This window comes from Arvicola amphibius, chromosome 11, assembly GCF_903992535.2.
Source record: "Arvicola amphibius chromosome 11, mArvAmp1.2, whole genome shotgun sequence".
Classification (NCBI taxonomy): domain Eukaryota; kingdom Metazoa; phylum Chordata; class Mammalia; order Rodentia; family Cricetidae; genus Arvicola; species Arvicola amphibius.
Genome location: NC_052057.2, coordinates 34,522,088 through 34,638,580, shown reverse-complemented (window position 1 = coordinate 34,638,580; position 116,493 = coordinate 34,522,088). Strand labels below are relative to the sequence as shown.

Below are 116,493 nucleotides of genomic sequence, written 5' to 3'. Positions count from 1 at the left end.
CTTCACACCTGTCGTGTTGGTATGTACCTGTACCTGCAAGCATGTGCACACATACACACACAAATGAGCTTAATAAAATTTTTGAGCCAGACAGTGGTAGTGTGTGCCTTTAATTCTAGTATTCAGGATATGAAGCAGGTGGATTTCTGAGTTGTGAGTTGGAGGCCAGCCTGGTTTACAGAACAAGTTACATGACAGCCAGGGCTACACAGAGAAACCCAGTCTCAAAAAAAAAAAAAAAAAACAAAAACAAAGGCAGTGGTGGCACACACCTTTAATCCCAATTCTTGGGAGGCAGAGGGCAGATGCACCTGTGTGAGTTCGAGACCCGCCTGGTCTATGAAGCAAGTTCCAGGTAAGTTCTAGGACAGCCAGGGCTGTTATAGAGAAAAACCCTGTCTCAAAAAACAACAACAATAAAAATAATGAATAAATGAATAATGATAATAATAAATATACATTATGAAATATTTTTAAAATATACAATAAATATTTTTATATGAGTTATTTTGTCTCAGATTATTTTGAGACAAGGTTTCACTATGTAACCATTTTCTGGCCTGAAACTCACTATGTAGATCAGGGTGGCATTGAACTCAGAGATCTGCCTGCCTTTGCCTCCTGAGCATTGGAATTTTGCTGAACTGAGAGTAGAATTATTATTATGTTTTTCAAGACATAGTAGCTTTGGAGCCTGTCCTGGAACTAGCTCTTGTAGATCAGGCTGGCCTCAAACTCACAGAGATCCATCTGCCTTTGCACACACACACACACACACACACACATACAGAGAGAGAGAGTGAGTGCTGGAATTAAAGGTGTGCGCTACCACCACCCAGCTGGAATTATTTTTCTGAAGGAGATAATTCACATTTGCTCCATATCATCTAAACCTTTAGCAAATGTTCATGTTTCAAGGCTCTTTCACCAGGACATCTTGGCTCTGAGAATATCTGCGCAGATTGACTTAATTTTACTCTATAGCCCTGGCTGGTCTGGAGCTAACTATGTAGGCCAGGTTGGCTTTTCCTCACAGAAATCTCCTACCTTGGGGGCTGAAGACATGGCTCAGAGGTTAAGAGCACTTGCTGCTTTTCCAGATGGTCCTGAGTTCAATTCCCACAACCACGTGGTGGCTCACAACCATCTGTAATGAGATCTGGTGCCCTCTCCTTCACTGTAAGCATACAAGCAGACAGAATACTATATACATAATAAATAAATCTTAAAAAAGAAAAGACATCTCCTGTCTCTCCCTCCTGAGTGTCTGGAGCAAATAAATGAATTTGGCTGGACCTTTCAGTGGGTTTTGTAAAATCCCACCCCATTACTCTCCATATTCCCCATGTTGCAGTCACAAAGCGATGACAGCACCACGTGTGGTTTCTGTTGTGACTGCACTAACTGAGTAGTGTAAAGCAGCCAAAGGACCTGCAGAAATGAGTCAACATGACTGCGTTCCAGCGATGTGCTGTGTTCAAACTTTTGGAACTGAAATTTGAATTTCATATGATTTTCATGTCTCACAAAATATTCCTTTTGCTTTTAGAGTGCTTTCCTAGCATGCTCAAAACCTGGGTTCAATATCCCCTGGGGTGTGGAGGCAGGGAAAAAGCCATTTGTAGTTTAACCCTGTGGGTGCACAGGCTTTGACCAGGGCCACAATGTCGATGCCCAAGTCAGGTAGCCCATTCAGCGCTGACTTGTTTCCTGTCACCTTTACAGTATGATGTATCATCATCTCCTTGGGATGGAAGCAGCTGTCCAGTAAGACAACTAGTCCCCTTCAAGGGCCATGTAATAAACAGGTGGACTAGAGTTGTAGTTTGGTGGTAGAGTGCTAGCTTTGATGAGGATCCAGCCACTGCAAAACAATAACAAATGGAGTATCATGAAGGTGAAAATATTTACATAAGAGTAAAGCAAAAAAAAAAAGTAAAGCCACCAGGCATGTTAGCACACGCCTTTTATCCCTGTACTCCTGAGGCAGAGGCAGGCAGATCTCTGAGTTCAAGGCCAGCCTGGTCTACAGAGTGAGTTCCATGATGGCCAGAGATACACAGAGAAACCCTGTCTCGATAAACCAAAAAGGGGGCTGGAGAGATGCTCAGAGGTTAAGAGCACTGGCTGCTCTTCCAGATGGTCCTGAGTTCAATTCCCAGCAACCACATGGTGGCTCACAACTATCTGTAATGAGATCTGGTGCTCTATTCTGACCTGCAGTCAGATATGCAGGCAGAACACTGTATACATAATAAATAAATAAATCTTTAAAAAAAAAAAAAAGAAGAGGAGAAGGAGGAAGAGGACAAGAAAAGGAGAAAAAAGGGCCTTTCCTTCACTTTCCTATCTTTGACTTTGTAACACTTTTTTTTTCATCATTTAGAAAATACTGGGTCACGGGGTTATAGCAGATCTTTTTTGTTTTGTTTTGTTTTTTGGGGGGTTGTTTTTTTTTTTTTTTTTTTTTTTTTTTTTTTTTTTTTTTTTTGGTTTTTCAAGACAGGGTTTCTCTGTGGCTTTGGAGCCTGTCCTGGAACTAGCTCTGTAGACCTGGTTGGCCTCGAACTCACAGAGATCCGCCTGCTTCTGCCTCCCAAGTGCCAGAACTAAAGGCTTGCACCGCCCCCACCCGGCTGTGGCAGATCTTTCTAATGTTAGCAAATTTAATTACATATGAAAATTACGTTGAGGGTCTGGAGAGATGGCAGTGTGTTCGAGTGCTTTGTGTGCAAGTACAGGGACCCACGTTCCTATGCCAATATCCATATTAAAAAGTGGGCGTGGAACCAGGCCCTGGTGGCACAAGACTTTAATCCCAGCAGATTTGGCAGAGGCAGGCCGATCACTGTGAGTTCAAGGTCAGCCTGGTCTAAAAGAACTAGTTCCAGGACAGGCTGCAAAACAAACAAACAAACAAAAAAAAATGGAAAGAGGGAGAGGGAGAGAAAAGGAAGATGGAGGGAAGAGAGCAAGCCAGACTCTTGATGTATCTCAAGCATACATACCCAGGAACTCAACCACCTCATAAGGGTGGGTGTACTGCCACCCTGTAAACTGAGCACCAAGCGTTTAGCACATCCAGAGGACATTTCAGATCCTAACTGCAGCACTCCGGAGGCAGAGGCAGGCAGATCTCTGTGAGTTCCACGCTAGCCTGGTCTACAGCACGAGTTCCCAAAGCTACACAGAGAAACCCTGTCTCAAAATACAAAACAAAACAAAAAGAATTGTGTTTCCTTAAACTGTACCTCCATCCCACCACATTTATCCAAAGAGCTGACCTCATTGGGAGTATGTAACATGTAACATTGTATTTGCGTGTGTGTGTGTGTGTGTGTGTGTGTGTGTGTGTGTGTGTACATGCTGTGGTAAGCAGGTAGATGCCAGAGGACAACTTGCAGAAGTCAGTTCTCTCCTTCCAGCCATGTGGGTCCTAGAGAATCAAAGAGGTATCAGGAAGTACTTTTAGCTACTGAGCTTTCTCAGCAGCTCTTGATTTTTGTTAACTGGGTAAAGAATACACTGCCTATTTTGTTTCCAGTTTAATTCACCTCTAACAGTCACAATCCATTTAGTGCAAACCCCCAAATTAAAGGTGTAGGTTCACAGAGGCCACTGCCCTAGATGCCAGTCTCACTTCAGGGGTATCCAGGCCATCATAAAGATACCTTCTGACTTGACTTTAAGAAAAGTTTTCTTAAGTTTCTTGTGGATCAATAATTTGCTAGGATGACTGACAGAACTCTGAAAAGCCCTATATGGCGATTATTTTTTTAAATTATAAAGTACTTATAATAAAGGATAGATACAACACAAAAACAGCCAAAAATGTTGAGATGTGGTCTCTACAAATGGAGTCAGGGAGTATCTCCATTCATACATCACCATATCTGTCCAACAGAGTTCCACCAAAGCCAGCGTGTAGAGTCTGTATTGGGGTTATATTACTCAGACATGATAAACTATGTGACCCAGTGATAGAACATAACGTGCAGTTCCCATCCTCCAAACTGGCCTGAAGTTCAACCTTCTAATTATGTGGATTATCTCTCTGGTGGCCTGAAACTTTTTGCCACTATGCTCACTATGAGCCACCTCAGTAGCAAGAACCCTGGGAGGAACTGGGTCTTATAGAGTCCTAGGTTTGTCCATGCTTCACATACACCAGCAGCCTCTCAGATACTTTTGTTTTAAAGATGAGGTCTTACTGCCCAGGTTGGCCTTAAACTTAGGACCATCTTGCTTCAACCTACAAGTGCTAGGGTTATAGACAGCTGTCACTACATCTTGCTAAATAATGGGGTTTTTTTGGTTGGTTGGTTGATGATGTTGGGAATGGCATTATGTATGCCAGAAAAGCACCGTACTAAGACGCATCTCCACTTTATTAGATAACATGGACATTTATTCTCTTTTTTTAAAATATTTATTTATTATGTATACAATATTCTGTCTGCGTGTATGCCTGAAGGCCAGAAGAGGGCACCAGACTCCATTACAGATGGCAGTGAGCCACCATGTGGTTGCTGGGAATTGAACTCAGGACCTTGGGAAAAGGAGGCAGTGCTCTTAACCTCTGAGCCATCTCTCCAGCCTCTGGACATTTATTCTTAAAGGAAAAATAATTTACCCTCGTCTGTATACTTAAATTACTTTAATAATTGTTTTAAATTAGAATATATATATTTATATTATTTTAGTATTTGTTTTAAAGTAGAGTCTATACATAATGCAGATAAATTACCTTTAAGAAGTAATCTTCAGCCAGGCGGTGGTGGCACACGCCTTTAATCCCAGCACTAGGGAGGCAGAGGCAGGCGGATCTCTGAGTTCGAGGCCAGCCTGGTCTACAAGAGCTAGTTCAGGACAGGCTCTAGAAACTACAGGGAAACCCTGTCTCGAAAAACCAAAAAAAAAAAAAAAAAGTAATCTTCAGCCAAGCAATGGAAGTGCATGCCTTTAATCCCATTACTTGGAGACAGAGGCAGGACAACCTGGTCTACAAAGCAAGTTCAGGACAGGACTGTTACACAGAGAAGCTCTATCTGGGTGGGGAGGGTCAATTTTCAAGTTGCATGTGGCAGTACAGGCATGTGGTTCCTGCATTTGTGAGTGGAGGTGGTGGATCAGGAGTTCAAGGTCATCCTTGGCTACAAGATGATTTGAGATCAGCCTGAATTATATGACATCCTGTTTCAAAAAGAAAACCATAAAACCAATTTTTATTTACCATTTGTTTAATGACTTCTAAGTTACTAAAAAAAAAACGAAAGAAAACAAAGTACTAATTGACATTTTCCTTTGGAGGGGTTCTTTTTTAAGTAAGAGTTTTAAGTGAATGGAAGAATATAAACATGATTTAAACTATAAAGACCCAATTGGCTTATAATCAAGTGGTTGTTGCTCAGGTCTATGGAGTTTGTGGTTTTAGTAGGGTCCCCCGCCCCCATTGGTAGAATATGAAGATCTAATCCTGGTATTAAAGGTGGAAACCCAGACATACTCAAAGGCAGAGAAGTAACCATTTCTTCTTCCCACGTTGCTTACAGTTTCCAAGGTGGTCCTTAAGATCATTGTTTTCCGTTGCTCACAGTGTTGAGTTTGGGCAGAACCCATGATTTTTACCTTCTGACCAACAGGCAATGGAAACACTGATTGCACTCACACACTTGCCCTTTCTGCAGAGCTGTTAGACCCCTAGGGCCCTCTCTCTCTCCACCTGGTCGTGAAGAAGTCAGTGCTGTTTCTGATTTGTATGGCGAGAGCAAAGTCCGTGTGAGATGAACTGTGTGGATAGCCTCCCAGAGCTGAGCTGGTCCTCTGGTTGACAAAGGACAAAATGTGAATCAATCCTATAGTTGCAAATATAGAAATTGTACCCCAGACCTAAGCCCGAAAGCAGATTCTTCTTCTTGAAGCGTCTAGATGAAAATTTCACCCAGTTGACGTTTGATTGAAGTAGTCGAGGCCCTGAAGTAGAGAGCCCAGCTAGATGGGTTATTGCAAACTAGTCCTGGGGGAAAAGGCAAATAAGAAGATTGAGAAGAGGCAAAGTAGACTCGGAGATGCATTCTTCAGTTCTTTCTTAAGGTCTTGGGGAAGCTGTTCCCGGTGACTTGGACCTGTAATCCCACCTCCACAGGAAGCTGAGACATAAGAATGTCAAGTTCCAGGCCAGTGAGAGCAATTTCTCAAAATGAAAAATGCCCAAAAGCCTGGGAATATATAGCTCAGTGGTAGCCCTTGGCCTAGTATGAGTAGTAGGAGCAAGGCCCTATGCCCACCCTACTGTACCTCCCAAAAAGAAAAAAGAAAAGAAACAGGTCTTAGTGAAGCTTTCAGGTATTTAGATCATGGCCCTTTTTGAAGAGTGTCACACTTCTGAGTTCCAAACTAAGATAACTATAATTATAGTTTACTGGAGTAGTTGTCCAGAGGAAAAGACAGCATCAATTTACTTGTAAAGTTTTGTAAGGAGACTGTCCCCCTAAAGTGGCTGACTAGCGGGTGGTACTCCCACAACTGTCCCTGCTTTACTTTCTTCCCATGCTCAAAGTCAGATATGTTCAGTTCCTTTCCACATAGTGCTCTTCCAGCTCGACTGTTAGGGACAGATCTTAAATTTGGTTTGGGGCAGATTTTACACACGGGAGAAGGACCATTCCTGTTGACCTCCAGATGGAGTGCCCGCTGCCCTGTGGCTTGTCAAGCCCATGGGAGGACCTGTGTTAACTTGCATGGGCAGATGCCCATGGAAGCCGTTCAGATTTACAACAGGGAGGAGGGCAGGCATGAAGAGGAAGTGGAAAGCCTCTGGATTTTTCTACGATGGTGTATAGAGGCTGCTGAACCGTGGAAGTGGAGTGATACCCCTTTAGGATGCCATACCGAGCAGAAAGCCTCCAAAAAATCCTCCGGTTACTAAAACATTCTGCTTTATGAACAACACCACCTCCTCAGCTTTACTCTTGACCTCGTGTGGTATTTGGGCGCTCTTCCGAATCTTCAGTTGTTCCTTGGCCTTTTTCATGTCCTTCTCTACGCGATTCCAGTCAACTTTGATGTAGCCAGTGTGGTTTGCAAGCTGAAGGAGAAAAAAGCCCCCTCCCACTGCTGTGGCAGCTAGCTTTCCAACTTTCTGGAATATGAAGCCAGTGCACCAGCCAGTGATGCCGCCAATCAGTAGCTGGGTTGCCACACTATACTTCTCGCCCTTGGACCGTGTCTCCTGCCCAAAAAGTTTGCGCCACCAAGGCTGGTTTTTGGCAAATTCTGTAAGATCCAATGCCTCATAAGCATCAAAGTGCTCTTGACTGGTCGTGGCCATCTCTGTGAGCTGCGAGTTGCGAGAGGACAGCCGCAGAGGGTCAGTAGGGCAGGAGATAGAGCGTTTTGCGGTTACGGTGGTGGTGGTGGTCGTTGTCATGGCCTGCTGACCTTCCGCACGTGGGCAGATGTATCCATTCCCACGGCTGCAGCGAAAGAGGGCAGGTGGAGCATGCGCCTCAGCTTTTCTTCAGGCGGAGCTACGTCACAAAGCCACCTTGGCCTTTATCAAACTGGGTGTCCTAAGGATCAGAAAAGGCTAAAACTCACTCGGTTGTCTATATTCATTAGACTGGAAAAGTAAAGTATATTATAAATACTAGTTGGAAGATTTGGTGGTATTTGCAAAAAAAAAATGAATTTCAATTGAGTACTCAGACTAAAACGAGATTTGTTACAAAGTACAACCAAGGCTTTAAAAACTAAATTTCAAAGTATTACCATGAATGTTTGCTGTATACATTTCAACCAGAAGTATTTTACAAGAAATTCAAATGAATGATTTCACATAAGAAGTGTTACTTCTTTACATTTAATAGCAGAGACACTCTCAAAGAAGTGAATTTACCTGGAGCTATGCAAGTGATTACAACTTAGGATATGTGTACTCTAAAGAGACTGATACAAGTTAACTTCAAAAAAAAAGAAGAAAAGATTTATTTATTTATTTATTTATTTTTATTTATTATGTATAGTGTTCTGTGCCTGCATGTGTGCCTCCAGGCCAGTAGAGGGCACCAGACCTCATTACAGATGATTATGAGCCACCATGTGGTTGCTGAGAACTGAACTCAGAACCTCTGAAGTTCAGTCAGTGCTCTTAACTGCTAAGCCATCTCTGCAGACAAGTTAAAAATTTTAAGGCAAATAGAAGTGCATATAGGCTGTTTTGAAACAAAACTTCAATGGTGACAGAGGCTTGCTGCACACTATTGTCTTGTTTACTAGGAGAGTCTTCACAGAAGTGATTCTGATTGCAGAATTGTGGTTTAGACAGTTGCAACTCTTCACCTAGGAATGTCTGTTACTGGAAAGATGTTCATAAAAGTAGGCTTCATGCAGAGCTGTGGGCTTGACAGTTTTTGTGATAGCCTAAGGCGTACCTAGTATCTCATGACCAAACTAGTATTTGGTCATGAGAACTGTGAGAAAGTATGAACAACTTGCTTTGCTGGTCCAGTCCTAAGAAGAAAGTAAAGTGCCAATTCAGTTGAGTGTGGGTTAAGCTGTACACTATACAAAGAAAAATGTTGGCTGGGCAGTTGTGGTGCACGCCTTTAATCCCAGCACTCAGGAGGCAGAGTCTTCCCGACCTCTGTGAGTTCAAGGTCAGTTTGGTCTACAGAATGAGTTCCAGGACAGCTAGGGCTACACAGAGAAACACTGTCTTGAAAAACAAAACAAACATACAAAAAAAAAGGAAGGGAGGTAGGAAGAGATGGAGAGAAAGAGAGAGGAGAGACAGGGGAGAGAGAGAGAGAGAGAGAGAGAGAGAGAGAGAGAGAGAGAGAGAGAGAGAGAGAGAGAGAGAGAGAATCATAAGGCAGCTAGGATTGTTGTACACCTGAAATTTGAAATTCTACCATTTGGAGAGCTGAAGCAGAAGCAATGCCACAAGTTTGAGACAACCCTGCTCTACCAAACAATCATGGACTATAGAGCTAGATACTGTCTCAAAAAGAACAGAGAACAAAACAAAGCAGGGCATGGTGGGTGGTTCGTACCTGTAATCCTAGAGCCTGGGATGCAAAGATTGAGGAGGATCAGAGGAGTTCAGGGGTAACCTCAGCTATATAGTGAGTTGAAGACTAGCCTGTGCTACTTGAGATCCCTCCTCTAAGGAAAAAAAAAACGTTAAACTAAACTTGTAATATATCAAAAAAAAAACAAAATATAGGTAAAAGTTATTTGTTTCAAAATTTTGAAGCAATTTATATTTATTAATTGATGGAAATGTAAATTTTAATTTACACTTAAATTTGAATCTGAATCAGGTTTGCCCATAAATCAGAACTGTAGCTTTCTTATAACAGTGATTGAAGGTTTCAAGCTGTTAAGCAAGCACTCTATCTTAGTTACATCTCAAGCCCAGAGCTACACTTTTTAACTGGAAAAAGTTCATGTAGATATTCAAATTTTCTTGGAAATGTTTGAGAAATAGGCCAGGCAGTGGTGTCATACATCTTTTATCCCATTATTTGGGAGGCAGAGGCAGGCAGATCTCTTGAGTTCAAGGCCAGCCTGCTGTTCTACAGATTTCCAAGATGGCCAGGGCTATACAAAGGAACCCTGTCTACTGTGGGGGGGGGGGGGAGGTTGGCATGCACGCACAAACACACACACACACACACACACACACACACAAATTTGAGGAATAAATAGTGTCCAATTAGAAGCACTAGTTATTGTTGTGTGTTCACTGTTACAGAGAGTCAGGGTGTAGCCAGGGCGGTGGTGGCGCCTGCCTTTAATCCCAGCACTTGAGAGGCAGAGATGGGGTGGGGGGGGGAATCTCTGTGAGTTCAAGGTCAGCCTGTTCTACAAGAACTAGTTCCAGGACAGGCTCCAGAACAAACAAACAAAAACCTGAATGTGGCTGTGCAAATGCTGTAAGGGTAAAAGTAAAAAAGTCAAATGGCGCTGCTTCCTGAGTGGCCGCAGTGGCCAGCGTCAGGAATTTTCCTAACACGAGCTCTCTGCTGACACAAAAATCCCAAGCAAACCAAACCATAACAAGCCAAATATAAAGTATCTAGGTTTAATGGGATTCCTGCACTCTCGGGTGGCCCCGAGGGGGAACCTGAAAGCTACAAACACTACCGATGGGGAGGGGGGAAGACCATGAGAGATCTGGGTGGGGGAGCAGTTTAAATAGACTTAGGGGATTGGTCAAGATTTTGGCGGGCTGTCTTGACCCTCCTCCGGGGAGGAGTCAAGGCTTGGAGGTCATAGGGACAGGGACTCCAAAGATGGAGGCCAGAGACCAGGACTTGGGACTTACAGCCAGCAGGCCATGAGACCACAGCCGGCCACATAGGCAGCCAGTCCCAGGCAAGAAGCCCCCAAGTGGCTCATGGGCCATGAGGGCCAGCAGATAGAAGGCAGGGAGCCAAGTGGTGGGTGAGACCTTGGTGAGGCAGCCAGTCCCACCAGGAGCCACAGCCAAGGCAGGTGAGAGACAAATGGATAGGTGCACCATGCAGAGTGAGGTTGGATATTTATTTAGTGAGTTATGGAAGGGAAGGCAGAGCTTGTCTCTTAAAGGGACAGGACAGACCATTACAAATACCTGCAATGCTAAGCACTATGTAGGGAAGGGACAGTGCATTGAAGCTTGACGGCACCCGCCTGCCACTGGGTTCAGTGAGACTCTCAAAGGAATAATACAGAATGCAATTAAGACGAGGCATCCTCCTTTCACCTCTGCAAGCAAACACACATAAATAAATAAATATTAAATAAAAAGCTTTTCTGTTCATAAGTAATGAGTTTTCTGAGAATGAAACCAGAAGAAAATATAGTTCACTCATATCATCAAAAATATGAATCCTCGGAATAAACCTGATGAAGGCAGTAAGATGCATCTATACGCCACAAATTCAATGAAATTCCTACCAAAATTCCAATGATATCTCACAGAATTAGTAAAAAATCATAAAATTCATATGGACTCAAACAAAACACCCACAGTAGCCAAAGTAATCAGAGGCAGAAAGAACAATACTATAGACATTATAACCTGACTTCTGGTTATACTTCAGAAACAGCAACAAAAATAACACAGAGACCACTGGAATAGACCCTGGAATCCACATGACCAACCACCTAATGCTTAATGGAAGTGTCAAAAACAAACATCAAAGGGCCATCTGCGTGGACCAGCAGGTAATCAAGCTTGCTGTGCAATCCCTGGAGTTCACTTAAAGGGCGAAGGAGAGAGCTGATTCCTCAGGCTGGCCTTGGACCTCCACATGAATGCTGTGGCACATATTCCCACAAGCGCTTCTCTCTCACACATACCCACAGTGATAAATACAATTTAAAAGCATAAAAATGGATTCAACTCTGGATTTCACTCACATATATACCCCTTCTCTATAGGCAGATTAGTAGTAAACTAGATTCGGCCATCACAGAGTCAAAAATAGTAGATGATTGTGATGGAAGCTGAAGATAATTTCCACACCAACAGAGGAGACAGGAGGCTCCCCAGTTTGAGGACAGACTGAGACATACAAGGAGAACCTGTCTGAAAGCAGTGATATCTGTTCTCTTAGACTGGAGAGAGAAATCAGAAGCCAAGAGCACTTGTTCATATACAGGACCCAGGTTCAATTCCCAGCACCCACATTATAGCTCACAACCATTCATTCATAATTACAGTTCCAGGAAATCTGATGCTCTCTGTGGGCACCAAGCCATACATTGTGCACATACATACCTGAACACATACATACATGCAGGCAAAATCCCCATACACATAAAAATAAATTTAGAACATAATTGTTCCTTCAGAGTTGGAAAAGAGAAAAAGTTCTGCTTTTCTGCACTTGCTAATTATTAGAATATCTTTAAAAACTTAAATAGTAAGCCGGGCAGTGGTGGTGCACACTTTTAATCCCAGCACTTGGGAGGCAGAGGCAGGCCGATCTCTGTGAGTTCGAGGCCAGCCTGGTCTACTAAAGCTAGCTCTAGGACAGGCTCCAAAGCTACAGAGAAACCCTGTCTTGAAAAACCAAAAAAAATTTAAATAGTATCATTATTTGTGTTATTGTGAGTTTAAAAAAATGAATTTTTTTTCATGTGTATGGGTATTTTACCTGCATGTTTGTGCATCATATTTGTGTCTGGAACCTGCAGAGGTCAGAAGAGAGCACTAGATCCTTTGGAACTGGAGCTATAGGGCAGATGTAAACCACCATGTGGGTGCTGGAAAGTAAACCCAGGTCCTCTGTAAAAGCAACAAATGCTCTCTATTGTTGAGCTATCTCTAAGCCTCATAAGGTTCTAGTTTTAAAGCTTTTTTTTCACCCTGGTTTTTCGAGACAGGGTTTCTCTGTAGAACAGCCCTAGCTGTCCTGGAACTAGCTCTTGTAGTCCAGGCTGGCCTCAAACTCACAAAGATCCACCTACCTCTGCTTCCCAAGTGCTGGGATTAAAGGTGCACCATCACCGCCCGGCTAAAGGTTTGTTTTTATGTGTGTATGTCTTGAGTGAAGATACCAGCGGAAGCCAGAACAGAGAGTTAGGTAGTTGTGAACCACCTGATATGGGTGCTGGGAACCAAGGTCTGGTCTTCTGCAAGAGCAGTATTCACTTTTACCAGTCAAGTCTTCTTTCCAGCCCTAGAGATTACTTCTAAAGGAGAAAAGACTTGGGATGTGGAGGTGGAAAGATAGGGAGTTCAAGGACATCTAGGGTTACATGAAACCCTGTAGTAGGAGGAGGCTGCTAGTTCCCAGCCACTTAGCCCTGAAATAATCACACAGAAACTATATTGTTTAAATCACTGCTTGGCCCACTAGTCCTAGCTTCTTATTGGCTAACTCTTACATATTCATATAACCCATTTCTATTAATCTGTATATCGCCACATGGTTGTGGTTTACCGGGTAAAGTTCAGGCATTAGTCTCTGGCGGCTACATGGCTTCTCTCTGACTCTGCCTTCTCTCTCCCAGCATTCAGTTTAGTTTTCTCCACCTAGCTCTGTTCCCCTATAGCTCTACTATAGGCCTAAAGCAGTTCCTTTATTCATCAATGGTAATCACAGCACACAGAGGGAAATCCCACATCAAAACCCTGCCTCAAAAAACCTGACAAAAGCCAGGCGGTGGTGGTGCACGCCTTTAATCCCAGCACTCGGGAGGCAGAGGCAGGTGGATCTCTGAGTTTGAGGCCAGCCTGGTCTACAAGAGCTAGTTCCAGGACAGACTCTAGAAACTACAGGGAAACCCTGTCTCATAAAAACAACAAAAAAAAACCCTGACAAAAGATGGATGCTAAATAGTATGGAAAGAAAGGCAAATAGACAGTCATCAGTCCTAGCTCTGCTTACAGACTGGAAAGTCTTAGTCAAGACACTTAAGCTTTATGGAATGCTAAATTTAAGCTTTTTGGAATGCTAAATTTAAGCTTTTTGGGATGCTAAATTTCTATTTCAATGAAGCTGCCCTCCAGAAAGCTACCTAAACTGGGCATAGGAGCATGTGCTTTGTACTTTTAAGTAGAAAATGGGAGACTTCAAGTTTAAGGCTAGCTTTAGCAAATAGTAAGACTAGATTGTGGTTGTTCTTGTTTGTTTTGTTTTTCTGAGACAGGGTTTCTCTGTAGTTTTAGAGCCTGTCCTGGAACTAGCTCTTGTAGACCAGGCTGGCCTCGAACTCACAGGGATCTGCCTGCCTCTGCCTCCCGAGTGCTGGGATTAAAGGCGTGCGCCACCCCACAGCAAGCACAACACTTTTTATGTTTGTGACATATAGTTTATTTTTAAAGTGGTATTTTCTAAAGGTGTTTTAATTTTTTTAGGTTCATTGATTTATTTATTTTACGTATGGGTTGTGCATATGTGTATATGCCTATATATGTGCCTGGTGCCCATGGAGGTCAGAAGAGGGCATCAGATTCCCTGAAACTGAAGTCAGATATTTGTGAACCATTGGATGGTTGCCGTTAATCCCATCAGTTGAGAATAAGACCCCTACCACAGTTTAAAGCCGAATTTGAGACAAAATTTCATTAAATACTGGCCAGGTTGATGAACTCTCTCTCAGATCCAGAGACCTGAGTTTCCAGAAAATGGCCAAGAATCACAGTTTCCAAAGGCTTAAAAAGGGCACCATATTTCCCATCGGGTCCAATAGGAAGCAAGCATATATCCTGATGTATTTCCTGTCTTCCTATGTCTCACCTACCTCCAGTCGGGCAAGTGTCCGTTCTGACTCATTTCTTGCTCATGTGCCTCCTACGCACGGGTGATGGAGCACAACCGGTATAGATGGGTCAGCCAAACATAGGACAGACAGGAACTTAATCTTAACTGCAAGCAGAACTCTTAACCTGGAAGGTATATTTTTTCTGTTTTGGTCTCACGTTGCTGGGTCCTCTGTGAGATCAACAAGTGCTCCTAGAGCCAGGCGGTGGTGGCAGAGGCAGAGGCAGAGGCAGGCGGATCTCTGTGAGTTCGAGGCCAGCCTGGTCTACAAGAGCTAGTTCCAGGACAGGCTCCAAAGATACAGAGGAACCCTGTCTCAAAAGCAAAAACAAAAAACAAACAAAAAAACAAACAAAAAAATCTATTGCTGGGCAGTGGTGGCACACGTCTTTAATCCCAGCACTTGGGAGGCAGAGGCAGGTGAATCTCTGTGAGTTCTAGGCCAGCCTGGTCTACAAGAGCTAGTTCCAGGATAGACTCTAAAGCTACAGAGAAACCCTCAAAAACCCAAAACAAACAAACAAAAAAACAAACAAAAAGAAACAAGTGTTCCTAACTGTTAAGCCAACTCTTTAGCCCTTGTCTTGTTTTTTTTGAGTCAGGGTCTCCTATAGCCCAGATAGGGCTGGCACTCCCTATATAGCCCAGTGGCCTGTTGCAGAGGTGCTTCTGGCATTAAGTCCCCCCTACACACACACACACACACACACACACCACAAGATTAAGCAAGAAGGAATACAAAGCCTAATAGATGTCTATCAGCACTGACCTTGTTAGAAGGTTAAAGAAAACAGGAAACTCCCTGGACATTAACATAGACAAGGCAAAAGGCCTACAGACCTGCAGCTGGAGGCTAGGATTTAGCACTTCTTCCTTGAGAACCCATCTGCCTTTAAGGTGACTATTTTGTGGGATTTTAATGGAATCCTTGGGTTCCATTTCATTTTCTCCTTGGATTTGTAGGTCTCCAGCACACACTCTGTCTAACGCAGTCACTGAAGATTCCATGAACTTTGGGCTTTCGCTGAACTTACCCTGGTAATAGTAGAGGTCCTTAATGTTCTCCTGGGAGCAAATGTCTTGAAGCAGCAGGGGCCGTGGTGAAGGGAGCGTGTTCAAACATCTGAGCCTTTGTTAGCAACCCCCAAACAAGAAAAACAGGACTTCTCTTCCAAAGGCTTATTTGAACAATCCATCCAGTCATCGAGGTTGTATAAAAGTTATGTTTCATAACTTCTCAAGGCCCAAAGGACCATTCTCAAGAGACAGCCTTATGTTCCCTAGATTTTAATTTTCCATTACATTAAAGGGTAGGGGGAAGTAATCTCAAGTAATGTTCATGCCTGCCTAACATTTTATGTTTTTCTCATGTAATCCTCCCAGTAACTATGAAATGGGTCTCAGTGGAGGCAGAGGGGTCAGTTAACAGGCTGTAGCATCATTATAGGAGGGTGGTAGCATCTTGGAGGAGGCTGGGGACACTGGAGGATGCAGCAAAAAGATCCAATAACCCCAAATGCAGTAAGATTAGTGAGAGTCTCCAACACTGCTGGCAGCTTCTTATCGATGCATGAACTAGCTATGAAAGGGGAGGGGAAGGAATGTGCATGTGTGGATCCTAATTTTTAAGGACTAGAAGATGGCTGCCATTCACTAAGGCTTTTAGCTGAGTGTGGTAACACAGGCCTGTAATCCCAGCACTAGGGAACCCCCAGGTTTATAGAGTTCAGCGCCAGTCTGGGTTACTTGAGACTGTTTCAGAGAAGGGAAGTTGGTTAATGGAGCCTCCCCTCATACACTCCTAGGAAAGCTCTCTTTCCATTTGCCTTGACTGCAGAGTTTTCAACCAAATAACTTGTTCCTCTAGGCTAGGACAACTAATCCCTACTCAAAGACAAATAATTCATAGGTTGGCTAGTGACTCATTCCTCTAACTGCAACAATTGGACTGAAGTACTAATTCAATGGTTAAGTGTTTACTTAGCACACCCTACCTGGTTTTCACCCGAGCACTGTTTTGGACATAGGTCTCCCTGTTTGCTCCTGTCGGCCTCAATGTTCTGGGTTTAAGTGATCCTCCCACGCCTCTTGAACAGCTGAGATTACAAGTGCCTAACACCTTACCTTGCCTGGCTCCTCTGTGATTCTGAGCAGGCAAATGGAGAAAGCACCTGGTATAAACTATATACCAGTTAGAAAGGAAAAATCAAGGAACAAAATGGAAGTTAGCAATGGCAAATTGGGTCAGCTAGGTGGTACCACTGACATATATCACTAATATGAATACTTAAAATTTATAATTTGAAGTCATTTTTCTATTTTTTGAAGTTGTTAAATGGACCATTTACAGAGGTCTAGACAATCTTTGAAAAAATCAACAGGGGCTAGCTGAGCACCCTGAGGGCTGGTGGCTATTATCTCTATGCTAAAAGGGCAAAGATAGGCACTGCAGAGGAACTTGGAGAGAGAAAGCTCTGGGGACCTTTGGTGACCCACCTCTAGGACTGAGGGCCGGGAACTGCACACTGCTACTGCCTAGGGAGGTTAGACTTCTGCTGAAGGCAGAAGGGGGACTGGGAATTGCTAAGTGTGGTGGCACCTGACTGCCACTCCAGGCAGCACTTGGGAGACTGAGCTAACAGATCGTACATTCGAAGTCAGCCTAGGCCACCAAGTTCCAGGCCAGGCTGAGGTACATAATGAGACTCAGATGCAACAAAACAAAATAATATAAAAAGTATGAACCAAACCAAACCAAACACAGAACAACCCATTTTCCAGACCCTTCTTAGGTAACTATTACTCTGCTTCTTAATAAAACCTTGCTTACTTGGGCTGAGGAGATGGCTCAGAGGTTAAGAACACTGACTGTTCTTCCAGAGGTCCTGAGTTTGATTCCCAGCAACCACATGGTGGCTCACAGCCATCTATAATGAGATTTGATGCCCTCTTCTGGCCTGCAGGCAGACATGGAAACTAACACTGTATACATACATACATATTTTTTTTAAAAAAAACAAAAAACCTTGCTTACTTGCTCTTCAAAAACAAAACATGAGCCAGGCAGTGGTGGCGCACACCTTTAATACCAACACTTGGGAGGCATAGGCAAGCGGATCTCTGAGAGTTCGAGGCCAGCCTGGTCTACAGAGCTAGTTCCAGGCCAGGCAGGCCTGTTACACAGAGAAATTCTGTCTCGAAAAACCATTAAAAAAAAAAAGAACACAAATAAGAACAAAGACAGGCTAGAGTGAATACGGAGGGACAAAAAGAAGCGAAGTTGCTTACTACAGCTGGATTGTGGAGGCCCACACCTTTAATCCCAGCACTTGGGAGACAAAGGCAGAGGCAGGTACTACCTTTGAGTTCAAAGCCTGGCCTACAGAGCAAGTTCCAGGACAGTCAAGGCTACACAGAGGAAACCTGTCTCAAAAAAAAAACAAAATAAACAAACAAATAAAAAAATAGACAAATAAAATAAGAAAATAAATAAAATGAAGAAAAAATTTAAAAAATAGAGAAAAATAGGCAGAGAAAAATGTAGAGCTCAATAAATATTAATAAAATAAAAAAGTAAATGAAAAAATAGACAGATAGCTCATGTCACAAGCAATAGCAATGTATTACAATAAAGTCTTTTAAATCCTGTCACTGCATTCTAGAGTCCCCAAGACCACAACTGCCCTCCAGTTCTCTCCCTGCAAAGCAAGCACTGTTTCCTCGAGATATTATTTCTTGACCATCCTTTACCTTGACTTGAGAAGTCTGGGACTCCTATAGACAACACAGAGCTAGGGCAAGAACTTAGTAAAGTATTTGTGAGGATTTGAGTCTGATGCCCAGAGCCCATGGGCAGGGGAAGACAAGCATGGTGGCAGCACTGGGGAAGCACTCTCTGGACAGATGGCCTAGCCTAGGTGAGTTTAAGTCAGTGAGAGAACTTACCTATATACAAAGAAAGAAAGAAAGAAAGAAAGAAAGAAAGAAAGAAAGAAAGAAAGAAAGAAAGAAAGGAGAGAGGTAGATGTTGCCTGATACTTCTCCGACCTTCATACATGTGGCTGCGCGCATGCACACACCCCCCCCCCACACACACACACAGAAACACTCATGGCAAATATCCACAGCAGCACAAGTAAATGGAACTTTGGAGGGACACCATCACATTTCCTTTTCCTCCATGAACTCGGTGCATATTTAAATAAGCTGATGGCAAACATGAATAGAATGTGTTCGGACTCATATTGGCTGGCATTTGTTGGTACAATTCTGTACAAGAGTTAAGTATTTCCTTTTTTTTTCCTTTGGAGACAGGGTTTCTTTGTGTTGCTTTGGAGCCTGTCCTGGAACTAGCTCTTGTAGACCAGGCTGGCTTTGAACTCACCAGATATGACTGCCTCTGCCTCCCAAGTGCTGGGATTAAAGACGTGTGCCACCACTACCCGGCTGTATTTCCTAACTCAGGAGGCAAAGACAGGCGTACCTCTGTGAGTTCGAGGCCAGCCTGGACTACAAAGTGAGTTCCAAAGCAGGCACCAAAGCTACACAGAGAAACCCTGTCTCGAGAAAACAAAAACAAACAAAAATTCATTATAAAAAAGAACAGTTAGCTAGCTGGATGTTAAAATTCAAAGTATCACCAGGAATAGAGCTCTTGCAGTTGGTATTGGGCAATAGAAATGGAGTACAGTCCGCACTGAATAGCAGCCAGTTTCAGGAGGTTGCTTAGGGTCAGGTAAACTGGAGATTTCTGTGGAGAAAACAAGAAAAGCCTTACTGTTTACAGCTGATGTAATGTGTGAAATGGTGAGTATTTAATGTGGTTGGAGGCAGAAAAACCTTTCACCAGTAGGAACGTGCTCCTAATGATGACCTTGCACCAAAATATAACTTTATTAAATCATAAAGCACAGTATGTACAGCCAATATCACTTTAAATCAAATTTCAAAGCTAAGTGGAAAAGGCTTACTAGATTTAACCAAAATCTGTACTATTGCCGGGCAGCAGTGGTGCAGGCCTTTAATCCCAGCATTCAGGAGGCAGAGGCAGGCAGAGCTCTGTGAGTTTGAGGCCAGCCTAATCTACAAGAGCTAGTTCCAGGACAGTTAGGGCTGTTACATAGAGAAACCTTGTCTCAAAAAAGAAAAAAGAAAAAGAAAACAAAGAAAATCTGTACTATTTTAATATCCTTTGTAGGGAAGAAAAATTGGGACTATTGTCAAGTTGTGATCAAGTGCTATTTCCATAAATGAAGGACTGGATAATAAACCGGAAGTGCTTGCTCAGCGCCCCTAATCTCAGCACTTGGGAGGTGGAGTCATGGTCGGTTGTTCATGGCTAGGGGCTGGAGAGGCGTCTTGAAGATTAAGAGCACTTGTTGCTTGGCTTCCCAGTACCATCTTGTAGAGATACAGCCTCTAGCTTAAGGAAGATCCAATACCTCTGGTGACTCAGGTCACCCACACACTTGTGCACACATGCGTGCGTGCACACACGCACATGATTAAAAATAGATTAATTCATGTTGGCTGTGCACGCCTTTAATCCAAACATTTGTGAGGCAGAGGCAGGTGGTTCTAAAAAAAGAATAAATCTTCGAAATGGAGAGAGTATGAGTGTCCAAAGCCTGCCGGGTGTGGTCCTTATGCCTTTAATACCAGCCCTAGGGACGCAGAGCCAGGAAAACCTAAAAGAAGAGTGTATTAAAAAAAAATTTTTAAGGTTAGCTGATGTGTGGTACTCAGGCCTGAAGCCATCTCAGCTTTTAAAGGGCTGAGGTAGGCGCATTCCGTTGAGTTCAGAACCAGAACGGTCTAGCTGATGGCTTCCAGGTCAGCCTGGACTTGAGTGGGACGCTGTCTCAAATCAAATCAAAACAAAACAAAACAAAAGCGAAAAATAAAGTTCCAGGCCAGCTTTGAGTTCAAAATCAACTTGGCTACGGGAGACCCTGTCTGAAAACATCAAAACCCACGAAAAAAATTAAAAAGGGGGAAAATGTTAAATATTTATTTTACGCATGACCATTCAGGAAGCATTTCGTTGTCTGCGGGGTGGAATCAGGACGGACAAGTGCACTCCTTGGAATTTCTAGGCTGGCTCCTCACTGGGACTCGGTTCGGGAGGCTCACTGGAATTTCCCCGGGTCCCGAGGCGCTGCTTCCGTGCAGGGCCTGCAGCGCTTCACCTTAGCGGAAATGGACCGCCTGGTTCTCCCGGGCCCCGGGGAAAGTCCTCGTCCCTGGGTCACATAGGCAGGAACCGGGAGGCGCCCGCCCAGAAGAGTAGCAGGTTCACCGGCGGCCTCCGCTGGGGCGGAGCCCACGTCAAACCACGCCCCCTCACTCGAGAAGACCCGTCAGGCCGCGGCCGCACGCAGCTAGGCGACTCGGGGAGCCAGTGTGTAGCCACGTCACTCTCCAGGGTGCCCCGCCCCCCCACGCCCTCCACCGGGCCCGCCCCTCACCGTGCCGCGCCCTCCGGTTCTCGCCCGGGATCCTTTGGCACCTCCGCCTACCGAACGCAGCACCTCCGGGCGGCCCTGCCCTCTGCGCGCCCCGCCCCCAGCGGCCTCGCCCTCCGCACGCCCCGCCCACTGACCCGCTCGGCCACGGATCGCCACGCCCACTGGCCCGCCTCGCCCTGGGCGCCCCGCCCCCAGCTGCCTCGCCCTCCGCACGCCCCGCCCCCTGGGGCAGTTACCGGCTCAGTCCGCGCGCGTCTCCGCGGCTCGCCTAGAGAGCCCTCAGCCTGGCCGGAGCCCCGCGTTGCCGCCCGCGCCCGCCGAGGGCTCGCGGCTCGGGCGCGCCCGGCGCGTGTGGCGAGCTCCGGCCCTGCGCTGCGACGAGGCCGGGCGGCGGGCGGTTAGCGCTCCGCTCGGCGGGCGGGGAGGAGCGGCACGCCGAGCGCTGCACGCCTCGGCGGGCGGGTTCCGCGTCCCAGGACCGAAGCGGGTCGGTGCCCCCGTGTGGAGAGAGGGGCGGCCGGGCTCCCTGGACCCGGGCGGCCCCCGGCTGGGCAGGAGGCTGGGGCCAGGGGCCGGCCATGTCCGCTCGCGCCCCGGTACCCGCCGCTGCCCCCCGGGAGGACCCGCCCGCCGTGGCCGGCGACCGGGACGCGCTGTTGGCAGCGGCGAGCCGGCGGGCGGAGCAGCCGGCGCCCGGCGAGCGGGAGGGCAAGGAGGCGAGGGAGGAGCGGGCCGCGGCCGCCACCAGCGCGGGGGCGCGGGGAGAGCCGTCGCCGGCGCTCGTGCTGGGACACAGCGTGCCGCAAGCGGCCGTGCCCGTGAGGCCGCTGGCGCTGCACCTGGCACACAAGGCGCGCGCGTCCGGGGGTCCCTTCGGCGGGGAGGCTCCACCGCCGCCGCCGCCAGCCCCGCGGGACCCTCCCGAGGACGCCCGAGAGGACCCTGCGGCCGCCGGCCCCGAGGACAAGCCGCCGCCGCCGCCGCCAAAGGGGAACCCGTGGACCAAGAAGCTGCCGCAGCACCTGTCCCCCGTGGGCACCGGCGCGCCGCCGCCCGCTCAGGACGCCCCGGAGGCCGGTGAGTGCAGTCCGCTGGAGGTGTTGGGTTCCTAGGTGTCATTCAACGTGCCGATTTACATAAATGGACATCTGGGAGCGGGAGCGACAGGAAGAGGTGGGACCTCAGGTTCTCCTTGACGGCTCGGGGCACGGCGTGGGTGACGGGGCAGCGCGGCCCGGCTCGGCTTGTGCCTTCACGTGTCGGCTACCTGGACGCGGCGAAGACTGTGGGAAAGTTTCGGGGAACTTGCCAGAGTGTAAGCGAGTCAGAATAAGCGGATCCGTGTGTGAGTTGGGGCTCGCTCGGGAAGGAACTGGCTGCTAAGTAGATGTGGCTCTGAGCGCAGCTGGCACGAAGGCGATTTTCGGTCGAGTTTCAGAGTGCCTGCCATAGGGCAGTTGATTCGCAGTCTGGACTGCACGGCTGCTCTCCCGGTATCCTGCGCGTTAGTGATTGGGTTGTGCCATCGCGTTCGAATGCTGACCAGTGCAATATGGCCCTTGGGGCTTTATTTGGGTTGCAGCAGCTGCAGTTTGGAAAATAAGATTAAGGCTGGTCTGTACTTGGTGGCGCACGCCTGTTACCCCATTGATGTGAAAGATTAGGCGTTTGAAGCCAGACTGAGCAATTTACTAAAGTCTTTCAAAACCTAAAGTAAAGAAAAAAAGGGGGGGGGGGTGGCTGATTGAAACGCCCCATTTGTTTTTAAAATTAAACTGTACTAAAATAACTGGGCTTTTTCTATAGAAATTGAGGCTGCTTTGTTGGAAAGTTTTCGCTCTTCTGTGGAAAGTCTGTGTGGAACAGCCGAAGTTTGAGGAGGTTTACAGGGTTGTGGGGGTCAAACGCGGTGAAGGGATCCTGTACAAATGTCATAGTTGAATCTGTCCTGTAGGGGGAGATAAATGTTGAACCAACTTAGTTTCTTAGCTTTTGCACCGAAATCCACATTAATTTTGTTTATTTTGTTTGCTTTTGAAACACGACCTGTGTGTGCAGTAGCCCATGCTGGTCTGGAGCCCTCGATCCTCCTGCCACTACCTCCTTCCGATTCCTCCTTCCGATTATAAACATTTGGCTCTCCTCGTTAATTTTCACTAAATTTTGACACTTTGAGAAAAAAAAAACCACTAAATTTTGCTCCCCGTTAGTACTGGCATAATTCCTGCCTAGCTGAAAAGAGCTGTTTACTACCATTTCTAAGTGTAGAAAACATGCTATGCCAATTCTCTCTAGCATTTAGTAAGAAAGCCCTTGTTGATTGCTTTATTGACAGTTACCTCTCCATGTCTAGACTTTTTATTGAACTAAAAAATATGAAGCCAGTTTTTTTGTTTTAGCTTTTGTGTCTTTGTTGTTTTGTTTGTTTATTTAGACAGGGTTTCTCTGAAACTGTCCTGGTTTTGTAAACCAAGCTGGCCTTGAACTCTCAGAGATCTGCGTGCCTCTGTCTGAGCCACCACCGCCCAGCTGAAACCAGTTTTTATAAACACAGTTTTGCTGGGCGGTGGTAGTGCACACCTTTAATCCCAGCAGAGGCAAGCAGATCTCTGTGAGTTCCTTTGAGGCCAGCTTGGCCGTTCCAGGACAGGCTTGATAGCTACAGGGAAACCTTGTTGTTCGAAAAATAAATAAATAAACTAAACACAGTTTATTTCAAAGTGAGACACGGCATTCTGTTGGAAGGAGGCCACCAGTTTGTTCCCGGACGCTTAGCCACAAAATAATCACACAGAAACTATATTATTTAAATCATTGCTTGACCCATAGCTCTAGCTTCTTATTGGCTAACTCTTACATATTAATTTAACCCATTACTATTAATCTTTATATCTCCACGTGGCTGTGGCTTACCTGGTGAGGTTCCCAGCTTCTGTCTCTGATGGTGGCTCCATGGCTTCTTTCTGACTCTGCCCTTTTTTCTCCCAGCATTCAGTCTAGCTTTCCCTGCCTACCTAAGTTCTCAGCCTTGCTATAAATCCAGAGCAGTTTCTTTATTCTTTAAGGTTATCACAGCACACAGAGGGGACTCCTCCCACATCTACTTTTTTTCTCCTATGTTGGGAATGAGCCCAGGGCCCTGTACTTTATCATCAAGCTGTATGTACGTGCTTTTTTTTTTTCTGCATCCCCTCAGGAATTTTAATTTGCAAATTAATTGGGAAAATATTTCACAGTTTAACCTACTTGTGCTTTGAATATTTCACCTTTCATACATTAAGAATAGAGTGGCCCTTAACTGGGAATATGGCCCATATCTGTAATTCCAGCAGAAAGATCATGAGTTTGAGGCCAGCCTGAATTACCCCTCAAGACCAAGATCTCAGAAAATCAAGAGTGGCCTGGTGGCTCACTCTTTTAAGTCCAGCACTCTTTTTTAAAAGAATTTATTTTATGTACATTTGTGTTTTGCCATGGGTGTCAGGTCCCTTGGAACAGAAATTATAGACAGTTGTGAGCTGCCACATGGGTGCTGGGAATTGAACCTGGGTCCTCTAGAAGAACCGTCAGTGCTCTTAACCACTGAGCCATCGCTTCAGCCCCCAAGCCCAGCAATCTTGAGGGAATGATAAGCTGATATCTGAGTTCAAGGCCAGCCTGATCTAACCAGTGAGTTACAGGACAGCCACGGCTATGTATGGAGACCTAGTCTCAAAAACCAAAGACAAAATCAAAAGGAGCTTCAGTTGTATCAATTTTTTTTATTATTGACAACTCTTAATTCTTGGGGTCATTTTGCAATATTAGCAATGCCTTTTTTTCAGATCTATGTCAGGGTAACAACCCTGACTCTAAGCTGTTCCTCCAGTAATAGGTAACCTAAATAAGAGGTTACTGTACTGCTGAAAGCAATGGGTGATAGTTTAGTTGTTACTAAATGGATAGTTGGCTTTTGGCAAGATTTTTGGTCTTGTAAATTAATGACATGGGTGGGTTCATGTCTTCTATTTGTTTTTTTGTTTTGAGATGACATTTTCTGAGTTATCCAAACCTCATATGTCTTCCCGGTAGCTGGGATGATGGTCATTAAGGAGCCAGTTTGATTGATTGATTGATTGTTTTTCAATACAGGGTATCTCTGTCACAGCCCTGGCTTTCCTGGAATTCACTTTGTAGACCAGGGTGACTTCAAACTCAAAGATCTGCTTAAGTCTGCTTAGGCAGATCTTTGCTAGCAAGGATTAAAGGTGTGCGCCACCACCAGGTCTATCGGAGCCAGTTCTTTTTTTTCTCCCCACTTCAAGGTTACTTTTATAGGACAATAGAGAAAAACCTATGTGTGGCACAAATAATAAAAACCCAGAGACAAATATAAGGGTTAAAGCTGAAGATCAGAAAAGCAGAGCAGTCAGCCACTGGAGAGACCTTTTACCTCTACCAAAACTTCAGACCGAAAGGGCGAGATCCTGTCTCCACGAATCCTCAGACTCCACACTCCACTGAGTCCCTGTTGGAGCCAGTTCTTAACACTAGAGTGATTTCTTTTTAATTAATTAATTAATTAATTAATTTAGTATACAACATATCTGCCTCCATATGTGCCCACATGTCAGAAGAGGGTGCCAGATCTTATTACAGATGGTTGTGAGCCACCATGAGGTTGCTGGGAATTGAATTTAGTACCTCTGGAAAAGCAGTCAGTGCTCTTAACCACTGAGCCATCTTTCCAGCCCAGGTAATTCTTGACTTTTTTTTTTCCCAAGACAGGGTTTCTCTGTAACTTTGGTGCCTGTCCTGGAACTCACTGTAGACCAGACTGGTCTCAAACTCATAGAGATCCGCCTGCCTCTGCCTCCCACGTGCTGGGATTAAAGGCGTGTGCCACCACTGCTGGTAGAGTTATTTCTACATACAAGCTTGGTGCTGTGGCTTCTCATTTTCCTAAGAAAAATGACTAGGATGATATAGGGCTTGGGGCAGATTGCTCAGTGCTTGTTCTTTCAAAGCACTCTTTGGCTTCTAGCACCTACGTCAAGAGCACTCACCCCAGTTATAGAGCATCTATTGCCTTCTAATCCCTGAGTGTGTCTGCACATGGGTGACACAAAAATAAATATAAGAAATATTAAAGAAAAAAAGAATGAGATGTGTAGTTGCACATAGCTATAGCCCCAGCTACTCAGAGGCTGAGACTACAGGATCAACTTCACGTAGGAGTTTGCGAGCAGCCAGAGCAATATAATGAGGCAGAGCTGGAGAAATAGGTGGCTCAGAGGTTAAGAGCATATAATGCTTTTTCAGAGGATCTGAGTTTGGTTCCCAGACTCCACATTGTATAGCAGCAAAGAGCTGCCTGTAACTCCAGTTCTAGAGAATCTCAGCACCCTTTTCTTACTCCTTGGGCACTTAAACGCACATACACATGATTAAACACATAATTAAAGTGAAAAAAGGTAAGGCTCTATATCAGAAAGAGAATAAAGGTAATGATAAAAAATCAAGTATGTCCAGAGAATCATTTAGGACTTAAAGACTGTAGATTAAGCTATATTAAGTCTATTGATAGGATACTCTTTGTTTTTTGTTTTTCGAGATAGGGTTTCTTTGTGTAGCTTTGGAGCCTATCCTGGAACTTGCTCTGTAGACCAGGCTGACTTTGAACTCACAGCGATCCACCAACCTCTGCCTCCCGAGTGCCAGGATTAAAGAGTGTGCCACCACTGCTCCCAAATAGAATACTTTTGAAAGAGAAAAGCATATCAATCCCAGCTAAACTATAAGTCTTAATGTAGTGAAGAAATTACATCCATAAACTTTTGCCATAAACTATTATCAAAGTTACATACATTATAGGAAGCGTTTGGAGTCTTTAGAATATGATCCTGAACGTATTAAATTTATTTGTGTGTGTGTGTGTACATGCATGCCACAATGGTTTATGAGAAGATGAGAGAACAGCTTTGGAGTTGTTTTCTCCTTAGATCATGTGTATTTTGGGGATCAAACTCAGGTTAGGTGTGGCAGCAAGCTCCTTTACCTATTTAGCTAGCCATATGGGCAGCCTAGCCTTCTGGACAAAAGCAAGCCAGATTCTTGATGGTCCCATGCTTCCAGACACTTCTCCACTTTTAGGATGTCTCTGTATTGCTGTTTTGGGAAACCACGTAAAACAATTCAGCCAAAGCCAGGCCCACCTTGGAATGTCTTGAATTCAGTATGGAGACTTATGATCTAAGATCTCAAACTATCCTAAGCTTGTGTTAAATGGTTGTAATTTAACAGCCCCTTCATTAAGTAACAGTCTATGGCTTGTTAATCACTTGCTTGTAGCTGTAGTTGTATAGTAAAACTCAGTCTTGTAGTGTAATTTCACAAAAATTCAGAATATAAAAATACTGATTTTGTCCATTTTTTCATATTTATTCTTTGACCATATGTTTTGAGAAAGGATCTCCCTATATAGCCCTGGCTTGCCTGGAATTTACTATGTAGACTAGGCTGACCTCAGATGGACATGCCTTTGCCTCCCTAGTGCTGAGGTTAAAGGCTTGTGCTAAAGTGCTTGACTTTGTTACTATTTATCAACCCGCTTTACTTTTTTTGGGGGGGGGGGATAGGGAACCGCAAGTAAGTTTGCTGTCAGTAGTACCTTTGTGAAATTCATCTTAAGCAAATTTCATTATATTATTTATTTCTATTTTATTATTTATTTACACATAGTATTATTTTTATATCCTTATAAAAGTAAAACTATTGGGGCTCAGTTGGTAGACTGCTTGCTGCACTCACGTAGTGGAGCCTGTGCATTTCATAACACACCACAGAGAAGACCCATAACTCTTGATCTTTCCATGTTTTCTTTTTAAGTTTAAAAAAATCATGTTACTGATTAATCAGTTTACTGATTTTTTTCTTTAAAAAAAAAAAACCTTTCTAGCAATTACTTTCAAAAAGTGTATTCTAGCTGGTGGTGGTTTAATCCCAGCACTTGGGAAGCTGAATCAGGCAGATGTTTATGAGTTCAAGGCCAGCCTGATCTACAAGAGCTAGTTTCAGGACAGCTCCAAAGCTACAAGAAACCGTGTCTCAAAAAACAAAAAGGGGGGGGGGAGTGTATTCTATAGGTGTGCTTGGAACATAAAATTTCATCCACCAGTTTTCATTTAAAGTACTGGCTGATTTTTAAATTTAATTTGATTTTTTTGAGACTGGGCTTTGTATTCTCCAGACTGATCTTGAATTTCTGATCTTCCTGCCTCCACTACCTAAGTATTGTGATTCAAGGCCTATGCTACCTCACCCCTATAGCGATGCCCAGCTGTCTGGCTAATCTTTTATTTTATAAAATCTTTTAATCAATATTTATTTATTTTGGTTTTTAGAGACAGGGTTTCTCTGTGCATCTCTGTCTGTCCTAGAACTCGCTTTGTAGACCGGGCTGGCCTCAAACTCACAGAGATCTGCCTGCCTCTGCCTCCTCAAGTGCTGGGATTAAAGGCGGGCACCACCACAGTCCGATTTAGCTAATCTTATATAATCTAGATGCACGTTATTAATATGCATATTATTATTGTGGAGTAATCCATAGATAGAACTCATATAGCTAATTTAGGGCTGACCTATTAAGCCTTGCTTGTTTTCTTCCCTTATCTTGACAAAGCAATATTTTATATTTTTGTATATGTTTATACCTTAGGGTTAATGTAGAAATGAAGTGTTATACCACAGTTATTGCCTCTTTGATACATTGCCTTCCAGTGACTATATATTTTCTTTGTTAGCATAGCAAAGAATTAAGTCTTTATTGTTTCTTGAGTTTGGGGAATTTTCTACTTTTTTTCAGATGAGTCTTGCTGTATAGCTCAGACTGGCTTGGTTTTTTTTTTGTTTGTGATGGTGTTTTTTTTCCCCCTCAGCCTTCCCAGTACTAGAAATATAGGCTTGCACCACCAACCTGAGTTGTTGGATATATTTCTTTAAAGATTTGTTTAACTGGAATTCCAAACAGTGTGAGCCACCATGTGAGTGCTGGGACCTGGGCCTTCTAAAATAGCCACCTTTCCAGCCCCCAAATAGTTTTGCTGTAGATTTAGGTTTCTATCCTCTTGATCACCCACACTGCCTTTTTTTTTTTTTTTTTTTTTGGCCTGTATTTTTTTTAATTGCATGAATTGTTTTTTCGGAAAATATTTATTTTTTGAAATTATAATGTTAATTACATAATTCCTTTACTTTCCTCCTTCCAAATCTTCCAATATACCTCTTCTTGCCCTTTTACAAATTTATGACCCCTTTCATTTTTACTCCTATATATTCAGATTTCTATATATAAACAACCTGCTCTGTTTGTAATGACATATATACATACATACATACATACATACATATGTGTGTGTGTTTTCAGGACTGACCTATTGTTTAACCAATTGTATTTTTCCCTGTTTCTCCTTCTTTCAACATTCCTTTGTAACTTGTGACTTTTTGTGCAGGACTCAGGCTTTATGGTTATTCCCCTGTCCACTTTGGCATGTCTATCAAAAGTGTTGTCTTCAATCAGGTAGTGTTTAGGTATTTATATTGGTAAGACTTTATGGGTGAAGCGTCTGGCATTCCTACAGCATGCTTACTCCCTGATCTCTAGTTCTTTCTGTCTTCTGCCCTCCTTCTGCAACGTTCCCTGAGTCATAGGTGACTGAGTTGTATTGTAGTTATATCCAGTGGGACTAGGCTCCACAACTCTGCATTTTGATTGATTGTGGTTTTCTTAAAGAGAAGTTTCAAGTTTCCTTGATGAGTAGGGAGAACTACACTTGGATATAAGGACATATTTAGAATGTGGTTAGGGATTATGCTGGTTTAGTAAAGTGCTGGTTGTAGGTTCTCCAAGATTGGTGACTTTGCCAACCTTGGGTTGTTGGCTAAGTTCTGTACCAGGCATGATTTCCTTATTTTTAAGCAGGTCTTAAGTCTAGGTAAAGAGACACTGGTTACTGCCAAGGTTATGTGTGCCAGCATTGCGTGTTTTATCCATATGTACATGTATGTATGCACACATACATGCTATCTATTCCATATACTTGTAGAGTATTACAGGCACATTTCACCATGCTGTGTTACCTTTCTTTGAGAAATAATCTTTTAAAAGGTGTGTGTGTGTGTGTGTGTGTGTACATATCATTTAATTAATTTATTTCTAATGAGTCTCTATGTAGTCCTGGGTATGCTGAAACTCTCAGTGTAGATCAGGTTAGCCTTTTCAAATGTGTCTGCCTCTCTGCCTCCTGAGTGCTGGGTTTAAAGCCCCGTGCATATGAATGAGAAAGAGAGAGTAGCTCATACCTTTTGTTGGTAGACTCTCAGTCCCAGGCTGGTATGACAGTTGTGGTGACTCACACCTCTAATCCCAATACTAGGGAGGAAAAAAGCAGAGACAGAATCACTTCAAGTTTGAGGTTAACTGGTCTGCATAACCAGTTCATGATTGCCAGGGCTGTACATCCAGACCCTGCTTCATAAGAAGACTCCCCAAATAGATAGATAGATGATAGGTAGGTAGATAAATGATAGGTAGGCAGATAGTGAGTGAGTGAATATAAAAACAGCTGCTGCTTTAAAAGCCTTAATTTAAAGACAGTTTTCATGATCAGCCATTGTGTTTTCTTTCAAGATAAGGAGAGATGATGCAATGGTCTGTTTTGCTTGTTTGGGGCACTGACCTTGTGCGTGTTAAGTAAGCTCTCTCTACCTGCCATTGAACTGCAGCCCCAGCCCACAAAGTTCTACAGAGACCTGTTACTTTACTTTTTGTGGCTGGATCTGGCTGTCCTGCTTGGTTAGCGCTCTCTCTCTCTCTCTCTCTCTCTCTCTCTCTCTCTCTCTCTCTCTCTCTCTCTCTCTCTCTCTCTCTCTCTCTCTCTTTTATTATGTATATAATGCTCTGCCTGCAGTCCAGAAGAGAGCACCAGATCTCAATATAGATGGTTGTGAGCTACCATGTGATTGCTGGGAATTGAACTCAGGACCTCTGGAAGAGCAGCCAGTGCTCTTAACCTCTGAGCTATCTCTCCAGCCCTCTGTTTTAGCTTTTATTTTTTTTTTTGCCAGTTTAACACTAAGTAGCATTATCTAAGACAAACCCACGATTTAGAAAACTCATCCATAAAATTGGCCTGTAGGCAAACCTGTGGACCTTTTTAATGAATGCTTGTTGGAGGACCTAACACATTGTGGTCCACCACCACCCGGCTGTGGTGCCACCCCTAGGCTGGCAGTCCTGGGTGTTGTAAAGGAGGCTGAGCAAGCCAGTAAGCAGCACTCATTCATGGCCTCTGGAACAACAGCTTTTGCTTCTACCTAAATACTGGCTTCCCTCTCTGGTGAATTGTTATACTCTGTCTGTGTGTGTGTGTGTGTGTGTGTGTGTGTGTGTGTGTGTGTGTGGCTTTTCGAGACAGGGTTTCACTGTAGTTTTAGAGCCTGTCCTGGAACTAGCTGTAGACCAGGCTGGCCTTGAACTCTAAGAGATCCACCTGCCTCTGCCTCCCAAGTGCTGGGATTAAAGGCGTGTACCACCACCGCCCAGCTTTGGAAGTATTTTTTAAAGATTTATTTAGTTTATGTGTATGAGTGTTGCCTACATGTATGTATGTGTACCGTGTGTGTGCCTAGTGTCCACAGAGGTCAGAAGAGGGTGTTGGATTCCCTGGAACTGTATGTATGTTTTGCTGCAAGTCATCACATGTGTACTAGGAGCTGAACCTGGGTTTTTTTTTTTAAAGAAACATGTACTCTTAACCTGATTCATCTTTGTGCCTCTGGTAATGGTGTTTACAGCAACAGCATCCCTAAGAGTGATACTAGGTATAGTCTATTAAGGTTGCTAAACCTGTTTGTTTTCTAGAAGTAGTTTAAAGTCTTAAACCATTTTCTATTTTCTTATATAAACATTATATAAGATATAAAATATTATATGTATTATGTATAAAATAAATGTTCTATTATATAGAATAATTTATTCTGTTACAAAATCAGTTGAGGGCTGGAAGTAGAACACTTATCTTCCCTTTTATGACATGCCAAAAAATAAAATTAAAGGGGAGTGGGTAGAGTAGAATTTTTCTTAGTTGCAATTTTAGTTTTATTATGGTATATTTTCTTTGGTTTGTTGTTGTTTTTTGCTTTTTGAGGCAGGGTTTCTCTGTGTAGCCCTAGCTGTCTTAGAACTCACCGTGTAGACCGGGCTGTTCTTGAACTCAGAGATCTGCCTGCTTCTGTCTCATGAGTTCTGGAATTAAAGGTGTGTGCCAGCCACCCTCACCCAGTGTAGTGTATTTTCTTAATAAAAAAAATTGGTCTGCCAGTTTAGTATAAATTAGTATTTTCCTTTGTTTTTCAAAACAGGGTTTTTCTGTATAGCCCTGGATGTAAGATCTGCTTGCTTCTGCCTCCCAAATGCTGGGATTAAGTGTTTGAGCCCCTACTTGTCTGCTAGTATTTCTACTTTTTAAATGGAGATAACATTTGAATTTGCATATTATAGTTGGTGTCTTTCAAAGGAATTTGAGTACCAGAAACTTGCCTTTTATTGTGAGTTATGACTGCTAACTTGCAAAAATTGAAATACTTGTTTTGCTAAACTTAATAAATGAAATGGTTGAAAAATAATTTTTTATATTTTTAGAGCTCAGTTCCCCAAAAATTATAAAAGCGGGAAAACTCAAGACAAAGAAATCCAACAAGGTATGCTTTTATAGATAGGATGTACTTTTTAAATGTATTGATTGAAAATCATTTAAAACAACAATTCTGATTTAAGTTTGATCCTAATATCATTGAATTTTTACTTCAAAATTCAAGAAATATTTGAATTAGCTTGCCAAATCCACATAAAAGTAAATAGAGGTGATTTTGAAAATTACCCTTACTTTATTTGATTTTGCTGTTGCTTACCCCCACCCCCTTTGATTGAGACAGGGTCTCACTATGTAGACTGGGCTGGCCTAGAACTCACATAGATCTGCCTACATCTGTTTCCAGAGTGCTAGTTGGGGGGAAAGGAGGGTTTCATTGAAGCTCAGGTTAGTCTAGTGTCCATGGTTGACCCTGAATTTTTATTTCTCCTACTTCTAAGTGCTCGGGATTTCTGGCATGCCCCATCATGACTGGCAACAAAAATTACATTTAGAAATATTTTTTCTATCTAAAAATCATTTTTGGTTGTAACAATTATTTTATTACATTTTAGGCTAGTGATTTCAGTGATATGGCAAATTGGCCAACACCAGGTGAATTAGCAAACACGGGGGTAAGTATGTATTTAAGTCTGTTTTAAAAAGAATTCTTATCTCAGCATTATTTGTTGTATTGGGTGTATTTAAAGATACAGCTCAGCAGTACGATTATTTTGACTTGAAACATTTAGTATTAGTAATGAATTTAGTGGCCTAACATTTACCCAGAGTAATTTTACTTTTGATTTTTAAATAATGATCAAATATAAATTGTAAAAAGTCAGTTACATTTTTGTGTTTATATGCCTTGATAAGATGATTAAAAACTTGATAGCTATCCTTTTTGTTTGTTTTACCCAGTTATATTACTTGCATTTATATTTCCCTACCTGGCTATATCCCCAGGAGTTGGGGTAAGGTGTTTGTATCACTCTTGTTGTTTGTTTATTTTTTTAAACAAGATTACATTTCATTTTAACTTAAAAAAAGCTAGTATTATTTATTTAATGTGTGCGAGTGGTTTATCTGTACGGGCACCATGTGCATGCTCTATGCCTGTGGAGGTCGGAAGGACTGCCTGCATCCCTAATTTCAGCTGGTTGTGAGAAACTGAGTGCTGGAAATTGACGCAGGTCCTTTGGAAGAGCAACATGTGCTCTTAACTGCTGAGCTGTCTCTCTACTGCTTATTATTATTTGTGTGTGTGGGGGGTTGCTTTTGTTTTTTTGATACAGGGTTTCTCTACTCTGTAGACTGACTAGACAGGCCGCAAACTCAAGGAGGTCTGCCTGCCTGTGTTGCAGTGCAGTGTTGGGTTGGCATCACCAAGCCCAACCTAAACCTGACAATCCTTTTAGTTGTTTTGTTTTTTGTTTTTTCAAGACAGGATTTCTCTGTAGCTTTGGAGCCTGTTTGGAACTCTCTCTATAGACCTCGAACTCACAAAGAGTCGCCTGTGTCTGCCTCCCTAGTACTGGTATTAAAAGTGTGCTCCACCACTACCTGGCTTGTTTTTTTTTAATACATTTTTTATTGATATTTATTAAGCTCTACATTTTTCTCTGCTTCCCTCCCTGCCTCTCCCCTTCCCCCTTCAGTCCTTCTCAAAGGTCCCCATGCTCCCAATTTACTCGGAGATCTTGTCTTTTTCTACTTTCTACTTCCCATGTAGATTATATCTATGTCAGTCTCCTAGTGTCCACATTGTTGTCTAAATTCTCTGCGATTGTGGTTTGTAGGCTGGCTTTCTTTGCTTTATGTTTAAAAAGCCACCTATGAGTGAGTACATGTGATAATTGTCTTTCTGTGTCTGGGTTATCTCACTCAATTGTTTTTGTTTTTTTGTGTTGTTTTGTTTTTGGTGTGGGTGGTTTTTTGTTTGTTGTCAACATAGGTTTTTCTGTGTAGGTCTGGCTGTCCTAGAACTGGAACCTGCTGTGTAGAGGAGGCTGGCCTTGAACTCACCTAGATCTGCCTGCCTCTTGCCTGCCTAGTGCTGGGATCAAAAGGCGTGCACCACCACTATCACCACCACCTGGCTTTTATCAGATTGTGCAGTAAACTTATCACTGAGAACAAACACTTGGCTCCTGCCTGAAATGTTGCTGTATTTCCTGTGTATGTAAAATAGTGTGGGGACACTATTGTTTCTGTTTAGTTGGAAGCTTCACTTAACCCCTGGCATCCATATATTCACCCAGTACTATGACTTCTCAGTATATTTTTCCATGTTGTATCAGTGACACATTTCAATTTATGGTTGTAATATAATGGACATTGAGTTATTATAAATGAAACTCTCCATATAAAATTTTGAATGGATATTTCCCTTTTTCCACTCATAGTTAATAACTAGGAGAAGAGTGGCAAGATCATATACTAGCTATTTGGTTTTGTATTTTTTTTTAAAACCTGCTAAGGACTGGGCAGTGGTGGCCCATGTCGTTATACCAGCATTGAGGCAGAGGCAGGCAGATCTCTGAGTTTGAGGCCAGCCTGGTCTACAAAGTGAATTCCAGAACAGCAAGGGCTACACAAAGAAACCATGTCTCAAAAAACAAACAAACCAAACCAAATCAAAACAAAAAAAACCATACACAAAAAAACCCCAGACAAACAAATAAAAATATTAAAAAAGAAAAAGAAACTGCCAAACTTTCACTCCTACTGGTGCTGATTAATTTGGTCAGTTTTTAAAACAGTAGCCATTGTAGTAAATATAGTTAATTTGCATTTTGGGGGGTTCAAGACAGGGTTTCCCTGTAGTAGTTTCTAGAGCCTGTCCTGGAACTAGCTCTTATAGACCAGGCTGGCCTCTAACTCAGATCTGCCTGCCTCTGCCTCCTGAGTGCTGGGATTAAAAGCATGTACCGCCGCCGCCGCCGCAGCCGCTGCCCGGCTTAATTTGCATTTCTTAGACTATTAATGGCAATGTGGTCACCTGTGTTGGTCAAATTAGCAATCCAAACCAGTATGTCATACGTACTAGACAAGTGTTCTACCTTTCCAGGTTTTTATTTTCGGTGAGTTATTTTCCTAGCAATATTTAGAATAGATGTTGATTTTTTTTTAAAGTGAAATGTTAATAGAAATGATTCTATTCAGAATACTTTTTTTTTCAGTCTCAAAGTGTTATTAGCCAAGGAAGTAAGAAACCACAAATTAGAAAAGAAAAAGAAGAGAAGATTGAAAAAAGAAGCAACTGTGAGAGCAAAGAGAACCGGGAAGCAAAACTAGATGGTCCTGTTGAGAATGTCAGCGAGGATGAGACTCAGTCAAGCAGCCAGCGGAAGAGAGGTCAGCTGGCTGTGTCTTCGTTTTACCTTGAAGGTTCTGAAGACTGCATGGGGATGAATTGTATTAGTTAGCTGCCTCTCTGTCATCACATGTGTATGTCACCATAACCCACCTGCAGCAGTAATGGATTTGGCTTGTTTGGCCTTCTGTCCTGACCTCTTTCTTTTATTTATTTATTTAGCATTCACACTGTATACACACATATACATACATACATATACACATACACACATAAATTTTTTTGTTGGTTTTTGTTTTTAAAACTTATTTTTTTATTTTTATTTTTTCAATTTATAATGGCTTATGTCATCGGCATGACGGATGAGAATCGAACTCGGAACCTTGGGCAGAGCAAGTGGTGCTCTTAACCTCTGAGCCATTCTATCCAGCTGCTTGGTTTTTTTTTTTTTTCCATTTTTATTTATTTATTTATTTATTTATTTTTTGGTTTTTCGAGACAGGGTTTCTCTGCAGCTTTTAGAGCCTGTCCTGGAGCTAGCTCTTGTAGACCAGGCTGGTCTCGAACTCACAGAGATCCGCCTGCCTCTGCCTCCCGAGTGCTGGGATTAAAGGCGTGCGCCACCACCGCCCGGCGGCTTGGTTTTTTTAATATTTATTTATGGATACAATATTCTGTTTGCATATATGCCTGCTAGAAGAGGGCACCAGACCTCATTACAGATGGTTGTGAGCCACCATGTGGTTGCTGGGAATCGAACTCGGGTCCTTTGGAAGAGCACACAATGCTCTTAACCGCTGAGCCATCTCTCCAGCCCTGGTTTTGTTTTTTTAAGACAGGGTTTCTCTGCTGTAGATCTACCTGCCCCTGCTTCCCAAGTGCTGGGATTAAATGTGTGTGCCACCATCGCCCAGCTTGCTTCCTTCCTTCCTTCCTTCCTTTCTTTTTCTTTCTTCTTTCTTTCTTTCTTTCTTTCTTTCTTTCTTTCTTTCTTTCTTTCTTTCTTTCTTTCTTTCTTCGTCTGTGTCTCTGTCTCTCTCTCTCTCTCTGATTTTTTGAGACTGTGTCTCTGTGTAACAACCCTGCTTAAACTGCACAAAATAGAGTGAAATTCCTTACAGGTATTATTCTTGTATATTTTCTTGGAAAGCCGTGTAATGCCATTGTTATTTTAAATCTACATTGAAATTGCTTCATTCATAGAAAATACTGAGATATTGAAAGACTTTTTTTTTTAGAGTTTGCTTTATGTGCATTGATTTTTTTACCTGCACGTGTGCCTGTGTGAAGGAGTTGGGTCCCCAGGAACTTGAGTTACAGACGGTTGTCAACTGCCATGTGGGTGCTGGAAATTAAACCCAGGTCCTCTGGAACAGCAGTTAGTGCTCTTAACCACAGAACTATCTCCAGCCCCTCTTTTTCTTTTTTTTCTTTCTCTCTCTTTGCTTTTCAAGACAAGATTTCTCTGAAACAGCCTTTACTGTACTGGAATTCACTCTAGACCAGGCTGTCAAATCCACTTGCCTCTGCCTCATGAGGGCTGGGATTACCGCACAGGTGGCCCCTGGTTTTCTTAGAAAAAAAATTGAGGGGCTGGAGAGATGGCTCAGAGGTTAAGAGCATTGACTGCTCTTCTAAAGGTCCTGAGTTCAATTCCCAGCAACCACATGGTGGCTCACAAACCATCTGTATAGGGGTCTGGTGCCCTTTTTTGGCCTGCAGGCATCCACACAGACAGACTATTGTATACATAATAAATAAATAAATAAATAAATAAATAAATAAATGAGAATAATTTTAGTCAATATTTTAAGGATTTTTGTTTTGTTTTTGTTTGTTTGAGACAGTCTCAATATATAAGTTTATATATAATATAAAGTCTTATATATAATAAAGTCTTATACAAAATATGTCTTTATATATATATAAATATATAAGTCTTTATATATTTTATATTCAATATATAAGTCTCAATATAATAAGTTCCAGTCTCTAGGTAGCCTGGAACTTACCTACTTTTTGTCTCTATAGTTAATACCTGACAATTTTTAAAGATTGATTGTTAATTATTTGCAAATATGTATGTGGTGTGTATGTGCATGTGTGTTGGTGCATGGGTATGTATGTGTAGGCACAGATACCCATGGAATCCAGAAGAGGGTGTTTGAGTCTCTGAAGTTGTAGACAGTTCTAAGTCCCCCAACATGGGTGCTAGAACTCAAAATTGGTCTTCCAGAAGAACAGCTCATGCTCATAACCTGTATGGACATCTCTCCAGCCCTCATCTTAGTCAAGGTTTTCCCTGAAAAATTAAGTTATGAAGGAAAAATTTACTGCCTTAAATTCTTTTCTTTCTTTCTTTTCCTGGACTCTTCATGTGTTTAGGGACTGTCTTAGTGAAAGCCTATACTCACTCAGGGTTCTGAGCCTAGGATGAGCAGCAGGAGATATAGGCAAGGTTCATGTAATTTAAAATTAAGATTTTGAGTTCTTTGGGAAGTCACTTGTAGGTGGGCTTTCTCTGTCCTGCCAGTCAGCTCTGTTCCACCAGCTGGCTCACAAATAACCATAGAGAGACTTGTTAATTATATGCTTGGCAGATACCTTTGCCTTGTTACTAACTAGCTCTTACAACCTAAATTAATTTATATTTTGTTTTTATTTTTTTGAGACAGGGTTTCTCTGTGTAACAATCCGAGCTGGCCTGGAACTAGCTCTTAGACCAGGCTGGCCTTGAACTCACAAAGATCCACCTGCCTCTGCCTCCCAAGTGCTGGAATTAAAGGCATGCTCCACCACCGCCTGGCTGACCCATATTTCTTATCTATGCTCTACCATGTGGCAGTACCTTTTTTCAGTACAGCATGTTCATCTGCTTTCTCTGCATCTGGCTGGCGACTCCCATGGCTCTGCCCTTTATTTTCTTAGTTTGACTCCTATCTGACCTCCTCCTTCCTAGCTATTGGCCAGTCAGCTCTTTCTTAAACCAATGAATTAATACATATTCACAGTGTTCTAAAAGGGTTATTATACAGCAGGCACTGAAGCATTTACTCTGCAGAGGTGAAATTATACACCAAGGTACATTTGATGGTATAGCACTTGTCCATTAACAACTTTGTTGTCGATACCAAATTATTATATACTAAGTACTTACTCGAGGCATTGTCTTTCTTTCATTTAATTATTTATATATTGTATTTTTTTAATTATAATCTGATTGGCCCAGTATCTCAGGCTCTTCTTGACTAGTTCTTATAACTTATATTAGCCCATGTTTCTTGTCTATGTTAGCCACGTGGTTTGGTACATCTTGCTTCCTCTGTGTCTGGTGTCTGTGTCTGGGTCACGACTGCAGAATCTATATATTGTATTTTTAAGGTAGAGTTTCTTTATGTAGTCAGGTTCTCCTAGAGTTCTTTATGCAGACCAGGCTGGCCTCTCAGAGATCCTCTGACTCTGGGATTAAAGGCATGAACAGCCCTTCCTGGCTGAATCATTGTCTTTTATTAAAGAATATTAACTGTTGAGTTAAGGGCTAGACATCTTTGATCTAATGAGCAAAGCTTGACTGCTTTCTAGTAGTAGAGCAGAATAAGCAAGAATCGAAAAGTTTCTCCCTGTTCATTAATTGCTTTACCACTCAACTTTTTTTAATTGTCTTCATGGCTGTCTAGAATTCATACTTATGAAAGACCTGTCACTTTGCTCTAAACTTTGTTTTGGTTGCTTCAATTGAAATCAATTGGCCAATACTTATGTCTGGTTTTTTATATATAGCTAGGTAAATTTAGGTCATGGTCGTGGCATATGCATTTAATCCCAGCTCTTGGGAGGCAGAGACAGGCCTGGTCTACAAGAGCTAGGTCCAGGACAGACTGGATAGCTACAGTGAAACCCTGTCTTGAAAAACAACCCCCCCCCCAAAAAAAAAAGAATTTAGATCATATTTAATCCATGAATTGTGTACCTAATGTGTATGTTTTTTTTAATTTTTTAAATAAATTTTATGATTTATTTAACTTTATTTGATGTGAGTCGGTGTGAAGGTATCAGATCCCCTGGAACTGGATTTTCAGACAGTTGTAAGCTGCCATGTGGTTGCTGGGAATTGAACCTGGGTCCTCTGGAAGAACAGTCAGAGTTCTTAACCTCTGAGCCTTCTCTCCAGCCTGTATGTGGTTTTTTTTTTTTAAATGAAGATAATATTGACAAACTTAATATTTTACTTATAGGGCATGTACATGCCACAGCATACATGTGGAGGGAAAAACAGTTTGCCAGAATTGTTTCTCTCCTAGTAAGTCCGAGCGATCTAACAATGGTCGAAAGGCTTGAAAGCAGTTTTTTTTTTTTTTTTTTTTTTTTTTTTTTTTTGTTAGTCTTTCAAGACAGGGTTTCTCTGTGTAGCCCTGACTGTCCTGGAATTAGCTCTATACGTAGACCAGGCTGACCTAGAAAAAACAAAGATTCGCCTGCCTCTGCCTTCTGAGTGCTGTGATTAAAGGCATGCGCCACCACCAACCAACCGGAGTAGTCTTTTGTTTTTTGTTTTTTAATTCAAAGCCAGCACATCAAATCGAGCACATGCTGGGTTTTTGTTATTTGTATGTTTTTTACTTTATTCATTTATTTATTTATTTATTTATTTTTGATACACGGTCTCTGCATAATTCTGACTGGCCTGAAACTTACTGCCACTGCCTCTTTAGTTAGGGGATTTAAGGCATACACCACCATGCCTGGTTTGTTTTTTGTTATTTTAAAGAAGGGTTATGTGACTGAGAAGTTAGCTCATGCCAGAAAGTATTTGACATCCACCCATGAAGATATGAATTTGATTCTAGAACCCACGTGTAAAATGGGGCACAAGGGCAGAACTTGTGAGTTGGAGACAGGAGGTTCTGTAGGGATTACTGGCCAGCAAGGCTAGCATAATTAGTGAGCGGAAGGTCAGTGAAGACTTAGTCTCAAAGGAGATGGATGAATGGTTTTCCTGAGGATGACTCCAAAGGTTGTTCTCTGATCTCCATGTACAACATGCAGCTATGACACATGTGCATGCATACATGCATACATAAAGAACTTGGGAACCAGAGACAGGAAGAAAAGCGCAAGTTTGAGCCCAACCTGTGTTATTTAGTGAGTACTAAGTTGACCAAGGTTATACATCAAGACCCTGTCTTGAAAAACCAAAAAGATAAAGTAGTCAAGGATGGGAAGGCTGGGAAGGTACATAGCATGGTGCAGACTTTCTACACTATTTAAGGTTTTGTTTGGTTTGTTTTTGGAGACAGGGTTTCTCTGTGTAGCCCTGGCTATCCTAGAACTTGATTCATAGATTAGACTGGCCTCTAACTCAGAGGTCTGCCTACATCTGCCTCTACAAGGATCAAAGGCATGCACCATCATCACATATATGCATCAGCATGCATGTAGAGGTTGAAGGCAACTAGCAGGAGTCAGTTTTCTCCTACTATATGAGTTTTAAGGATCAAACTCAGTCGGGCTGTAATTAGACTTTCCTTTGTGCCAGCAGCTCACAAATAACGATATAGAGATGAGTTATGAAAGCTCAGCCTTAGCTCTATTTTAGTCTACATTCTGTTGCTTTACTGCCTATCCTATCTTCCATGTCTTCCAGACTCAACCTTTCTACCCAGAGTTCTCTCTGTCCTGAGAAGTTGCACATATTTGTTTACGCTGTGAAGATGTGTCTTTGCCAAGGCACCTCAATTGGTTTAATTGAGCTAAATGGCTAGTAGTTAGGCATCTTGTAAACAAATATTCTTCCACATCAGGCATTTTGGTAGGTGCCTTTATCTGCTTGGACATATTGCCAGCCAAAATATTTTTTTTTCCTATCAGTACTTTGGTCATCTTTTCTTCGTCCTATATCTTTTTTTTAATTTGGTAGAAAAATAGACATTGGGCCAAATGCTAAGCATTTTGATACCTTTGTGATCAGTAAAAAAAAAAAACAAAAAAGATTTTCAGAAATTTACTATAGTGTAACTTTTTTCTTTTTTGAGAATAGGTCTATCTAACACTGGTTGTCATAGGACTCATTATGTAGCCCAAGCTGGACTTAAACTCAGAGATTCCTCCTACCTTTGCATCCTAAATGCTGGGAATAAAGAACTACACCATCATGCCTGGCAGCCAAAACAATTTTTATATTGCCAGTCCCAACAGAAGCCAATTGATTGTAACTCTTTTCTCTTCCTCCTTTCATGCCCTCTCCTCTTCCTACCTATGCCCGTCCTCTGTCTTTTTATGCAGATAGGGTCTTTCTATGGATCCAGTTTGACTTTAAACTGTTAATTCTCTTGCCTCTACACCCAACATGCTAGAATTACAGGCTTGAACCAGCTACCACCCCTGATTAGCTCCTTTTCCTGATGCTATGATTTATTTAGGATAATGATTAAAGGATATTTTCTTTGATGGTGGGGCAGCCACTGAGACAAGATCTTGAGGCAGCTGTCTATATTTCACCACAGTCATGAAGCAGTAAGTAGGCCATGAAACTTTTGTTCTGCTTCCTTCCATGCTCTAGCCCATAAAATCAAGCTGGCCTCTGTTAATTGAGGCACACCTTGATTGACAGAATCGAGAAAAATCCCTTATAGAGAAGCCCAGAGTCTCTTTCCCTTGGCGATTACAAATCCCTTCATGTTGACAATTGAAATTAACAGCATTGCTGAGCAGTAGAGGCGCACGCCCTTAATCTCAGCACTTGGAATTAGAGGCAGGTGGACCTCTTGGAGTTCAAGGCTACCATGGTCTACAGAGAGAGTTCCAGGACAGCCAGAACTACATAATGAGACCCTGTCCTAGGGAAAAGGAATTAAAATCACAACCACTTTGCTTTTTCTTTAGATTTTTGGCATGTATCTCAGGATAGATTGGAACTTAATCCTCCTCCTCCCTTAACCTCTCAGATGCAAGATCCACTTTGCCCATATTTTCTCATCTTCATTGTATCTGTAACAGCTGTAATATAATAACTGTAAAAATATAGTGTCAAAGAATAGCATCTTGTTCCTCGCAAACTTTGAGAAACCACTTAGTAGTAAGACTGAGCAAATGGTTGCTTCAGACAGTGTTCTAAAATCAAAGGTTTTGTTTATGGTTTTTGTGTGTTTGTATGGCTGTGGATGTGGATGTGGATGTGTATGGAGGCCAGTGCTCTCTGTCTTGTTTGAGGTGGGTTCTCTTACTGAACCTGAAACTTGCTGACCAGCAAGCCCCAGGAATCTTCCTGCCTCAACCTCCCCATCCCTGAGTGTTAGTGGCATAGGCCTTGATCTGCGGTGGGTGCTGGGGGTGAAACTCAGGTCCTGGTGCTTGGCCAGCAAGTGTTTTACTAACTTATCTTCCCAGACCCTCACATATTTGTTTGTTTGATTTGTTTTTAATTACTGACTTTTCACTTATTATTTTATTTGAAGTATCTACACAAACTTATCAAGGATCAATCTGTAAGAATGAAAAAGGTTTTGGTAGTCTACAGATAATCCATTTAAAGACAGCTGAATCTTTAATTAAAATTTAGAGTGCTTTCAAAATTGCAGAGCTTTAATAAAAATTGTACATTGTCATGAAATTATTTTGTTTTGTTTCTTCAAGCTAATAAGCACAAATGGGTACCACTACACTTAGATGATGTGAGACCAGACAGCCAGGAAAGACCTGGGTCCCGGAACAGCTCAAGATGTCAACCTGAAGCAAATAAGCCAGGTCACAGTAATAGGAAAAGTGATACACGAAGTAAGTGTTGTTTCAAGAGTGCCATGATATTCGAATGAACATAGTTTTAGGGCTTATCATTGGCTTTAGTGCTTGTCATTGGAGCTGTATAGAGTCAACTGCAAACACATCTCTAACTCTGCATACCTTAGTGTAATTATGGCACTTAACAAAGCTGAATTTTAGCAGTGTAACTGTCAATAACTTTTTGTCCAATTTTGGTTTTATTTTAATTCTATATCTTATTTTATATTGAGACAGGATCTCACTATTTAGCTGGGTCTAGCTGGGCACTTTTTATGTGCCTGACCTCAGACTTGTGATATTCCTGCCTCAGCCTCCTACACGCTGGGCTTGTAGTCCTATGTCTCCCTGTTTGGTTTGGTATTACACTTTGCTTTAGTTGTCTTTCTCTTTAATCTCCACCATTGTTTTAACAGTTCTTTTGCCTTGTTTTTCCTGACATTGATCTTTTTAAAAGGATGATAGGATTATTATTGCTATCCTGGAATTCTTTGTAGACCAGGTTTACTTTGAACTGCCTCTGCCTCTGAGTCCTGGGATTAAAGGTATGCATCACTATTTCCGGCAAGATAATAGGATTATTTTAAGCAGCTGTTCTTTATTTTGGATTTTTGTAAATTTTTTTATGATTGGATTTGAACTTAAAAATAGTAGGAATCTTCGATTACTTTTTTGCGGGTCCAGGGTCTCTCTATATAGACCAGAGATCAACCTGCCTGTTTCCCAAATGCTGTAAAAATAGTGTACCACAAACAATGGCTGTCATCAAATACTCTATAAAATGTTTAAATATTAAACTTTTTATGAGTTTATTATGGTGTGTTGTAAAATAAGGCCTACTTTGGGTTAAGAAAGAAATATTTATTTTAGATGAGATCTTACTGGGTATTGTTGCCCAGACTGGTCTTGAACTCAGAATTCCCCTACCTCACCCTACCAATAACTGTGATTGTAGGTGTGTGCAACCATTTTTAGCAAGAATATTTAGAGAGATAGTTCAGGGGTTAAAAATGCTTAGTGCTCTTGTATAAGATCAGTGTTAGGTTACAGCACCCACATGGTCGCAGCAGCAGCACACAAACCCCTGTAATGCCAGTTCCAAGGGACCCAGGGGGGCCCTTCTAACTTCTATGGGCTCTTCAGATGTGGTAGACATAAATCCACATACACATAAGTTACAAGGAATTTTAAATTGGCACTGAGGATGAAGTATAGGGCAGTTTGCTCTCAGTGGGGAGATAATGTTGGATGCCTTTACTGAGGGCTGATGTCTAATAGGGAAAGTGACGGGGGATGTAAAACATCTAAATAGCATACACGGTAACTCCATTTCACCCTCTTTTCACCAGTATCTAAAGGATGAGGTTGAAAAACCTTATCTATAATTTGGTTGTTTTTATAATTTAATTGGAATATTCCAATTTAAAGTTGATATTTTCATATTCACTAATAGTACACAACGTACTATCTTCTGTTTTGGTCAGCATTTTAGGGCTTATAATATGCCTTGGTTGTAGAATGCTAAGCTAGCACTGTTAATTACCAAAAAAACGAAACACTTGTTATCATAGGACTTTAGAATGCCTATCATTCTAGATAAGTGGATCATTCCTCAGGGCCAATCAGATGGAGCATCATTTTTGATGTTCATTGGTTACTTGTATATTCTTGTTTGACCTTTTAGCTATTTTCTAATTTTGTGGTACATATGAGACAATGGGCTGGGCAGTGGTGGTGTATACCTTTAATCCCAGCACTTGGGAGGCAGAGACCACAGAATAATATCCAGAACAGCCAGAGCTACACAGTGAAACCCTGTCTCAAAAGAAACAAACAAACAAACAAAACCATATAGGGAGAATGAGGCAGAGGGGGCCAGATATGGACAGGATACATAGAATGTATATTATGGATCCAATTCCTCTTGTTCTTTATGTGTCTTATCTGTATTTGTATGTGTGTGCTTTCAGTTTCTCTTGTTTAGAACAAAAGCTTTTTACTTAAATGGTAGTATTTCTTTCTTACAGGAGGAGTTTTACATGTAAATTCGATAGCTTTGGAGCACTGAACATGTATATATTAGTGCATTCTTAGCAGAGGACCTCTTTGTCTTTATAATGTTTAATCATTTACTTACTACAGAATCTTTAAGGCAGGCACACCTTTAATCACAGCATTCAGGGGGTAGAGACAGGTGGATCTCTGTGAGTTCGAGACCAGCCTGGTCTACAAAGCAAGTTCCAGGACAGGCTCCAGAGATACAGAGAAACCCTGCCTGATAATCTCTGTACCATAGAAGTCATAGACAGGAAGATCTTGGAGTTCAAGGCCAGCCTGGACTGAATGAATACTCAGACACTATCTGAGAACCCACCATGGGAAGCCAGGCCTGGTGGTTAACACCTTTAATCCCCATTCCTTGGGAGGCAAATCTGTGAATTCAATGCCAGTCTCACCTACATAGTGAGGGCTTGTGTGAAAAAAAAATCCAAAAGAGATGAGTAGAGGATGACTACAATCAAAATACATTGTAAACACATGAAATTATCAAAGAATAAATAATACTATAAAATCCAAAGAGAAAAAAATGGTAGAAGGTAATTACTATGTTTTCATAGAGATGATTGTATTATTTTATTGCAAATTTAAATGTTAAAAAAAATCTTATTTTAAGGTTGGAGACGGGATAGAGAAAAGAGAGATGATCAAGATGAAGTATCGAGTGTGAGAAGTGAGGGTGGCTCCATCCGAGGTTCTGCAAGAGGCCGCGGAAGAGGCCGGGGCCGCGGAAGAGGCCGGGGTCGAGGAAACCCTAGATGTATGACATGACATTTTTTTTTCTGTTAAATTAGATGTTCTTTGAAAAAAGTTAGCAAATTTTCTCATATTTTCATATTAGCTTTTATTATGCTAGTTTTTTGTGTGCGCATGTGCTTGCGTGTGCGTGTGTGTGTGTGTGTGTGTGCAGGTGAGTGCACCATGGTGTGCATGTGGAAATCAGGACAAATTGCAGAGTTTATCCTCGCTACCACATGGGACCCAGGAACTGTACTCAGGATAATGTTTCTACTAATTAATTTGGTTTCCCAATAAATTTGGTTTTGTGTTTGAACTTGTTCATTTTGGATTTCTCTTTACATTTATGAGTTACTTATTTTTTAACTTGTGATCACCTTTCTTTTACTTTGTGTCCAGTGAACTTTGATTATTCCTATGGTTATCGAGAGCCAGGGGAAAGAACTGATCAGCCATTTCCCACAGAGCTTAACACCAGCATGATGTATTACTACGACGATGGCACAGGTGTGCAGGTATATCCTGTGGAAGAGACGCTGCTGAAAGAGTACATTAAGCGCCAGATGTAAGTCAGTGTAGACAAGGATGGCAGTGATGTCTGTTTCTGTAGCAAACTTATATCTTTATATCACAGTTCCAAAAGTGTAATAATAAAAGTTAGAGAGTGAGTTTTTTTTCCCCTAGGAAACAGTAACAAAATAAGTATCTACAGATTTTTCCCATGTTCTCGTCATTTTCCTAAAAATAGTTAAAATATCATTGCATAATGAGTAAATATCATAAAAAGACTATAATGTATACATATTATTTGAAATTAAGTAAAATTTATCTCATTTGCAAATAGATGTTTATATTAGCATTTGTAAAAGAGCTAGGTGTGGTAGTACATGCCTGTAACTCCAGCACTGGGGAGCTGAAGCAGAATTGCTGTGAGTTCAAAGCTAGCTTGAGATGCAGAACAAAACTCTGTCTCATATAAAAATAACAATAATAAAGCACTTCCAATGTCTTAGTTTTTCATAGCAATTGATTTCTATATTGTCTGTTTTTTAATATTTTAAGCTCTTTATCCTGTGTTGTTATTTCTTTGTGACATCTATTAAACGATGCTTTAGTTCAGACCTGACATCTCCCTAACAGTTGTTGTCCAGCACTCTGCTTGTTTCAAATATACATTTTGTGGATTTGAAAAAAAACAAGTGACTTGTGTAATAAAACAGGATAATTTTTTTTTAATCTGGAATGGTAAAGGAAAAGGACTATTTGTGAAAGGGCATGAGCATCTAAAAAATAGTCATTTTTAAAAAAGAAACTGGATCCTCCTCTGTAACTAGACATTAATTTCTTCATTGACACCAGCCAGGCACCTTTGGTAGCCATGATGGAGATGAGATGACCGAGTGCAGAGCAACGTGCTCCTTGCTTTTTTGTTAGGGTTGACACAACACTGATAAGGAAAAGGGCCTTTTTTGGCCAGAAAGTATCAGTCAACTTCATCCCATTATTCCTGTCTTTTTTTTGTAACTCTTACTGCTAGGTCCCTTCTGAGACCTGACAGTGAACAAACATGCAACTCCATGTCAGGATATTCGGCCTCCACTGTGCTCATGTGAGTGAGAGGAGTTTCTGGGAATGCAGTGTAGAATGCAGAGCTGCTAAGGGTAGGACATGTATGTCCCCAAGGACACTGAACAAAAAATGTCAGACATTAGTCTTGACCTCTTTTTGTTTCAGGGATTTCAGGAAGGGATTTTGGCAAACATCTGTGGAGTCTCAGGGAAGCTGGTTCTTACTCTGCTCAGTGGAGCTGTGCCTTTGAGGAGTCATGCTGTAGACTGTGTTTCTAGTCTAGTACTTGTTTGAGTTTGGGTTCGTTTTTTTGTTTTTGTTTTTGTTTGTTTGTTTTTCGAGACAGGGTTTCTCTGTAGCTTTGGAGCCTGTCCTGGAACTAGCTCTTGTAGACCAGGCTGGTCTCGAACTCACAGAGATCCGCCTGCCTCTGCCTCCTGAGTGCTGGGATTAAAGGCGTGCGCCACCACCGCCCGGCCTCGTTTTTTGTTTTTTTAAGTTTTCATTGTACTTTGGTGTTATGTTTTATTAGTACCATACCCTAACAAAGCTTAATAAATAGGTAGCTGAAATAAATTTTAAATTAATATGCTTCACTATTCCTAATGGATAGTCTCAATCACTTTAAATGGAAATTTTATATCAATAATACATTTTAAGTTTTTATTTTAATTTATTTTTCCTTTTGTGATAGACATTAATGGAGTCGAGGCTTGCTTCAAACTCCTGCCTCAATTTCCCAAGTGCTAGCTTGTCATCACACTGGGTTAAATTTTAACACTGATTATTTTGGGGAGGGGCGACGGACGGACGGAATCTTTGGTCATTAAGATCTAGAGATTTGTATGTTTGTAACCCAGCACAGACTATAGCTAATAATGATTTGTAGATTTACTTATGTAGTTTGGTCTTCAGTGGATTATATTTAAAGGGAAGCTTATTACTCATTTAAGGAATTTGCATCTAAGTACAGTTTTAACTTGTGACTGTGTGAATGTCTAGTGTACTGCCCCAGGTTTAGTGATCTCAGTCGTTTCAAGATGCTGAGGCACTGTGATTAGGGATTTGAAGTGCAATAAAAATCAGAATGTGTCGGGCGGTGCTGGTACACATCTTTAATCTAGCACTCAGGAGGAAGTAGGTGAGTCTCTGTGAGTTTGAGGTCAGCCTTGTCTACAAGAGCTAGTTACAGGACAAGCTCCAAAGCTACAGAGAAACCCTGTCTCAAAAAACAAAAACTCAGAATGTACAACTTTGGTTTTTTTCATTATTTAAGAGCAAATGATCTATTAATGTTGCTGAGATGCACTTTGAATATCACACAAGACAAATTTAGATGTCCTATGTTTTAATGGTAGGATAACTTTTCTTCTCCCACAAGTTTAATAGCCCCAACTAGTTGTTATTTAGAGGTGCTTAGTTCTTTCAGGTTAGAATTTGTCTTAAGTACCCAAAGGTACTTAGTAATGGAGTTTTACACTAAAAAAAAGTGAAATTGTGCGTGTTCTCTTAACTTGCCTCTTGAACTTCCTCGGGTCTTGAGAAGCTGTAGGATTCCCAGCTATGCTATGTCACCACGTGTTTCTCTTTCTCCTGTCAGGGATCATGGTCTTTGTCTTTAGAATCTTAAACTCATTTTATTATGTGGCCGCTGTATATTTAATGTATAATTTCCAAATTCTTTTATTAAATATATTTTCTCTTGGGTCTTTTATCTTTATATGGAGGTTTATTTATAGTCTTTGGTCATATTGACAGTATCTGCTTACTTTCTGTCTAGAGATTGGTTAAGTTGGTCTACACTTTTCTAACCCTGAGTTATCTAAGCATTGTCTGCATTTTTACTCCGTGGACTTCATGAAGTCTTTGATATTTATTTCTTAGCTATTTTATATTCATTCTTCCCTTTGTTTTCAAAGTGCTGAGGACCAAATCCTGGGCTTCTAGGAGCTATGCATATTTATTGATATATAAGTGTAACTGTTTTTTTTTTTTTTTCTTAGCTGTGTGCTGGTTGCAAAGGGTCCAAAAGTCATTGTGTTGTCAGTTTAGGTTAAAAAGACAAAATCAAGTTCCTTATGTTTGAGTATGAACTAAAGACACTTTCAAGTGCACTGTTTTCCCCAGTGATTGGGAATAAATTGAAAGGCAGTAAAACTGGTGTTTATCTTTTGTTATTTATTTAGTGTTTAAATGAAGCAGATGGAGATGTCTTTATAATGGAATCTTTCAATGATTGACTGATTGAAAAATCCAGGACTGTAGATTTTCCTCTTATCCAACATGTATAGGACTGGATTCCAAACAACATCAACAAATGGATTTTAAAAATAGCTTTTAATTTGTTAGACTTAAGTGAAGTTATTCTAGATAGTGTTAAATTTTTTTAAATATGTTTTTCTTTTTCCTTTCCCTTTTTTTCTCATTTTTTTATTAAAAATTTCCATCTTCTCCCCTCCTCCTCCCCCTTCCCTCCCGTCCCTTCCACCCATACCCCTACTTCTGCCCTCTCCAAGACAAAGAACCATCAGGGTTCCCTTCACTATGTTAAGTCCAAGGTCCTCCCAGCTCCCCCTAAGTCCAGGAAGGTGAGCAACCAAACTGACAAGGCTCACAGTGAGCCCGTCCATGCTGTAGAGTTCATGCTCATTGCTGTTGTCCTTGGTTTCTCAGTCCTCCTCCACCGTCAGCCACATTCAGAGAGTCCGGTTTGGTCCCCTGTTCCATCAGTCCCATTCCAACTGGACTTGGTGGTCTCCCGTTAGATCTGTTCCACCGTCTCAATGGGTAAACGCACTCCTCACGGTCCTGACTTCCTTGCTCATGATCTCCCTCCTTTTGCTCCTCATCATTTTCTCCATCCAATGCCAGGTGAAGGTTCTATGGTGATATGCAAGATATTCATGAGTATGGCAATAGGATCTGGACATTTCTGGCACCCTGTCCTCAGCTGCCCAAGGACCTAGCTGGGAGCGTCTCCCTGGACACCTGGGAACCCCTTTAGAGTCAAGTCTCTGCCAACCCTAGAATGGCTCCCTTAACTAAGATATATAATTCCTTGTTCCCATATCCACCCTTCCTATAGAAACATTGATAGTGTTAAATTTTAATTAATATTCTGTTTATGCTTGTGTGTAAGAGAAACTGTTAATTAACCAGGTTTTTGCTTGGTCTCATATTTATCCTGTGTTGTGTTATATGTATGTATATTTTGCCTAGCCTGTAAGATAGTAGGTATTATTAAGTATAGAAAAATATTTTGGTAGCAGTTGTTGTAAGCAGCGGGTATGTATCTTTGTTGTCAAATGAGTGAATGAACTCATGTCCTCTCCTTTCTTAGTGAGTATTACTTCAGCACAGAGAACTTGGAGCGGGACTTCTTTCTTCGCAGAAAGATGGATGAGCAGGGATTTCTGCCTATTTCCCTGATTGCTGGTTTTCACCGTGTGCGAGCTCTCACCACAAACCTTAATCTCATCTTGGAGGTAAATATTCATTTAAAAAGAATCTAAGTTATATTCACTTTTCCTGGGAATCTAAAACTGCCCTGAAAAATAGTGTTAAAGAGATAAAAGTGGTAGAGCATTTGGCCAGTGTACATGAGGTCCTAGGTTCATGCCAGGAGTAACAAGATAAAAGAGAAGTGGGCCTCTGCCTGCTCATGCAGGTTGTCAGAGGGCAGTTTGAAAATGATGGATAAAAACTGCAGTCTTTATGTGAACATGTTTTGATTTATGATGGTCTGTAGTTCCTAGAAAGTTTAGTGAGTTGCTCTGATTTAGTATTGTCTACATAGCTAAACATGATGAATCAGGTTTTTTTTTACCTTAAAAATGTAGCCCAGACTGGCATTAAACTCACAGAAATCCTGCGTCAAGCCTTCTGAGTACTGGGATTACAGATGTGAAATCCTACACTCAACTTTCATTTTGCTTTTTGTCCTATAACTTTCTTGCTGTTGATATATGCCTTAGATACAATTAATCCTGCCTGGATCTGTAGTTTACCAACTGATTAACCTTAGGTTCTTTAATCTTCTTTTTTAAATTTATTTATTTATTATGTATACAATATTCTTTGTGTGTATGCCTAAAGGCCAGGAAAGGGCGCCAGATCTCATTACAGATGGTTGTGAGCCACCATGTGGTTGCTGGGAATTGAACTCAGGACCTTTGGAAGAGCAGGCAGTGCTCTTAACCACTGAGCCATCTCTCCAGCTCCAGGTTCTTTAATCTTAAACCCTGTTTTTTGTATCTACTTAATTTGCAGCTGCTCAATCCTTTCTTCTCAGGTTCTCACAGGCACATATCCCAGTACTAAAGAATTTTCTTGTTTGATTTATGCATATGAATGCTTTATCTGCATGTACAACTATCCCAGAAGAGGGTTTCAGATCCCACTATAGATGGTTGTGAGCCACCATGTGGTTGCTGGGAATTGAACATAGGACCTCTGGAAAAACAGCCAGTGCTCTTCACCGCTGCACCATCTTTCCAGCCCCAGTACTTAACAGACATCTATTTTGCATGTAGATGAGTAGGCAAGGTTAGCCGTGGTGTGTATGTGTATCAGAAGACAATTTCTAGGAGTTGCTGCTCTCCTACCATTTGGATTTTATGGACTGAATTCAGGTCCTGTCTTGGTGGTAGGTGTTTTTACCAGCTAAGATGCCTCATTAGCCCAGTGCCGCCTTCTCTTTCCTCTTCCTTCCTTCCCCCTCCTCCTCTTCTTCTGAGACAAGGTCTCTGTAGTCCTAGCTGTATTTGAACTCACAGAGATCTATCTGGCTGCCTCTGCCTCCTTGAGGTGTGCACCACCATGAATTTTTTCTTAATAACTCTATCATGAAGAATACCCAGTTGATCAGCCAATGAGAATGTTGGATGTCTCCAAATTATTGTGTACAGGATCTTGTTTAGGTCAATTTGTCATGCTTTGGGTTTTATAAAAATATCAGCTTTGGCTCTTTCTTTTTTCAGAGACAGGATTTCTGTGTAGCTTTGGTGCCTGTCCTGGAACTAGCTCTTGTAGACCAGGCTGGCAACGAACTCACAGAGTTCCGCCTGCCTCTGCCTCACAAGTGCTGGCATTAAAGGCGTGTGCCACCACCACCCAGCCAGTTTTAGATCTTTACTTGAACTATTTGCATATACTTAGTTTTTTTTTTTTTTTTTTAGAATTTTGTTTGCTTGTTTCTTTGACATAAGTTAGTAATCCTCCTACTCAGCCTCCTTAGTGCTGAGATTATGGGTATGTACCATCATGCCTGGCCCTTGGTGTATATGTATTTTATACCTTTTTTTAAAAATCATCAATGATATACATCATTGATAATTTTTTTATCATTCTTTTAAATTTAATTTCCACCTGTTGGTTTGCTAAGGACAGTATGTAAAGCCTTGTGGGTGAAAACCACAGGTTGTTTTCTACATAGGGAACAAATTCCACAGGATCAGTAACAAACAGTTTTTGTTGCATCTTCGACCAGTAATCAATCACTTGTTTTTTTTTCTTTTATTTAAATTTTATTTTATGTACATTGGTGTGAAGGTGTTATATCTCCTGGAACTGGAGTTAGTTTTGAGCTACCATGTGGGTGCTAGGAATCCAGCCCAATTCCTCTCAAAGAGCAGCCAGTACTTTAAACTCCTGAGCCATCTCTCCAGCACTAGTCACCTGTTTTCTTGACAGTGACTGTCAAAATCTGTGAGATTTCTTTTTTGTACATTCCTCTTTAGGTGGGGTCTTGAGCTCATCAGAATATGTAACTTTAGATACTCTTTTAATGCCTCATCCTCTTGCCCCTACCTCCTGAGTGCCGGAATTATAAATGTTGATGGAATGGCGGGCTGCGTCCCGCCACCTGGCTAGCTTTACCCAAAATAATTACATGGAAACTATTCTTTTAAAACACTGCCGGCCCATTAGTTTCAGCCTCTTACTCACATCTGGATTAACCCATATTTAGTAATCTGTGTAGCACCACGAGGGGTGGCTTACCAGGAGAAATTTTAACCTGCATCCATCTCGGAGAGGAGAAGCATGGCGACTGCATATCGCCACTGCCTGAAGCGTCTCCCCAACTCTGCTTCCTTTTTCCCACAATTCTGTTCTGTTTACTCTGCCTACCTAATTTTCTGTCTCTTAAAGGGCCAAGGCAGTATCTTTATTAATAATGAAAGTAACACATAGACACTCCTCCATCATATAAGCACAAGTACCAGGCATGGTGGCATCTGTCGTTTTAGGAAGTACTCTATCAAGTGAGCTACGTCTTAAGCCTCCTTGGTTCACTTACTTTTTTGACAGCTGCGTTTGGGCAGCACAGGGTTTCATATAGCCAAGCACACTATGTAGCCTAGAATAACTAGGACAACTTCATCTACCACCATTTAGCCCGTATCGCCACTTCCTGAATTTTATTTTTATTTATCTATTTATTTACTTACTTTGTTGTTTGTTTTTATTTTTCAAGAAAGGGTTTTTCTGTAGCTTTGGAGCTTTTCCTGGAACTAACTTTTGTAAACCATGCTGGCCTTGAACTCAACAGAGAATCTCCTGTCTCTGCCTACAAAGTGCTGAAATTAAAGGCGTGTGCCGCCACTGCCCAGCTTTATTTCTTTAATTATTTTTGGTTTTGTTGGGTCAGGGTTTCGCTGTGTAGCTTTGGTGCCTGTCCTGGAACTCCCTCTGTAGACCAGGCTGGCCTCAAACTCACAGGGATCTGCCTGTCTCTGCCTCCTGAGTGCTGGTGTGCTCTACCACTACCCAGCCTTGTTTTTGGTTTTTGAAACTGGGGCTGGTCCAGAGCTTGCCTCAAACTTGGCACAATCCTTTTGCTTCTACCACCTGACCACTGGGATTATAGTCTTGGGCCAATATCCCTGGAAAATTTGTTCTATTCCTGTCAAAAAAAATCATTGTTATTTCTAAACTCATTAGCTGTATTACAGTCTACTAACTTGAAGCTTTTTAATTTTCAGTTTAAAAGTATAAAGCATATAACTAAGACCTTCTGAATGCCACTTTAACAGCTTAAATTGTCTATTGTCAGGCACTGAAGGATAGCACAGAAGTAGAAATTGTGGATGAGAAAATGAGGAAAAAGATAGAACCAGAAAAATGGCCAATCCCAGGCCCTCCTCCACGAAATGTGCCACAAACAGACTTTTCTCAGTTGATTGATTGTCCGGAGTTCATACCAGGGCAGGCCTTTGGCTCCCATACAGGTAACTGCTTTTCTTCTAGTGCAAACAGTGTAACAATGGGCTGCTTGAGTTTGCCTATCTATTTGTAGTTTATTGAGCTTTCATGGGGAAACTAAAGCTAAGCAAATGACTGCTGGTTCTCCCAATTCTACTTATGTTATCTCCCAGCTAGACTGTAATTATTCAGAACATAGGTAAAGTTCTATTAATGTTTCTTGATCATAGATTTTGTCTGTGTTTTCTTTTGTGGGCATTCTTTCTATATTCTTTTAATTCTACTAAATGACTATGTATAGTGCCACTTTTCTCCATGGAAAACCAAAAGAGCCAAAATTTGTGATCAAGAGTGGGCTAGCCTTCCTTTACGTTTGTCAGTAATGTACTTTAATCTTGTCTTGAAAATAGAAAATAACCCATATTCTAAAATAGAATTGGGATTTTTTTTTTAACCTGGTTCTTTTGAGTTTCCAAAAACTACATTCATGTTAAGCTTTTTTTTTTTTTCTTTTTTTGCCTGGTTCATTTTAAGATAATTGCTCTTGGGAAAAATATGTGTGCTTAACCTTTTTTCAGTCAGGGTGATGATCTACTGATGCTCTTGGATGTCATATGATCGGAATGTACAGTGGAGTAGGTGACTCCCTGAAATACCATGTAAATATGAGAGCAAATCGTGCTGCAGAAGTGAGAATGACCATACTGTCTTCTGTGCAAGAATGTCCACGCCCACCCCCTTGTGGAGAAGGTTGGGCCAGCCTGCAGTGGAGATAACAACCTTTACGATAATGATGACAGACCAGAGGACTGCTGTCGTTACTGTAGGAGCTTCTCCTTTCTATGTCATTAGCTTAGGCTGCACGAGCTACTTCATTCATGGTGGGAAAGTTCATTGTTATCATTGGGGAAATACTGCAAATTCTATCTTTTGTTTCCAGGCATTTATTACTTTGCCCAGATCAATAAAGCAGAAAAAGAGAGGATTGAGTAGCATTTCCAAAATTGTTAGGTCCTTTGCTATTTGACTTGCTCTTTAATATAGTATACTTTGCATAACTCACATGTTGTCATATTTCACATGTACTATAAGATGTATTAATGTGAATACTTAAGGGGTAAAAAATTTAAGTTAAATAAATGAGGGCATTTTATGCTTTAAGATTGTTATTTAAGGGCTTTTCTTATTGTTTTATTTATTGCTATTGTGTATATATGATATGTGTGTATATGATATGAATGTGGGCACATGTGTGCCATGGTGTGTGTGTGTGTGTGTGTGTGTGTGTGTGTGTGTGTGTGTGTGTAGAGGTAAGAGGACAACTTTTGAGAATTATTTATTTCCACTGTGGGATTCAGGCATTAAATTCAGGTGGTCAGATTTGCACAGCAAGTGCCCTTACCTCTGATCCATGTGGCTGGTCTCAAAACTGTATTTCATACATTGACATGAAAGCACTGCCTGCCTATGCATCTCATCATAAATCAGAATTTGGTCACAGCAATGAAAAAAAGTAACTAATAAAGAAGGTTGGTACTGAGGAGTAGAACTGTCTCTGAAAATCCTGACCATGTGGTTTGTAGGTATTTGAAACTGGCTTTTAGGAGGGATATGAAAGGCAAGAGAACCCTTAGAACACTGAAAGTGGAGCTCAGTGGCCACTCTGGGCTTGTGGGGGACCAGTGTGTCAGTGAGAAGGTGGGAAGTAACATTGTGCTAAGGAGTTTTCAGAGAGGCGCAAGGACTTTGGGGGAAGCTGAGCCAAAGGCTATTTGTGTTTTCTTCTGGTGAAGAATGTCCATTCCTGAAAATGTCGTAGAGTGATTTGCAATTTGTTTGGCAAAGGCAATTTTAGGATAGCATCACTGCCCTTTTGAGATCTATAACAGGAGAAAGCAGAAGTGCAGTTGGGGAAATAGGGAGTGCGTCATCTGAAGTTGCCATCAAGCAGGATGTACACAAAGCTTAATTGTTAGTCCAAAGAGGTATCTTACAGTCTTCACTAAGACTGCACCAGTGTGGGTAAAACCTGGAAGTCTCTAAGTTGTGGAAATGGACATTGATTTGAAAGAAGAGCCGATGGGGTTCCTTGCTATGTAAACTCCGAAATGAAATGTTCACCTGGTTTGGTAACAAAGTACAAAGGCCACTTACAGCAGTGTTAGGAGGGGGTCCAGATAACCCAATCTGCCAATAGCACTTGAATGCTTCATCCACTTTATGCTAGTTTAGTATGCATTTAAAATGTAAGATACAGGGTCGTGGAGATTTACACCGGAAGCCAGTGTGTAGCTAAAGGGATTCTGTGACACCGTTGTTTGAAGCTGTGAGGGATAAGTTACAAAGTAGACTTCCAAGCTATTGGAAACTCCAGAATTGTGGGACATCTGCCAAGGAAAACTAGAGGGGTAGAGTCATCCCATGAGAGAGGCTGTTTATGCGTCAAGCGACAAAGTTGGAGGAGTGGAGCTGCCCTTGGTCACTGGAGCCCAGATGAGTTAGTATCACAAGCCCCAGATGATGGGCATGGAGCTATAAGGTTTAGTGTTTGCCTGCTAGACTTGGGTCTTGCTTTGATCCAATCTTCCTTTGCTATACCCCATTCCTCTCCAATGGAATGGGGATGTTTCCTCTGTGCCATTGTACATTGTACTATGTAACTTGTTCTGAAATTATAGAGACTCAACAATTAAAGAGTTTGCCTTGCATCTCAGAAGAGACGTTGGACTTTTGAACACTGTTGGGACAGCTAGAGACTATTGAGACTTTTGAAGTGAGACTGAATTAATTTTGCTTTATGAGCGTATGGGGATCATAGATTAAATGTAATATTTGAGATTCAAGGTGACAAAGGAATGTACTTGTGGTGATTAACCTTCATTGACAGCCTGACTGGATATGTCTGTGAGGGCATTTCCAGAGAGGTTTAACTGAAGAGGGAAGAACCATCCTAAACATGGGCTGGATGCTTAGCCTGAGTACCAGTATTCATCTCTGTGCTTCCTGACTGTAGACGCAGTGTGACCAGCCACCTCATGTTCCCATCAATCACCATGTTTTCCCTGCCATCATGGACTCAACCCCTCAAACTGTGAGCCAAAATAAATCCTTCTTCCCTTAAGTTGCTTCTTGTCAGATGTTTTGTTGCAGTGATAAAAAAGGTAGCTAATACACTGCCTATCAGTGAAGAGCGATAGTCAAATCAAAATAATCCCTTTGTTCCTTTTAACACCATATGACTTAATTCTGTTATAAAGATATTTTAATTATAACTGCACACAGTGCATAGAAGTTGTTACTCATTGTTACAAAGAACTAGTTTCTGTACAATCTGAAAGTTTCGGATGTTTTGTGCCCCAAAGTTATATCTCTCTTCAGATCTTTTATACTCATAATTTTTTCTTTCCGCAATAGTTAGGGTATGTTTTTAAAGAGAAGTGAAATTTAGATTTCTATATTTACTGATTTAACAAATAACTATGAAATATTTGTTGTGTAAGCTTGGGGTCCTTTTTAACCAGCCTGTGAACAATTAGTTGGGAAGTTGTATAATGTAGAAACTACTTCTTCCACAAGATAGCTGTAATCTTGGGATTTAAGATGATATTTTAACTACCTTATGAACAATTATTGAGAATGTTGGCATTATACAAAGTATTTTTTCCACAAGACAGCTAAGGTGGTCAGTCAAGTTACCTTTCCTTTACCCATTTGTGCATTAATAAAATTGAAAGAATAAAAATTGTTTGGTACATTTTACTTTTTGCCATGTTTTCATATTCATATATTCAAATAAGTCAATATAGATGTCACATTAATATCTGATTCCTTAGATTATACCAAGAGCTGATAGTTGGTAAATAAGGAAATATGGGATGTTGATAGAAACATGCTGACCCACATTAGCTCATAGGAGTAATTCTGTCCACCACAATTTCCTCTGAGTTGTCACGTTATGAACTCGTTAGTTAGTCTACTTGTAGGCTGCTTGAAGAAGTAATCTGTCACTATGTACTGGAGAAGAAATAAGGTGTATAGATCGCCTTATGTAAACTAGGTGGAGTAAAGGAGTAAAGCTTTTATCTAATACCCCTTAATTCCAAATTATAGTATCTTAATAACTTTTGATTATATTTTCTGTGCCATTTGTATGGTAAAATATTAACATAATTGATCCTTTTCATCACAGAAATTTAAATATCTACTTTTTCCTCTTTGGAGGTTGAATTGTGTAACATGGGTTGGCATTGCCACTGAGCAGAAGATCTTAATCACCACAAAAGGTTGATTATGAGACTGGTAAGATGACTTCTGGAATGCAGGGTTTGCTGTGGGTGCGGTGTACTGTCAGCTTGTGACCTTTGAGGGCCTAATGGCTACTGAATAGGCTGGGGGGCTTTTCCTGAAAACTTTTGTCAAAGTTCTTAATCCTCATTACTCACAACTGCAGTCGTCTCACAGTAGGAGAAAAAACACACTAGATCAAAACATACGTTTGTCTTTGGAGAGCCAGGCTGATATTTTTCATTTAATACAAAATCAGCAAAGGTAAATTGTCTGTAGTTTCACAAATTGTAGCCAAGGTATGTGTCTAAACCATTTTTATCTATGTAAAGTAATGTCAGAAACTCCAAATCTTACTCAAATTTTTGATTTTAGTTTTTAAAAAATAGGTACTCAGAAATATTTTAATTATAAAAAAATTAAGGTTCCAGAAAACACAACAGGGCTTCAGTGTAAATTTAAGCACAAAGTGAACACCTTGAAAGCTTTCATTCTAATAGTAATAACTTTTCCTTTGGCAAATATTTTACTATCATTGCATTCCTCAGTACATAGTGTTTACTATGCTAGAACACTCCATGGTACACCCATAATTCAAGCTTAGGAGAAATGAAGATGTGATTGTATAATTAACCCTGAGGTGGGTATAAGAAGACCAACCTTGTGTATTAAAACTACTGGGGCTGGAGTAGGTGGCCAGAAGACCCATGTAGGACAGCTCACAGCTTCTTATTACTCTATCTCCAGGGCATCCAGCACCCTCTTCTGGTCTTGTCAGGTACCCACACACAGGTGGTACTCATACCCAAATAAAAATAAAAATAAACATTAAAAGGCTACACTTTTGATTTCCCTGCTATGTATGGCTCCAGTACTATTCTGACATTTACACCTTAGCCATATATGCAGTTCAGTGATAGTTGTATAAGGAACTAAATCACCCCCGTAGTTAACAAGATAGTGGTTCTTTTGTGTTCTTTTAAAACTTCAGCCATTGTGTAAATATTTATGAGTATTAGAAAAACAGTTCTCCTACTATCCTATCAGTGTGAAAGAGTATAACCTCTTTGTTTCATTTGTACTGGTTTTATGAGTGAACTGGTGATGAATGAGCTGTTTATGGAGAATGTTATAGAGCAACAATGTCCCAGGAAGGATATATAAATCCTATATATAAATTCAAAGCTTTTGGTAGCCTTGAAATTATTTGCCAGGTTGTTGACCTACACCTTTACAGTCCTAAGACAAGCAGAGGGAGGCCCATGTCTGAGTTCCAGGTCTACTTAGCAAGTTCTAGGCCAGCAGGACTACACAGTGAGACTGTCTAAAAAAGAAACAGAACAAAAATACCAACTTTTAATTTAATTTAATTTCAGTAATTTGTCATAGATATTTTTATTTAATATAATGACATCATTATTAACATGGCTAACATAAATCTTTGCTCATTTAGCATATTAGCCTCATTTCCAGTTTTTGGCTCCTTATAACTATAGCATATTATATTGAACAAACTTTTTTTGTGGTTTTGGGTATCAAATGCAAAGGCCTCCCATTATCTGTGTGCTTGCATGCCCATGCCTACTGTATTGGTTGGGTTGGGATATTCTGGAGACTTTTCTATTCTAAATCAAATTGCTTCTCTAAAAATAACAGCGATCTGATGATTATTGCATCCGTGTGTCATAGGGGGAGGATACTAAATCCAACTCTAGCATGGTTATGGAAATAAATGTTGCAACCCTCATCACACATATTCCTGCTTTTGTGCCTTTAGTAAGTAAAAGGCTCATTGTTCATCTATTTCAGCTTTCATATAACATTCCCCTTGAAGTTTTTTTAAACTTTTTATTTAAAATTATTTTAATTTTACAAACTAGCCCCAGTTCCCCTTTCTCCCCTTCTCTTGTTTCCATACCCCCCCATCCACTCTTCAGAGGGAGTAAGGTCTCTCTTGGGGGGTCAGCAAAGTCTGGAATACCAAGTTGAGTTAGGACTAAGCACCTCCTTCCCATATCAAGGCTGAGCAAGGTATCCCAACATAGGAAATAGGCTCCAGGAAGCCAGTTCAGGCACCTGGGATAAATAAGTCCTGGATCCATTGCCAAGCGCTCCCCTCCCCCAACAGATCAAGGCACATAACTGTCACTTTCAGAAGACCTCTGTCCCATGCAGTTTCCCCAGCAGTCAGTTCAGAGTCTGTGAGCTACCTGTTCAGGCCAGCCATCTCTGAATTTCTCCATCATGATCTTGACCCCCTTTACTCATATGACGCCTCCTCCCTCTCTTCAGCTGAACCCAGGAGCTCAGTCCAGTGCTTGGCTGTGGATCATAGTATCTGCTTCCATCATTTACTAGATGTAGGTTCTATGATGACAGTTAGGGTATTTGCCTAGCTGATTACAGGGGAAGGGCAGTTTAGGTACCCTCTCCACTATTGCTAGAAGTCTTAATTGGAGGGGGGTAATCATCCTTTGAATTCCTGGAAATTTTTGTAGCACCAGGTTTCTTAATCCCGTAATGGCTCCCTCTGTTAAGATATTCCAGGTTTTCTTCTGACCTAGGAATGAAATTGTAACTTAAATAGCGGTTGTGGTGCGTGCCTTTAATCCCAGCACTTGGGAGGCAGAGACAGGCAGTTCTTTGAGCCCAGCCTGGTCTATAGAGTGCAAGTTCTAAGTCAGGCTCCAAGTGAAAACCCTGTCTTGAAAAAATAGGCACATAAGTAGTTTTCTAACTTTTGAAAAACATTTTAGAGGAAACAATTTAGTTTATATTTATTTTGATTAAAAATAACTGACAAAGTAAGATAAGGATTTTACTGTTTTTATTTGCTTGCATGTAGGTCATGTGTATATCTGGTGCTTGTGGAGGTCAGAAGAGAGGGAGTCAGGCACCCTAAACCCTAAACCTGGAGTTATAGCTTGTTGTGAGGTGCCATGTAGATACTGAGACCTGAGAAGAGCAACAAGTATTCTTCCCCATTGAAAGGTCTTTTCAATTCTGAATGTTTGAAATGCTATTGTGGATTTGTGTGCATTACTGTGGTGGCATGTGTGTTGCAGTTTTTAACATGAGGCATGAAGTAAGTGGACACACTGTCTTTAATGCAGGCAATGTGGGCTTAGGAGTACTGGCTACTGTCAGGAAATATGTGTATTTAGACTACCCGTGGCTTACTAGCAGCTGACATTCTGTAGTTGAATGTGCAGGCATTTAACTGGTGACTCACTGGTGCTCTTGAAGCTATAATAAATGCAATGTTCTGTATAAGTGTTGGTAACATTCTTTCATTTGGTGATTTTTCTTTTGAATATTTGGAGTAGATCTTGCAAGCCTTTCATATTTGAAAATCATGAGAAGGTTTTGAAATTGGTTATGTTTTTGTGCAGGGAAATCCAAATTAAGGCAAAATGAAATGGAGTTTATAGGAAAGAGGAACCAGTATTTTAATTGCAGAACTGATTTAAAATTTTAGAGTCTGCCAGAAACTCTCCAAGAATTGGAAGTCCACTGAGCCCAAAGAACAGTACTGAAACAAGTATTCTCCAAGTGATGTCTAGAGGTTTGTCTGCCAGCCTGCCTGACCTGGACTCAGAACCGTGGGTAAACATGAAAGAGAGGCATCGTCTATCCCCAGTCACATTAAAGGCAAGTTTACAAACCCAATGAAATGTGTGCCTTGAATATAATGAGTTTTCTGTTTATCATTCATGGATTTTTTTCCCCCAAGGTTTTATAAAAATTGAAGTTGTGTCCTTCAAGAGAAATGTGGGTTACTTTTGGGAAAAGTAAATTATATTTTCTCTTTGTAAAGATTTTTCTTTCATTTTTAATATAATTTGAGAATACTTTGACTTACATAAGGTTAGTTTTTTTTCTGTTACTAGTTGTATTTTGAATAATACTTCAGTTTTTGTAAAATTGAAAAATGTTCAGATTTTGAAGGCTCTTAAAGCGCATTGCAGGCTCAGCATATTAGGATGAATCAATGTAAAAAGAGAAAAAGGCAAAAGGGCCAGATGAAACTATCTTACAATCTTGACTGGTGACTGGCATAACTATAAAATGTTGTTACTTAAAAACAACTAATTAATACAAGTAAAATTGTTTGCTTACGTGGGTATAATTTGTCTTGTGATAGTTGCAATGGTTTTATGGATTAGTGGGCAAGGGATGGGTAAGATCTATTTTCTTAAAACTTGTGCATGTACAGATGCTGCAAAATAAGAAGCTTGCCAAAATTTAGAATAAGTGTGTCTTGGGTTCTCAAACATTGAAGGTAAGCTCTATAAGGAAAGGTAACTGAAGCCACAGGGCTGAACTGTGGAAGAGGAGAATGTTGGGTTGTCAAAGGCTTATAAACAAGGTTCTTTCTCCTGGAGACCAGAGGTACAGAGAGGAAGCTGGGATTCCACAGACTCTTCACTATACATCTGCCCATGTCAGCAAACACTTTTTTGTTGTAACTGGGAGGGTACTGCTCTGTCTAGTGGACACCAGGCATACTGCCACTGACCCACAGTTCCCTAAGGGCCCCAAGTCCAGTGTCAGTAGTGTTAAGTTTAAGAAACCCTAATAAAAAAAAAAAGGTAGCTTTGTTTTCTTTTTCTTTTTTTATTCTAATACTAAAAATACAATTCAGAGCCTCAAGTATGCTAGCAAGACAAGTGCTCTTCCACTGAGCTACATCCCAGCCTCCAAAACAATTAGACATAGTATATTTAAATGCCAGAAAACTACCACAGTCCGAAGCACGTGCTCCAGATGGCTAGAGCACCTTTGGAAAAGCCAGGTCATCTCTATTGTCCCACAGCCTTCCTTGGTACTTGTGCGGGATGCTATTCCTGCATGAAAACAGAACTCTATCTTGCTAAAATGTCTGCATTTTAACACCCACTTTTCCAGTAGTATATGAGATTATAGTCACGATAGTCATGAAACACATAAAATAATTTTTATTGTGTCTGTACATGTAGAGTGTCAGACAACAGCTTCAGAAGTCAGTTCTCCCCTGACTTCTTGGCAATCTTGTTGAATGTCAACCATACTCTTGATTAAATGAAAGTTTCCACATATTTGGACTTCTTTCCTGCACCTTGGCAGAGAAGAGGCATGGTGACTCTGGATCTCAGCCATTGCAAAAATAAGAAATATTTTTCTCAGAGGAACAGTTTTTCACATTTGCTGATGAGATTATATTTTGTCCTTCTGCTCTTGCTTTGACTAGCTGAGAGCAGATGTTATAAAGCTTCAAATTATCAAATAAAGGACAAGACTGACAGCTTTGTAGGTGGTTTTCCTCCAGTTCCAGGGGATCTTATGCCCTCTTTTAGTCTCCTTGGACACTGCAGGCAAAACATACATATTAAACAAAGGTGTGTATATGTTATATATATATATATATCAATAAAAAGTTAAGGTATAATGTTCTGTACCTGTAACCCTGGTTCTGGGGAGATGGAAACAAATTATCAGTTTACCCAGAACCTAAGCCTAGGTTAAATGAGAGACTCTGTCAACAGTAAAATGGAAGGGCTGGAGCCATGGCTCAACAGTTAAAAACACCTGAGTTTGATTTCCAAGACCCACATCGTGTCTCACAGTCATCTCTAACTCCACTCCAGTTCCAGGGGACATGATGCCCTTTTTTGACCTCTGCAGGCACTGCACACATGTAGTGTACACATATAAAGGCAGAAAAAGCACTCATACACATAAAAAAACAACTTGAGCTAGAAGATGAAATTGGATCAGAGTGGCATGGGGCAGCAAAGAAGTGTTTGATGTGCTGAGATTTAGACTAGGCTAGATGTTAGACACTGCCAGAAGGATGTCTAGACCCAAAGCTACTTTACATGAGTGTACATTTTAGCATTAAAGCAGATATATGAAAACAGCTCCATAGGAGATAGGAACAGCAGAGCAGTTGACATGTGTGGGTGGTAGGCACACACACCTTGTCAGATACGTACATGGAGAGCATACTAGCTCTAACCCTAAAGGGCTTTGTTTCCTTGTATTTCTAAATGCCATATCTAGGACTTGCTTTCTCGTGGCTTAGTGAGCCGGTGCTATGTTGTAGATGATCTAGGGACCACTCCAGGGAGTCTGCATCAATCCTTTCACTCAACCTCGTGTTTTCTCCAGTTAATCCAAAAGAAGACTGCTTAGCTTTCTATTAGAATTTGCCTACTTGTATACAACACTGTCCTAAAAGAAAAAAGGTTTTTACATAGTACATATGCACGTACATATATGTATTCTGTGCATATATACAAGTATATCTGATATACATGTATATCTGATATATATACATATATAGCTACCTTGTTTCTTTAGGAATCAATATCTATACTTGAAGAGACATCAAATCAACTAACCTTTCCAGAAGAACCAGAACAAGAAGAACATGACTTTTTGTTTGATGAAGAGATGGAACATACAGAAAGAAGGAAAATGACAGTCAATGATTGGTCTGATGATGACTCAGATTACGAAATTGATGACCAGGATTTAAACAAGATTTTGATTGTGACTCAGTCACCACATTATATGAGAAAGCACCATGGAGACGATCGAACAGAGGCACCCTTACATCACAAGCAAACATTACATCAGAACTTACTGAAGTGATTAACGATGGCTTGTATTACTATGAACAGGACCTGTGGACAGAAAGTGAAAATGCACGCACAGCCATAAAGGTAACGATTTTTGGTGAGCATCTTTCTGCTGATAGTTTGCTTTGATTGCATGGTATTACATGTTTTCTTAAACGTGTTTTTTAATAAGATTTGTTGTATAAAATTATACACAGTTTGAAAATTCTTGGAAATAGATAGCTACAACCAGAGGAGTAATTTTAAGTGATGATATATGAATACTGTCAGTATCAAAAAATAGAATTTTCTGACTAAAACTTGTAGAAAAATGTTATTTCTCATGAAGGAATAAAAAAAGTTGCTATAGACAGGCCTACTTGATATGTTCATTCCATTCTCTTGCCTAAATGTTAAGCTAAGGTAGGAGAGGCAGAATAGCTGTCTGGGCTCCAGATCTCTCTAACTTGTTGGAGTAAGCAGGTCTTTTTCTGCTGTTAAACTTTTCAGAGAGGCTTCAAAAGGTAAACGTGAGTGAGTGTTGAAACAATGAGGGAAGGTGACCTCAAATAGCAGGGAATCAGGCAGCTGTGGAAAGAAAAGCTGCCAGCTAGTGTTTGAACAGAGGGGACTGCCTATCCTGAGCTTGTGAATAAGAGACATGATCTCCTTGGAATCATCATTACTGCTTAAGGCCACTGCCTTTTCAGAGAAGCCGCCTCAGGTAGATCATGTCAAATGTTTTAAAGCCTGGACAGTTTTCTGCCAGTCTTGCTACTGTGGGAAAGGAAGTATGTTTTTTGTTTTCATTCTTTTTTGGGGGGAGGGGTGTTTTTGCTTTTTGTTTGTTTGCTTGTTTGTTTGTTTTGAGTCAGGGTTTTTCTGCAACAGCTCTGGCTGTCCTGGAACTAGCTCTATAGACCTGGCTGGCCTCGAACTCACAGAGATCCACCTGCCTCAGCCTCAGAGTGATAGAATTAGAGGCAGGCACCAGCATTGCCCAGCTTGTATGTATGTTTTTATGAGGTTTAGATAGTAGGGTTTTCTTCATAAAAACTCATTTGTGTGTGTATACACATGCATGCAAAGGTGGGCAAATTCACTCATGTCTCATTGGAAGTGTGGAAGTCTGAGGACAACTTGAAGGAGTTGATTTTCTCCTTTCGTGTAAGTCCTGGAAATGGAACTCGTGTCTTCAGGCCTGATAGTGAGCACCCTTACTTGTTGGGCCATCTTTCCCACCTTCTTTTGTTTCTGATGCTTGTTTTTAGAAGTGATGTATATGTGAAATCATTTTTGTAACAGAAGGATAAATATATTCTACTAATTGCTGGGCTGGGACGCAGGCCTGTATAATCACAAAGAAACCAGTAGGAGCAGTATAAGTTGAAAGGTGGCCTGAACTTGGGCATAGCTCAGTGATAAATGATTAGCGTGATTGAGACTATTTCCATGACGAAATCACTGTCCTTGGTTCTAAAAGAATAAACAGGTTGGTGTTGGATTAGATAAAATGGGCCTCTGAAAAGAGTCAAGTTAAAGTTAAATCAGATATGTAAGAATGAAATGAACAAAAAGCAGGAAAATTATTTCAGGAAGAGGAGTCACTGAAGTGTCAGTGATCTGAAAAAGGGCAGCTGTGAAAATTGACAAACCAATTTGCCCATAATTGTATAAAATGGTAATTAAGGTTGTGAAGACAGAGTCAGATTAGATTAGAATTTGTAGACCACGCTACATAGTGTGGAATTATCAAAAGCTCAAGTGCAGGTTTACAGATATACTATGACATAATCCTATTTTTATTTTTTAAAAGATCTCATACCACAGAAAATAGGTTATATGGGGACAAAAATGACAGGAGGATATTAACAGGCTTTCCATCTAGGAGATGGAGAACAATAATCTTAGATAAACTGGTAGCACAGGAAATATGAATTACATCTGAGCCCCGATGGATAAGAGAGAAGAATCAGGTGTGTCAGAAACTGTAGGTGTGCAGAGTATGCCAGGATGTTTTAATGAAGACGTATTGGTGGTTCCAGAAGCTGTGTTGAACGGGTGTGATAGGGGCAGGTGCACATCTTTATTGGTAAAGACCAGTGAAGTAGCCTCGTGATAGACGTTGAGACGAGACATCTTCAAATCGCCACAGGTCTGTAAGGCACGTGATTGAAATGCAGGGGCTTGTTTTCCTGAAGATAGTGGTTGAGTTTTATTGGTGATGATGGGCAGGGGTTGAGGAAGTTAACCTTGCTGAAGCTGCTCAAAACAGTAAACCAGAGTTGGGGATTCTAATGAGAGTCCTTTTACCTCCCAGTGGTTTCTTTTAAAGAAATATTCTACACTTCTCTGGCAGGGGAGAGACCATGGTCAAGAACGTAGGGATACTAGAGCAAGGCTTATCCATTGTATTTGTGATGTCCTGACAATTGAAATTTTTTAAAAATTTAGTAAGCTCCACTGTGTAAGTTGTGGCTGTGGAGACTATATTTATGCTCTTCCCTAAATTAACAAAACAAAAAACAAACATTAAATACATTCTCAGGGAATAGAACATTTTCCTGGTTGTTCTAAGCAGAATAGGGAAGGAAAAAAATTACACTAGGGTCACATTCTTGTAGCCCAAGTATATAGTCTGAGTGATTGGGGGTAAAAGATGGTTCAGAAGTTGAATGTACTAGCTGATCTTTCAAAGACCCTCAGTTCAGTTCCCAAAACCGTCTTCTGGAGGCTTTGGATTCCAGGCACACATGGTGAGCATTTATATATTCAGTCAAAAAACTTATATACATAGAATAAAAGTAAATAAAAGTTAGAAAAATAGGTGGAGAGCTTCCTCATGCATGTGCATACACATGTACTCACACAGAGACACATAAATAACATAAAATTATTAAATATGCTTTAAAAAGTTAATGTGAACCTACTATAGGTGCCTACCATAAGCAAATTTAGATCACTTTGAATCAACTTTATTTCTGGAACACAAGGTATTTACTTAAAGTTATTTTATAAGGAAAGAGTAGCCCAAAGTTAATAATTGATTGCCACATGTGAGAATGAGCACAGGCGGACCATCCCTTAAAGTAATTGGTGGTGGAATTACTAAGCAAATGTGGATTGCCTGTGTTTTTTCTATACTTAAGAGCAGAGTGTGGTGGCACTCAATCCTAGCATTTGGGAAGCAGAGGCAGGCAGATCTCTTTGAAATTAAAGAAATACGAATAATAAGCATAAAAGTCAATTGATGGGATTACCAGCAATAGATTCAATAGAAAACATGAAGACTGACATGGGAGATTGGGAATCGGAAAAACATGAAAAGCAGGTGCAAGAGGGCACCAGATCTCTTTATAGATGGTTGTGAGCCACCATGTGGTTGCTGGAAATTGAACTCGGGACCTCAGCAAGAGCAGTCTCTTAATCTCTGAGCCATCTCTCCAGCCCCCCCCCCCAAAAAAAACTTGCAAACTACAAACAAGAAAAGGAAGGAAGGAAGGAAGGAAGAAAGGAAGGAAGGAAGGGAAAGAAAAAAGAAAAAGAAAGGACATGGGCTGCTGGGTGGTTTGTTTAGTACAAATATTTAAGTAGCTGATGTAAGCAGGTCATCAGAGTTTATGAAAGTACAACCTGTTATTTACATGTGAGACTTTGAGGAGACAAGCGAGATGAACAGGAGAAGTGTACATCATCAGATCAGCACAACCTCAGCATCCAGATAACTTTGTGTGTGTGTGTGTGTATGTGTGTGTGTGTGTGTTGTGTGTTCATGCAACAGTTAACAAAGTGATCTGAAATTCATGTGGAATTTTAAATAATTTGGGATAGTCAAAACAGTCTTTACAGAGAACAAAGTTAGCCTGTGGATACTACTCACTGGGAGAATGCTTACCTTGAATTCTAGCAACTCTATTGTGTTCTTATCACAGCCAGACAAAGAATAAAAGAAAGAAAATATAGTAAAGTATTTAGCTTTGTTCTTAATATTAACTGTAATTACCAAAGCAGTAGTACTAGCATAAGGTTTAGGTATACATGTGATTGAATGTGTCAAAAATTCTTAAATGTCTATCAGTCAAGTACATTTAATGTAGTGGAAGGTCATCTGAATATCTATGCCAAATAAAATTGTTTAGGCCCTCCTTTTTTATCAGATTAAAAAAAATTATCCCAGCTGGGCCTTGTGCCTTCTAATTCCAGCACTTGGTAGGTGGAAGCTAGAGAGAGAATTAGGAGTTCCAGGTGATCTTCAGCTATACACGGTAAATTTGAGGCCATCTTAATCAATTGAGACCATAATCTCAAGAAAAAAAAAAACCAAACAAACAAAGCAAATCAAAATGATTACTAGGATTAAAAGTGTAAATGTTAGTGCGAAAGGCATGAAACACATTTTCTGTTGGCATTGTTTTGTTGTGCTGCCAATGGATGCTGACACTCTTAACCCCGAGCCTTTCCTGATCTTCACAAAGCAGAGAAGGAAATGCAGTAAAGAATTTGAGATTAGCATACAGAATAATCTACATGCAAACTCACATCCTTGATGGAAATTAACTCACATCCTTGATGGAAATTAACTCAGTGGGTTTTTTTTTGTTGTTGTTGTTGTTTTGTTTGTTTTTTTTCGAGACAGGGTTTCCCTATAGTTTCTAGAGCCTGTCCTGGAACTAGCTCTTGTAGACCAGGTTGGCAACTCAGTGGGTTTTATACATAAATATAAGTAAAATCTATGGAAACTTGGATTATATGAGAAAATCTGAATGTCCTTGGGATTGTATGTTTTTTGTATGTTACTAAAGTTTTATCTAGGGAAATAATCTCTGAACACTAAACTTCATTAAACTTAAAAACATCTGCAGTATGAAAGGGACTGCTAAGAGATAGAAAAAACAAGCAGACTAGGAGGAAATATTTGTCAAAAAAAAAGTCTGACAAAGCACCCTGACCAAAAATATGTACAAAAGCCATTTAAAATAAGAAATCAAACTGTTTTATCCCGCATACTCCTGAAATCCCAGCACTTGGAAGGAGAGGTAAGAGGATCAAGAGCTTAAGGTCATCCTCTACTATGTAACAGATTTGACACTAGCCTGGGAGTGTACAGGATTCTGCGTGCAAGACAAAACTGCCCTAAAAGCCAAAGAAAGAGGTAGCAAGGGAGACTATGAAAAGATGTTCCACTTGGGGAGTTACAGTCAGAACACAGGGTGCTATAACACCCCATCAAGATCATCAAACACCAATCCAGTGAGCATACCACATTCAATGACTGGAATTGGGTAGCTTGTGGGGGGTGCAAAATAACAAGCATGGTCACCTTTGAAAGCTATTTCAATTGTTTCTTATAAATTGTAATAACTTTTACAAAAATAAAGCAAGCAAATTTACCACACAAATTGGAGTTTATAACCATACATGTACATGGAGATTAGCAGCTTTAGCCGTATTGCCTAAACGTGGATATAATCAAGATAACTCAAAGGAGGTAAGTAAGTAAGCCATGTTGCATCCAGTCAATGAACTCTTATTGCTTTATGTAATTGAACAATCAAGTTGGGGAAATACAGAGGTAGGTCTTAAGTTCTCGTTTCTGAGTGAAACCAATCTGAAAAGGCTGCACAATGTATGTGATTCCAACTGTGGCATTCTGGAGAACCAACTGGAGACAGTAAAAAGAGCTTGCCAGAGACGTGGGAAGGGTCGAGAAGACAGCAGACGACTCTTAGGGCAGTGTAGCTAGCTGATCATTAGTTTGTCAGCATGTAGAATATGCTCCTTTATGAATGAACTGCGGACTTTGATGATGATGTCAGTTCATCAGTTTTAAGCAGTGTGTCATTCTGGACTTCTCATTGATAGTGGGAAGGGCATGCTTGCATGAGTGCAGGTGATATGTGACAGTAACTCTACTTTGCCCAGCTCTGTTCCTAAAACTACTCTAAATACAAAGGCCTATTGTAACACAAATGAGGATAAAGTACTTAGAAATGTGTATCTACTAAAGGAATTGTCAGTCTAACAACCCACCTAAAACTGAGGCAGAATTTAAGCATTTTTCCAAAGATGTATTATGCATCAGGAGAGTGAAAACCTAAATCAAAAATCCATGTCCTCATAACAATATGACTATTACTATTTACAAAAGACAGATACTGAAGTGCCATTGAGGATGGGGAGGAATTAAAGTCTCTCCCCCTGCCCCCGGCATATAAATCAAGCACCCAGTTTGGAAGACAGTTTGGTAATCATATGACCCAGCAATCCCATTCCTACATAAAACGTGTCCACACAAATACTTGAGCACAAATATTCATCATAACGTTAAAAATAAAACTCAAATCTCTGCAGCTGATAGATGTGGTGTATACCTAGAGTAGAGCGTTTGATAATCGTTGTGAGGAGCACAGCATGAAAGAATATGGACCATATGTTTTGAGCCTCTTTATAAAGGATATCCATGGACAGAGTGTACTTTTCAGTTTCTTTGGATGCAGGTTGTGGGGGTATGTAAGAAATGTGAAGTGAATGCTGATGGGTGCTGGCCATCTTTGGGAATCTAAAGTTAATAATACTGCAGAGCTAAGTGTGTAAAACTGATTGAATTGTATATGTGAATTATACATGTGGAGTGGCATGTGCCTGTAGTCCAGTTTACATCAGGATTGTTTGAGACCAACCTCAGCAGCACACACATGGCAAGACCTTGTCTCAGACAGAACGTCAACAAATACAACATTCATGTCGATGGATGATGTAACCCTGTTAGCATATCAGTACTATTCAAATTAATCTAGAATCTCCAGTCCCTGTCAAAAAACAGTATTTTATTTCTTTCAGACATAGAAATATTTGACCAAAAACTTACTGCCCTCTGTAAAACATTCTCAAAAAAAGAATATAGTTGAAATAACTGAATGTGGCACAAGCTTGTAATGCCAGCACAGCCTGGTCTTGCAGAGGACCTGAGTTCATTCCCAGCACCTGTGCTTGGCAGCTCACAACCCCCTGTGTATCCATGACCGTTTTCTGGGTTCTGAGCCCTAGGCATGCACTCAGTGTTTAGACATACTTGCAGGCACTCACACTTAAAAACCCAACTATTAATGGCGGAGAAAGAAGGAAACTCCAAATGTGCTACAAAATTCTGGGGAGAGCTTTGAAAGAGACCTCCATGGATGTACCAAATCTGTGTGTGAATGTATACTTGTATGCACACATGTTTTTGTGTGTGTACATGCATGCATGTGTGTGCGCATGAGGTTGATGTTAGGTGTTGTGGTGAATACTTCTGTGTCAGCTTATGACATGAGGAAAAACGTGCAGGAGTCCATTTTCTTGCTTAACTGGCTAGGTTTCAAAGGTTGAATAGACGTCAGGCATAAACAAGTGTCTTTCCTCCACTGAACCATCTTGCTGGACCTCAAATGATTTTTTTTTTTGTGTGTACCAAGGACAGTCAATGGAGACAAAATCTCAAATGGTATTGAAAAAACTATGAATCCAAATGTAAAAACAATACACTACATTATTTTTATAAAAAGTTGAAATTGGATGAAATGCTTAAATATAACACCCATAGCTATAGAACATTTAGGAAAGCAGTTCTTAGACTGTGTTGCAGCACTTGGAGTGGGGTTGAGCAGACCTTTCACAGGAGTTGAATATTAGGTATTCTGCATATCAGATAATTTTAATTATGATTTATAGCATTACAAAATTACAGCTATGTAATTAGTTATATTTTATTACGTAAAATGATTTTATGTTTGGGTTCACAACATGATGAACAGTATTTAAGGGGCACAGCATCAGGATGGTTAAGAACCACTAATTTTGAAGAAGGGCCGGCCATAAGTGAAGAGCTTTGTGACATTCCACTAATCAGTAGTTTCTTGTATATCACGTGTATAAAACATGATAAGGAATTGTCTTGTATATATAAAGAACACCTACAACTCTAGAGTATAATTTCATTTGAAAAATGGTCAAAGAACTTGTATAGATAACTTCTTAAAGATGATGTAAAATGGTTTATAAATATTTTTAAATCTGTTCGGCATTTTCATCAAGCATATAAATATAAATAAACCCATGAGATAGTGCTCTGTTCAGTTAGCTACAAGATAAACCATGGATGAACCTGAAGACTGCATGCTATGAGAAATACTCATCTACAAAAGAGAATGCTGCATGATTCCATTTATGTGGAGTATGTAGCTAGAGATGGACATCTGTTAAAGCTGAGAGAAGAGGGGAATTATAAATTGCTATTAAGTGAATGTATGATATCAGTTTTGTTAGATGAGAATATTAGAAATGTTATAACAATGTCTCTATTCTTAACAGTAATATAGTGCACACAAATAGTTAAGATGGTAAAGTTTACATGGTTTTAAAATTCAAATTAAAATATAAAAGCCTCTTAAAAAGAAAACTTAAGATCAATCAGAATGTACTCAGAAGTAACTTGGAGACAGAAAGCATTACTTGTGCTGGAAATACTCTGTTACAGTGGCAGAGGACAAGTTAGGGCCGGAGACAAGCTTGGTGGTAGTGCACTTACCTGCCTAGTATGTTCCAGGCCCTTGGTTCAATCCCCATTAGTGTACATTTAAGTTAAAATTCATCAAAAAAGATATAACATAATTCATTATATTTAATAAAAATGTTTTGGATAAATGAAAAAGTTCACAGAACAAATCCATTGTCAAAGTGATTAATTCTATAAGTATATTTGGGATAATCATGCAATAAAAATAATAAAGAAACAGTTTTGTGCCTGAGACTTTATTTTTTCCAAAGTATGAGTGTGTTTATGGCTATGTTTATGTTTTGAGTTGACCAAGGTGAGTGCAGGAATCAAACTTGGATCCTTTGTAGGAGCAAGTTTCACTGCTAACCCACTGAGCCATCTGTCAGGTCCCACCCATGGCTTCTTAACCTATACTGGACTTTAAAGCAAGTTTTAATTAGGAATTAAAATGATGATTAGAAACAAAAGGAAAGGTATTGTTTAGTCCTGCTTGAAAACAATATTTTGAAATAATACGTGCTCAGGGAAGGATTAAGTGGACATTGACACTGAATTTAAGAGATGCAGCAAATAAAGACAAGCTAGTCTCCAGCACTATCCTTAACTCAATTATCCCCCAGATAGATGGGGTGCTATGCATCTGTAACCCTAGCATTAAGGAAGCCGAGGCAGGGAGAGCATTCAAGTCCAGTGTAGGTTTTGGAGCAATGTCTTGTTTGGAAAAATAAATCAATGAATAAATGTATCCAATTCTCAAGGGCTTCAAACAAAACTTGTTCATGTTAGCTGATTTTGATTGTGAGATAGGAAAGATGTAGACTGACTACTCCTACCACATGGAGATTCTCAGGTAGAACACGAAGCCGTGTCTTACAGTTATATCCGAGCTGGTGCCTTAGTGTGCTGTGTTGATATTTTTTACTTTACTGGCACCAAGTTTGTGGACTTGGTGATGCATGTTCCCAAAATCCATGTGACAACAGAGAAGATAGCCTAACCTTAGCCATGGAGAAGAGGCAGTAAGTAACCATGGCAAGGACTGAGGTAATATTGCTATCAAGGAAGTAGAGAAAAAAAATCTGCAATGTGTGAAACCTTAGGAAAATTGGTGAAAACTAGCAGAACTTTCTAACACGTTTCAAACACAATTGAGTAGTAATTGCAATCAGTCCTTGTGATAAGTACTTCTGGAATGTAGTCAGGTGTGAATGGAATAGGGAGTGCGGTAACCCGCAATCCCACAATGCAACACTCAAGTAAATCAAATTAGTATAGTGAATCAAATCCATCCTGTGAAGTTTTAACATTTCAGAAATTGCTAGTTAGCATATATCCATCATATAAGTTGATGGGTTTCAAATGACACTTTTGTTCAAGCATATCATATGCTTCAACTTTATTCTATCCCCATACTCTCTCCTGTCTCCTATTACTAGTCCTGTTTCTGTTCCCAAATAGTCCTGTTTACTTCCATACCAGGTGTAATGCATGTGTGTACAATCTGAGGTCTATATATGAAAGAAAACACTCTGCCCAATCCATAATAAACTGCTTGTATTTTTTGATGTGGTGGGGTTTTTTGTTGTTGTTTTTGGTTTTTTGTTTTTGGTTTTGGGGTTTTTTTGGTTTTGGGGTTTGTTTTGCTGCTGTTTTTGAGACAGTGCCTCAAGGGTGTTCTGGAACTCACCATGTAGCTGCGTATTCTACCTTCACTTCCTTAGTGATGGAGAGGCTTGTGTTGCCATGCCTGCCCTACACAGAGGTGGGGGTTGAGTCTGTACAAGTAAGTACCTTGTCAACTATATCCCCAGTTAACAGTTATTGTACAGTTATTAGTAATATCTTTTTAAAGTTTTTTATGTTTGCATTATTTATATAATTTATATATTTATATATATGTTATATAATATATATTATAAATACACAATGCTATGTGTATAAATATGTACATATGCATATATGTGTGTATATGTGTATGTATATATATATATATGCTCCCCGTGCTTGTCTCGGGCCCATAGAGGTGAGAAAAGGGCATCAGACTCCCTGTGATGATTTTCTGAATGAGAATGTCCCCCACAGGCTCATGTGTTTGACTATTGGTGGATGTGCTTGGGAAGGATTAGGAGGAGGACTTGTTGGAGGAGGCATGTCACTGTCAGCAGACTGAGTTTTCAAAAGACTCATGCCATTCCCAGTGTGCCTGTTTGTAGATTCAGGTATGAGCTCTCAGCTATTCCTGCTGCCATGGTTTTGCTCACCATCAGGAACTCTCACCTTCTGAAACCATAAACCCAATTAAACTCTTTCTAAGTTTCCTTGGTCATGATGTTTTGTCACAGCAGTAGAAGAGTGACTAAGACACCTTGGGACTGGCACTAGAGATGGCTGTGATACCATATGGATGCTGAGAATCCACCCGGGTCCTCTGAAAGAGCAACAAGTGCTCTTAACTGAGTCAACTCTTCAGCCCCCAATTATTATTAGTCTTAATTACATTTGAAACATTCCATTAAAGGGATTAGAGGACCTGGGCTTGTTTGAGGGGCTTTCTCTGTCTACAAGGGGGTAAATTTTTAAAAACTTGTACCAGACCTTTAAAGAGAGTATTGTGTATTATAATACTTCATAGACAGTAAGTAAGACAGAAAGTACCAGAGTTCATGTTTTGATAGATAATGCACTAAAAAGAATGTTCATCAAACTGATTTAAAAATCAGTTCAAGTTTGATTTTCTTTTTTTCTTTTATGATTCTGACATGTGTACAAACTTGACATGATGTATAAGGAACAGACATTCTAGCATATCCTAAAGGTAGGGCAGCGTAATTTGAACATGTGTTGTTGCCACAGGGAGTAGTGGAGTGGCCACATCACCGTAGAGGCAAATTTGCTTAGTGACAGTCAAATTTCTGGGGAGTTTCTACATGGTGCTGAAAGTGAAGTGAGTTTTGCAGGGCTGTGCTTATTGTCACTTTGATTTGTCCCAAGAAAGAAAGGACAAAACTGCAAGAACCTTAAAGGAAACAGGTGTGTGTGACTCACACATGCTCATAAATATGCATGCATGTCTGCATATTGGGACTTGGGGCCTCATGAATGGAAAAAGTTTTCTTAAGTTGACATCAAAAGCACAATGGATTAAAATTTGTACAAATAATTTGTGAGCCTTCATGAGCAATTATCTGGCCAAGTTGGCCCATGGAAAAATGTCTTAATTGATAGTTGATGTAAAAAAGGCTCACACCCTGTGGGTGATACCATTCCTTTGGCATGTGGGCCCTGGTGGTGAGAATGAGAAAGAGCTGCTTAAAGTAAGTAGGCAGCATTGATGTATTTGTTTATCTTGACTATGGATGTGATGTGACCACCTCCCTAAGCCCCTGCCTCTGTGACTTCCTGCCAGTGATGGACTGTAACAGGGTGCTATGAGCCAAATAAACCCCAGAGGAGTTGTTTTTAATCAGTATAGTTTATCACAGCAATGCTGGTTTTGGATTTGGAAAGTTTAGATTAATGTCTTGACATGTATCCATATCAAGTAGCTTTATCACCAAGTCCCAATGATAAGATTATCAAAACATATACTTTGGAATATAATTAATAGCAAGAAAGAAAGCTGGAGAAATGTTTGGGCTTTTTAGAACAGAAATCAGCTGACTCCCTGTGCCCTCATTCTGAGAGAAAATAGCTGTGATTATATACAGTTTGACTGAAGAAGCCAAAGGAAATGTTTTCTGAGATCATAACCAATATAGGGATCTTACTTGTCACCTTATGGCCTTACTCTTCTTTTGGCTTCTCCTAAGGTCATGCCTCTGTATGCCTCTTACCAGGCTCTAGCTCACATTGAAGAATAGAGAAAGTTGAAAGCACAGAAAGTTTTTTTTAAAGAGTCATGACTTCTTTCTTCAGTTTCTCTCCTGTTTGTTACACCATGAATTTCAGAGTAAGAGATTCTACTGATCTTACCACCCTCTTTCCACACTAACAATACACTTGTTTTATGCCTTCCAAAAAGGTTGCAATAATATAATTATCTGAACTGTTCACTGAGCTCCAACAGTTGTTAATTAATATCTTAACACATAGTGTATTACAAATATATACCATATATGTACTTTTTCCCTGAAATATTTGAAAGTTGGTGATAGGCATTGTCATTTAGCCCTTATCTACTCAAAGGCAGTGCATTTTCCTACACAATGTTAGTAATCAAGTAGGAAATTTAACATTGACACATGGACTGTATTATTGAGTATGTAGTCTCATATTTTCAAAATTATCTCAGAGTTTAAAAAATGGTTGTAACCAGTAATCATACTACTCTTTGTAGACCAAGCTGACCTCGAACTCACAGAAATCCACCTGTCTCTGCCTCCTGAGTGCTGGGATTAAAGGCGTGTGCTACCACTGCTTGGCTCATCTTACATTTACTTTAGATGACAATGTTTATTGTTTCTTCCAAATTAACTAGACAGCATTTTTCTGTACTGAACTTTCTATTCCATTTTTAAATATTTTGTAATCCTCCACCCTTGTCAGAATGGCTCTGGAATGAATTCTCTCATTTTGTTCATTCTGATGTTCAAAATATCTCACTTCTTGTCAAGCTAGAGTCCTTGTAAGTGGCTTCTGTGTACACTGACACACTCCTGTGTAGTACCTGTATACTTAAGGTAAAACAAGGGCTGTGCTTGCCTGTTTCTCTGTGTGTGTTCTTCAGTTTTCTGCTTGTCATAAAGCTTACTTAATTTAAAGTATCAACATTTCACCATTCTCATTTAGTGTATCAATTTTTGTGTATGTGTTCATAACACATACATCTCACAGTGCGTGCACACTTGTGAGAGTCATTTCTTTCCTTGCATCATGTGAGTCTTGGGGATATAGAACTGCAATCATCAGACCTGGTTGCAAACACGTATACCCCTTGTACCACATCACCAACCTGCAACCAGTTTAAAAGGAATAATTTCTACTTACTGTTTCAACAGTTTAGGAGTGTGTGTGTGTGTGCACGCGCACGTGCGCGCATGCTTTTCTGTATGGAGATCATAGGAGTGCTCTCAGAGTCTTCCTCTCCCCTTGTCTTAAAGGATAAGGGAAACTGAACTTGGGTTGTCAGACCTGCACCAAAGCATCTCTACGCACTGAGCCATCTTGCTAGCCACTGCTTACTTTTAAATGTCGCCTTGCTGGATCCTATCCTTACCTTGTTGCTTCTCTTACTGTTTTACTAACTCAATTTATACAAATAAGTCCCCAGTGTCTCTGTGGGACTCTCCAAGTATATAACCAGTAGTGTGCTAAAAGTTTTGAAGTATGTGCCTTGTGGGTTTTTGCCTTTTTTGTTTGTTTGTTTGGTTGGTTGGTTGGTTTTTCAAGACAGGGTTTCTCGGTGTAGCTCTGGAACCTATCCTGGAAATCTCTGCCAGGCTGGCCTCAAACTCAGAGATGTGCCTGCCTTTGCCTTCCAACTGCTGGGATTAAAGGCGTGCACCACCACCGCCTGGCTGTGCCTTGTATTTTGTAAGGATCTCATGTATTGTATTTACCATTTTATAGGTATCTCACTTGTATTTACCATGAAAAGGGGAATCTACCCCATCCTGTTTCCTGTTCTAGCCTGCAGCTTTAGGTGCTGGTCCTTCCTGTGCATCCCACCGCCATGCATCTTCTCATAGCATTTACCACGTAGGGTCTTCGCACTCATTTATTCTCTTGCTCTCTTGTGTCCTAGTTCCCCCTTTCAGCCTAGAAAATCATTAATGTACTGCTAAGTTCTTGACATAGTGCTTGCTTTTAGACAAGGCTTTGTACAAAACCCAAGAACATGATTTTGTTTTTTGGTTTTTTTCCACCCTGTCTTTCCCTCCTTTCAGTCCTGCCTTTTCCATGTGGCAGCTGTAATGGCCAAGGCAGGATCTGTGGCCTTGGAGCTTCTCAGTCTCCTGCACATGGGCTACCCTGTAGTGTCTTCATAACTGCTTATTTGCCATGCTCCTTTTCATCCTTTAGCTAACAAGCCCACGTCACATGATAATCCAGGAGAAATGCTTTTACCACCATGTGGTTGCTGGAAGTTAAACTCAGGACTTCTGGAAGAGCAGTCAGTGCTCTTTGCCTCTGAGCCATTCTCCAGCCCCTGAAAGCATATTTAAAAACCCGAGAGACACCTCTTCTAGCAAATCTTGCAGGCTTCAGGAACCATCATGAGCTGTTTCCTACAAACCAGGATGAGGAAAAGACTGCTTCCAAAGGGGTCAACTCCAGAGGTTTGATGAGCTTGATGGTGCCTTCAGCCACCTTTCTGAAGCCAATACCATCATGGAGGTCTCACATTTTCAATACTAAGGAGGAGGCAGCAGAGTGATAATTGTTCTAAGAGGTGAGAGAGACAGACACTCACTCATCCTTGAGAGTAAAGAATCAGCAGCCACCTGCTGCTCATTTGAGTTCAGCTTCGCTAATTCTTTGCAGCCAGCTGGAGGGGATGGTTTTAGTCACTAATTCACTTTTTATGTGCTTTTCCAGCGCTGCTCCTGACCAATTTGATTGGCAGCAGATCACTGTTGCCCCAAGGAAGAAGGAGGAGTGATATTTATATCACATCTTTTCCTTTAAAATTTAGTTTTACTTAGTTTTGTTCCTATATGTTTGTAGTCTGGTTTTGCCAAATTTATTTCCAAAGATTGCATCTATTTCACAAGCCTGACCTACAAGAAGTGAGTCAGGGTTGGAGAAATGGGACAGCAGCTAAGAATACAAACTGTTCTTTTAGAACTAGGTTTGGTTCCAGCATTCATGTGGTGGTCTCCTGTATGCACATGGCGCACACAGACTCATAGGCCATGCCACCGTGGCTAGAATAAAATACAAGCATTTCTAAGAATTCTTAAAGATGCTGGTGAATAAATGGCTTAAAATTTAGTGTACAGCCACCATATATCGTGTAATCCCTTGAGTATGTTTAAATTAAGTTTAAATATATAAACTTCATCTCCATGTTTAGCCATTTAAAGATAAGAGAATGTGAGTCAGTTAATTACAGACTTTTTTCAGCACTCTTCAACATCATGCACAGAAAAGATCTCTGTCAGCATGGGATTCAAGCAAAGGGGCACAAAATGATCAGCAATGGGTTAACTACAAAACGGGCATGAAAGTATACAATGAAAGAGTCCAGACTTCCTAGTGGCTTTTCCAGTCTTGTTCTTAAAATAAAATAAAATAAATTTTAGGGTCTTAACTTAGGGACTCCTGGGAATTTCTCTGGAGCCAGCTTTCTTTCTAGCCCCATAATGGCTCCCTCAATCAAGATATCTCTTTCCTTGCTCTCATCTGTGCCCTTCCTCCATCTCAACTATCCGTTCCCTCAAGGTCTCCTCAAGGTGCCAGAAGCGGCCTAGCCCTGTAGTCAGACTGCTGAATATCTTAAATATCGCTATGGAACCTTCATCCAACAACTGATGGAAACAGAGGCAGAGACCCACATCAGAGCACTGGAGAGAGAATATGAGCAAAGAGGTCAAGACCATGATGGGCACACCCACTGAAAAAGTCTACCCAAGCTAATCAGAGCTCACCAACTCCAGCCGGACTGGGAAGGAACAAGCATAGGACCAAACTAGTCCCTATGACTGTGGTTGACAGTTGCATGGTTGGGGCAGACTGAGGGGCCACTGGCAGTGGCACCAGGATTTATCCCTACAGCTTTTACTGGCTTTAAATATGTACTGTACTGAACACGAGAAAATCAGTGCTACTGCTGAGAGCCAAAGGAGACTTAAGTCACTGTAGACGTGATTAAGGCTGTCGATGAGAACACAGAATAAAGGATAACAACTGTTTATTTGGGGAACGCTCACAGTAATATAGCCACCTCGGTCTTGTGCTCTGTTGAGCATGCAGAAACTTAGACTACTAGCAAAGAGAGCAAGCACGCTTCCTGTCTGTACTTGTCAGTCCACATGTAGTGCCATGCCATGATGGGCTGGTACTCAAACAGTTGTGGAGTGAATGAATTTCCAAAGCATCACATTTTAGTGAAATCACAAATGAGAATACCACATAGCTAAGTTAGCCACTCTAACAAAAACATAGTCCCAGACCGTGAACATGTCAGTGAACTATTTCAGTTATGACTGTTACATGCACTCTTCAGCCACAAAGAAAAAGTTATGATGAGTTTAAGCTAGGAAAAAAATTAGTTTTATATCCTATTTCACACATTGTCCTTTTTTCCTACAGTTGTCTCTTATGATGTATACATCATAAGTTAGGCCACAGAGGAGGGAGACGTGTACTTTTCCCTGAGTTTGGGTTCCCTCACATAATACTGTGCATTGCCAATTCCATCTACTCCAGCAGATTTTGTAATAACATATGTGCCAGATTTCATCATCTGCTTCTCTGTTGACACTCATCTAGGCTGGTTCCATTTCATGCTGTACACAGAGCACCAGTAAACATGGATATGTGGATATCTCTCTGGCCAGATGTACAATTCTCAGGGTATGCGCCCAAAATTGGGAGAACTGGGCAGTTCTCTTTAATAGGGTAGTTCTGGCTTTAACTTTCTGAGGACACTCCAATCTCATTTTCATAACATCTATTGATTTGCACTCCTCCCAGCAGTGAACAAGCTCTTTTCTCACATCCTCTTGATTATTTGTTGTTTGTTTGCTTGATGACAGCCACTCCAGTATCTAAAAAGTAATCTTGATTTACATATTCCTTCTGACTACAGATGTTGAACACTTACTAAATAGGTTTTGGCTGTTTATATTCTTCTTTTGAAAACTGCCTGTTTAATTTGTTAGCCCAGATTATTGGCTGGTAGTTTTATTACCTCTGTATTTAATTTCTGAAGTTCTTTGTAAATTCTGGATATCAGCCCTGTCTGAAGTATAGCTGGTCGAGATCTCCAATTCTGCAGACAGCCTGTGTTCCCAGATCATGTCTCCTCTGCACAGCTAAAGAAACTGAACAGAGAGGAGCAAATTTTTAAGGTAAAAAGACTTCCTGGTGAGATGGCTGAGTGGATAATGTGCTTATACACCAGCCTGAAAAACTGAGACCCCCAGAACCCACACAAAGGTGGGGAGAGAATCAAATCCGTAACGTCTTCTGGCCCTTGTTTACCATGCACACCTAAACACATCACACATAATAAATTAATACATAATAATAAAATTAATTTTTCTTTTTAAAACAATCTTATTTTACATGGCAATTCCAGTTCCCTTTCTCTCTTCTATCCCCACCTTCTCATCCCACTCCCATCCACTCACTCAGAGAGTGAGGCCTGCCACATCACTTGAGATAGGACCAAGGCCCTCCTCCCTGTATCTAAGCCAAGGAAGGTATTCCCCCATAGGGAATGGACTCCAAAAAGCCAGCTCATGCACTAGGGATAAAAACTGCCATTGCTAGTGGTCCCACAAACTGCCCAAGCCACACAGCTCACCCACATTCAGAGGGCCTAGTTTGGTCATATACAAGTTCCCCAGTGGTCAGCCCAGAGTCAGTGAGCTTCCACTTGCTCAGTCAGCTGTTTCTGTGGGTTTTCCCATCATGGTCTTGACCCCTTTGCTCATTATTGCTCCTCCCTCTCTCCAGCTGGACTCCAGGGCCCAATGTTTAGCTGTGGATCTCTGCATCTGCTTCCATCACTTATTGGATTTAAGTTAGGTTCTATAATGACAAGGCAGTCATCAGTCTGATTACAGGGAAAGGGCAGTTGAGGCAACCTCTCCACTATTGCTTAGAATTCTCTGTGGATTCCTGGGAATTTCCCTAGTTTCAGGTTTCTTGCTAAGCCCGTAATGGCTCCTCTATCAAGACAGCTCTTTTCCTTGCCCGACGTTCCTGATCCTACTCCTCTTGATCCTACTCCTCTTTCCCCACCCTCCCTTCCCCTCCATGCTCCCAATTTACTTAGGAGATCTTGTCTATTTCCCCTTCCCATTTTCTGATATCTTCTTCAGTTTCTTCAAGCACATAAAGTTCTTGTCATGCAGGTCTTTCACTTGTTTGGTTAGTTACCCTTAAGATATTTTATATTGTTTGTGGCTGTTGTGAAGGGTGATGTTTTTCTGATTTATTTCTCATTCCATTTATCATCCATTCTTCTACATACAAGAAACACACCTCAGGATCTATCCTTCTGCTACATACAAGAAACACACCTCGCCGGGCGGTGGTGGCGCACGCCTTTAATCCCAGCACTCGGGAGGCAGAGGCAGGCGGATCTCTGTGAGTTCAAGACCAGCCTGGTCTACAAGAGCTAGTTCCAGGACAGGCTCCAAAGCCACAGAGAAACCCTGTCTCGAAAAACCAAAAAAAAAAAAAAAAAAAAAAGAAACACACCTCAACTTCAAAGACACATTATCTGAGAGTAAAGGGTTGGGAAAAGATTTTCCAATCAAATGGACCTAAGAAACAAGCTGATGAAGCTATCCTAATGTCTAACAAAATGACTTCAAATTAAAAGTAATCAAAAGAGATGAAGGGCATTTTATATACATCACAGCAAAAGATCTATCAAGATCAAATCTCAATTCTGATTAATACCTATGCACTAAATACAAGGGCACCCACATTTGTAAAAGAAACATTACTAAAGCTTAAATTACACATCAAACCCCACACACTAATAGTGGAAGACTTCAACACCCCACTCTCACCACTGGATAGAACTGCCAGATACAAACTTAACAGAGAAATAAAGAAACTAAAAGAAGTTATGATTCAAATGGGTTTAACAGACATTTATAGAACATACCACCCAAACACAAATGAATATACCTTCTTAGCACCTCATGGAACCTTTTCTAAAATTGATCACATACTCGGTAACAAAGCAAACCTCCACAGATACAAAAATATTGGAGTAACCCCCTGTGTCTTATTGGATCACCAGGGACTAAAGTTAGAATTTAACAATAATACTACTCTCAGAAAGCCTACAAATTCATGGAAATTGAACAGTGAACTATTGATTCACCCCTGGGATAAGGAAGAAATAAAGAAATTAAAGACTTCCTTGAATTCAATGAAAATGAAGGCACAACATATCCAAACCTATGGGATACTACGAAAGCAGTGCTAAGAGGAAAGTTTATAGCACTAAGTGCCCACATAAAGAAAACAGAAAACTTACATTAGTGACTTAACAGCACACCTGAAAGCTCTAGAACAAAAAAAAAAAAAAAAAAGCAGACTACCCCAGGAGGAGGAGAAGACAGGAAATAATCAAATTGAGCACTGAAATCAACAAAATAGAAACAAAACAGTACAAAGAATCAATGCAACAAAGAGCTGGTTCATCAAAAGGTAGAGAGAGCATCCAAATTAACAATATCAAAAATGAAAAAGGGGACATAACAAATGACACTGAGGAAATTCAGAGAATCATTAGGTCTTACTACAAAAACTTGGAAAATGTAAAAGAAATAGACAATTTTTTAGATAGATACCATACACTAAAATTAAATCAAGACCAGGTGAGAAATTTGAATAGACCTATTAAATGCAAGGAAATAGAAGCTGTCATCAAAAACCTCCCAACCAATAAAAGCCTAGGGCCAGATGGTTTTAGTGTAGAATTCTACCAGAACTTCCACGAAGAGCTAATACCTATACTCCTCAAACTGTTCCACATAATGATACCAAAACCACACAAAGACTCAACCAAGAAAGAGAATTACACTCATGAACATGGATGCAAAAATACTCAATAAAATACTGGTAAACCGAATCCAAGAACACAAAAAAAAATGATCAAGTCGGTTTCATTCCAGAGATGCAGGGCTGGTTCAACATATGAAAATCTATCAATGTAATCCATCATATAAATAAACTGAAAGAAAAAAAAACATATGATCATTTCATTAGATGTTTGACAAAATCCAACACCCCTTCATGATAAAGGTCTTGGAGAGGTCAGGGATACAAGGAACATATCTAAATATAATAAAAGCAATATACAGCAAGCTGACAGCCAACATCAAATTAAATGGAGAAAAATTCAAAGCGATTCCACTAAAATCAGGAACAAGACAAGGCTGTCCACTCTCTATACCTCTTAAAAATAGTTCTTGAAGTTTTAGCAATAAAAATAAAACAAAAGGAGATCAAGGAGATTCAAATCTGAAAGCAAGAAGTCAAACTTTCGTTATTTACAGATGATATGATAGTATACATAAGTGACCCCAAAAACTCTACCAGAGAACTCCCACAGCTAATAAATACCTTCAGTGATATGTCAGGATACATGATCAACTCAAAAATCAGAAGCCCTGGGCTGGAGAGATGGCTCAGAGGTTGAGCACTGACTGCTCTGTCCTGAGTTCAATTCCCAGCAACCACATGGTGGCTCACAGCCATCTATAATGAGATCTGGTGCTCTCTTCTGGCATGCAAGCATACAGGGAAGGAATGTTGTATACATAATAAATAAATAAATCTTTTAAAAAAAATCAGAAGCCCTTCTGTATACAAAATGATAAAGAAGGTGAGAGGGAAATCAGAGAAACTTTACATTTTACAATAGTCACAAATAACATAAAATATCTTGGGATAACACTAACCAAAGAACTGAAAGACCAATAAGACAAGAACTTTAAGTCTTTGAAGAAAGAAATTGAAGAAGATACCAGAAAATGGAGAGATTCCCCATGCTCTTGGATAGGTAGGATCAACATGGTAAAAATGGCAATCCTACCAAAAGCAGTCTATAGATTCAGTGCAATCCCTATCAAAATCCCAACACAATTTTTCACAGACCTTGAAAGAACAATAATCAATTTCATATTGAAAAACAAAAAACCCAGGATTTCCAAAACAATCCTGTACAATAAAGGAACTTCTGGAGGCATCACCATCTTTGACATCAAGCTCTATTACACAGAGCTACAGTAATGAAAACAGCTTGGTATTGGCATAAAAACACAGGTTGACCAATGGAATCAAGACAAAAACCTGGATATTAATCCACTCACCTATGAACATGTGATTTTTGACAAAGAAGCTAAAATTACACAATGAAAAAAGGAAAGTATCTTCAGCAAATGGTGCTGACATAACTGGATGTCAACATATAGAAGAATCACTATGCACCATACTCAAGTCCAAATGGATTAAAGACCTCAATAAAAATCTGACCACACTGACCCTGATAGAAGAGAAAGTGGGAAGTAGTTCAATGCATGGGCACAGGAGACTACTTCCTAAATATAACCCCAGTAGCACAGGCACTGAGAGCAACAATAAATAAATGGGACCTCCTGAAACTGAGAAGCTTCTGTAAAGCAAAGGACACAGTCAATAAGACAAAAAGGCAGCCTACTGAATGGGAAAAGATCTTCATCAACCCCACATCAAAGGAGTGATCTTCAAAACATATAAATAACTAAAATAATTAGATACTAAAATTCTAAATAACCCAATTTAAAAATGGGTTACAGAACTAAACAGAATTCTCAACAGAAGATTCTCAAATGACCAAAAGATACTTAAGGAAATGTTCAACATCCTTAGCCATCAGGGAAATGCAAATCAAAACAACTCCGAGATACCATCTTAAACCTGTCAGAATGGCTAAGATAAAAAACACCAATGATAGCTTATGCTGGAGAGGATGTGGAGTAAGGGGAACACTCATCCATTGCTGGTGGGAATGCAAACAAACACTTTGGAAATCAGTATGGAGGTTTCTCAGAAAATTGGGAATCAACCTACCTCAGGATCCAGCAATACCACTCTTGGGCATATACTCAAAAGATGCTCAATCATACTACAAAAACATTTGTTCAACTATGTTTATAGTAGCATTATTTGTAATAGCTAAAACCTGGAAACAACCTAGATGCCCCACAACTGAAAAATGGATAAAGAAAATGTGGCACATCTACACATTATAGTACTACTCAGCGGTAAAAAAAAAAAAAAAAACAATGACATCTTGAATTTTGCATGCAAATGGATGAAATTAGAAAACACTATCCTGAGTGAGATAACCCAGACCCCAAAAAGATGAATATGGTATGTACTCACTCATAAATGGATACTAGCTATAAACAAAGGACATTGTGCCTATAGTTCATGATCCTAGAGAAGCTAAGTAATAAGGTGAACCCAAAGAAAACATATAGATCCACTTGGGGGTTGGAGATTTATCCCTACTGCATGTACTGACTTTTTGGGATTCTATTCTCTTTGGATGTATACCTTGCTTAGCCTAGATATAGTAGGGAGACCCTTGGACCTTCCACAAGGCAATGTGCCCTACCCTCTCTGAGGATTAGATGGGGGTGGGGTGGGAGGGTGTGTAGAAGGAATGGGAGGAGAGGAGGGAATGGGAACTTGGATTGGTATTTTTTTTAACTAATAAAAGAATGTTTTAGTTTGTGAGAAGATATGTTTTAGACACATTAACAATTCTGTTTATAACCTATACTGAAATTTATATTGTAAAATTGGCAATATACTCATGCCAGAAATGATTTTGGTTTAAAGCATTAACATTTTTTTCTTCTATCCAGAAAACTGTGACAGTTTTTTGTTTTGTTTTGTTTTGTTTTGTTTTGTTTTGTTTTTGAGATGGTTTCTCTGTCTAACAGTTGTAGCTGTCCTGGAACTAGTTTTTGTAGAGTAGACTGGCCTCGAACTCACGGAGCTCCTCCTGCCTCTGCCTCCCAAATCTGGGATTAAAGTTGTGCACCACCACCATCTGGCTGACAGGTATTTTTAGCACAATGAAAAACACCTTTTAAGTCTATAATTAGAAAACAATAATGGAAATTTAAAATCATGATCTTGTAGCTATGATGGCATAGTGATTGTATGGTGTTTAGTACTCTGCCAGAGCTACATTAATAGCTTATCAGAATTCCTTTGATTATTGTTGCTGACACTATGAACTTTGGAGTTTTAATATAACCGTAGCATAGTGAGGGGAAGAAATCTGAAACATTTTATTCTCTTATACATCTCAGATTACTCTCTCCTCATCACCACTTCACCCTTCCTCTCTTCACATTAACCAGCCTTAAAGCCCCTTCTATTTAACTCCCCAGGAGATGCAGGTGGCAGACCACTGAGGGCAGTTGCGGCAAAGCATGTTCCTTTAACAAAGGAATGGGAAGACATTACACTCAAATCTGTTTTGTGACTTTATCTCTTTTTTGAGTCTGGTAACAAGGTGAAGTATGTCTAGACTTATTATTAGCTCTAGGAGAGCGAGGCCTGTGACCTGAATTCTACACAGAGAACGGAGAAGGCAGCTGAAACCTTGGTTGCTGCTGCTAAATTGACAAAGCTGCCTCTGGCCTAGTCATCAAACAGCATCAGAGCTCTGAAGAGGATAATTTTACCTGAGTTAGTGATTAAAATGACAGTGACTTACTTGCTGGCTACCTAGACAGCCACCCCAGGGTCCTTCGTAGTCATTGAGGGCAGAGGCAACAGGACCTGTCTTTGGCTGACAGGTCTAGGCCTGCCAGGCCCCAGAATATCTAATAGACCTCCTGTGGAGTTGGAACTTGTGAAGGATCAGCCCTCCTTTGTGTAGGCAACTGTGAGGCAATCAATTCCCTAGTGTCCTGTTGCCCATGGGCTGCAGAGGGTCTTGGCAGCAGTTGAGGTGAAAGACAGATTTTGCTGAGTGGCTGATTTGAAGTAAGTTCCAGGTGGAGGTTCTTCTGTGCCCATCCATCTTCTTTGGAGGAAATAGGGGTGCTGCCAGGAGCTGGCATGTCTCTTTACCATGTAAAGCTTTTTAATTAAACGTTTTAAATGCCATATTCTACAGATCTCTGAGCATTTGAGGGCTGTCTTTCTATTAGTTATATCTAAGTAGATAAACTTTGTTTCTAGTTATGTGATTTAAGCTCCAACCCTGAAAATATGTGTGGAGGACTAAGGCTTGTCTCTGTACTTAATTCATCAGTACTTAGCATGACTGCAATTAAAGAATTTGATCATTTATAAGAACGACTGGCTATTTACTTGTGTTCGTTAACAGTCTACAATAAGTTAGCAGCTTCCAGAAGACTAGGACTTTACATTACTTTCCTATCAGGTTTAGCTTTGAAAATAATGATTTTTAATTGAAGCTCTACTATTACCAAAATAAAACATTTTTATCATAATGGGCTCAGTAAAGAAATCAAAATAGCCATTCCAGCAACTGAAAGAGAGAGACCCTCTGCCGACTATGGGCAACAGGACACTAGGGAATTGATTGCCTCACAGTTGCCCAGAGAGATCCAGGGAGTATCATTTTGAATGGGCACAAGTTGTTCAATACATCATCATGCAAGAATAGGGGCCAAGGGCTCTGAGCCTGAGACAGACACAGTTGCCTGGCACCAGGACTTTGAGAAAAGCCAGAAAGGCAAGGAGAGGACTGTGCTTGAGAAATGAAGCTTCCCATCCAGGGGAATGGTCAGAGGCAGGTAGCCCTGCCAGACACCCAATCGCCAGTCTTGAGTGGAAGGTGAAACTGCCAGTGGATGAGAAACAGATTTGTTGCAGGTGGAACAGGTGGGTATCCTAGTTAAGTGGGTGCCTTTGGCAGGCTCCTCCAAGGCATGCCATTAAACAAACATGCAACAGAGTTGGTGAAAGAGGAAATTAGAGACAAAAGAGTAAAAGGCAGGAGACAGAGAACGAGCTTTGCCCGACGGACACTTTTAAAGTGTGTACATGTCACATAGCTGATGGTGAAAAGGGACCTGGTGACATGTCACTGCCTTTGTGGCAGAGGCAGGCTGTTGCTCCAGAAACTAACATTGGAATTCTTTAATGAAAGAAGCGGAGCCAGAGTTATAAGACCCTATGTTTTTTTTTTTTCTATTTGAGTTTGCTTAATGAAAAGGAGAGAGGGGAATGTAGCTCAATAAGAGAAAGAACAGAGAGAGGGCTTAGAGCAAAGACAAGATAAAGGTTGAAAAGAGGGTACCCTCTTCCATCTCTCAGATCACTGGCAGAATATTGTAAATGTCCTGTAAAATGCTGGGATAAAGGATGCTAGGAGGCAGCCATTTGGATTGATATCTAAGGGTTATTTGGGCCAGATCTTACTGCTAAGGCAGATGAGTTTAGAAGCTCTTGGAGGTATAGTGGAAGATGCAGTTCATACAAGTGAGATAGAAAAAATAATATCCAAGGGCCTGTAATTCCTAGTGTCCTAGGAATTCAGAGAGGATAGAAATTGACGAGCCGCAAGCCATGATGTGCTGAGCCCCAAGAGAGAGAGACATGTGGTTGCCTGGTACTAGGGTTTGTTCAGGAGGCAAGAAACCATGGTTGAAAGATGACTCCTCAGTCGTGGGGAACGGCCAGAGAAGGGTGGCTTACCAATCATCTCAGTGTTGGGTGAATTGGCCCAGCAGTCTGTTATTTGGAGAAGCGAGCCTGTCATATGTGGACTGGTTTCCAAGGTCCAGGTGGACAAGAGAAAGCGCTGGGCTAGCTTGCTAAGGTCATGGCACCAATGTTATAATTTAAAGTGTGGCCCCAGAAAGAGTGACAGCAGATGCCATCATGCAACAGGGATCACATGGAGGCCTTTTTATTGGGGGAAGGGATGAGAAAAGAGGGAGGGGAGGCAGAGACTGGCCTCTGAATACAGGAGCATTGGAGAGAGAGGACGAGAGAGAGGTGGCAGGCTGAACTTGTCTCTTAGATGTAGGTGTAGCACATGCACACAGAGATCAAGTAGTCAGGACCCTGAGTAGGCTAGAGTACTGCCTGAGTACTGGCAAGCACATGCTCATTCCTGCCAGGTCCCCAGGGGCAGGCAGTGCAGGTGCCTGAATGCTAATAAGAGTTCCATATAGTACACCCTTTGTCCAGTCAGCTTTACTGGTCTGGTTCAAGGCCTCTGGTTTCTGGTTCACCATCCTCACTGGATCCTCACCAGAAGTCCTCTGGTATATCCTGTGGCCTCCCCAAGACTTGGAGATTTTTCTGATACCATTCTACCAGACCAGTCCCTCCAGTATCTCCAGCAGGTCCTATGGCTATAGTGGAGCCACGGACCCTGATATGGCTCTCAGCTGCAGCTCTGGCCCAGATGTCACCATGACATTGAGTAGCAGCTCAGACCACTCGGATCTGGATATATCCTGGCCCTCAGATATCAACCTGGACTCAAGTGGCTGATCTGATTCTGAGCATCCTCGTGGCAGTTGGTGGCAATGGGAGCCGCATACATGTCTGGTCCCTGGCTACTATAGGGCCACAGACCCAGACATGGCCCTCAGAAGCAGCCTAGGCCCAAATGACATCACGGCCCCCGATGGCAACACAGACCACCCATGTCTGTATGGCCCCTGCTGTGACATGTCCCCCAGACTCCAAGCAAGCCGCAGGCTCAAGCCTAGATCCATGACCTCCATATGGGCCCTAATGACAATCTGTGCCACAGAGTTCAGTGCAGACCCCAGCTGCAGCGGGGCCACAGACCACCTTCTGGATTTTACAAGCTGTGTCGCTGTAGTCACATTTAACTTGTTTTCTGTTCCCATAGGTTTGATATAGAGGGATGACAGGCTTGACACTAAAGCTCTTCCACACACAAGGATGTGTTGACTCTTATTGTGACATGGGATTCTCACTGCCTAGTCAAGCTCAAATTGACCTCTTGTGCATGAGCAGTTCACCTGCTTTAGCCCATTGAGAATCTGAGATTCAGCTATGCACCTCTGTGCTGGTAAAGATCTGACTTTGGGTGTGCAGCATGGGAAGTTGAACAGGAGGCCTATCCTCTGCCCAGCTGTGCCCAGCTCTGCCCAGCTCCTGTCCCAGGAGACAGGGTGTCTCCTTTGAATCCCTGTTATTTGTTAATCTCCACTTTTTTTTAGTTTTTCTTGATTTATTTTGCTCGCTCTTGTGGTCCTATTAGTTTCTGGTCTTACTCCCTTCTCTCTGCCCATGGGGTTTGTCTTGCTCCTCCCTTGTCATGTGTCTGACAAGGTCATGTGTCAGAGTGTATGGAGGACTGAGTTTGATGCTGAGATCACCCAGTGCTGCAAAATTTTTTAAGCAAAATGCATTTCACAAATTTTAAAAGAATATGCTTTTATTTTCATTCAGTTCCTGATATTTTTGTAATTAAAAATGTTTTTGACCTATCAAATATTTCAATGTTTTTTTTAATTTCTTAGTTTGAGTGTTTTCAGATTTTTTTTGAGGGAGGAGTTTAAAATACTGAATGTAGAATATTTTTTTAATGAAAACATTTAATTCTGTCATTTTCTTCCCAATAATAAAGTCTCTGCAGTCCATCAAACATTGATAATAGTATATTAATTTTCATTTGTAATGATTTCTATAATATTTTAAGATTTGACTTTCATCTTTATTTAGGAATGTGAAATTTTTCTTTTTTATGACAGTCTTATTTTGTATTCATTATTTTATTATGAAGAACATATTCTACATTATTTCAGTGATTTTTGTGGCCATGGCAGTCTGTCTTGTGTGCATGCATATGTTTTCCTGGGGTTAAATCCATGCCTCCTCACATACTATGGGATCACTCCACCATGGAGTTATATGCTGTTGTTTAGTGGACTGCTCTATGATCTCTATTTGATCCAGTTGATTACTGGTATTGATGAATTCATTTTCTGTCTTCTTGTTAAGTTTATTTCTGAGGATAAGTTGAAATCTCTTCTCCTCATTCTGCTAGTGTTTCTGCTGCCTTTACTTTGGAGCTCTTCTGTCGAATGCATTCATACATGATTTATTGTGGTTGACTGGCAAATTGACCCTCCTATTGATTCGTGTTGTCCTTCTTTATCTTAGTAGTTCTCTTTGCTCTGGAATTTGTCAATTTTACTCCATGTTTCTATTGATTATTTGTGTGTGTGTGTATGTTTGTGATATATCTTTTTCTATCCTTTTACCTCCTTATCATTATACTTGAAGTAAAGTTTCTATGTCATATAACTGGATAATGTTCATTTTCAACCTTTTAGTTGGTATATTTAGAGTACTTACTTTTCATTTATTTTTTGTTTGTTTTTGAAACAAGATTTCTCAACATAGCCCTGGATATCCTGGAACCCACTATGTAGACCAGGCTGGCCTCAAACTCAGAGAGATCCTCCTTATACCTTCCAAGTTCTGGGGTTAAAGTCATGTGCCAACTGGCCTGGAATACTTACTACTTTTAATGTAATAAATGTGTTGGGACCTAAGGTTATACTTTTTATTTAATATTCATATATGCATACAACATGCTTAGATCCAACCCACCCCCTATTCTTTTTTTAAAAAAAATTATTTACTTATTATGTATACAATATTCTGTCTGTGTGTATGCCTGCACACCAGAAGAGGGCACCAGACCCCATTACAGATGGTTATGAGCCACCATGTGGTTGCTAGGAATTGAACTCAGGACCTTTGGAAGAGCAGTCAATGATCTTAACCTCTGAGCCATCTTTCCAGCCCCCTCCACCTCCTATTCTTTGCCTTCAATTTCTCTCCTCTCCCAATTCCACCTTTCCTCCCATGTTCATGTGTATACATAAATGCATTCTCTCTCTTAATGATTGTTATTATTATTACTATTTTACATCCTGACCACAGTTTCCCCTCCCTCTTCTCCACCCAGTCTCTCTCCCCACCTTCTCTCTGCCTCCACAACCCCATCCATTCCTCCATGGATAACAACCAAATACGACATATCAAGTGCTTGAACTTTTTTTTCTGCTTAATATTAGGTTTACATTTTTATTTCTTTGTTTCTATTCCCTGAGTTGTTTTTTTCCTTTCTCCTGCATTCTGTTGGTTATTTCTAATTTTTTGATGTCTTTTAGTTTATTTTGAACTTAGAAATATGTCTATGTGTGTGTTTAATGGTTTTAGTGGTTGTTCTAGGATTTGTGAAACATAACTTTTCATAGATTTTGGACAATAAATATTTTACTATTGCAATAAAATTGTGTATAAGCTTTCTGTACTGTTCCATTTCCCCCTCTGTGTGTATGCGCACACACGTGTGTGTGTGTGTGCGTGTGTGTGTATGTGTGTGTGTGTGTGTATATAGCCTCATGCACACATAAGGGGAGGTTTGTCAGAGGACAACTTTTGGGAATGGGTTTTCTTTTCCCCTTGCCTTTGAGACCAAGCATCTCTTGATTCTGCCATCCTCTGTACTAGCTGACCCACCATCTTCTAGGCCCTTCTTTGGTCTCTTGGGAGTGCTGATATCTGAATTTTGTTTTTGTTTTTACATGGGTTCTAGAGATTGAACTTGGGTTGTCAGGTTTTAACAGCAAATACTTTACACACTGCATCATCTCATTGTCTCCCCAAGAATTGTGTGTGTGCATGTGTGTGTGTGTGTGTGTGTGTGTGTGTGAGAGAGAGAAAGAGAGAGAGAGAGAGAGAGAGAGAGAGAGCGAGAGAGAGAGAGTTTTCCCTGTTGTGGGCAAAGAGAGCATTAGATCTTCTGGGAACACCACATAGGTGCTTGAGAATTGAATTCTCAAGGGCAGCAAGTGCCCTTAACTGAACTATCTCTCCAGGCCCCTCCCATGTATTTCTTTACTCAGTAGTTTTCTTCTTTATGTCTTCATACAATTAAAAGTCCATTGGGCTGTACACTTTTTTGTTTTGTTTTGTTTTTCAAGACAGGGTTTCTCTGTAGCTTTGGAGCCCATCCTGGAGCTAGCTCTTGTTGACCAGGCTGTCCTTGAACTCACAGAGATCCGCCTGCCTCTGCCTCCCGAGTGCTGGGATTAAAAGTGTGCACCACCACTGCCAGTCCATATACATGTTTTAGTTTTTTAACTATTAAAGATGTGTTTAAGAACTTAAAACAGGGCGCAGACCATTGTGTCAGTCCACACGTTACTCTGTTCTCCCTCCATTTCTGCTGTCTACGTCTCCTTCTGCTATCATGCCTTATCTATTACTAAAATCCATTCCTTAGCAATTTGTTCCATTCTGTAGCAATTTAGTATATTCGGCGACTTCTCTTAATTCTCCCTTATCTGCTAACTCTTCTTTCTGTTTCACTGATGTAGAATTCTGGGTTGGCCGTTCTTTTAGCATTTTAAATCATTGTGCTACCTCTTTTTGGCTTCCATCATTTGGATACGGAAATTTAGTCACTCGTTGTTCAATACAGACATTATTCTTTCTAGCTTTCCTTATCTTTCAAGGCAGCAGTGAAACCCAGGCTCTCCTTAGGGTGATTTTTATGTTTCAGCCTCTTCAGTGGTGGGATGACAGGTGTGCACTCCCAGTGACATCCAGTGAGAGGGTCACTGTCATCAGACTGGCTTCTGGGGAATGACCTGAGTGCTGCGAGTGAGTTTGTGTTGTCTCACCTTTGTTACAGTGGTTGTGCTCTAAACTACAAGCGGCCCAACTGCTAAGGCTGCATCCTGGGGGGAATTCTGTTCCACCAGACAATGGCTCTGTTGCTGCCACGAAAGGTAGTTCTAACTAAACTTCTATGGAGAGTCAAAGGTTGTGGTTAAAAACTTGTGAGAGTTAGACCAGCAACTGACTAACTCTCCCTTGCTGGCACCCCGGAAGCTACTCCCTTCACACCGCCCCAACTAAAAAATCCCATGCTAAACTCCTTGCTGGTACTTCCTGTCAACCAGTTGCTAACCCCACAAGAGTCCAAGTTAACTTTATTTAATTAATACAAATGCAACACATCTTTACAAATTAGCTCTTTTAACTTAAATTAACCTGTTTTCTTTACCTTTTGTCTCAGAGCATATTGACCTTTCTTCCTTCTGTGTGTCTTTCTTTCACTGTTTCTCTGTGTCTGGCTGGCTGGCATCTGTCTGGCTTCTTGCTCCAGGTATGTCTGTCATTCTCTCCTTCTCTTGTTCTTGTTAAATCTTCCTTTTGAGCCCAGACTTCTCCTCCTATTTTATTCTCTCTGCCTAGCTATTGTCTGTTCAGCTATTTATTAGACCAATCAGGTGCCTTAGGCAGGCAAGAGGAAACATGTGCAACACATCTTTACATAATTAGACAACTGCAGGATAAACAAATGTAGCCACCTTTACACAGTTAAAGTAATATTCTGCAGCGTAAACAAATGTAGCCCATCTTTTCCTGGCATAACACATATCCTACAACATCTTTGTTTTCCTCTGTTGAGGTGGACAATTTCTGTTCAATGTGACTGCCTTTTTAAATAATTTGTCACCCATTTAAAGACATTTAGGTATAATTGTCATAGTTTTCCTTTTGTTGTTTTTATACTTTTTTTTTTGAACCAGGCCTGGAACTTGCTATGTAAACCATTCTACAGAGATTTGCCTGCTTCTGTCTCCCAAGTACTGGCCATTGAATTCTTTTTACATAGTTGTAATTATATAATTTTAATAAATTTTGTGAAACTTTCATCACTTTAAGCTAAAAAATTAAATTAAACTGGGTGATAGGCATCCTGTCATCCCAGCCCTCAGGAGGCTAATGCAGGATGGTCTCAGTTTTAGACTAGTGTGGGCTGCAAAATATGATCCTGTCTCAAAAAAAAATTTAGCAGTTTTCTCCTGTTCCTTTCTTTGTAGACTCCAATTATGTGTGAATTAGGATGACTTGAGCCAGCTGCTCTATCACTGATACTCTGCACGCAGCTCCTGGTCACCCTCTCCTTTATCATTCCGGTCTTGACACCCTTCCTTCCTTCCTTCCTTCCTTCCTTCCCTCCTTCCCTCCCTCCCTCCCTCCCTCCTTCCTTCCCTCCTTCCTTCCCTCCTTCCCTCCTTCCTTCCTTCCTTCCTTCCTTCCCTCCCTCCCTCCCTCCTTCCTTCCCTCCCTCCCTCCCTCCCTCCTTCCTTCCTTCCTTCCTTCCTTCCCTCCTTCCCTCCTTCCCTCCTTCCCTCCCTCCTTCCCTCCTTCCTTCCTTCCCTCCCTCCCTCCCTCCTTCCTTCCCTCCCTCCCTCCCTCCCTCCTTCCTTCCTTCCCTCCTTCCCTACTTCCCTCCTTCCCCGTCCTTCCCTCCCTCCTTCCCTCCTTCCTTCCTTCCTTCCCTCCTTCCCTCCTTCCCTTCCCTCCTTCCCTCCCTCCTATCCCTCCCTCCTCCCTCCTTCCTTCCTTCCCTCCTTCCCTCCCTCCCTCCCTCCTTCCCTCCTTCCTCCTTCCTTCCTTCCTTCTTCCCTCCCTCCCTCCCTCCCTCCCTCCCTCCCTCCTTCCTTCCTTCCTTCTTTCCCTCCCTCCCTCCCTCCCTCCCTCCTTCCTTCCTTCCCTCCTTCCCTCCTTCCCTCTTTCCTCCTTCCCTCCCTCCCTCCCTCCCTCCTTCCTTCCCTCCCTCCCTCCCTCCCTCCTTCCTTCCTTCTTTCCCTCCCTCCCTCCCTCCCTCCCTCCCTCCCTCCTTCCTTCCCTCCTTCCCTCCCTCCCTCCCTCCCTCCTTCCTTCCCTCCCTTCCTCCCTCCCTCCCTCCTTCCCTCCCTCCCTCTCTCTCTCCTTTCTTTCTTTCTTTCTTTCTTTCATTTTGTTTTTTATAGAGTTTTTCTGTGTAAAAACAGCCCTGGCTGTCCTAGAACTAGCACTTGTAGACCGGGTTGGCCTCGAACTCACAGAGATCCACCTCCCTCTGCCTCCCAAGTGCTGGGATTAAAGGCGTGCAACACCACTGCCCAGCCAGTCCTTTCTTCTTTAGAGCATTACTTGATATTTTTAATCTCAGCGGTTGTGATTTTCTATTCTAAAAGTTTGACTGGATCCTCACACTACCCTGTACTTTATTGAATAAATACAGTACAGTTATAACTTTTTTCTTTTTTTTTTTTTTGGTTTTTGGCTTTCTCCCTCTGTAGCTTTGGAGCCTGTTCTAGAACTAGTTCTGTAGACCAAACTGACCTCAAACTCACAGAGATCTTCCTGCCTCTGCCTCCTGAGTGTTGGGATTAAAGGCATGTGCCACCACTGGGCAAATTTTTTGTTGTTATTTAAGTAAAGTCCATTCTAGGTCTCTGGGGTATCCTGCTTCTGAGTCCCGGCTCTCATGGGGAGCTATCTCTCTGGTAGCTCTGCCAATTTCTCTCCATCTCTACCCAGCACATCTTGTAGGCAGGACAGGTTGAAGGGTTTGCGGATGGGTTGGGGTTCCAGACCCTCCACTGAAAGTCTGTGCTGGTTTCAGGAGAGGCTGATTTAGGCTCCATAACCCCTATTGCTTGTAGTCTTACCTAGAGTTACCTCATAGATTCCTGGGAGTTCCCATTGCTCTAGGATAGAACCAAACATTATGGGAAAAAGTTAATTAAATGATCCCTAATGATATTCTGCTATACTCATAGATCGGTGCCTATCCCAACTCTCATCAGAAAAGCTTCCCCCAGCCACTGATGGAAACATGCAGAGACCCACAGAGAAACATTAGGCAGAGTTTGTGTAACCTTGCGGAAGAGAGGGAGGAAGGATTGCAGGACCCAGTGGTGTCAAGGGCACCACAAGATAACCCACAGCACCAACTAACCTGGACACTCATAGGGGCTCACAGAGACTGAACCCACAGCCAGACAGCCTGGAAGGGACTGACCTAGGCACTCTACACATATGTTACAATTGTGTAAGTTGGTCCTCTTGTGGGACGCATAACAGTGAAGGCAGGGCCTTTCTCTGACTCTGTTGTTTGTTTTGGTGACCCTTCCCTCCTACTGGGTTGCCTCGTCCAGACTTAATAGGAGGGGAGGTGCCTATTCTTATTACAACTTGATATACAATGGCTGATTGATATCCATGGGATGCCCACCTGTATCTGAGGAGAAACAGTGGAGGACTGGATGAGGGAAGAGAGGATGGGGATGGGGGTGGTGGGTGGTGGTGGTGGAAGATATGGGACTTTTGTTGGGATATAAAAAGAAAACAAAAAGTCCAAGCTCAGTGTGACTGGCTGTTCTAGTTCAGTTTGTGGTCAGCATATTCTGACCTATGGTAGGTGGTCATAACCTTCCATTATTAGGACTAAGGGCTATTCTCATGACACAGAGGCAAAGCTGAGAGGTCTCCTGACCAAAAGCCTTAAGTATTTACACTCTGGCATTTGCTGAACTTGTCTTTAGTGACACCTTTATTAATTTAAAAACAAACTGACAAGCAGAAAACCTTTGAAGTCTCTGTCTCCGGTGAATATGGTGTTGCTGTTGTACAAGACCGCTCCTGTGGGGAACAGCAAACAGTGTGGGAAGGGATTACACTGAGCTGTACTTTGATTTGGTGGGGGTGAATTTTGGAAATTCTCACCTTGTAGGAGAGTAGGCTCAGCGGCCCTTAGATTTAGCAAACATTCGGTTATTCACTGGGAAACTAGTTCAAATGGGGCTCCACATCAAATTCCTGGTCCAGTGAGTTATAGGCCAAATCCAGGAATGTACATCGCTGACAAATTCCCATCTCAGGGTGCTGGGTAGGACCACGTTTTGCTAGCCACTATTTAGCTTATAAGATATTCCTTCAAGAGCTTTTAGCAACATCTGGATGGATGGTAGATGGCTTGTAATGTGGTGTTCTGAAGAGCAGGTGGCCTGATTTGTTTTTTTAGCTCTTTTGAAGTATAATTTACATATCATTAAAATTTAATCACTTTGGGCTGCTCTTCCAGAGGTCTTGAGTTCTGTTCCCATCAATCACACGGTGGCTCACAACCATCTAGAGAAGGATCTGATCCCTTCTTCTGACATAAAGTTTTACATGCAGACAGAGCATTCATATCCATAAAATAAATAAATAAATCTTTAGAAAAATGTATCTACTTGAAGGCATTTGAATTTCAGTAAATGCTGTGTTGCACATCAGCAAAGCCTCTGTGAACAATAAGTGTGTTGGGAACGCACTTCCTGCTGATCTGTTCTGTCGGGTTAGCACTCGATGAAGCATTAGCATGTGCTTGTTCTCTTTTATGCATATTTTAAATGATTATTTTATGTCTCTCTCGCTCTCTCTGTCTCTGTCTCTGTCTCTCTCTCTCTCTGTGTGTGTGTGTGTGTATGTGTGTGTGCGTTTGATCTGCATGTATATCTATGTACCACATATGTGCTTGGTGCCCATGGAGACCAGAACAGGGTGACAGATCATCTGGGACTGAAGTTATAAACTGCCATGTGGGCACTAGGAATTGAACCTGGGTCCTCTAGAAGTAGCCAGTGCTCTTAACCACTGAGCCATCCCTTCAATCCTTATATCTGCAAATTTTAGTAGTATTTTAATGCCTGCTATCAGTATTTTATTTTAAATGAACTATTGATAATTATATATCATTATAAATAATGGGCTGCACAAATTTAAAATAAAAAGCATAGATCTTAGTCTTCATTAAATTGCTGTATCTATTCTTACTGGCATATCAAATTGATATTAATCTAGAATCAAGTTGATAAATGAAATAAAAGGACTTACTTTCGTTGGGCAGTGGAGAAGAGTAATGGGTAGAGTGCTCGCTGCCAAGCCTGGTGACCTGAGTTCAGCCTCGTGTGACGGACAGAGAGAACCGACTCCAAGTGGTCCCCTGAGCGCCATACCCTCACACCCCCTGCATAAAGTGCATAACTGTAGTTACAAGACCTTTATCATTTCATCTTTGAAATATTCAGATACAGATGAAACGTGCCAGTCTGACCTGATGTCAATCATTGGTGGTGGTTTGGCGCTCTTTATCTTGCCTAGCCTTCCCCATCTGTTTCTGGTACCGCATTCTCTCCTAGTCGCATTGTCCTGGAAATACTTCTTCATGTGTTGCAGCATGATAATAAAACTAAATTTCTGTAGGAAAGTAAGTGACAAACCCTTGCTCTGATCCAATTGTTGGTTTTCAGAATATTAAGTTGGAATCCCAACCACCTTTGAGTATAACTGAGCCTTAACATTTCCTATGGACTTGTGCAACTCGTGTCCTGCTTCCTTAGAACCTGCTGCAGCCATTGCTTAGTTGTTATACTGCTGATGATTGCTGGGATTCCTAGTTTGTCCCTCTCCTTTGACCTTTGTTGTTATCATTTAATTTGTTCTCATTCCCTTCTTATATATGTTTCTAATAATTTAGTAGTATTGGGTTCGAGGCTCAGACCCAGCTCATGGGTGGGACTCTCTCAGAGGTCTTATACGGCCCTAGGGAGCTTATTTGTTGCAGGATGTTGTTGATCCTAAAGATTTGGCATTTCTTTCACCTTGGTGCTTGATTTGACATTGTTCTAGTATATGCTCATTTTTATTTTCATGATTGTATGATATTTTGGCAGAAGTAAAATAGCATAAACACAACTGAATTAAGTTTACCGTTCCTTCTCCCTGGTGCTCAGTGAGTCTGTTTCCAGGGGTCTCCTGAGATGACAGACAGGAGTATACGTCAGTGGGCTAACCTGAAACTGTGGCTCAGCTTTCTAACGATCTGACAAAATATTTGAGAAACTTATAAGAAGGGGCATTTAATTCTGGCATAGAGTTTCAAGAATTCAGTCCATGGTCACTTGGCCCTGTTGCCTTTGGACCTGTGGTGGGAGTTTAGGAGCAAAGGGCCTTTGTACCTCATGGGGCATGGGAGGCCCAAAAAGGGGAGGGACAGAGGCACACCTCTGTGGGACCCGACTCCCCAGGAAGCTCTACGTCTGTAGTAGTTTTCACCAGTGTCCGTCTGAGTACCACCCCATTTACACCTGGACTTCTGAGAGATATTCCAGATCCAAGCTGTAACAGGGCAACATCTGGATAAAGTGCCGGGGGACACAGAAAGTATTTACTCTGCTGGCAAGGGGTGCCCAAGCTGTGTCTCACACACCCAGATCTGTGCTGGGCACTGAAAGAAACAGAGCCAGCTGGCTGTACACAAGATGAAGAACAGGACTTTCGGAGAGAAGGGAAAACTATGCATCGAGCAAGCAGGACAGCTGTTTGGGAAACCCTAATTGAAGCAGAGAATGGGAATAGATGGAGCAAATCAGGAAAGACGGGTTCTGAGTGGAGGCAGGTCTCATGGCTCTTCAGAACAACTGGTGAACATGAGAGAAATCTTAGGAATAGTGGCGTGAAGGTAAATTCAGTTTTGACTTGACAAACTTGCAGAGTATATGCAGATAGTAGGTGCTTGATAGTATTTGTGGGCTAAAAGAACAAACAGGCGTGAATCACAAGAAACACAGAGATAGAGAGAGTCTGCATGTTGGCCACTGGTACTCAATCTATCTTTTGCTCACTTGTCTTACCATACGATTTTTATGAAAAAAATCACCAAGACAAATAGTGCAGTAGAAAAATAGCCAAAGGATAGCCAGTGGTAAGCTCATGGAAGGGGAATTCTGACATTGGGTCTGTGCTAATACCCTCAAGGCCACTATACCTACCGGGAAATGCAAATAACATCCCTATCCTGTGGTCAGAAAGTAGTGCTTGTCTGAAGAAAAGCTGGTTTTGACTTGGGGTGAGATTGGCAAAAGTCTGTTGTGCTGCTTGCTGCTGAGTGTCAGCTGGTGAGCCACTGTAGACAGTGGTGAGGTGGTCAGCCTGGGGAAAGTCCCAAGACCTGCTTTCCGTTCATATAAACCCTGGAAAAACAGACATGTTCGCCTTAGAACATGAAACAAAGTATAATGTCCTATATACAAAGACAATTGGGAAAATAATACGTGTGTGTGTGTACATATGTTTTAGAGCTTAGTTATCTCAGGGGTGGGGGGTTAGCAAGAAGAAAATTGAAGTCTACATGATGATAGGGATGTGAGCCTTCCTTTAAGTTGTGTTATTTATGTGTTTGTGCATGTGTGTGGGTGCACACCCCCACAGCATGCATACGGAGGTGAGAGTACAGCTTGCGGTTCTCTGTCCTCTCCTGGGCTGTGTGCGCTGTGCAGCAGAGCTCAGGTCATCAGCCTTGGTAGAAGGCCAACCGTCCCGCCTGCTTGCTGCGTTGTAAAACCAGGTAACAGTTACCAAGTATTTATTTTAATTCTTTTTAAGAGATTTGAAATGTTTTGATGAAAAATCTCTTGTGCCTAGACAATTGCAGATTTGTCTTTGCTGCCAAAGTAAAATCTTCTTTTTAGCATCTAAATAATTTCAAGAGCTACTTTGCAGATTTGACTGACAAATGAGCTTAGAAGTGTTTGATCTTTCAGAAATGGCTATAGCCGCAGAGTCTGATGCAATGCCCTCTGCAGTTCCTGCATCCCCCAGGACTCATCCTGCATGGGCTTCCAGAGCACATCGAAGGCCTCGACTGCAAGGTCCCAACAGAACACTGAGATTTTATCCTGTTGTCAAAGAACCAAGAGCCATGGATGGAAAGGTACAAATGACCAGAAATATGAGGCCCGCCTTGCGTGCCTCTAGCAGCATGAGGGGCGGCATCTCCAAACTGCAGCAGGTCCCTTCAAAATGGTTCTTACAGTAGTGATCTTTTCTCAGACTGAGCAGGACCTCCTCATACAGGCTCACGTGATAAAAATCAGAGTGTAGTGAATCATTCTGTGCTGATTTCCTTTAGCCGTGTACCCCACCCGAGTCAGGGTCCTCCTTGGTAAGCTCTGTATCTTGTGTGTAAGATGTTTGGGGTCTGTGACTTCATGTGATTTCACAATGTGCCACCTGCAGTGTGAATGTGGGAGTTGGTTGACAGCAGAGGCTTTTAATTTCCTTGTGAAGGTCATACTACCAAAAGAAATTGCCATGTTTGACTTCTTTTCCTTTAGAGTCCACGAAAGAGGAAGACGAGCCACAGCACCAACCCCCCTCTAGAGTGTCACGTTGGGTGGGTGATGGATTCCCGGAACCATGGGCCAAGACCACCCTCTCTCAGGTACCTGATTGTCACACACTGTCTTGTGCTCTCATTTCAAGTTTTTGGAGAAGGGTACCAAGTTGCTGTTTGGAAGGATTTGAAAATTAACATGTAGAGAATTCTACAACCGAGCAACCATGGAGGGTGGGAGGAGCAGCGCTCTTCAGGGAGCACTGAGAGTTCTGGTGGGGGGATGCAGAGAGAAGACTCGGGCACAGCCTGTTTTCCATTTCAGTTCTTCCTCCCAAATGGGGATTGGACGAATGGTGTGAGTGTTGGGAAATTTCCTTAGAAGTAGCCTAGATTCTTCATAATAATCAGTAGATTCCTGGAAGGTGCTAAGAGAATTTTTGTGTTAAATGGTCTACTCAAACTGTATTAAAAATATAGAAAGAGAGTATTTTGAATTTTGTTTCCCTCTCGAGAAGAAACAGATAATCTATTAGCAGGGTGTACTTTCTTCTTTTTAGTTTTAACTTTTAAAAGATCATTATTTGCCAGGCGGTGGTGGCGCACGCCTTTAATCCCAGGCCTCGGGAGGCAGAGGCAGGCAGATCTCTGAGAGTTCGAGGCCAGCCTGGTCTACGAAGCAAGTTCTAGGGCAGCCAGAGCTATTAAACAGAGAAAACCTGTTTCGAAAAAACAACAACAAAGACCATTATTTACCGCAACGACAGGTGAAACTATAAGCCATTACCATATTACCATATTACTGTGCCGTTTATTTAGACCCTACCCATGGGCCCCCGGGTAAATGTGCCTGCTGCAAAGTCTGACAACCCAAGGTTAGCCCCCAGAATGCATGCCAGTTCTTCTTTATCTGTCCTCTAGTATCATGTGTGTAGGTGCACCTGGATACACAATGAATATAAGAATTTAAAGCCTATTTCATGTTTATGTAGAGAGTTTCAGATTTACTGTGCGATCATTTTCTTCACATTAAATTCAGCTGAGACATTTGACAGGCCCCAGGAATGATTAACTTTGTCAAACAAGTGCTAGGGATTTCATCTTCAATGCGGTCTTGAAGCTTGAATGCTCTTAACACGGCTCTCCTTAAATGCATTGTCCTTAACAGATAGGGTGTGTGCGTGTTGTTCAGCACGCTGCTTTTGAAGGACTTTAATCCATGAGTGGGTTGGGTTTTTGGTTTTGTGTGGGTTGTTTTGTTTTAGCATGGTTAGAGATTAGTAGGGAAAGGGCAATTTCAGTAGGATGTGGTTTTTGTGTCTGGTGCGAGTGAGAAGGGAACATGGAACAACAAACCCCCTTAGGAGCTTATTAGAGGGGGTGTGTACAGGCCTGGGGAAGGCCGGCTTTTAAAAGCTGCCTTGCACATGCACACAGGGGGTTGACATGACTACATCGTACGCAGATGACAGGGGCTCATGCATGCGCGCAAGGGCTTAGCTGAGTCATACGTGGATGATGCAACCACGCCGCATGTGGGTCACGTGGAGGGGGCTTTAACATCCCTGGGGCCATTAGGCCCTTCTGCCTGAGGGCTTGTCCGTACATGCATGGCCCTAGAACCCAGAAGTGTCAGCCTTATTGTGGCTGAAATCATAACAAAGTTTCTCTGTGTAGCTCTGGCTGTGCTGAAACTCATTTTGTAAACCAGGTGGCCTTGAATTCACACAGATTTGCCTGCCTCTGCCTTTGAGTTCTGGGATTAAAGGTATGTGCCGCCAGGTGAATGAGTTTCTAAGAGTCAAATTTGATCATGTTATATTTTTCTTGCTAATAATTAACATTCATAACTCGTCTATTCCCTGTCTCACCCCACAATTTGCCACAAATATGGATGGTGGTGGTGACTGTGACTGTCCACACGCTGCCACGCTGTGTTCCCACAAATATGGATGGTGAGCTGAACCTGGAGCTCTCCATCCCGGTACCCTCCAGGGGCTGTCTGCACTGTGAGAACTGCCCAACTGCGTTGCTTGCTGTCTTAGGAGGATCTTGGTGGCAAGGTAGATGAAGAATAGTGAACCCCGGTGGAGGCAGAGGAAGACCTACACTTGAATTACAGGGTCATACGGAAGAAAGTCCACGGTGGTCGGTCCTTCAGAGGGAGACTAATGTAGGCACATGCAGGTGTGACCGTGAGATTGTTAGCTTTACCCTGTCTGAGTTTATTGCTCATCTCTGTCATTCATCTTAATCTAGTTAAGTTGAGGTTTTCTCCGGTACTGTAATGTTGACAACAGCAACAAAACTATTCTCAAATAAATCAACAACCTGGAAGAGTAAATGAGCTGTTAAATTTTCTTTTTTCCTTTTCTTTTTCTTCATTTTAGAGTTTTAGTGAATTTGTGGCATTGTTCTGAGTGATGCTGTTTTGGACCTTCTGTGTCCGAGACCATGCTTCCAAAGTATACCACTTAGCAGGGTAGGGGCACAAGGATTAGAAAAATGTAAAGTAGGAGGAACAGAGATAAGAAAGAATCACTAAGATGTAGGATAGTAACCAGGAGGGCCCCTCAGCGCATACCGAATGCTGAATTCACCCATGTTTATTTTCCAGACACTTTTATACTCCAATACAAAAGGGGGAAGAAAACAAAAGATACATTAACATAATACAAAGGACAATAGTTACTTGCTTCAATACCTGAGCCATCAAGTCATGAATTCCTGACAAAGCATTCTGTTGTTTAGGCAGTGAACCCACCATAGACCAAGTATCCTGAAGGCCACCACTGCCAAGGTCAAACCTCCTATTTTAGAAGAAGGAGCAGAAGTATTCTTGAATATCTTGAATATTGGTCAGGGTGAAGTGGATCTACCTATATGGACCATCTTACTGTCAGAAGGACCATGTGACTACACCTAGGTCAGGATGCATAGCCCTAGTAGTTGTCAACAGTTTTGAGCAACCTCAAACTCTCTGACCTTCAGACAAGGTGGAAATAGGCTCATTTTTGGGCCTCCAGATGTGTACATAGTTAAGCATGGCTTGACACTGCTCAGGCAGTCAATAATGAAGAAATAGAAGCACACATTGCTTTGTGTTTTGGGAGTTTTCTATTCCTCCTTTTCGCGTGTGGGTATGCGTGCGCACTTGGAGGATGGAAGCTGATGTCCTCTCTACCTTACTCACTGAAGCCGGTGTTTTTAGTCAAGCCCAGAAAAGAGTCACTGACATGGCTAATATTTCTAGGCAATTGCTCCAGGGATCTCCTGTCTCCGCCTTCTGAATCTGGAAGTGCAGGCAGCTGCCACGTCCACCCAGCATCCACATGAGTCCTGGTGATGAGAATCCAGTCTCCTTGTTTCGGGTGAGCCACTGATAGTTTTTCCTGTCCTCAAACAGCAGTTCCAATGCTTCACCTTCGGAAGGGGCACCACTCCCAGGAGGCTGCAGCTGCACGCCTCACTCATTCCCAAAGTTCCAGCATCCTTCTCACGAACTGCTGAAGGAAAACGGCTTCACCCAGCGAGAGTACCACAAGTATCGCCGGAGGTGTCTAAGTGGTGAGACGCTTCGTCTAGCTGTGTTGACATGGTAGGGAACTTGGTCTAAATGACAAGGTGCCTGCCCTTTGTCTAGCTGCACTGATGTGCAGGAGATTCTAAAACTTAAACTGTCACTTTATATCTTACTAAGATAGCCTTTTATTTTGTCCTAAATAAGTACCTTTAGTTTATATTTTCTTGTGGGTTTTTTACAGCTTAAACACATTAGTAAATGGACTTAGTACCTTCTTGCTGTACTGTTGACAAGTATTCATAACTTGAGTGGTGTGTCATAGATTTACTGTTGGTCCTTTATTTAGCAGAATCTCAATCGCTGTTTCGGGGTTGTTTCATGTTTTGTTTTTTCATTTGAGGTATTCTCTCTTTCCAGAGAGAAAACGCTTAGGAATTGGACAGTCCCAGGAAATGAACACCCTCTTTCGTTTCTGGTCCTTCTTCCTCAGAGACCACTTCCACAGGAAAATGTATGAGGAATTTAGACAACTTGCTTGGGAAGATGCAAAAGAGAATTACAGGTCCAACGTTTCCTAATGCCTTTTCTAATATTCTTTTTAAAAACATCATTTCAAGTAGTCTGACTTTGAAAATAACCACAGTGTGAATGGAATACGGGTTATATTTGTTTTATGTTGCTGTGCAGTAAATAACCCTAAACTCAGATTAAAGCAAACGTTTGTTAACGCCTAAGGGCAACTTTATAAACCCATCTGGTCAGGTAGCTTCAACCCAGGTCCCTCATAGAGTCCCATGCAGGCCGTTTCCAGGGTTGGCATCTCTGCAGTATCTTCCTGGGCTCCTTCCCTTGGCCGTTGGCTAGGGCATCACTTCCTAGCCACAACTGCCTCACAAGAAAGAGTATTTTTAGCATAGTTGTAATGGATTAAGTAAAATGCTGCGGATCCCTGAGTGGCTGCAGCAGGCAGTGGGTCCATGAGACCACGCCGCAGCTCCTCCAAAGTGATGGCAGGCAGTGGGCAGTGAGCAGTGGGTCCCGAGACCACAGGTCCCCAAAGTGGCAGCAGGCAGTGGGCTGCTGCTCCTGAGAGCAGCCAGTCCCAGGTAGGGACAGCCGCAGTTCCCCAAGTGGCTGTAGTGAGCCACAAGGGGCAGTGAGTCCCAGGCAGAGAGTTGCTTGGTGGCTGAGAGACCTGGATGGAGCAGCCAGTCCCACGAGGAGAAACAGACAGATGGGCACACCACGAGGCCATGTCGCAGGTCGCAGGTCTCCAAAGGCTGCTGGTCCTGGGCAGGGAGCCGCGCAGGCGGGCAGGTGAGAGACAGAGACATGGATAGGCACACCATGCAGAGTGAGGTTGGATATTTATTTAGTGGGTTATGGAAGGGAAAGGGGAGAAGAAGAAGAGAGAGAGGGGGGGGGAGAAGTGGGGAGAAGGGAGAGACAGAAGCTACCTCTTGGAGAGGGAGACAAAAAAGAAGGGACTCAGGCTAGAAGCTGAAGATCAGCAAGCCTCAGCAGATGGGAAGGGAGTGGGCGTGGCTTGTCTCTTAAAGGGACAGAGCAGACAATTACAGTAGCTACTCACAGAGCGCTGATCTAAGAGAAGGGAGCTGCCAAGGCAGAAGCCTCAGTACTTGTCCCAGATTCTCTAGGTAGTTATGAGAGAAGAAACAGGGGGAAATGCCTTTCTGATTTGTTAAGTGATGTTATAAATCTGCTGTGAATATACTTTATAACATCTGGAGCTCTGTAATTAAGCTTAGACCATTATAGTTGAAAAGATGAAAAATGTGAACTGTTCCAGACAAAAGACTGTATTCAAGAGAAAAATCTAAAACGTTTCCAGTGTCACAGAGTCTTTTGACCAGCTCTTAGGAAATAGCACTCCTGCACTTTAACAATTTGTGCTGAGGCAGGAGGCTGGCAGGTTCAGGGCCAGCTACAGCTACATTGTGAGTTCTAGGGTAGCCGTGAGTACAGAGTGAGACTCTGGCTCAGAGAACAAAAATAAGAAATACGACTAAGCGACCTTGGTTAAGGGCTGTGCCAGGTAGAAAATGCTACTATGAGGTGCTTGCAAAGTCTAGCAAAGCCACAGTTTTATGCCTTTTTCTTCCTTTCCACAGGTATGGGTTAGAGTGTCTTTTCAGGTTTTATAGTTATGGACTGGAAAAAAAATTCAGACAAGAAATTTTTAAGGATTTTCAAGAGGAAACCAAAAAAGACTACGAATCTGGTAAAAGCAAACACTGTCTTTGGAAACTGTAGACTTGACCTGTCAGTAAATGGGAAGGAAGGCCGACAAGATGACCCTGGGTAAAGGCACTGCCACCAAACCTGTAGCCCTGTAGTGAAGGGAGAGAATCCACTCTAACAAGCGTCTTGGCCCAAACCTACATGTGCGCACGCACGCACACACACACACACACACACACACACACACACACACACACACACACGTAGTTTTAGAAAAGCACGTGAAGATTTTTATCTTCAGGACAAATCACTTAAGACCCTGCCCACTGTTACAGTTCTTGATAAAGGTGTGACACCATGACACCATATAGTGAGACAGCTCCTTCTGTGAGATTTTTTTTTCTTCTCCCAAGACAGAGTTTCTCTATCTAGCAGCTCTGGCTGTCCTGGAACTTGCTCTGTAGACCAGGCTGGCCTCAGACTCACAGAGATCTGCCTGCCTCTGCCTCCCGAGTGCTGGGACTCAAGGTGTGTATCAGCACCACCCAGCCTGTGAGGTTCTCTGCCTTACGGAGTGTGTGCCAACATTAACTTCTTGATAAACAGCTGCCCACTGGTCCTTCTCAGGAGCATAGCTAGGTGTGCAGAGTGTAGGCTCTGGGTCCCTTCCCCTTGCTTAGTAGCCACGTGACTTAGGCTGGCTCTTCCACCTTGCCAGCTCCCGTGTTCCCATCTGTAATGCAGAGATAAGGAACCTTCTCACCAGTCCGGTTACATGGGGGTCAGATTAATTCGACCCACGATAAAAACTTAAATTGTGCCTGTTATATAACAAATGATCAGTGACTATTAGCTGCCACCTTTGCTGATTTAGTGTGTGTCCTAATGGACTGTAAGTGGTATACTGCTGGTGGGATCATAGTTGTTAGTTCCATGTAACATATATTCTTTGGTTTTTAAGGCCAGCTATATGGACTGGAAAAATTTTGGGCCTATCTGAAGTATTCTCAGTCTAAGACACAGTCTGTCGACCCAAAACTTCAGGAATACCTCTGTAGTTTTAAGAAGTTAGAAGACTTCCGTGTTGATGTAAGTTTTAATTTCTTTCCCCTATTGTTTTTATCAGCTTTATAACTTAACAAATTTTTATAATCCTGATCTTAAATCTTTGGGTTTTTAATTTTAAAATTTTAACTTTTCACTTTTGACATCAAACTTTGAAAGCAGGTACAAAAATAGATTTAAAAAAACAATCATTATTTTCTTCATTTAGATTTCCCAGAGTTGGGAAATGGCTGGGGAGATGGCTCCGTTGGTAAAGTAGTTGCTAAGCCTGCATCAGATTCCCCAGCATCCATGTGAAAGCTGAGGACATGCAGTGTGCATCTGTAACCCTGACACGGAGTTAGTGAGAGGCCATGTCTCCAAAGATAGGGTGGAGAGTGGCAGAGGAATGTGTCCCACATCAACTGCTGTTCCCCACGTGCACACAGACACATGGGCACTTGCGCGCGCGCGCGCACACACACACACACACACACACACACACACACACACACACACACACACAAAATTTCCCAAATGCAAACATCTTACATAATGGTACAGTTGTCGTGCATTTGAATTTGGATATGCAACCATACTTAGATGGCTCCTAGACCAAGGCGATGCCCCTGGTTTTTCTACATTTATGGAGACAATCCGCAGAACCAGGAGAGAGCTTTGGATCCCCTGGAGCTGGAGCTACAAGAGTCTGTGAGCCACCTGATGTGGCTGCTGGAGATATCAACTCTGATCCTCTGTCAGAACAGCCAGTGCTCTTAACTGCTGAGTCATCTCTCCAGCCCCAGCTTTCTACCTGTGGTAGGGTTGGTGAGTGTTCCAGACGGGGTTTCCCTGTGTAGCCCTGGCTGTCCTAGGACTTGCTCTGTCAACCAGGCAGTCCTCGAACTCAGAGAACCACCTGCCTCTGCCTCCTGAGTGCTGGGACTAAAGGTGTGGGCCATCACTCCCTGGCAGAAACTTTCTACTTCGTAATGTGCTTTTGTCCATATAACTTTTATAACGTGTGCTGATAGGCATTTATAGTTTCTTCATAATAAAATTAGTGTAAGGGTTGATCCTAGTGTGCTTGTAGCTCTGGACTGAATAGATCCCTGGCAAATTAATGCAAGACTGTTAATCGGTTTGATTAACTGGTTTAATTTCAAATGGGGAAAAAAAGGTTAAACCAAGAAAATAACTGCAAAGGAGGGAATGGGGGGGTGGGGCTGAAAAATAGAAAAGACGTCATTCCTGCCTCAGTGTAAGCCACAAGTACACCAGAAGGCAGGAGAAGATGACCGTTTTCACTTGTTTTCAGATTCAACAGTATTAGCCTAATGGTATTTATACAGTTGGATCTATAGCTGAAGAAAGACCCCGCAGCACAGAGTACTGCTTGCAGTCTAAAGGGGTTGAAGGTGTTTGGATTTAGTATCCTCAATAATTCTGTTTAGTCCTCTAGCACGGGGATCCTGGGTGAAATGTCAGGCCGGCTTGAGGCTGTTTGGCTTGGCACCTTTCTCCGCTTTCTGGTCCCATTCAGCTGTTAACCATTAGACACCGGAGCGTCCCGAACATGAGCTCAGGGTAAGGAAAAGGCTAGAACGTGTTTTCTTGGAGGGAGGAACCCCCCTCTGTGCTTATTCTCCCAAATGTGAGAGAAGCGTCTCAAGTTTACGTAGACTGAACAGCTAATCCCAGCCGGCCAAGGAAACGTCGATTTAACCCTGGAGTTGCTGTGAGAATTCATTATGTGCTGCAAAGCAGCATGGGAGCCCCTGGTTGGAAAGCCTGGCCTTAGACTCTGCGGGGGGCAGTGAAAGTGTCTACTCTGTTGTCTTTCCTGCCTTGCAGCCCCCCATTAGTGAGGAACTTGGGAGAAAAAGACATTCATCTACTCCTGGGGAGGAGAGTAATCGCCACAGACTTCCGTCGCTCTCCGCCACACCGCCACCACCTGCTGCTCTGCCTGCGTCTGCCGGTGACCCGCCTGAGAAACCTCTGGCTCCCAGGGACCACTCACCGTGACGGCGCGGCCTCGGCCTCCGTGGGGGAAGTAGACCTCACACAAAAGCCGCGTGTCCTTGAAATCAGCAGTAGCATCTCCTGATGTTTAATTGTGATAATCAGAAAACAAAAAGGAAGAAAAATGGTTGTCTGTTTTTCTGGCAAGATGAATTCCACAAACAAGGTCTGATTGACCTTAGGAGATCCTGTAGTCCTGCACCTTGGCCTCCTGTCTTCTCGAAGGCCATTGTTTACAAAATTCCTTTAGTACATTTACAGGCACGCACCAGGACCAGCTGACAGTCCAGCTCCTCCTCCTTACGGAAGATCCAGTGCGCTGTATTCGTCTCTTCTATGGAACTCCAGGGTCAAATCGTCACGTCAGTCCAGATCTGAACGTATCAAAAGCAAGGAGGGATTTTGTATATAGGTTTTAAGTTCAGAAATGGATATGAAAGATACATATTTTCTGTATATACATAGTTTGAAGGATTTTTTTGTTTTATTTTTTTAACAAAACAACGCACAGCTGACTGTAATTGTCGTGAGGCCTGTGGGCTTTGGGATGTGGCTGATTTCACAGTGCTGTGTTGATGTGGAGCTTTCTGAATTGGCATAAGTTGGGTATGTAGATTCAGAGAGTTTGACTTTTGTGATTCTACAAAACCTTGCCCATGTAACTGAAAACAACTGGGCTCTGTTGGAATGCTTGTGTAAATAAATTAATTTGTTTTGAAGGTGTCTGCTGTTTATATCTGCCAGTGGGCATGTCAGCAGTCACATGACCATTCCCTTTTTTTTTTAAAATTTTGTCTTATGCTCATAATTGCTTTCAAGACTTGAAACAAATTTATTTCTAATTCTTAGTGCTATTGCAACCGATGTAAATAATAGTTTTATTTTGTGGAATTTAAAAAATAAATTATTTTGAAGTATTTGAATTGACTTTTAAATTTGATCTCTGCTATATTTACAAAGCGGTATATTCAAGCTCTGCTAGCATTTCAGTTGTCATCATGATTTATTAACGACGTTCCAGCTGCGAAGTTCTCAGGTTTGTTTGTGCTGAACACAGTCTGATCCGCGAGGACTGCAGTGCACCGGCAGAAACAGCTGCTTGCAACGCACTACATTTATTATATCTTTTTCAGCAGACTGGATATCTTGTCTTGTTCTCATAAGTTACAGATTAACATACTTCTGGGGCCGTGACTTAGTGGCTCTTACCAAGCGTTTACACGGCCCTGAGTCCAATCCTCACCACTGGGGGAAAGAAATCTACGGTTTGCAGAGGTGGTGATGTCGCTGGGATCAAATGCTTGCTAGCACTGTGAGGCCTGGACTGCACCCCTGACAGAGAAAAGGGGAAGAAAGAGAAGAGTGGGAGAGAAAAGAAAAAGAACGGACAGGAGTGTTGGTTCATAAACGCCTTCTCATTCGGTTGTCGCGTATATATAATAACACGGGTTTGTGCTTACTGCAAAGGCAGTTTTGAAGTTTCAACCTTAGAAAGCAACTGGGAGCACTCAGTTTTTTTTTTTTTTTACTCACCTGTGCTGTAGGGAGGGCACAAACCAAGAGGCTGTTCTGTCCTTCAGGGGACGGTTCTGAGCCAGTAAGTTTGTTCAGGAAATGATGTATTATCTGTAAAAGTGTGGTCAGTTTGTAATGCGTATTTTATGATATTATTTTGTGTATACATGTACTTTGAGAAGTTCAGAAACACTCAAAAAAGAAAATAAAACACCTTTTAAAAAAAGCAAAAACCCAAATTGGTGTTACTCCTTCTGTGTTTGTAAGCATCACCAACACATTTTTCTCCTCATTAAACTAAGGAAAAAATGGATTGTTGATTAAGACATTTTATGATTTGGGGGGAAACATGCCACAGTAACATGCGGAGGTCAGCGGACACCTTGCAGAGTCTGAGTGGGAAGTTGCATTGCCTATGGATTCTGTTATTACTAGATTGTTTGACCATGTCCTTTTCTTTTTTCTTAAGGGAATGATTATCTTCCTTGATTAATTTATCTGACATCTTACTTACCAAGGAGTGCAGTTTTTGATAAAAGTTAAAATTATGTGCCCTTAATTTAAAGGCAGTGGCACTCGATGAAAAGAAAATACTATAAACTGGCTATAAATCTAAGTGATCAGATCCACAATTCAAGTCGCTTGAGATCCTATCCCTTTCCTTCCCTGGGACAAGCATGAGGCCCGCGCCTGTCATCCCAGCAAGTTGTGCAGCTAAAGATGACCTTGAAATCCTGACCTTCCTCCTCACAGTACTGGGATCACGTCTGGTGTAGATTCTATTTTGATTTTTCTGAGCTTGTTTTGACAGCTGAAACTCCAGCCTGGCATTTTCTTAGCATCTTGCTGTTATGCTGGGATGTTACCACGTTCCTTTATGTGCTCAGTCTTTTCTCTCAGCTAATTCCTTGTGTCTCTTCTTGCGTGGGAGACAGATCCAATAGAATGCCCAATCGTACAACCACTAGATGGCAGAGTAGAGTAAGTCAGCTCTGTGACTTGCGATATGGGAGTGGGGTGTGTGGGTGT

At 41.5% G+C, this 116,493-nt stretch overlaps 3 protein-coding genes, 1 long non-coding RNA gene and 1 other non-coding gene across 6 annotated transcripts; 3 read left to right on the top strand and 2 right to left on the bottom strand.

Moving 5' to 3' along the window:
* Positions 1–6,877: 6,877 nt before the first annotated feature.
* On the bottom strand, positions 6,878–7,345 carry LOC119826766 (FUN14 domain-containing protein 2-like). Its single transcript, XM_038348253.1, has one exon. It carries the CDS (start codon positions 7,328–7,330, stop codon positions 6,878–6,880), a length of 453 nt encoding a protein of 150 aa, XP_038204181.1. The 5' UTR covers positions 7,331–7,345.
* Positions 7,346–21,291: 13,946 nt separating this feature from the next.
* Positions 21,292–104,677, top strand: LOC119826004 (la-related protein 1B). Its single transcript, XM_042055971.1, is given in 13 exon segments — positions 21,292–21,805; positions 32,409–32,467; positions 32,973–33,032; positions 35,580–35,754; positions 43,346–43,486; positions 46,164–46,307; positions 46,685–46,850; positions 51,195–51,339; positions 54,909–55,083; positions 62,820–62,992; positions 65,684–65,926; positions 65,929–66,048; positions 104,584–104,677. Coding segments are annotated over 13 exon segments (2,112 nt in total). The 5' UTR covers positions 21,292–21,306; the 3' UTR covers positions 104,596–104,677.
* Positions 68,288–68,448, top strand: LOC119826961. The gene has a single exon (XR_005287520.1). It is a non-coding gene; the product is annotated as a U1 spliceosomal RNA (small nuclear RNA).
* A 63-nt stretch (positions 104,678–104,740) lies between the features above and the next one.
* LOC121677366 (la-related protein 1B-like) lies at positions 104,741–115,330 on the top strand. Of its 2 annotated transcripts, XM_042055973.1 has the most exons (7): positions 104,741–104,753; positions 105,157–105,263; positions 108,409–108,526; positions 109,096–109,240; positions 110,811–110,920; positions 111,842–111,969; positions 113,779–115,330. In XM_042055973.1, exons 4-7 carry the CDS (start codon positions 109,131–109,133, stop codon positions 113,950–113,952), a joined length of 522 nt encoding a protein of 173 aa, XP_041911907.1. In that variant the 5' UTR covers positions 104,741–104,753; positions 105,157–105,263; positions 108,409–108,526; positions 109,096–109,130; the 3' UTR covers positions 113,953–115,330. The 2 variants fall into 2 exon arrangements, with proteins under 2 accessions (XP_041911907.1, XP_041911906.1); XM_042055972.1 differs by having other exon boundaries at positions 108,409–109,240.
* LOC121677367 lies at positions 107,746–114,273 on the bottom strand. Its single transcript, XR_006020920.1, has 2 exons — positions 113,948–114,273; positions 107,746–109,967 (listed from the first exon to the last, which is right to left on the bottom strand). It is a non-coding gene; the product is annotated as an uncharacterized LOC121677367 (long non-coding RNA).
* Positions 115,331–116,493: the final 1,163 nt, after the last annotated feature.

Excerpts from the sequence above, each read along its gene's own strand:
- LOC119826766 (XM_038348253.1), bottom strand. The coding sequence starts at position 7,330 with ATGGCCACGACCAGTCAAGAGCACTTTGATGCTTATGAGGCATTGGAT.
- LOC121677366 (XM_042055973.1), top strand. The coding sequence starts at position 109,131 with ATGAACACCCTCTTTCGTTTCTGGTCCTTCTTCCTCAGAGACCACTTC. Across the intron at positions 109,241-110,810 it reads GATGCAAAAGAGAATTACAG|GTATGGGTTAGAGTGTCTTT; the intron begins GTCCAACGTTTC and ends TCCTTTCCACAG. Across the intron at positions 111,970-113,778 it reads TAGAAGACTTCCGTGTTGAT|CCCCCCATTAGTGAGGAACT; the intron begins GTAAGTTTTAAT and ends CCTGCCTTGCAG.